General features: G+C 37.8%; 10 protein-coding genes, 2 non-coding genes and 2 pseudogenes across 15 annotated transcripts; 10 read left to right on the top strand and 4 right to left on the bottom strand.

The window, feature by feature from the left end:
- The first annotated feature begins 36387 nt into the window (after positions 1–36387).
- Positions 36388–44182, top strand: LOC137742568 (serine/threonine-protein kinase GRIK1-like). The gene is made up of 13 exons (XM_068482475.1): positions 36388–36817; positions 37271–37474; positions 37848–38233; positions 38330–38404; positions 38491–38535; positions 38818–38892; positions 39242–39329; positions 40296–40420; positions 41222–41317; positions 41807–41873; positions 42650–42765; positions 42874–42952; positions 43060–44182. The coding sequence occupies exons 3-13, from the start codon at positions 37913–37915 to the stop codon at positions 43218–43220; spliced, it is 1248 nt and encodes a 415-aa protein (XP_068338576.1). The 5' UTR covers positions 36388–36817; positions 37271–37474; positions 37848–37912; the 3' UTR covers positions 43221–44182.
- Positions 44183–55670: 11488 nt separating this feature from the next.
- On the top strand, positions 55671–58025 carry LOC137741734 (F-box/kelch-repeat protein At5g60570-like). 2 transcript variants are annotated; one of them, XM_068481448.1, is made up of 2 exons: positions 55671–55819; positions 56040–58025. In XM_068481448.1, exon 2 carries the CDS (start codon positions 56427–56429, stop codon positions 57588–57590), a length of 1164 nt encoding a protein of 387 aa, XP_068337549.1. In that variant the 5' UTR covers positions 55671–55819; positions 56040–56426; the 3' UTR covers positions 57591–58025. The 2 variants fall into 2 exon arrangements, with proteins under 2 accessions (XP_068337549.1, XP_068337550.1); XM_068481449.1 differs by having other exon boundaries at positions 55682–55819; positions 56259–58025.
- A 10710-nt stretch (positions 58026–68735) lies between these two features.
- LOC137742649 (probable E3 ubiquitin-protein ligase LUL2) lies at positions 68736–71855 on the top strand. Its single transcript, XM_068482570.1, has 4 exons — positions 68736–68914; positions 69086–69680; positions 70350–70845; positions 71318–71855. Exons 2-4 carry the CDS (start codon positions 69184–69186, stop codon positions 71420–71422), a joined length of 1098 nt encoding a protein of 365 aa, XP_068338671.1. The 5' UTR covers positions 68736–68914; positions 69086–69183; the 3' UTR covers positions 71423–71855.
- Positions 71856–73633: 1778 nt separating this feature from the next.
- Positions 73634–78865, top strand: LOC137742797 (zinc finger CCCH domain-containing protein 24-like). The gene is made up of 14 exons (XM_068482751.1): positions 73634–74200; positions 74285–74377; positions 74469–74750; positions 74877–74949; positions 75114–75246; positions 75344–75497; positions 75660–75743; positions 75888–76010; positions 76253–76426; positions 76516–76650; positions 76994–77089; positions 77348–77665; positions 78371–78414; positions 78499–78865. Exons 1-14 carry the CDS (start codon positions 73667–73669, stop codon positions 78740–78742), a joined length of 2487 nt encoding a protein of 828 aa, XP_068338852.1. The 5' UTR covers positions 73634–73666; the 3' UTR covers positions 78743–78865.
- A 3559-nt stretch (positions 78866–82424) lies between these two features.
- LOC137742380 (uncharacterized) lies at positions 82425–87875 on the top strand. Its single transcript, XM_068482234.1, has 8 exons — positions 82425–82739; positions 84345–84839; positions 85749–85911; positions 86066–86363; positions 86531–86603; positions 86680–86770; positions 87050–87129; positions 87526–87875. The coding sequence occupies exons 1-8, from the start codon at positions 82659–82661 to the stop codon at positions 87667–87669; spliced, it is 1425 nt and encodes a 474-aa protein (XP_068338335.1). The 5' UTR covers positions 82425–82658; the 3' UTR covers positions 87670–87875.
- Positions 87876–95771: 7896 nt separating this feature from the next.
- Positions 95772–98147, top strand: LOC137743564 (uncharacterized). Of its 2 annotated transcripts, none has more exons than XM_068483483.1 (5): positions 95772–95980; positions 96060–96294; positions 96472–96647; positions 96791–97082; positions 97583–98147. In XM_068483483.1, exons 1-5 carry the CDS (start codon positions 95863–95865, stop codon positions 97647–97649), a joined length of 888 nt encoding a protein of 295 aa, XP_068339584.1. In that variant the 5' UTR covers positions 95772–95862; the 3' UTR covers positions 97650–98147. The 2 variants fall into 2 exon arrangements, with proteins under 2 accessions (XP_068339584.1, XP_068339585.1); XM_068483484.1 differs by having other exon boundaries at positions 95826–95964.
- A 1514-nt stretch (positions 98148–99661) lies between these two features.
- LOC137741675 (4-hydroxy-3-methylbut-2-en-1-yl diphosphate synthase (ferredoxin), chloroplastic-like) lies at positions 99662–105352 on the top strand. 2 transcript variants are annotated; one of them, XM_068481375.1, is made up of 20 exons: positions 99662–99855; positions 100244–100469; positions 100799–100956; positions 101075–101181; positions 101273–101373; positions 101463–101539; positions 101810–101929; positions 102022–102252; positions 102535–102651; positions 102754–102828; positions 102912–102989; positions 103109–103168; positions 103258–103320; positions 103483–103627; positions 103760–103898; positions 104117–104194; positions 104273–104432; positions 104529–104627; positions 104738–104842; positions 105040–105352. In XM_068481375.1, the coding sequence occupies exons 2-20, from the start codon at positions 100262–100264 to the stop codon at positions 105139–105141; spliced, it is 2223 nt and encodes a 740-aa protein (XP_068337476.1). In that variant the 5' UTR covers positions 99662–99855; positions 100244–100261; the 3' UTR covers positions 105142–105352. The 2 variants fall into 2 exon arrangements, with proteins under 2 accessions (XP_068337476.1, XP_068337475.1); XM_068481374.1 differs by having other exon boundaries at positions 99663–99855; positions 100239–100469.
- A 2652-nt stretch (positions 105353–108004) lies between these two features.
- Positions 108005–108986, bottom strand: LOC137743884 (classical arabinogalactan protein 10-like). The gene has a single exon (XM_068483815.1). It carries the CDS (start codon positions 108704–108706, stop codon positions 108203–108205), a length of 504 nt encoding a protein of 167 aa, XP_068339916.1. The 5' UTR covers positions 108707–108986; the 3' UTR covers positions 108005–108202.
- A 905-nt stretch (positions 108987–109891) lies between these two features.
- Positions 109892–116387, top strand: LOC137741337 (putative disease resistance RPP13-like protein 1; annotated as a pseudogene).
- Positions 116388–121038: 4651 nt separating this feature from the next.
- LOC137741541 (putative pentatricopeptide repeat-containing protein At1g12700, mitochondrial) lies at positions 121039–122849 on the top strand (annotated as a pseudogene).
- Positions 122850–123989: 1140 nt separating this feature from the next.
- Positions 123990–124062, bottom strand: TRNAK-CUU (transfer RNA lysine (anticodon CUU)). The gene has a single exon. It is a non-coding gene; the product is annotated as a tRNA-Lys (tRNA).
- Positions 124063–124702: 640 nt separating this feature from the next.
- LOC137743947 (U6 spliceosomal RNA) lies at positions 124703–124805 on the top strand. The gene has a single exon (XR_011069553.1). It is a non-coding gene; the product is annotated as a U6 spliceosomal RNA (small nuclear RNA).
- A 5259-nt stretch (positions 124806–130064) lies between these two features.
- Positions 130065–133989, bottom strand: LOC137741498 (protein disulfide isomerase-like 1-4). Its single transcript, XM_068481202.1, has 12 exons — positions 133632–133989; positions 133391–133520; positions 132853–133018; positions 132648–132766; positions 132451–132531; positions 131743–131829; positions 131541–131615; positions 131375–131443; positions 131199–131279; positions 130982–131116; positions 130715–130771; positions 130065–130599 (listed from the first exon to the last, which is right to left on the bottom strand). The coding sequence occupies exons 1-12, from the start codon at positions 133850–133852 to the stop codon at positions 130426–130428; spliced, it is 1395 nt and encodes a 464-aa protein (XP_068337303.1). The 5' UTR covers positions 133853–133989; the 3' UTR covers positions 130065–130425.
- A 1254-nt stretch (positions 133990–135243) lies between these two features.
- LOC137741497 (protein disulfide isomerase-like 1-4) lies at positions 135244–139384 on the bottom strand. The gene is made up of 12 exons (XM_068481201.1): positions 138667–139384; positions 138426–138555; positions 137916–138081; positions 137711–137829; positions 137514–137594; positions 136806–136892; positions 136604–136678; positions 136432–136500; positions 136256–136336; positions 136039–136173; positions 135772–135828; positions 135244–135656 (listed from the first exon to the last, which is right to left on the bottom strand). The coding sequence occupies exons 1-12, from the start codon at positions 139212–139214 to the stop codon at positions 135483–135485; spliced, it is 1722 nt and encodes a 573-aa protein (XP_068337302.1). The 5' UTR covers positions 139215–139384; the 3' UTR covers positions 135244–135482.
- Positions 139385–141723: the final 2339 nt, after the last annotated feature.

The following is a 141723-nucleotide window of genomic DNA, read 5'->3' as shown; positions in this document are numbered from 1 at the left end:
GTAAAGAAAATCTTCGGCGATCGGCCCAGATCAGCATCCTCGACTCACCCTAAGGAGTCGGCCCAAGGTAGTATTTCCGTTTCTTTCCTCCTTTTGTTTTATCTTTCGTCCCTGTTATTAATTACTTTGCTCCAGGGGGTCGTGGGTCGAAGGCGGTCGAAGTAGTCGCTGCGGTGCCAAAGGCGAAGAAGCTAGTGCCCAAGAAGGCAATCCTTGTCACCAAGCGATCGGTGCCTTCCAAGCGCCCCCACCGAGAGGCCGAGCCTGCGGAGGAGACCCCTCGCCCTTCTAAACGTGTCAAGAAATTGGCAAAGAAGGGCGACCGGGAAATTCATGTCGTTCCCAGTGATACTACTGGGACGCCTGCTCCCGCCGGCTCTCCATCTGTGCCGGCAGCCGCGGCCTCCCCAACCTCGAATCCTCCAACCGTTTCCCCGGCAGATCCAGACGCCGCACCCGCTCTAGCTTCGGAGTCGGTCGCGGCACCTGAGGCACCCTTGTCTCCACCGGTCGTTTTGGAGGTATAATTCTGTTTTCACTTGCTTCCTTAGGTTTCTGATCGTAATGCTAACTGTTCTCTTTTTGTTCAGGATGTCGAGAGCGAGAGTGACGAAGTCCCGCTGCAACGCCGCCGTCGACCAGTCAACTCTCCTGTCCATCCTCCTCCTGTAGTCGAGGTGACCGCTCGACCACGTCCTACTGCGGCGGAACTTGGCAAGAGACCCATGGTCGATCCTGAGGCCACGGCTGAGTCACCGATCCACCCGCAGGACGAAGACCTTCCCATTCCTCCACAGGAAGTCTCTTCGGCCTTTGTAAGTATTGTTTCTTTTGTGTTTTGAGTTTTTGTGACATTGTTTTTGAAACGATATTAAATGTCAGGTGCCTGAACATTCATTTCACCGGCAATTTTACGCGCCGAGGGGCGTTGTCTATATTTCCTGGCCGCCGTCGTGGCCATCAAATGTAGATAAACTCCATCGGCCGCGTGAATTGCGTAGCGGTCTAAGGCACTGGGCTCGGCCATTAAGCTCCCTGGGTTCGAGCAATGACCCAGAGGGCATGGCCGAAGTCTCCTCTCAGCAGGTCTAAAACAATCCCCTTTTTCTTTATGCACCATATCACGCCTTACTTTCCCTCACATTTTCCTTTTATGCGCACAGCCATCGTGGGAAGTGGAACTTGACGCTCTGCTTCAAAGCACGACCGGGGAGGTCGGCTCCTCTGCAGCTCCGGCCGAATCGGCAGAAGACACGCCCGCCGAAGTCTTCGTGAAGCTGCACGAAGTCCTATCTCTGACTGCTTCCCAAGCTCTCCGGAGCAAGGGCCTTGACTCTGTTGGGGAGTGTCTTAATGACCTTGCCAGCGGTGGTCACCTTAGCCCGGAGGGCATCTCTTTCCTGACCGACCTCCTGGAGCGGACTCGGCAACACTTTCTTATCTTTGAGCGTGCCCTACAGGCCGAGGACGATTTGAAGGTGGCCAAGGTTGCGCATGAGGCTGGCCGAGTAGAGATGCAGGCTTTCAAAGCAAAGAAAGCAAAGCTGACCGAGTTTGATCTCCAGATCTCTGACCTCCAGCGTCAGATTTCTGACCTTCAACGTCAAAGGTCGGCTGCTGCTTCCGAGCTTGAGAAGGATTTTGAGGCTAACAAGGCTCGGCTGACGGCCTTCGCTGCCGGCGCACGACGTATCCAGCAACTGCAGTGCAACAAGAAAACGCGGCAGGCTGAGATAATTTTGAGCGAGGCGAAGTGGCTGGAGCTGAAAGCTGCCCTTGAGACTTACCTCCCCTCGACCCCTTAGGAGTTCATCATTGTATTTGTACTTGTAATGATTTTCTGTTATCAATACAATGGTCGTTTTGCTATACAATGGTCGTCTTGCTCTCAATACAATGGTCTTACTCTTGCATTTCCCATGTAATTGGATAGTACTTCTTTAAAAACTTTCCATTAATCGGTAATTTGTGAACTGAACCCTTCCGATCTCTTAGATGATATGCCCCCTTGCCGAGGACTTTGTGAACGATGAATGGCCCTTCCCAATTTGGCGACCATTTGCCAAATCTGGGGTCTTTTATTCCAACAGGCAACACAGTTTGCCAAACCAGCTCTCCCTCGCCGAACGTTTTTTGTCTTACACGCTGATTATATGCTCGCTCGGCAATTTTCTTTTGTGCTATCAACAAGTTACCCGCGTCGATTCGACTTTCTTCCAAGTCTTCTAACTCTTGTCGCATCGCTTGACTATATTCAATACTGCACAAATCATTCTGCTCAATTACTCGCAACGAGCTTATACTCAATTCGACTGGTAACATAGCGTCGTGTCCATAAGTCAACGCGTAGGGAGTGGTTCCAGCAGCCGACCGGGGTGAAGTTCGGTATGCCCATAATGCTTCATTTAACTTCAAATGCCACAACCCTGGTTTCTCTTTTACCATTTTTTCAAGGATGCCGATCAACACTTTATTGCTTGCCTCGGCCTGCCCGTTTGCCTGTGGGTAATACGGCGTAGATTGCTCCAGTCGGATATTCAAACTTGCCGCGTATTCCCTAAACCTATCGGCCGTAAATATAGTGCCATTATCAGTTATGATCGTTTCTGGCACGCCGAATCTGGTCACAATATTCTCTTCTACGAAGTTGCATACTTCTTTAGCAGTTAATTCGGCGTATGACCTTGCCTCGACCCACTTGGTGAAATAGTCAGTTGCTACCATTATCCACGCGTGTTTCGCTGCCCCTGATGATGGCGTGATTTTGCCAATTACGTCCATTGCCCAACCCCTGAACGGCCAAGGTTTAGTGACCGAGTGTAGTAATTCGGCCGGGGCTCTCTGTACAGGTCCATGAATTTGGCATGGGACGCATCTCCGTGCATATTCGATACAATCTTTTAATATATTGGGCCAGAAATAACCGTGTCGTCGGAGCAACCAACGCATCTTTCGTCCGGACTGATGTGCCCCACAAATTCCTTCATGTACCTCGGCCATTACTTGGGTGGCCTCTTGTGGGCCGAGGCACAATAGTAGTAACCCGTCCTCGCCCTTGCGGTATAACTCATTTTGGTACGACACGTAATTCGTGGCGTGGACCTTCGTTCTTCGGTCATGTTTCCCATTGGGGTTATCGAGGTATCGTAACATCGTCCTTCTCCAATCATCTGGTTCTACTTCGACAGCACATATTTCCACGGGATCTCCTCGTTCTAGTAAGGATGGGAGAGACATTACCCTTGTGCGTATTACGTGTGCGCGCTGGAGAGTTTGCCGATTAATCAAGGCTGGGTATGAGCGCAGACTTGTGACTGCAATTCGGCCTAGCTTGCCCCCCTTGAGTTGTGCTCCGGAGGCGATCTGGGCGAGTTCGTCGGCGTCTGTGTTGTGGATGCGTGAAATGTGTTCAAATGTGATCCGTTCGAACGACTCGGCCAGGTAGGTGGCGACCATGTGATAGGGCGCTAAAGTACAACTCATGCAACGAAACAGGCCGTTTATCTGGTTAATCACCAGTTCGGAATCACCGAGGACGAGAACGCGGGAGGCCCGTAGATCGTGTAAAACGTGGAGGCCGATAATGAGGGCTTCATATTCGGCCTGATTATTGGTGCAGCTGAAATCCAACTTGAGGGAAAAATACCATCGGCAGTGGTCAGGCGATTGAATTGCAATTCCCACACCCGCCGAGGTCGAAGTGCTGGAACCATCAAAATGCATAGTCCAATGACTATCACGCGTGGTGATGAAACCGATATCGACGTTGTCTCCCTCAGAACCATAAGGAGAAGGGTGTTGGGCCAAGAAATCGGCGAGAGCTTGCCCCTTGACGGCCTTTTGGGGTACATACTGAAGACTGAACTCGGATAACGCGAGCGTCCATTTCCCGATGCGGCCTTTGACAATAGGCCGAGTGAGCATGTACCGAATTACGTCTGTTTGGGCGATGACCTGCGTTACTGATGGGAGCATGTAATGCCGAAGCTTGGACGCAGCAAAAAACAAAGCTAAGCACAGTTTTTCGACAGGGGAGTAATTGAGCTCTGGTGAATTCAGATTTCGGCTAAGATAAAAGATCGCTTGTTCACGCCCTCCATTGTTGTCTTGAGCGAGGAGACAACCAATGGATTCAGTAGCTGCCGAAATGTATAATTTCAAGGGTTTGTTGCGACATGGTGGAACGAGCACGGGTGGGGTTGAAAGAGCCACCTTGATTTGTGTAAATGCCATTTGATGTTCTTCGCGCCATTCAAATTTGTCGGTATCCTTAAGTTTCAAGAGCGTAGAGAATGCCTTCATCTTACCCGCCGAATTGGCGATGAAGCGACGGAGGAAATTTATCTGCCCGAGTAACGACTGGAGCTGCTTCTTTGTCGTTGGTGGTGGGGCGCTAATGATGGCGCGAGCTTTATTTTCGTCGACTTCGATACCGCGGTGGTGCACTAAAAATCCTAGGAAATTACCGGCCGAAACACCGAAAGCACACTTGGCCGGGTTCATCTTGAGCTTGTTCTTGCGCATGCGAAGGAACGCTTGCCTCAGGTCGTCCAGATGTGTTTGACGACGTTTGGATTTCACGACCACATCATCGATATAAACTTCGACGATTGTACCGATTAAGTCGTGGAAGATCATATTCATGGCTCGTTGGTATGTGGCGCCGGCATTCTTGAGGCCGAAAGGCATGACGACCCATTCATAAGTACCAAGTGCCCCCGGGCATCGGAAAGCCGTCTTGTGGACGTCAGCTTCGGCGATGAAAATCTGGTTATAACCCGCATGACCGTCCATAAAAGAGAGCAGTTCATGATTAGCTGCGGCATCAATTAATAAATCTGAAATCGGCATTGTATACTCGTCCTTGGGAGTAGCCAGATTTAGATTACGGAAATCGATGCAAATGCGAAGGGCACCGCTTTTCTTTAACACGGGGACGATATTGGCCAACCATTCGACATACCGTGCGGTCCTAATAAATCCGGCTTTCAAAAGCCGAACTAATTCTTCCTTAATGCCGAGCTGTACTTCGTTCGAAAATCGTCGAGGAGGCTGTCGAAAAGGTTTACACCCCTCCTTGATGCGTAGCTCATGCTCTACAAGGTTTCGGTCGAGGCCGGGCATTTCATGATAGCTCCACGCAAAGCAATCTTTAAATTCGTGGAGTAACTTCCGTAGTTCGACCTTCATGGACGGTGGGAGTAACGCGCTAATAAACAATGTTCGAGGATCCTCGGCCGTGCCTACGTTAACTTCCTCCAACGGGTCCTTGACTTGAGGCCGATGGTCTTCGAGTTCGGCCGGCGCAGCCTGAACTTTATCGAAAGAAAGAACGGGGCCGTTATCTGCTTCGGCCAGAAATTCGATTAAATTGACGCCCGAATGCGGTTGCTTGGTAATGGCGTACCAATGGGCCAGCAGACGTTCCATTGTAGATGAAACCGCGGCCTGACGCCTTTCTTGCGTGGTGTGCTCAATCATCGGCGTTGGTGACTAGATCTGCCAAGCCAAGTCTCGCCGAATCCTGTTGGACAGTCTCGGCGCCGACCTCAATTACTTTCTGTACCGAAATTCTCGTCGGCCGCCCATCCTCGTTAAGGCCTTGGAGGGTGATGTAGCCGACGTGATCATCGTAATAGCGAGCCTGAATCATGTTGGTTTCAAATGGCTGGTTATCGGCTGGGTGGACCACGACCGATTTGCCATCCCAAAAGATGAGGACCTGGTAGAGTGATGACGGAATGCAACTGGTTTGGTGGATCCAGTCGCGACCAAGTAATGCGTTATAATCGGTCTTGGAATCAATGACAAAGAAAGCTGTCATATGTTGACGACCGGCAATGCTAACTTCCAACGGGAGTACGCCTTTGGTCTGAGACTTGTCACCGACGAAGCTGCTCATAGTAATCCCTGACGGAATGAGTTCACTATCAGAACGGCGTAAAGCCTTCATGACGGAGATTGGCATAATGTTGACTGTGGCACCGCAGTCGACGAACACCTTAGAAATGGGGAATCCTTCGATATGAGCCGTGACATACAACGGCTTCAGGTGTTGGAGATTAACCGAAGGGGAGCGGGGAAATAGCTCGGCCAAAGCTGCCGTAAGGTTGTCCCCGCTTCGGTTTTCTCTATCGTCGTCGTTTGCGACGAAGTCTACTTGCGTTGCTTCCTCGGTAACTACGTCCCCGTCCAAGAAATTCGACTGGTGGGTACCTGGCTGGAATTCGGCTGGTAGGACGTGGACCATACTGATCTCCATATGTTCGAGGACCGAGGGACCCATTGGCTCGTGGTCATCGTCGTCTGCAGAACTAGCCTCAGTAGTAGTTGGCGGAACATCCTGAATTAAACTTTTGAGTTCCTCGGTAAGAGCCGGTATCTGAGAAGTAGGAACCAAATCGAATGTGGGTGGGCGATTTCCTTCGACAATGTTGACTGCCGAAGATTCATGTTGATCCTTGGTTACACGGGCTCGTTCTTCATAGGCAATACGGGCGTTCCTCGTGTCTAGATACGTATCCAACCGTGCTATCCGTTGTTCCTCGTCGGCCGTGAGGCCGAAAAGCGATACAGCCGAGAAAACTTCGAAATGATAACGTAAATGCTGGAGGTCTTCAAGCGAGAAGGGTAATTCGGCGGTGTCGATATCTGTATAAGGATCGACCTCAAAACCCAGGACCCGAGCCTCCCGTATATGTTGAAACCGAGCTTTAATGGCTGGATCAGAAGTTTTCTGGATAATTTGCTCGGCATCAGGACAAGTCAGCGCTAAGTCGAGGGCTTCCTGACATGCCTTGGGGAGTCCGTACAAATCATTTGCGGAGTATTTCTTATGAAATTCTCGCATGTATTCCATGGATGCACCGAGGAATGGAGGGTGTAAGTTGCGCCGTATTTTGATAAACGGCTCGCGCGGTGGTAACGGAGAAAGTTTCCTTTCGGCCTCTTGTGTAAAGTACTCTAGACGAGCTCTCGTTTCCCCTGGCCGGAGAAGGATCTTAATACGTTTCTCAGCCTCCTCAATGGTGGTTTCGAAATCAGCATCCGCTACTTTCTTGCCTTCGGCTAACTCGGTCATGATAGTCGGGGTTGGCCGTTCGCTACTATCTTCCACGACCTTTTTTGGTTGCCATTTGTTGGCCGGGCTGGCCTGCGCTTCTCGTCGCCGAGCCATGCAATCTATCCGTTGACGACGACGTTTTTGGGATTTGGACAGCGCCGTATACAAACCTGTCGGAGAATTGTAACTGTACCAGCGTTGATCCGATGTCCTTGGTGGTTTGAAAGTTTTGCGATCAACTGGCGAGCCCGAACGGTTGGCATTGCGCGAATAATAATCCTCATTATAGAAGGGTGCGGCGAAGTCAAGACGCCGCCTGACCGAGGTCTGTTCTTTCGGCTTTACTTGTGGGCCGAGTCGGTCGAACACTTGACGTCGTGGACCTAATCCCTTTGATGACGCCGTAGGGGCCGTTGGTGGGGTTGAAGATTTCTTCCCAGGTTCAACTGTTGTTTTACAATGGTCACATAAAACCTTCGATCCACAAGTTTCGTCGGAATTTGACCTCGTCATCGGCTCATCGGCGGGTCGCACCGATTGTTCCGTTGGTGGTGCATTCGAAAATATATCAAGCTTTAGTCTTGTTTGACCATTCCCTTTACGGATATGCTGCACCGGGACATATTCGGCCTTCCCTTTGTTTCTGGGAAGGTGAGCATCCACCATACCAATCGTTGTGGAAGGGAAAGGATTAACATCGACCGCCATCTTTTCCGGAAATTTCAACTTTCCTTTTTCGATCCAACTTTGAATTGTGTCCCGGAACACAACACAATTATTGGTTGCATGCTTATTAGAATTATGATATTTGCAGTATATCTTTCCTTTTAATTCATCGGCCTTAGGGATAGTATGTCCCGGCCGAAGCTTGATGATTTTTGCTGCCAATAATTGATCGAAAATTGCATCAGCCTTGGTGATATCAAAAGTGTATACTTTTGATGACTTACTCGTTTCCTCGGTGGCCAAACGGGTTTTGGCGTCTTTGGTATTTACTTGCGCCAAGGCCTTGCAAACATAGGGTTTGTCTATTATTATCTCGGCCGCATCCACACTAACATACTGAGGGTCTTCACTTTCGGCCGATGCATAGCTCACCGTGGGGTTCTTATACAACGTCCCCCGGGATGGTGACTTGGATATCTTTTCTTCTCGGAGCAGATACTCATATTGTTCGACGTGTTGAGCAAGTTCGTACATATCTCGAATATTTGCCCCCAGAAACTTCTTTTTGTACTCCACGTCTAATCCGTTAAGGGCGATCCTGACGAACTCCACCTCCGGGAGTGGTACTCGGCACCAATTCCTGGCCGACTTAAACCTTGTTAGGTATTCCATTGGAGATTCGTCAGATGCTTGAGCCATCCTGGCCAACGACGATACGGACATCTCCATCCCTGGCCGATAAAATTGTTCATGGAACTTTTCGACCAACTCTTCCCAACTTTGCACGGAGTTGGGTGGAAGATTAATGTACCAGGCGAAAGCTGAGCCTGTCAGTGAAAAGTTAAACAACCGTAGTTTGTAGAAATCGCTATTGACGTCCCCACACTGCGCTGTGAACCGAGCCACATGTTCTAGTGAGGATAAAGATGATTCTCCGGCGAAGAGGCTGAAATCGGGGATCTTAAATCCTCGTGGGTATTCAAACCTTTCTACATAAGCTGGGTATGGATGGATAAACTTTGGAAACTTCGGCCCTTTCTTCAGGGCCGAGTCAATCATTCTCTGGACTTCGGTGATGTTTACGGAAGCGGCTTCTTCTCCCTGGCTTGGTCCCTCGGCTCTATTTCCTGGTCCTCTTCTTTCCAAGAGGACTGGTTGTGGCCGAGCGGACCCTCTCTCGGCTGGGATGGGCAAATTCGTCGGGAGCTGCCGAGGCTGGCCGACCTGGCCATCTTCGAAGGCTTTACTAACCAGTAGTTCAAGCATTCTGGTCTGTGTATCGCTGTTACTACGTATTGCGTCTAGCAAATCATTCATCTTCTGACCAATCGACTGCTCGACCTGACGATATTGTTCATCTAGTCGTCTCCGAAGGAATGTCCTAGTTGGTGGATCGGAACCTTCCCCACCATCGTCATCACAATCTTCCACAATCCCTTCCATGAACATCCCAGCTGTTTGATTCGGGACTGCGGGGTTGTAAGGTTGCCCGCCGAGACAGACCTCATTCTCTCGGCGTGTTACACTTGTGGCCTCGGGCGGCGCAATTATGATCGGATTTTTTGTAGAGTGCAAATCCTGCCCAAGGCCTTGCACTGGCAAGTCAGTCGTTGACTTTCCCATGGTTGTTTTCTGCTTCGTAGACCGTGTCTCAATGGTCATGAACTCCGAAGGTTTAGCACAAATGGTCCCACCGGGCGTGCCAAAATGTTGACCCTAATAATTACAAGACCTACGTGGCGCGCAGGCCGAGCAACTAGTAAGCTAACTACGTCCTTCGGTTGAATGCGGGGCGTGCCAACTCGTCGGCCGAGCTCGGCCGAGGAGTACAATTTGTTGATATCGCTTGGAGCGCGTCGTTGACTTCTGTATCTTGCGATTGCGACCGAGGAAGGAACGCTCTCGGTCTCTGAGTTCTACAGCCTGAAGACAAGGCTGCCAATTCTGCGGAGTTCAATAATCGTCGGAGCCCGATTCGGTCACTGTGATTATATTCGTGAGAGTATAAGCACGTCGAATCGAGACCAAGGTGTATGGGCACAGGTACTCGAACGTGATATATGTCTTGATGGTAAACGTAGTTCGGCCGTCGGAATGCCGAACCCTGAAACTCACCTGTGAGTATCCAATCATAAAACCACTCGGCAACCCGTACGCCGAGCAATGTAATTCGTAACACCTAACTATGCCGAGAAAGCTTAGTAAGGTGACCTCTGCCAACAAAGGTTCGAAAACCTTCCTCGACCGAGACTTGGATAGATAATCGGTCGGCCTCGACGCAGTGCTGTTTATCCAAACTGAAGATGCCTCTTGGTCGGCTGATCCTGCGGCAGCAGTGCTGTTTATCCAAACTGAAGGTGCTCGCCGGTTGCTTCCACAGTGCTGTTTATCCAAACTGAAGGTGTGTCGGCAGGAAAAAGAAAAGGAAAAATCTCAAGGTGATTGAGAGGTTTTGCGCAGGGCAATTGTATGCTGAGTTGAAGGTCATTTTCTGTTGCATGATTTCTTGTATTTATAGTCCCCCATTCCTTGAATCTGACTCCGATTTGGATCGGGAGTCCTTTTCCCAATTCGCCTCTTCCTCGAACAATCCTACTCCTACTGGGATTCTGAATTTTCCTTCTTTTCGGGACTTCATTCCTTGCTGGTCGAGAATCCTAATTGCATCAGGTTTCCTCGACCTTTCTATTTATCCGGATTACCTCTGATGGGATCTGGCCGACCCTGCCAGCTGGCCCGGGCCTTATTATTCGGCCCATAGTATTTATCATCTCCTTGGGCCGAGCACATCCTGCTGCTCGGCCCAGCAATAATATTTCGGGCCCAAACACCATGACACTGAAGGTGCGCACATTTGGAATAAATATGTTTACTCACCATTTCATTCAACAATCTTGTAGCTTCTTTCCAATCCTGTAATTTGCAAACTCCATGAATCAAACAGGTATAGGTCATGACATCTGGAGCAATACCCTTACTCATCATTTCTGAGAAGAGGTTCAATGCATCCACAACTAGAGTATCTTTGCAAAGACTGTCAATAATCGTGTTATAAATAACTATGTTAGGCTTGCACGCCCCTTCTCCCATCTTCTTAAGCAATTGGATTGCTGAAGTGTTGTTACCGTTGGCGCAAAGGGTACCGAAAGTAACCACATTCGGTTTACAATAACCAACCTTCAAAGAAGAAGAAGCAATTGTTGCCCGCATCATCTTCAGCGATTCAGCCTCCAAACCTGAGCTCCACTATACAAAACACTTCAGCACACGAGAAAAACTTCGCTAGTGTTTGGTGGAGTGAAAAAGAGACGAAGTCGGGAGAAGATTAAAAATTGTTATGTGGTTATTAATATTTAGGTGTTTGGGTGGAAGAAACTTCATTTTTGTTGAAGCTTGCATGATTTTTCAATGCCAAGTGGTTATTAACATTTAGGGTAAATTACATCAAATTATCTCAACTGTGAATTCAACTACAATCTCATACCCCATATTTTAAATATTGTAATATCATACCTCATCTCATTTATGTTGAAGCTTGCGTATTTTTCAATACCATTTGGTTATTAATATTTACATTGCATTACAATTCCTTAGTTTCATGCAACAAGAAAAATGTTGAGTCTAAGTTGTGTTCAGCGTCTAATTGTTAATTTATCCAGATGATGGAGAAGGTCTTGAACATAGAGTAAAAAAAATTGTAGATTTTCAAGCACGGGTGCAAAAATTTCTATATATTAATTGTTGATGCACATAATCAGTTAGACTTTGGAAAAACGTAAAGTGTCAAGTTTGTGACCTTCACAAGATTGCTCCGATCACCTAATGAGGATAACATGTAAAGAGATAGAGATAGGAAAACAAACACAACATGTACGTGGTTTACCATAAGTTGGGCTACGTCCACGGGGTAGAGAAGTTGTAATTAATAGCAAAGTGTTTACACAATAAATAGGTTCAAGTATAGTCATCATTAGTGACTTCTAATGATGAATTTACCTACAATACTAGTATTAGGGATTAATTGTGGAAGAATTGTCTCCTTTTATAGTTGAGGAGAGTCTTTGGCTTCCGTTTGTAGTCGATGTGGGACTCTAGGAACTTTATTATGACGTTGACACGTGTCGCGTGATGATTGACCTCCTAGTTGAAGAGAAACTCTTGTACTTCGCCAGTGGTGCCTCAACACAAATCCTTCAGTGTGTCCCTAAATATATTGAGTTGATCAATGCTGTGTAGTTTCAGTATTGATGAAGTATGATACAAACATTAATTATTATCGTTTAAATGCCTACTTCATCCGCGAACTAGTTGTAAATTTGTACTCCTTATACCATGATATTTGATAATATGCATAAGCTCCAATGAACTCAAGCATTTTTTTTATAGGGAGTTTTCATGAAAGGGCTTGGAATAAGTTTATTTTAATAAAAACCATACTATAATTTTATTTGATGAAAAGAATTAAATATTAATGAAAAACTCTTAAATTTATATATATATATATATATATATATATATATATATAAAGACAAAAGAACTTAAATTTTAATGAAAATGACACAATTTAATATAAAAAGAAAATATAAAAAACTTGACGCGCAGGACCCATGTGTCCATGACAGACACTATTTATGAAACTGAACAATATTTATGAAACCGAACACTATTTATGAGATGTACGTGGTTCACCCTAAGTTGGGCTATGTCCATGGGATAAAGAAGTTCTCATTAATAAAGAAGAGTTTACACAACATATGGGTTCAAGTATAATCATTACTAGTGAGTTCGAATGATGAGTTTAAGTACAATAATGGTATTAGGGATCAATTGTAGGAGAATAGTCTCCTTTTGTAGTTGAGGAGAGTTTTCAGCATCCGTCTATGGTCGATGTGGGACTCTAGGAGTTTTATTCTGATGTTGACACGCATAGCGTTGTGATTGGCCTCTTGGTTGAAGAGAAACTCTTGTGCTTTGACAGTGGTGCCTCAACATGAATCTTTCAGTGGGTCCCTGAATGTATTAAGTTAACCGGTGCTCGGTAGTTTCGAAATTGATGAAGTATGGTACAACATTAATTATTATTGTTTAGATGCCTACTTCATCCGCAAACCAGTTGTAAATTAGTATTCCTTTTACAATGATATTTGATAAATATTATGCATAAGCTCCGATGAACTCAAGCATTTATTACATATAACACAATTTGTTATAAATAAGGCATTTTTATTATTTCTCATCATATCTTGCTTATAGATTTTCGTTACTTATAATTAAGATGTGTTTACATCCTAACTCGAGAATAGCCTGTATTTACAAATCAGGGCATGATACATCTGCAAAAGAAAAGAAAAGTGATTAATAAGATGTTTGCTTTAAGTTGTTTGACATAGCACACACATCACACTGAACCAAGTAAATGTTGGATAAAAGGAAGCAAGGAAACCAACCTTGTCCTTGAGAGCGTGATGGAAAGTGCTCTCTTGAAATTGTGAAATCAAAATCCAATGTTCTTGCTTCAGAAAGAGTCTACTCTTCCGTGTTAGGAGTATAATGAAGAATGTGATGTATTGGGTTGTTGACACTTGTCACAATCCTAGATTAGTTAGTTAGCTATATTGATTAGATTGATGAGATTGGGGTATTGAGATGTAAAACTGAAGTTGTAGGGCAGACTGCTCATTATTCAAAAATAGGAATAACAAAATACAGATTGTTCTCTCTACCTCTCGTTTCTTTCTCTCTTCTATCTTCTTCTTCAACTATCTTAACATGGTATCATCGCTAAATCAGCTTCGTTGCAAGCTTTTTCGATCCTTGGTTCTTTGCTTCCGCTACCTATTTCTTTCTTCTATGATCTCTCTATGATTTCTTTCTGATTTTCTGGGTTGTGATTTTCTTGGTTCTGTGCGTTCTGCATTCTGCAAGTTCTTGCACACCAGGTGTTTGTTTTTTATTCTCAAAGAAAGCTGATCAACCAGGTGTTTGTTTTTTCATCTGTTTCAACATGGGTTTCAGTCAAGTTGAATGGGCCAATTACCAACAACATGGTTCCGCTCATTTCTTCTATACTTCGATTGATTTCTTGTTCGACTTCTTGATTCTTGATCAAGATTCTTTTTCTTTTCTCTGCTCTATCTGCAATGTGATGTATTGGGTTGTTCATTTCTACAACAAAAGTTATGGTTACAGCTGCATAATTGCAACTTTTGCAATCCCCAATTGTATCGTTGATTCCATCTATTTCTTCCTCTGTTTGTATATAATTAGATGACTCCAACTACTTGCAGTGGCATTTTTTGATGAAGATGATGGTACAAGGTCATGGCATTATGGGATTCATTGATGGATCGAATCCTTGTCCTCCTCAGTACACAGCAACCTCTACACATTCTGTAATCACATATGAGTCATTTGCCAGACCAGAATTAGATGAATTTAAAGTGTGGAAAATGCATGATCATGCTTTGATGTTGTTACTTACCGCAACACTTTCTTCATCTGCGATTTCTTGTGTGATTGGAAGCAAGAGTTCTCAAGAGATGTGGGTTCGTCTTCAAAACAAAATTTTCTTACCAATCACAAGAACTAGTATCATCACGTTAAAGACTGATTTGTACAACATTAAGAAAGGATCTGATTCAATTTCCCAGTATCTTCGAAGAATTATAGAAGCAAAGGATGCACTTTCTATTCTTGGTGTTACATTTCCTAATGAAGACATTGTGATCATTGCCTTGATTGGACTCCCTATAGACTACAACACATTTAAATGTGTAATAAGAGGGTGTGAGAATGTCATTTCACTTGAGGATTTTCATGCACAATTGCTCACTGAGGAAGCCATTGTGGATTGTGTTCCAATGCCACCTTTTTTGTCTGCTATTGTATCTAAATCTGAGATAAAAGGTTATTCATTTCCTCTCTCTAGCTCTCATTTTCATGCTAGTCAATCAAGTAATATAAATGGTAATAGTGTTGCTGGTTACAATGGTGGCTATCATGCTTAATCCAATTGTAGTTCAGCCCAATCTAGCTATGATAATGTGGCTTACAATGGTTATATTTGTGGTCAGTTGAGCAATGGTAAACATGCCGGTGGTTATAATGGTGGTTATAGGAATTTTCAGTCCAAGAATTGTGGTAAAGGTCGGTTTCGTTACAATAATGGTGAAAGATTTAATATCTACAAGTCTCTTCCTCAATTTTCACCAGGAGTTCTTGGCTCACCTCCATCTCCATATCTTAATTCTCTACCACTGAATTTCCTACACATCAAATTTGTTCACAGAATGATCATTTTGATGCTGATTGTTATCACATACATAATGCTTAATCTTCAGTTTCAACCCCTGAATCATGTCAAAGCACATTGGATCAACAACTCAAACTACTGTGTCTAGTCATCCTGCAAAATCATGAAACACCTACAGAGCAATTCTAATGTTGACATTCATACAGCTTATGATCGCAAGTTTGGTTCTCTCTCTCACTTCATTGTTTCAGAAGATGAAATGTTTTTAACTGATGCAGAAAAACAAGTTTTGGAATGTATTGACAAGGCAAGTGCAGACTCTCAGTTGATTTCAGTGGGTTTACAACCATGTATTCAAGTGACATTTCCAATTCTTAACTCTGACAACAAGGCAAAAATTGGTGTTCCTACTCAAACTGTTGTACATGAGTTCCAAGGATTTTATGTACTTCGGTTATGTAATGGTGGAAGTATATTTGATATTCAGTTAGGCTACCATATGAGAATTTTTTATAAGGGTGGGGACACCAAGTCTACGTTGATTTGGGTACTATGGTATACACGATATAATGGTGGTAAAATACAAGCTACAGATGCTAGGAGGTTTTCTAATTGCAAACTATGTGTGCAGCAGTGACCAGATACTCCACTCTCCAATTGCAAGGAATACTATCCAAAAAGAGTTTAGATTGCCAAAGCTCATGGTTCATGCTAAAAGCCTTTTTTTTTTTTTAAGTTTCTACTAGTGGCTGGAGTAACAACAACAGATCTTCATCAACGAGTTGTCTACACTCTGCATTGATGTTTTTTGGACAACCTGAATGCTTCAACCTCATGATTGGGTGCCCCAATCTTGAGTTTGAGGAGGGATGTTAGGAGTCTAATGAAGAATGTGATGTATTGGGTTGTTGACACTTGTCACAATCCTAGATTATTTAGTTAGCTATATTGATTAGATTGATGAGATTGGGGTATTGAGATATAAAACTGAAGTTGTAAAGCAGAGTGCTCATTATTTAGAAATAGGAATAACAAAATACAGATTGTTCTCTCAACCTCTCGTTTCTTTCTCTCTTCTATCTTCTTCTTCAACTATCTTAACATTCCGGAGTGTAGCTTCATCGTTCCCTCTTGCAAACAAACTGCAGAAAGGATGACAAATGTAAAATCAATATCGGAATAAGGCCTCATTGGATATATAGATGATGAATTACATGAGATGTTTATATTGTTATTGATTCATTGATTTCTTGTAATTCTTGTGTTCATTGTATTGCAGTCTTTGAATTCAACACCCTTGATTGTGTATTCATTTCAGTTTACATTTCCTTTCAGATCAGCTTGGGTAAGAAGTTGACATGTTTTTTTATGTATTGAAGAGCTATTGAAGATTATGGTTCTTTTTGGAAGAGATTAGATTTTTTTTATAACTGTTTTTACAACATTGTGTACATTATTATCCCACATCAAATCCTCTCGTGACCATTTAGATCCTTATCCTCTCACCTACCCACTTCAACCCTAGATTTGGCATCACCGCTGCCAGCTCTCCGCTCTGGCTTGAGGTCGATGGTAGCCCTCTCCACCCTTTTTATCTTGCATTCTCCTTATCTCCTACTCCCCTCCTTCAATTTCGCCCTGCACCCACACTTTTTTTTTTTCTCTCCTTCTCCTTCAATTTTGACATGCACCCACACCTTCTTTTTGCCTCTCCTTCTCCTCCCTTGATCAGTGACCCCTTTCACAATTTTTCCCTTTGCCCCCAATCTGTCTCGCGCGTCCGCTTGCCCCTCGTCAGCCATTTTTCTTTTTCACCGATCCCCGAGATGCCCAACGCCCTCTCCTTTTCCCACCATTTTTGCTAACAACCCTTCGATTTTTTTGGAGTTTCTTCCTAAATTCGAGATATGGCCTCTGATTTTGGGCATTATTTGTGATTTGGGTAAGGATTAATGGTTGTGGTGGTCAGATACATCTCACACGGCTTGTTTTCCACAATAGATGTGCACTACTCGGCCAACTGTGACTAAGTTACCTTACCTAGCATCATCTATGGTGGTTCCTCCCACTATGCCTGCTATAAATCTCTCTATAAGCGGGTTTGTCCTCATCATGAAGACTTGTCAGTTGATGGTTCTATTCTCGGATTAACTAGGTAGTTTTTCATTTTGTATTGTTTTGTCCTGCGTAGCAGGCTGCGCTGAGTTGTTTATAGCCTCATTCTTGCGATGACTTTTGTGGCTCCAGTGTTAGGTCTATTACGTACGCCATCTTTATAGAGGATCTACACTGGTTGCTTATGGTTCTTGTTGTGTGGTGGTACTCGTGTAGGGGTTTTCCATATTTACGAATTTGTGTGAATTTATCTCCAGGTCAAAGATATTTGGTCACTGGAGAATTACACTCATTTGGCACCTTGATGTAACGTTGGTTGTATGTATTTGTTCTAATCAATGAAATTCTCTATCGTTTATGTTAAAAATAAAAATTGTGTACATTAGATATTTTATACCTTTGTTCTAGATTTGAAACTTCGTAGTTTTACTTTGAGGTTTATTTATAAGAATGGTAATGAAATTGCTTATGATTTTGGAGACTTGGAAGTAGTTACATTTTGCTCTTAAAACTAACGTGAATTGTCACCTGCTAGGATTTACTTTGGGCCGAATCCGGGGTGTTGAGCAAAAATTGTACAGCAAATAATTCACTCGACACAATTTCACCATCGTTCATTTTTCCAAAGAGGGCTTTATTAATTTGAGTTCGACCCATTCTAGACAATGCGTCTATTAACTACAATCCTTCGTTAAATAGGAAAAACCTTTGATTCCAATATGAATAAATCGTAACTTGGGGATTTGGGTGTTTGTTTGATTTTGTGGCTGCACCTAGGTCGAGCCCTAGATTGCCTACATACCCTCTCGAGGGATCAAGTCACTCGTAGTTCCTTGGATTTGGGTTTGGGTTTTGTTAATGAGGGAATGACTCACTAAAAAAGGATTTTATTTGGTGAATTTGGTTGAATGAACCAAGGATTCGATTTGAATTTTGTGGTGAATGTGGTTGAGGTGAACCAGGGATTCGATTTGGAGTTTTTGTCTTTGTGCTTTTGCATCTAGATTGAATCTCTAGATTGCCTATGTATCCTTGGTGGAATCAAGCTGGCGTAGTTCAAAATGTCTTTGTTTGGATTTGATGCCTTGTGCAGTTTTGAACTTGTTCAGGCAATGAGCATTTGATGCCTTACGCAGTTTAGGCTCTTGCAAGTGAGAAGTTTGAGTCACTTGGAGCTTGAAGCGGCTTCGTGCTTTTTGGCTTCGTGCCATTTGAGACTTAATGCGGCTTCGTGCCATTTAACGTGACTTCATGTCATTTGAAGTGGGTTTGTGCCATTTAGTATTTGGAGCGGCTTTATGCCATTTGGATTTGGATTTGGATTTGACTTTGGAGAAATTTTGTATCAATTATATGCCAACTGATACAACGGACAAATTTACTTTGGAAATCATGTCCATTGACTTTACTTGGAAATTTATACCAATTAGTTGTTAATCAGTATGAACCCCTTTTGACTGGCAGCTTTGTTTTCTGAATTCAACTTGCTTCGTATTTGAAAGCTTTGCTTGAGATTTTTATTCCGCAACAACATCAGTTTAGAGTTATCTACTAATTTCATTTGTAGCTCCTTGGTGGTCTTGTATTTGTTGTTTAGGAGTACTGATAAGCCTTTGTAGAATTACCTTCGTCTTTTTGGTTTTTGAACAGATGACACCCTTTTAATTGTTGGTTCTTTCAGCCTTTGAACCATCATGTGATTGCCCTATTTCTTTCATTGTGCAGAGGATTTATTTGAACGACCAGGCTGAGGTTTTGCCGAAATTTGAAATCACCACCCAGGATATTATCATCTTTTTCATCCTGTATCCACTTCAAGTCTTTCATAGGAGTTTGCCCATTTGAATCAACCACGTGAAAGGATCAGGGGGTCTTTGACTTCCCTGCAGCACACTTGCCCTTTTTGGGTCTTTTACTGCAATCCTCCACTACTTTGGAATCAACTCTCCTTTTCTTAATAGTAAGGCTTCGGTGGAATAAGAAGGAAGAACATCTATTGAAGCTGCGAAGCCAGAACATCAAAGCTGCTACAGCATCGTTGTCTCAAGTACTGTACAAAGCTTTCCTTGACGAAAACTTATTTCTTTCTTTGCTTTTGACTTGTAGGTTCTATCATTTTGTCTCCATCTCATCTTTTATTTGTGTTTGCGTCAAATCTTCTAGCAACTTAGAAGACAACTTCCTTTATTTTTTTTTTATTCCCTGTTGTAGCTTTCTTTTGCAGACTTTACAATCTTCATTTTTCCTTCTCTTTCGAATTCCTAGCACAAAAATCTTTTGGTGGAACTCTTACATAGAAAGGTAGCCTCCATGTCTTGTACCCATGATGAGCAGCAAAGAAAACACCAAAGACTAGAATGTACAAAGAGAACAGTTTCTTTCTTCTCGAGTTTCTTCTTTTTTGTCCTCCTCTTTATTTTTGTGCTTTCTTTGGTCTTTTTCTCTGTATAATTCGAAATTGTGAATTCTGTGTATCTTGGTATATAGTGCTTCCTTCCTGCCTTTCTCATAGGGACTAAGCTTGGAACTTTGAAGCTGCACTTGACGGACCGGTGTGTGATATTTGTTGTCTACAGAAGTTGCTTTGTGGTTTCTCCTCCGTTGCATCTAAGGCTTTGGTGAAGAGAATATGACGTTTGTGGTCTGGAACTCCTCTTCTTTCTTTGTCTCGAATACACCTGGTGTAGAGATATCAACTTTCCGGCACCTCCGTGTCTCCGCCTAGAAAATTTCTTGACCAGCAGATTTTGACCATCCCGGTAAAGATCATTTTCCGACACCTCCGTGTCTCTGTAGAGACATGCTGTGCCAAAAAAATGCTTAACGAGTAGATCTGACCGTCCATACAGATCACATTCCAGCACCTCCGTGTCTACATAGAGACATGCTTAGTCGAGAAAATGCTTGACGAGTAGGTCCTGGAATTTTTGGAAGCATCTTTCTGTATCTTTTTTAATGGGAGCACAGCTTTCTTTTCGCGGCTACAACTCCTGAGGTTTTTGCAGGCATAGAGGAACGCAGGGGTTGCTAGCGTATAGGTTCTTGTTCCTGACTAAAGTTTACTCAAGACGACACTTGCCTGCAAAATAAATTTACTAGAGAGAAAATGAAGAGAAAAGAAACATAGGTTTTGTACCTTCTGATTGTTGCTTATAGTTTGCTCTCCTTCCTTGAAAGGCTTGGTTTGGAATCGCCGGCAACGGATTACTTCGTCTTCCCTTCCGGCAATACTTCGTTGCTTCTTTTCTTTCTCTCAATTTCAGCTAGTGCCTATTTATAGGCATCCAAGGAAGGCCCTAGAATTTTACATGAGGCAAAATAGAGGTCATGCATTGTACTCCACCACTTTCTCTTAACTTCTCCCACCAATTGTTTCCAGTCCTCCACGTCTTTTGTTGCAGAAAAAATGGGGGGCTCATGTTTTGCACGTCATCTTCTTTTGTGCAATGAAACACATATTTTCTCATTTATTTTTTTTACCCCCTTTTTATTGTGTAGCCGACTGCATGTTTTCTTTTGTTGATGAAGTCATGATTTGCACGGCTTCTTCCTTTTGTAGAAGCAATTTTTTTTTAATTAATATATTATCCTTTGTAAAAATATATAGTTCAACACGGGGCATGACAGCCAATGTCCAAAGAAGCAACTTGTACAAGAGGCTGTGGAGTTTGACTTCTGGCAACAAATAGCATTACTAAAATCAACATTTCAGTAATTATGAACAAGCAAAGTATACTTCTGAATCATCCCAGTTTACTAAACATCGGGAGATGACAGTTTTTGCAAGACGTCACATCTCGACTTAATTTGTATTTGAGGACGTAACATTCAAATTGCTACATTCAACAAAAAAAAACATTGAATTGAAGCTTGAAAAGGAAATAAGTCATCTCACCTTAAGGAACGATCTTGTCATCATAATTAGAGAGTAACTTCAGCCGAATATCATTCTGGAGTATCAATTCTAGAAAAACACTTGTGCTTTTGCCGAGTCTTGCCAGAGTAATCTCGAATATTGGATGAGGAGGTGCTCACCGGCGTGAATCATATATAAAGGAATTGGGTATCCTAACTGCCTCCAACTAAAGGGAAAGATGATAGTTTGCTTAACCCACACCTGATTTTGGTAGTCCTTCAAAATCCATAATTCCATTGTATTCATCTGCATCAACTGCCTGTCACCTATTAGAGCCAAACACACTTCCGTTTCAATAAATTTCCAAGCTTATCGATCACACAACAAATTCCTTAAGCATAATCTTTAGGAGTGGGATGACTTTGAATCTTTCGTTTTCAAGGTTGAAAACCGCCATAATAATTTGTGTTGAGTCATGTATCTAATGTATGGCTCCATGGATGCACACGAAGTCTGTTCATATTGTTGTCATATTGTTGTTCATATTACAGCCGAAGTCTGTTCATATTGTTGTTATACCGACTGTCACCTTTTGCAAGGAGGTAAGACTGCTTGTTTACATTAATGGTACTCCTCAGACAAAATGGCAAGACTGCAAAAGCTCATTCCTTGGTTTTTTATGGGGGTTGCCCTGGATAATGATTGTAAATTTTTTTTTTTTGCTGAATGAGGAAGTGGGCTAATTTTCTTTTACTTGAAACCTCTGCCTTCCAAGAATTATTATCTTTCGCTAGCCCGTCTTTGTCTCTGTCTCTTTCTATCTTCATATCTCTCAAATGGCATTTTGTTCATAAATCGCCCTCCCTATGTATTAGGTGAAGGGCGAAATAGATTGGTGGGATAAAAACTTCTTTGTGCCTGGCTTTTATTATAAGAGGAAGTGGCAGTGGCAGTGGCAGTTGACCTCAAGGTATAAATGGTTGATTTACTGGATGCATCTGGTAAGTAGGCTTTTGTGGCTTAAATCCTATGTGCCTGCTTTCTTCCTAATCGATACACTGTTTTTCTTCTTTAACACAAAACTTTATTGCACAAATTTCCATTAGAAATAGAATTTTTCTTATTTCCTTGATTTTATTTATCATTTTTTTAAGTTTCTAATATAAATGGGAGAAGCTTACATAATTAATCTGATAAATACTATAGAAGTTTTAGAAGGATTATGACTGGCTACTTCTACAACCAACAGTCCGAGAGCAATTTGGCTACCTGGGGATACTGATTTGCTCCTGATAGTTTAACAGCGCTTTTGTTTAAGGTTATGTTAATAATGATGATTTTCATGTGTGTTGAACAGTTCATTTGCGTCCATTTGCTTTAAGGTTATGTTAGTATTGAGAATGTGAATTGAGATTATACATGAAATTTGCCCTACTGATGATTATGTTTATTACGGTGGTCAAGTACTTGTGAGACAAATTTTGTGTGCCGTATGGGTTTGGTACTCTTGAACTCCATATAGCTCAGTAGGCCTACTAACCAATTATCCATAATATGTTACGAGCAATACCTATAATAGCTACTTTGGATTTTATACATGCATTATTGATTCAGTTTTTTGTCTTTGCTTGAAAATTCCGAATAAGTATGAACGGCATTCATGTCTATATGTGAAGGGATTTAATGGTTTCAATGATAGAAAGTTATGCTTATTTTTTGCATAGTTTAAAGAAGTTTGGCGATCACTAAGTTAAAGATTGCTTGGCTAAACAATTTCAGCCACATGTTGAAGTTATATATAATATATAGTAGTTTGCATTTGTGGTAACACTAAGACACCGAGTGCACTTATATTGCAGCACAAAGTTTTTCATTCAAGCTAATCGACTTTATATTTTTTAAAGAAAAAAACCTTATGTGCATCGGTATTTTGAGCAGCCCCAAAACCATATCATTTGTGAATTAGATTGAATTTCTGAAGGCTGCTGTTGCCGTATTACAACATACATATGCATTGAATTTTTCTTTTCTAATTGTGCAGATTTCCCAGCTTATTAGAAGTTGTAAGGCGATGATGACTGCACCCCATTTGTTTTCCCCACCTCCTACTTCAGCCACCACTGCTCCAGCAAAAATGGACCCCAGGCTGGTTAATCCGGTTGATCCGATTGGTCCCCAGGTCTCCCAGGCGCCGACGTCATTAGCCTCTTCAGTTGCGTTACCTGTTAGTGCAAGGCATGGTCACCGCTACCCCCGCATGCCCGACACGACAACGACATCCACTACTGATGCCTTGGGGTCACAACAAGGTAAAGTTAAGTTCGATCTTTAGTTTGTTAGTTAGGTAAGTAGAAGGAAAATGTGTCAAGCTGATAATTTAGTTTGCAATGCATGTCCCTTATATAAAGGATTCCCATCTGAATGATCATGGTAGGCATTAGGTTGTTAGTCCTCAAGTATTGAAGCAATTCATAATAGCATTTGAATTTGCTACTTAAATTCCCAGGTTCTACTATGTATTATTTCACTTGGTGTCTACTACTAAAGCATTCAATTGTTGTGACTGTTGTTGGATATCATATATTATTAATTACAATGTACAGGGTTTGGGAAATGTTATAACTTTAGGGGAAGTTCTGCCAAAATTTCAGTATAACTTGTAGTGTTTGTTTGACTGTTTTTTTTTTTTTTTTTTTCAGCAAAGAAAAATACCCAGAGACCTTGTCGCCAATTGAAGATGGTGAAGGTCACCTGGGTGACCAACGAACGTATCATGATCGGATACAACGACCGGCATCGGGCTACGCCAACGCTAGAGCAGCATAGCGCATTGGCCCACGACATTGGTCATGTCGTTTGAACCTATTGCCCTATGTGATGGAAGTCTTGGAAGGCGATGCCAGACGAGGTGAGAATGAAGGTACGCAATTATATTTCATTTAAATTACAACTAATACATTTATTTTGTGTATAATAGAAGAAGGCGAAAGCCAACAAGATCAATCAGGAGAAGAAGACTATTCTCCACCATTCAGGTTCGAGACCCTTCTCATATAGGATGGAGGCGCACGGCAGGTAATAATAAAGTTTTTCATATTCAATTTTTAATTTGTCAATAATATTATTATTATTTTTTTTTTTTGTACTAACATATTTCTTATCTCGTTCTATTCAGGGGGGGTTCAAAATTTCCGGAGATTGATGTCTTTGCAAACGTTTATGTTTGACTTGGGGATGAGTTAGCCGAGTCCTTTCATGTAAGTATTCTTCAATTGTAATTACCATCTTACGAATTCAAGTATCATGGTTATTATTTGAATGTTATTATTAATATTTCATGTTATATTACATAGGTGATGATGATGGAGAAGAGGCAATTGGTTTTTCAGGAGTCCGCCTCTCAGCTTCCTCCCAAGACTCCGCTCAAGTCTGTGGATACCCCCGAGGATGGGGACGTATTGTAGGGGGATAGGGAATGCTCGACGACGGGAACCAAGAGCCTATTCATCCTCGCAATCGAATGGTGAGGTCACAGCTTTGACAGCAAAGGTGGCCGACCTTAGGACTGAGCTTGCCTCGTATAAGAGCCAGATGTCACTGATTGTACAAGCCCTCAGTCAGTCCGACATTCGTCTCCCAGATATTCATCCCCAGTCTAAGCCCCACCAACCCGAGCATGCCAAGAACTCCTCCTCTTCAACCTTTGAGCCCGTCCTCAACCCCGAGCCCTTTTTGCCCCAATCTTTCCAGCCACATGCAAACGACGACCTTGTAGATTATTCCACATTTTTTTCTTAGTTGTTTAGTCCCTTACTTTTAAAACTTTTTCCTTGTACATACATTTCATTTTTATTTTAAATAAATTATTTTTCTCTTCATTACATTTTTTTATTCCAATTTAATTTTATTAGTTTATTACAAAATTAAATAGAACAAAAAAAATATAATTTAAAAAAAAAAAAAAAACAAACAAACAAACTTTTTGCATGCCAAATAGCTTCATCGTGCATATGTTTTTGTGATAACCCACTTTCATCGCACAAGAACACCATGTTGTCACGCAAAGTTTTTAGAGACGAATATTAGTCGTCCCATGTTTGTATCCTAGCATTTTGTGCGACGAATACATTCGTTCCTAAAATTTTGATGCAACGAATGAGGAACCATCACGCCTTATTTTCCGTGACCAACATTTTTGTTAGTCGTGCAAAGTCTTTCTTCACGATCTTTGCACGATGGATTCTGCGCAACGAAGTTTTTGTCATGCATATGTTTGTGCGACAATGATGAGCTTTGTGCAACCAAGTTTTGTTCGTCACGCTAAATATTAAACGTAGTAGTGAATCTTATCACCATAATTAGAGAGTAACTTCAACGAATATCATTCTGGAGTATCAATTCTAGAAAAACACTAGTGCTTTTGCCGAGTCCTGCCAGAGTAATCTCGAATATTGGAAGAGGAGGCGCTCACCGGCATGAATCATACATAAAGGAATTGGGTATCCTAACTGCCTCCAACTAAAGGGAAAGATGATAGTGTGCTTAACCCACACCTGATTTTGGTAGTCCTTCAAAATCCATAATTCCATTGTATTCATCTGCATCAACTGCCTGTCACCTATTAGAGCCAAACACACTTCCGTTTCAATATATTTCTAAGCTTATCGATTATACAATGAATTCCTTAAGCATAATCTTTTGGGAGTGGGATGACTTTGAATCTTTCGTTTTCAAGGTCGAAAACCGCCATAATAATTGGTGTTGAGTCATGTATCCAATGTATGGCTCCATGGATGCAGACACTTATCCTATCAAACTGGCACTTCAGCGGATCAAAAGCGAGATTGTTAGTGTATGGTTTGTAATTGGTTATTGACATATTAAGTTCTAAAGTATGTCAAATGCACGTTTTAAGCCATTACAATGTGAAGTATAGAAGCCTTGTGAGTGATGGAAAAACAGAATCATGTAACAGACACTACAGCGTAGCGTCTGAATCCAAAAGTAAAAAAATAGAACCAGGAAATGGACACAGCATGTGAATCCAAATGTAAAAACGAACACATAAAAGGTGTGCAAGTGATGGAGAAAACAAAACCAGGAAATAGACACTGCAATGTAGTGTCTAAATCCAAATATAAAAAACAGAACCAGAAAATGGACACAGCATTGCAATGTCTGAATTCAAATGTAAAACAGACACGTAGGAGGCGTGTGAGTGATGAAAGAAAAGAAACTAGGAAATGGACACTGCAACGCCACGTCTAAATACAAAGTAAAACACAGAACTAGGAAATGAACATCTGAAACCAAATGTAAAAAAAGGACAAGTAGGAGGTGTGCGAGTGATGGAGAAAACGAAACTAGAAAATAGACATTGAAACACAACGTCTAAATCCAAATGTAAAAAACAAAACACAAACATTGCGGTCTCGTCCGTCCTACCATCCTTCCTCCACATGTTCGGTGCATAGGTTTTCCATCGCAATGATATTTTTTTAATTTTTTTTATGAAAACCCAGACGCAATGTTTCATACTCGTATGAATTTTTCAGTTATTTTTTGTCAAATGAAGCGATATTCCTTCAAACACAAATGGATAGAGAGGATAGACAGAAAAATTGATATTCAGCAAAATAGCAAAAACTCAGAGCATCCAAACTGATTGATGATATTTGATTTGCTTCCATTTTCTCACAAGCCAATTAAGCAAGGTGTAAAAACCCGACCATTCACACTCCACAAGCATTTCAGAAGACAGCTAGAAACCCCAAATCATTCTACTAATCTAACCAGTTTAACTAAAAGACTATGAAAACTTAAGATGGCGGATTCAACATTATAACTTTGGGTGGTCCTAATTAAGGGACGTTAGGTCATCTCCAACTGCAGGATCAAGAGGGCCGAAAATAGCCCGAAAATTGTCTCCAACTAAGGGCTAGGCCAAAAGGCTGGTGGACCCCACAGGACAAAAAAGATCAAATGGCCAATCAGCTGGCCATCTTTCAGCCCGCTGGCTAGCCCACTTTTTTTATTTTTTATTTTTTTTGTTCTTTTCCATTTGTCTAGCCCACTTTAGGGTTTAGGGCTTAAGATTTTATTTTTTGTCCCAACCCACTTTTTTTTTTTTCCTAATTTTTCCTACACCATTTCTCACATATTTTTCACCATTCCATACTATATTACCTCATTTTATTTCAATTCTTCACATTTCATACTATAGTCCTTTGGCCCTCGGTTAGAGATGGTTTTTTGTCATATGGCTATGTTTGGCCTATGGCCGTCCTCTAGCCCCTCGGTTAGAAATGGTAAGAAATATGACCATGCATTGTTCATTAAAATATTAATTTCTTGGAGGGCCAAAGGGCTAAAACAAGTCATTTGGCCCTCATTCGGTTAGAGATGGCCTTAGGCGGGCTAGGGTGCCTATGCGCCTGGAGACAAAGATTTTGGTAGAATAGACGAATTTAAGTAAACTTACTATATTTTATACAAGTAAGTGCCTATTTAAATTACACTTACAAAATAATATACTAGTATTGAGAATTTGAGGTTTATTATTTTAATTAGGTTTATTATTCAACATATAACATACAAAAATATCAACATTTTTGCTTTAGCATTTTAGTGAATTTGATGGTATGAGATGAAAGTGCAAGCGACTACGAGTTTACAGGGGTGGGAAAAAAATAGGGAAAATTAGAATCCCCTGCAGTTTGTCTATACCATTTAGATTAAACATCTAAATTTGATTAAAGTGCTTTGACCAATACTCACCTCTATTTTTTAAAATTAAAATAATTTTTGAATTTATCATTTTATCTGCGTGATGCACTTTTCCTTATTTAGTGGAGATATTAGTAATTAAACTATATTTTCTCTTCCTCCAAATATGTTTTTTCGATCACAGTTTTTAATTTTGTTGTGCAAACATTTAATATTATTTCTTTTTCCAAATGGTTTTTTCTTTTTCAAATAGTTGGTGATCAACATAAAAGGTCCATGTAATTTTTTCAATTTTTTTTGTGAAATTATTATTATTATTATTATTATTATTTGCTTTTTTTTTTTTAAGTATAATTGTGAATGAATTATTATTAGGTAAAATACATTACGTATATATTATCTGCGGGTACGTTTGAAGTTACAAAAATTATTAATTGGTACGTTTATTTGCAATTTTGGTACATTTGATTTGATACCTATTGTTAATATTGGTACATTATTTTTATTTTGGTACGCTTTATTTTGTACATATTGTGTATTGGTAAGTTTGTATTATTTTCAATCCTATTTTCTCATAACGTACTAAAAGAAAAACTTATTTCGGTACATTTGATTTTGGGGAATTTAAAAATATTTTAAACTATTTTGGAAAGAAAATATCTTAAATCGTAGATAATTATTGCTAAATTGTAGCATTATTGTGAAAATAAATTGAATCTAACCAACCTTTTTTTTATTTTTTACAATTACCTCTAATGGAGGAGAGTGTAATCAAAAGGCTAGATTATAGGAAATTTATTACAATATAATGTGCATATAGCACCACATTATGACAAAAAAAAGTTTAATCAAATCACTAAAAGGCATAGATGTTTGATATGGAAAATTCAAAACTGAGGCGCCTATATCAAAAGATCCCTTTAAAAAATTTCTATGTGCCCTATAAATATTGAAAGAAGAGAAGGCTATCTCTCAGTATACAGAAACCAACTTACTTATTTTCAAGTATTCTGAAGTTTGTTTTCAGACGTATAATTGTGCAATCTCAAGTGCTAGATCATACCGCCTACCAGATGCCTTGCCACACCATCCCAATTTTTCTTTCACTCCCTAGCAAACCAGCCAAAATCGACAGAAGAAATTGAACTCGCCTCTTCTCACTGCCGCACACGATTTGTAGAAAACTTCTATTCAGACGTTACTCTCCTAATGGATTAATTTGACCTCTCAAATCAAAATTTTAAATCCCATCCATGGGCGGATCCACTCTTGGACCCAGGTGGTTCGGGGACCACCCGGACGTCTGAAAAAGCATCTGTAAGAACCTTCGAGGACCACCCAATGATCTAGACATTTGGTAGAAGAGAGAAACCATCTTGAACCTTGGTTACAACGAAGAAGAGAGACTTTTCTCTCCATTTCCCAGTAACAAACTCTCATTTTTTTAACCACGTTCTGTCACCCTAGCATTTTAATTAGCAAAGGAATGGTGTATTTTTCTTTTTTGAACAAAAGATATTATTTACACAAAAGGATGATGTATTACTCAACTAATATTTTTATACCATATGTTTGACACCGTTATTTTTTCTAAACTCCATATAAATTCATTCAACCACTGAAAAGTATTTCGTAAAGTACTATGAACTCGTAGGGCTTGTTCGGTATGGGATACAAAACCGAAAACCATGTCCTGATTCCCAAACCAAAGTTTTCAAGAATCCCAATTTCAAGACCAATCCAAAAACCAATTCCCGTACCGAAAGTTTGGGATCGGTTCAGTATTGGGTACCGAAATTTTTGGGATTTTCGGTTTGGTTTCGAGATTTTTTCGGTTTGGTTTGGAATATTCGGTATTTTTTTTTGGGCGTTTTGATATAGGCGCCTCGTTTTTTTAATTTTTTAGACTAAACATACACTCCTTTTGAAGATTTGATCAAACATTTTCCTAAAATTTTGGTTATTAATTTCAGTTTTTCACATAAGTTCAATTTTGTTTAGAATTATAGTTTTTCACGACTTATCCTGGGCATTTCATTTTCTTTTTTCTTTCTTTTCCTATTATCCCCATATTTATGCATTTATTATCCATCTCTATGCATTTTTTTATTGTTTGTTATAATTTTTACCTTTTTGTGAATATAGTAGAATATTTATTAAAAATAAATTGTCAAATTTTATTATTTAGAAGACCCAAATCATAATAAAGATTTGTTTGATTATATAGCTACGTCTAGTTACCTATAATATGGACACATTTAGTTTTATAGTGGATTTGATTTTTTGTATTTCTCGGTACATTTGGAATGTAAATGTACCAAAATGGTTATCTGATATAAACATTTGGTTTTGTGGTACATTTGAGATTTTTTTGTTCATTTGGTCTTTTGGTACAATAGGAATCTAAACGTACCAAAATGGTTACCTGACAATGAGCACATTTGGTTTTATGGTACATTTGAATTTTTGGTATATTTGGTTTCTTTGTATATTTGAAATCTAAACGTACCAAAAAGGTTGCATAACAATGGATACATTTGGTTTTATGGTACATTTGTTTTCCTGGTACATTTGAAATCTAAACATACCAAAAGTCGATACTTTTGTTCTCAAATGTACCATAAGTTTTAAGTGTATTTTTTATATATCTAGACAGGAAAAAAATACATATTGAAGACTTTTATTGTCACATCCCGGCCCGGGGCGGATCACTTCACGGGCCCGCTCCACCACCGTAGCACGATATTGTCCGCTTTGGGCTTACCATTCCCTCACGGTTTTGTTTTTGGGAACTCACGAGCAACTTCCCAATGGGTCACCCATCATGGGATTGCTCTAGCCCCCTTCTCGCTTAACTTCGGAGTTCCTACGGAACCTGAAATCAGTGAGCTCCCAAAATGCCTCGTGCTAGGTAGGGATGGGAATATACATTTAAGGATCACTCCCTTGGGCGATGTGGGATATCACATTTATTGAGACAATTTTAATAGAAAGAAATTTTATTAAATGAGGAATTAGTTAATTAATTTTTTATTTTATTTTATTAAAAAATGTCATTTAATGTAGAAGGGGATTGACGAAATTAAATTTCTATATTATAGGAAATTAGTTGTTAAGGTACCTTATGCCTCTATATAAATGCATTTATGTGACATCCCACATCGCCCAGGGGAATGATCCTTAAATGTATATTCTCATCCTTACCTAGCACGAGGCCTTTTGGGAGCTCACTGGCTTCGGGTTCCATAGGAACTCCGAAGTTAAGCGAGAAGGGGGCTAGAGCAATCCCATGATGGGTGACCCACTGGGAAGTTGCTCGTGAGTTCCCAAAAACAAAACCGTGAGGGCGTGGTCGGGGCCCAAAGCGGACAATATCGTGCTACGGTGGTGGAGCGGGCCCGGGAAGTGGTGCCGCCCGGGCCGGGATGTGACAATTTAAATTAATGACATGGAAATTAAATAAATAGAAAATTATTGAGGTGGCAATTGATTGAAGCACATTAATCAAATCTTTAAAAAGGATAAATGCTTAATCTAACAACTATAGAAAAGATGTAGGGCATTTTAATTTTCCCTTTTAATAATTCATTGGTCACTTTCCACCATGATAGTTACTTTCGATTTAAAAAAAAAAACAATTAAATAGTTATTCAAAGACTTATCAATTGACCATATATTAGCGTTAGCATATACTTCTTCAACCTTAATTTGTCAAACCTAATCTTATCCTCATCAAACTGATATTAATTTACCTATCAGATAAGTGGAATTTCCTTTTTATACTTTTGTCCAAAGCCCTCTTGAATAATGAGGTCATTCATCACGCCAATTTATTTATTTATTTTTTCTAGTAGTTCTTGGAAATCCATGGTTTAACCTAGTGCCGGTGGGATTGTTGGGAAAAAGAGGTTTGTCTTTTAGTAGTTCTCTCTATGGGATCGTCCGGCCTTTCATCCATTAAATTGACAAGTAAGAAAATAAAAGTATTTCTTTAATTTTATTATGACTATTTATTTTTTGTATTATTGAATAGTTCTAAAGAAAAATTGAACAAAAAATAAGGAAATATTTATGAAAATATGAAAAAGGAAGAAAGATAATGTGTAAGCCTTAGTGAGAATTTGAAGTAAGCATGAGAGTATTAGGATGTATTTAGAAGTGTTTTCTAAATGACTGAAAACGTTTTTAATGAAAGTGTCTGATTTTTTTAACAAACACACTAAGAGGGCGGGGTGGGCTTTAGCCTCACAATGAACTAACAATAATGTGGTTTAAATTCGTTTTTGGTGAAAATCAAACCTAAGACCTCTCACTTATAAGTAAAGAGGACTATAGTACCAAGTGGCAATGAAAGTGCCTTTAAAATCAATCATCAATAAAATTCAAGTGCATCTTGAAAAAGAATTTGAAGTGTTTTATGCAAGAAGCATAAAACTGGAGTACTTTAAGTGTTTTTGAAACCCAAAAATATTTTCATTAAAAAATATTTCAGTCATTTTAAAAATGGTTCCCAATAAACCTTAGATTTTTCAGTGAACAATGTTTAACTACTCAAGGATGAGTAGAAACTACAATTCAAAAGTCTTCATGTTCGAATCGCAGAGCTTTATGCTTATGATCAGAACCATTATATTATGAATCACTTTGTAAAGATCATCTCTGCAAAAAATGAATTAAAACTAAGGTCGTTTAGTTAATCTATTGTAGCAATTACATAGATGATTCAGAATGTTTTTACCACTTTTGTTCATCTAAATTTATACAATCCGATGACTAAACGACCTTAATTTTAATTGATTTTTTGTAGCTCGATCTTTATATCGTGATTTATTATATCAACGTTTCCGAGAATAAACACAAAGTTGTATGAATCAACAATAAACATATTTGAGTAGGAACTCCTACTCATCCTTTGGGTAACCAAGTACTATTCTTTTCAGTATAATTCTTTACCAACACTAGGAGAAATTCTTCACACCTTGCAATTAATGTTAATTACCTAGCAAGGGTCGCAAGAAGATCAATAAAATGGCATTAACGTTCCTTGTAGAAACATATTGTTCACCGCCAACGTTTAATATGGTTGGGAAGAATAAATTGGTGTCAAATTAAATTTGTTATTCATGATATTCAAATATAAAATTTCTCACTTACAAGTGAAAATTGACTCATACATATTCATTTTAAGTAACACTTTATATACAAAAAACACCCGTGCTCCCATAATACACTACCATGTAACATGGAACTATGGGTAGTAAGACTATCTCCAATGAAGAGGGTTAAAGGTCTAAAAGTCAAAAAATGACTTGATTTGCTCATAAACTCATCTCTAATCAATAGCTAAGCTACAATTCTATGGAGCCCACCAAGTCATTATTTGGCCTCTCTTAGCCATTTTTTTTACACCCAACATCTTAGTTGCAATAATTGGTTCAAATTCAACATATAGATTTAAAACCATCCAACGTAGTTAAATTATTAGCCAATAAATTTTATGTATAAACTTAAAATTAATAAATTATTAAACGGGCTATGTTTAGTCCCTTCGATTAGAAATGGTATATGAATATGGCCCAACATTGTTCATAAAATTTTTTTTTTTGAAAGCTATAATTCTGGACGGAGTTATGTTTAGGTTGAAGATGGCCTAAAGTGGATGGATGGAGCACAAATTGCTCTACGTACGGTTCATATAAATTAAAGAGTAAACAATATTTTGACATTATTTACTTGAAACCCTAACACTTTAATGTAAATTATACATAAAAATGTGTAATGTGCTCGTTTGTTATAATGTTGATGGTCGAATTTATTACTCGTGAGCACTAATAGATTTCACATTATTTACGTGAAACACGAATGCATTACACGCATTTCATATATTTTTATCGTAACTTTTCGTTTTTTCAGGATATATCTTATCAAGGTGTGAAATAAATTTGATATAGGTTAATTTTAGTAATGTTCTATAAACTTTACCTCTAGTTTAAATTTGGTCTATAAACTTTCATATTCGTTTTTTTTAGTTCTTGAACTTAACAATGTGTTGCACCATTGGTCATTTTCACTAACCTCATCGTTTTTTTTTTTTTTTTTTTCATTAAATCTAGAGGTATATTAGGAACTTCAACTTAAAACTTCAAAAAAGAATAAAAGGAAGCTAAAAAGCAAATAAAAATTTATAAATTAATATCTACAACTTAAAAGAAAATGAACTTTGAACTATAAAAGTACAAAATGAAAATGGTTGGACTTTAGCAACTTGTAAATATTAGGCAAAGTGATTTCAAAGTTGATAGGAGATCGAACTGGGGCTAGACTTAAACAACTAACAAATCACATATTGAACTATGAAAAACAAATTCCTATGTATTCAATTTTCTTAGGAAAAATATCTGATTTTTTTAAGGTTTTTTTTTCTTCTCATTTCTCAAGAACTCAAAAACTAAATGTGAGTTCAAGGATTAAAACTAAACTACGGATAAATTCAATTACCATTGTTATAATTAAACCATTTGATATTGATGAAACGGATTGTGATCGATCAATTGTTACGCACAATCTACATCAAATGAATTGCAAGATAGGATCCAATTGTGGCCTCCTCTAAACTTTTTCACTAAAAATGGTTTATGCCATCAAGGTGTGTCTCTTCTTTTCTGGCTTAAAAGAAAAAGACTTTTATGAAATGAACTCTCTCATGTGGCGTGTGTTGGTTTAATAAACCATTGTTATGTGGGATGAAGTTCCTAATATGCCCCTAAATATAATGGAAAAATGGACAATAATAGTGAAAAAGACCAATCATACAACACATTGTTAAGTTTAAGGACTAAAAACTAAACGAAAGTTCAAAAACTAAAACTAAACTAGGGATAAAATATAGCGACCATTGTTATCACTAAGCCATTTATTGATGGAAATGGATTGAGATCAATCAATTGTTCCACACAATCTATATCAAATGAATTGCAGGCTAGGATCAAATTGTGGCCTCCTCTAAACTTTTTCACTAAAAATGGTTTACTCCATCAAGGTGTGTCTCTTCTTTTTTGGCTTAAAAGAAAAAGACTTCTATGAAATGAACTCTCTCATGTGACGTGTGTTGGTTTAATAAATGCATTGTTATGTCGGATGAAATTCCTAATATGCCTCTAAATATACTGGAAAAATGGACGGCAATAGTGAAAAAGACCAATCGTACAACACATTGTTAAGTTTAAGGACTAAAAAACTAAATGAGAGTTCAAAGACTAAAATAAACTAGGGATAAATTTCAGAGACCATTGTTATAATTAAGCCATTTATTGATGGAAACAGATTGAGATCAATTGATTGTTCCAACACAATCTACATCAAATGTATTGCAGGATATGATAAAAAAACAGTGGCCTCCTCTAAACTTTTTCACTGAAAATGGTTTACTCCATCAAGGTGTGTCTCTTCTTTTTTGGCTTAAAAGAAAAAGACTTCTATGAAATGAACTCTCTCATGTGGCGTGTGTTGGTTTAATAAATGCATTGTTATGTTGGATGAAGTTCCTAATATGCCCCTAAATATACTGGAAAAATGGACGGCAATAGTGAAAAAGACCAATCATACAACACATTGTTAAGTTTAAGGACTAAAAAACTAAATGAGAGTTCAAAGACTAAAATAAACTAGGGATAAATTTCAAAGACCATTGTTATAATTAAGCCATTTATTGATGGAAACGGATTGAGATCGATTGATTGTTCCAACACAATCTACATCAAATGTATTGCAGGATATGATAAAAAAATTGTGGCCTCCTCTAAACCTTTTCACTGAAAATGGTTTACTCCATCAAGGTGTGTCTCTTCTTTTTTGGCTTAAAAGAAAAAGACTTCTATGAAACGAACTCTCTCATGTGGCGTGTGTTGGTTTAATAAATTCATTGTTATGTGGGATGAAGTTCCTAATATGCCCCTAAATATAATGGAAAAATGGACGGCCATAGTAAAAAAGACCAATCATACAACACATTGTTAAATTTAAGGATTAAAAACTAAATAAGAGTTCAAAAACTAAATTAGAAATAAAATTCAGCAACCATGGTTATAATTAAGCCATTTATTGATGGAAACAGATTGAGATCGATAGATTGTTCCACACAATCTACATCAAATGAATTGCAAGATATGATCAAATTGTGGCCTCCTCTAAACTTTTTCACTAAAAATGGTTTACTCCATCAAGGTGTGTCTCTTCTTTTTTGGCTTAAAAGAAAAAGACTTCTACGAAACAATCTCACTCTCAAGTGGCTAAATGCATTGTTATGTTGGATGAAGTTCCTAATATGCCCCTAAATATAATGGAAAAATGGACGGCAACGGTGAAAAAGACCAATATACAATACATTGTTAAGTTTATGGACTAAAAAATTAAATGAGAGTTCAAGACTAAAACTAAACTCAGGATAAATTCAGCGATCACTGTTATAATTAAGCCATTTGTTGATGGAAACGGATTGAGATCGATAGATTGTTCCACACAATCTATATCAATGAATTGCAGCATAGGATCAAATTGCGGCCTCTTCTAAACTTCTTCACTAAATAAGGTTTTCTCCATCAAAGTGTGTCTCTTCTTTTTTGGCTCAAAAGAAGATTTCTATAAAACGGACTCTCATGTGAAGTTTTAGTCTAATCATGCATTGTTAGGTGTAAATTTTTTCCTCCGCATGACTTCCACCGAAATGCTGTAATGACAATCTATCCATACTACGTGAGTCGCTTTCCGACTCAGAACTTCAAGAAAATGACATGTAACGGTCGCTCACCTGCCCCACCTACCATTCCATATTTTTCCAATTTTCTCTCTTCCCCGATGAACCATAAGCCAAGCCACCATTTTTACAGCCCCTACTGCTTCTTCGGAAGCGCGTTTCCCGCAAAAGCACTTTTATATTCCCACTCCTGCCCCTCCTATATATGCACACTCCCAAATAACCCCATCTTTCTTGCCAAATAAATTTTCCCCAATTTGCTCTCCTGCCTTCAGGTTTTTTTTCAAATTCCCTCCTCCCAACCCCTACCCCTTACCCTGGGGAGAATTCAGTTCTCGCGATTGCACCATATCTAGGGTTTCCGTTCCGGAGTCCTCTCTTTCTCAGGTAAATCTTTTCCAATCTCATCCTCCTTGATTCCAAATTTAGGGTTTTTAATCCCAAATTTTGTTTCTTCTTTCTGTTTCGTTGTGGGTTTTCTGAATTCTTTGATTTTCCAAATTGGGTTGATTTCTGATGGAGTGAAAAGTATTGAGATTTAAAAAGTTTGGATTTTCTATCAATCACACCCCTTTTTTCATTTGAAATATAAATGGTAGAATTGGGTTTTTTTATTTGTATTATTTGCTTATTGTAAAGTATATCGATGTCGTTGTTGCTTGATGTGATGATTGTAGTCTGAGAGTTCCACGCAAACCTGTCCTTTTGTAAATTTCTGCTGTCTTTGTTTAATGGGGTGTGCTATATTGTTAATTTTTTATTTTATTGTTAGATTTTTTTTTTTTTTAAATTTTGATGTTAAATTATTGAAATTCTGTGTCTTTGTGTAATTTCGGACAGGGTCAACGTATTTTTGGTTGGGGGAGGTGTGGGTTACAGCCTGCATTGGAGGATATATAAACTGGAGTCATCGCGATGCTGGGTTTGAATCGTGATGGCTTCAATATCGCGAGCTGTTTCTTTCATTTGGCTGAATGGCATCCACTTGAATAGCAGAGTTCAATCGGGCTATTGACGCCCTCTCCTCTCCCTCTGTAAACTCAGGTTTGGATTCACTGCCACAAACCCAAGTTGTTAAATTGTGATTGGTACGGTAGATTTTCACCCATTCAGAATTAGTATTTAGTTTAACATGAAGAAGAATTTGGAATGTACTTATCTGAAATGTTAAATGAATAACAAGAAATTCTAACAGAATGGCTTGGTTTGGCTGTTGCTTGATATGATTTTGCAGAAACAAATTGATGGTCAAACAAGAACCTTTCTTTCTGACTTTCTGTTTCAGTTCTAATTGAATTTTGTGAAGGCTAATATGTTAAAGTTACTACATATATGTGTGTGTGTGTGGACGCGTTACATATATATGTCAGTCATGAAATCTATGATTTGTATAATTATTTGATATGTTCTTGTGCAGGCTTCTGGAAAACATTTCGTTTGTTGGTGGGAGCTATAGTAATTACTACAAATATTGAGTTTCTAATGTTCCTTAAGAGTTCCTCTCTTGCTAGAATGATGGGCTGCTGCAGTTGCTTTGGCTTCATCAGAAAACCCAAGCGGAAACCAATGCCTAATTATGGATTTAATAATCACTGTTCCCAGGAGCTTTTGTTGGATGATGATATAGACAATGATGATGATGGTTCATATAATGGTGAGGTTACAAGAACTACTCACGCTGATGAAAGTGAGCCACAATGCTACGGTAATCGTTCTGAGGAGATTCTACACATCAGAGAACTGAATGGAATGATTTGTAGACCAAGCCCTGTGAAGGAAACCTGCAAAGTTGTTCGCACAGAGGTAAATATTTTATGTTCTTTTGGGGTACAAGGTACCATAGGTTTAGGTTCAAATTCACTTCTCATACCAGTTATACATTTTTGCATGCAATTTCAGGATGAAAATGGGAATAAGATGGTCAATGAGTATGTTCGTGAGTGTAAGATTGGTGCAGGAAGCTATGGAAAAGTGGTAATTTTTGTCACTGATAGTGGTTTTTCTCCCTACTGCTTACTGGAAATGTTTCTTCATTCCTTTTGTGTTGACATGTGCAACAGGTTCTGTATCGAAGCCTTGTAGATGGACAGCATTATGCAATTAAGGTAGTTTTTCTTTGTCTTAAATTTCTGGCTTCAGCATTTTGGATGAAAGAGATCACTCTAGTCATGAAAAGTGCTTTTCCTGCTCCTAGGAAATTTCTGTGCAGTAGATGAAAAACAGTTTTGATTGATGATAACTTTGTAAAACTAATTTGCTTAGATAAAGGCTAAGATAGTATTTAGTATTTTCTTGGTATGTTCAAGGTAGAGATTTGGTTGTGTTAATATATGATATGAGCTATTTATTTATTTCTTATAAAGGTTAAATGAGTTGAATTTTTGCAGGCCTTTCATAAATCTCATTTATTAAAGCTTCGAGTTGCACCTTCAGAGACAGCTATGACAGATGTTCTTCGTGAGGTATGCCTTTTATGTCTTCTTGTGTGAGTACATTTCTAGGTTCATAATGGGAACTCTTAAACAGTTGCCTTGTAGATTATGACTATTATATTTTCTAGATTCTTTTATTTCTTCTTGTTCAGGTGTCATATAAGTTTATTTGTGTGCATATCTTGGGTCTGTAATTTATATTTATGTTGTTCTAGTTGGCCAACAATGCTGCATATTCTACTCTACTAGAGCCTAACATTTGTTATACTTTCGGGTTTGATTGTTTTGCTTTTATATTAATGAAAGATAACTTAGGGATTCAATTTTCATTCACTCTATTGATGAATGCTCACTAATACTGTATTCCTTTACCATACAGGTTCATATTATGAAAATGTTGCACCATCCTAACATAGTTAATCTCATTGAGGTGATTGACGACCCAGAAATAGATCATTTCTACATGGGTACTAACTGCCTCTCTCTCTCTCTCTCTCTCTCTCTCTCTCTCTCTCTCTCTCTCTCTCAATAAACTTATTTGCTTGATCCTGCGATGATGTATGCTGTTCCAAACTTATCTCAAAAAGAAAAATGATTTTAGAATGTGGTCCCTTACAAGATTTTTCTGGAAACTCTGGTGGTTTTTAATTTTTATACGTCTGAGTCGCTACAGAAATTCACCATACAAGTACGAAAAAATCAACAAAAATATGACCCAGTTGCCAAAATTAAAGGACACCATTGTCATGTCTTAATTTTTCTCATCAACATTATTATTGTTATTTCGAAGATTGAAGTATCAATATTTTTACAAAGTTTGTATTTTTGGACAACATACATGGAGATGTATTGAATAAGACACATGGTAAGTAAAAAATTATCTGGAAAAAGAAAGTGAATATCTTGTGTTTGTGAGATTATCCTAATGCAATATAGTTCACTTTTTCACATTAGGATTACTTTCATGATCACATAACAGATATGTTATTCCTCATATTTTGAAAAATTACAAATTTTACGGCAAAATAAAATAAAATGAAAGGTCAAAAGGTCATAATATGTTAAATTTTGAGAAGAAAACAAGATAAAGAAACGGTGTGATATTAGTGTTAATTAGGTGAAAGGATTGGTTAGTGTTTTAATTGTTAGACAATGACAATGGTTTTCTTGGTAATTTTCCAAGTTGATACAATCAGCCCATATAAATAAGCATGTGCATCACTGAAGGTGACATTAAACCTTACAAACTCTATTAGACAACGGACATAACTAAAAAGGAAAAGAAATCATATTTCCATTGGAAAAAAATGGCGAGGGGACTTTAGACTAATTAATAATCACTATGCTTTAGTGTTAAATGTTACCAATACCATTTGTTTAGGCCCATGCTTAACTGCAAGTTGTTCTTTTTCTTTTTCATATTCTGTTATCAGTTCTTGAATATGTTGAAGGCAAATGGGTTTGTGAGGGCTCTGGTCCACCAGGTGGCATAGAAGAACATACTGCAAGGAAGTACTTGCGGGATATAGTTTCAGGGCTAATGTACCTCCACGCTCATGTATGATCTTTAAAATTCAGTTCCATATATATGCTTGGCCGAGCCCTTCTCTATTTTCTGCTTTTGATGGGGATACATATTGTAAGGGAAATAAGTTAAATCCTTGTTTATCCATTTGGCCATATTTCTGGTGGTTAACACGTGGAGGATTTTATTTAATTTTCATGTGAATAATAAAACCATCTTAATATAGCAGGCACAGAATTCAACCCTTTTTAGTGTCAACGTATGTGCGCTTACTAGCTTGCATTGGTTATAGAAACAGCTGAAGCCAAATAGAAAGAACATTACAACTCTTTTTTCACACACACGTACGCTATAATTGGGGATGTTAGTTGAGTTCTCTGAGTCACAGAACATTGCTTTTTCTACTCTTTAACATTAGGGTACTTGTGTTTTCTTTATCGTGTTTGGGGTAATCCCTCTTAGGTAGATCTTGTGCATTATCCTATTTGATTGTTAAAACTGTTAGTTGAGTTCTCTGAGTCACAGAACATTGCTTTTTGCTCTTTACATTAGGGTACTTGTTTTTGTATATTGTATTTGGGGTAGTCCCTCTTAGGTAGTTCTTGTGCATTGTCCTATTTGATTGTTAAAACTGTTGAATATTTATTTTATAACTATGATTGATGTTCCATTGTGTGCGAATGCATGACAACAATTTAGATTATCCCAGAAAAACTGGACTACGCGTACAGCACTGTAGTTTTTTTCCACCACATATGATATGTATCTCACTTTAATGCACATTGGTTTTCCATTTTTACTGTTGTGATTTTCTTGTGGTTCCTTTGACAACAGAATATAGTGCATGGCGATATCAAACCTGATAATCTGTTGGTTAGTCGCGATGGTACGGTGAAGATAGGGGATTTTAGTGTCAGTCAGGTTTTTGAGGTAATGGAACTTCTGAATGTTGTACAGTTTAGACACTCTAAGATTTTTCTTTATTTCAATTCTGCTGAAGGAGACCATAAGAGCTATTTTGCTGTATAATTGTCATTGACTTGAGTTTATTGTTGTTGTGGATGTATTGCTACCTTGTAATCCTATGTTTGCATGGGGGACTTTCAAAGTCTAGGAAATTTTAAGTCAATTGGTAAAAATGCAATATAAGAAGATTACCAATGAACTACTTCAGCACTACAAAACTATGCACTAAACAAAGGACTTTCATAATGACACCTTTGAAGGTACTTAGCCTAAGGAATTTAGCCCAAGTTCCATGGAACTTTGAAGTCCCTTATCCAAACATAGGGTTAGAGCAATAAATTACTTTTCTGATTTTATCTGTTTAGTTCTTTTTTTTTACTTTTGTTTAAGCCATGTTATTTGGAGTAATAATAGTTCACAGTTACAATTAAGTGTTGTATTGGCTTCATGCAGGATGATCATGACGAGCTGCGGCGATCTCCAGGAACTCCTGTTTTTACTGCACCTGAATGTTGTTTAGGTTAGATTTTATTGCTATAAGAGGTCAAATTTTCTTTGCAAGATATAAAAATGTGCAAGTAGGTCTTCCAGTGGCCTTTTTGGGCCTAAGGGCACATCCTCCTCCTCAAGAGAACTGGTGGAAGCTCCTGGATTCAATCTATCTAGCGTGAGCGTGCGGTTAATTAAAAAAACAAGTAAATATCCATCTGCAGTGAATAAAGAAAAATGGCATATAAAAAGTACCCATCTGCTTCGAGTGCGAGTTCTCGGTTGACCTGATTTGACGTATAGCTTGATCAGTGCCTATTAGATTTAAATGTGGACTTGAATAGGTATCTGCAAATTGCAATTGAGTTCAGATCCATAAAAACAAAACAAAAAAGTCTAAATTTGATATGATTCTCAGTTTATATTGCATACACACATCTAATTTTTATTCCTTAGGGGATATCCTAGTGGTTAATGTTCTAACTTCCTCAAGTAAGACTTGAGTCCAAACCTTGTTCAGTGTTATTTCATAAGAAAATAATATTATATAAATTTTTTATTTTGTGGTCTTAGAAGGCTAATTAATCATATAAAGTCATACGAGTATGCCTATGCTATTATTGATTTTTCAAATATACTGAAGTCATTTGGCCATGAATTTTTCCATTATCTCGAGTCTAAGTTTAAGAAGATTTCCAGGTTTTGATCTGATATCCAACTGCTAAAGTTAAAAGAATGATGATAGAAAGTCTTATAGTTTAGTAACTCAGGAAGATTAGTACCTTACAATTATTTTCTGATCAACAGGGCTAACCTATCGCGGTAGAGCTGCTGACACATGGGCAGTAGGGGTTACTTTGTACTGTATGGTATTGGGACAATACCCATTCCTTGGAGACACACTTCAGGATACATATGACAAGGTATGAAGACACCAGTATTCCTATGCAAAACCTAAGTATGTCATAAGTTTTTAGCCGGTGTTTATGGTGTTCCCTATAACTTATCTGAATGGAACTTTCTCCTTGCAGATTGTTAATAACCCTTTAGTACTTCCAGATGATATGACCCCACCGTTAAAAGATTTACTTGAAGGTCTTCTTTGCAGAGGTTGGTGACAAGCAATATTTTGATTTACGGTTGGTGCTTTTCAGTTTTTCTGCAACTCTGTCATCCTTATTCCTCCACATCTTCCCCCCCGTTTGTATCTTATGTAGACCCAAACATGAGGTTGACACTGGAGGCTGTCGCAGAGCATACTTGGGTTATTGGAGATGATGGGCCGATACCTCAGTATTCATGTTGGTGCAAGGGTAAGAGTTTGCGAGAGGAATCTAATGGGATGAAAGATGAGTGTAGCATAACCAATACTGACTAGAGTGTTTAGGTTGGATTTGTTTATTGTACAGTAGAAAACTTAGGTTTTGCTCCTTTTATTTTCTCTCCTTGTGCTTGCTCTATGATCTGCAACTGCAAGGGAGGTAAATCGTGACAAAAACAAGTCTCAAAGAAACTATCTGCAACTGCAAGGGAGGTAAATCGTGACAAAACCAAGTCTCAAAGAAACTTTTCTGGAAGCCTGGAACACGCCTTGCCTTGACCGAAAAAGGAGGCAAGATGTTTCGGCTTTCCAATTTTGGTTTTCCAGTTGCAAAAATTGTTCCGGTATGGTCATGACTTTACTCTGGATTTTCGTAATTGTCATGACTTTCGTGAGAAAATGGTGTTGTAAGTTATACTGCATCCGGCCCTTGGAAACTTATCGTTTTTGGAGTACCTAAATGAGAAACAGAACCTTTTTCTCTGTTGTATATTTTGTGTTGCTTCTGTTCCTCTGGTTCACTTGGTTTTATAGAACAACTCATCCGGTATGAATAGTGGACCATTCCTATCTCTGCATAAGCTCATCCAGAATCTCACAAGTCAAATGAATGGCCACTTTGGAATCTATTGTAGGAAGTACTTCTGCTTAAAAGTGCTTTTCTTTGTATCGGCTAGTGCCTGAAGCAGAGCTAATTTTTGTTACACAAACAATCTGGTTGCCGTAGACACTACAACCAATGTGCAGGAAGCGCTTTCTTTAGAAAAGTGCTTGGGAAGTGCTTTGTAATTTATAAGTATTTGAAGTTTGGAACTGTCTTTGGAAAAGTATTGCTACACTTGCCACATTTGTACAACCTACTTGATAGAAATACGGCCTGCAACACGTGGTATGTAGCACGCAACAAATCGTCGCACAAGGAAAACTCGAATTTTATAGCCACCATTGTCCTTCTAGACGGACAAAATTATGACTTCTTGTTGATCCACAGAAATTCGGAGGTAAGACGTCTGGTGGCAGCTGCAGTTTGTCCAACATGGCGTTGCATAAGTAGAGGGCAAAATCAAAGATTTTCTACTTGTGTGAGGGGGGAAGGTGATCGGAGCACATTTTCCATTCGTTTTTGTCATCCGCCATGTCGAAGTAAAACATTTTAGAATATAAAGACGAGACAAAGATTGCATGGTCGAATGCAATAGGACTGCCACTCTTCTGGGCCTGGATAGTACGGCTTCAAAACTGGAGGTTCCGGCGGATCTAACCAGACCAGCGTCCGATTTCTGCCGAGAATACCTCAAAAGAGGGGACGAAGTGGACACCAGCAAGGCTAATGGGACGATAAGAAAGAGCGAAAGGGCTGGAACTTCCCTTGTATTAAGGTTGGCTCCATTTGCGTGCCCAACTTACGCGTATCAATATACCTGACATTGCGTGCCCAACTTACGCGTATCAATATACCTGACATCTTTGCATGGATGATATCTCATTTGGCCTTTTACGGGGTCGTATCTGCTTCTCACACCGCCGGCGATAACAATGCGGTTGCCATAAGCACCGCAACCCATGTGGACCGGAAGATCGGTGCCATGAACAAACCATGCTACGCGTAAACTACCTTTGCAGGGCGATGAAGATAACAATTCGCTCAAATCGAAAGAACGAACGGCAAAAACAACTGTGCCATCAATTTTGTACTCGGCAAAACAAAAAAACAAGACTCTCTCCCATAACTTCTTCTCAGGATTGCAAGGGCTTCACATCCCTCTCGCCAAGGTATGATCCTACGATCCGTATCGCAGGAAAGAAATCCTAAACTAAATAGAAAGAAGAAAAAAAAAATGTAATTAATCGTAATCCCAATAATCTCAAAACTTTATGTAATTCATGAACTCTTGACTAATTTATCACAATGCAATAATGATCTCGCATCAATAGTTTAGGGTCATTAGCTATAGTTTGGATGAGATATGGTGTAATTGTGACACTTTACTATTGTGGTTTAATTAAATGTTCGGTAGAAAAATATTGTGGTTTAATTAACCACTTATATAATTCATAGCGAAACAACAAAGTGGACTCTCTGTCCACAAATGACCATAGGTCAACGTTCCCGTTAACTTATGGTGATTCCTGAAAACAGCTGTTTCCCATTCATCATCAAAACCAAAGGCACACCTACCACCTTACCCTACTTTGTTAGGGAAGTACAACCTTGTGGGTCAATGAAAATGATTGTCAATGTATCTCACACTCTCTTCTTAATTTTCGGTCATCGAATTGAATGAATTAAAGAAGATCAATAACAAAAAATTAATAAAATTGTGTGGACGTAAGAATCAATATGTAAATATCACTTTCCTTCATGTATACAAAGAAGGAATAGAATTTTCTCTCATTAAAATATTTTAAGAAGATAATATAAGGTAGTTGATTTTGATTAAACAACTTGTAACTAAATACTATGTTCAATATTTTCATCAAAACAAAAAGAATTTGTTTCTCCACTACAAACTGATTAGATTAGTGTGTAGTGTAGAAACAATTTCTTGCTTTTTCTGTACATATATATTTGCATTGTATGTTTGTTTCTTGTTTTTTGTTGTATTTTTTGTATGCATTTTGAGGAAAGGCTCATAAATGAAATTCACTCATGCTATCGGTTTTTATTATTTGTTGTATTAAGAGTGTTCTTTAACAAGTGATGTAGCCTAGAGTTATAGCCCACCGGAGAAACAAATTTTCAGGATTGGATTTGGTTTCCAACTGCTAAACTTGAAAGAAAGATGATTGAACCTTCATTGCTTGGGCAGTGAGCAATGTTAGTAGATCAAATTTTTAAACCAAATAATGTGAATGTTGATGATTGAATTGTTACTTAAGTTTTGATTAACGTGATTAATTCTTATTGCCGACACATCATTTGGTTTACAAATTTGATCTACCTAGCATTACTCTTGGGCAGTAGAGGTTACCATGTTGAGTGGCATTTGAATTTGTTCCCTTTAGATCCTCACCCTAATCAGGAATTTAACAAGTCAAATGAAGGTCGTATTGGGAATGCTCTTCTAAGATGTAGTTCTGCTTAGAAGTGCTTTTATAGGAATCGATTTTGCTAGGACGCACCACTTTTCCTTCTTACTTGAGGAAGGAGCAAAGCCAACACACAAAAATGGGCTGGCCCGTCAAAAGCTCGGGGCTAATTTCCTTCTGGGGTAAAACAACGCATAGAAAAGGGTTCGGCTATCAAAAGATCGGTTTCTTCGCAATCAAAGTAAAAACATTTCTATTTTTATATTGCAAGAAGCATTTTTACTTGTCTGAAAACACTTTTAGTTTTTCTAAAAACAACATCAAACGTGCTAAAAGACTATTATACTTTACTACCAAGGATTATTCAGATGTATGTGCAAAACTATTTCCAAATTTCAACAAAATACAACAATAAAGAACCACATGATTCATGCTCTCCACCAACTATTTCCTTTTTTTTTTCAACAAAAGACAAACAAAATGAATGCCACTAGCAGCTCTGAAGTTCTTGCTTGATGGTTTAGTTTGCTTTTTTGACTTAGCAGGCTAATTAATTATTGAAATATTAAGCCAACATATTCTCCACGTCTCTCTAACTCTACCTCCCTTTTATGTCAAATTATTCCACACGCCTCATTTTCTGAGTCTCTTTTTCTTCCTTCGGAAAACGGAAAGCATGAAAGCAAAGCACAACCGACAACACGTGGAGTTGGTTACAAATATAATTGATGATAAAATATGAATGGCTCATGCATGATGACAAAACTAATAGCCTAAATTTGATGAGAGAAGAGCAATTTGCATGATGCGGGTACAAATACATCGTTAATAATATCTTATGTTTATTAACATGAACACATAAGAAAAAAATTCTTATATTATTAAAACAGAATAGTACCGTGATTGTAACTTTGCTCCTCAGCCTAAGGGTATTAGCAGCAGTTTGCAGTTGTTGTTCCCCTCAAAGCCAATTCGCTTTCGTTTTGACAAAGTGTGTGCTACCTTATTCTTTTTGAGCTTTGAGCTTGGCTCCTCGCAAGAGAGATTGGACCAAAAAAATTCATATTTTGACTATTAACATTCTTCAATGTACTCGTGCAATACAAGTCATTCTCCATAATTAAAGAGAAAAAGACAACAAGATTTTAGAGGTTGCATGCCTGTCATTTAATTTGACTCCTTATTTGATAAGGAGTTTTGTTTGTTTTCATTTTTATTCAAACCACCAGGAATCATTCAAAGTCGCATGCTAAGGATGTAGGCTGTAGTAGTGGTGGGATTTTAAAACAAAAATCTTTGCACAACAAAAGAATTAAAAAAAAACTGATAGAAAAAGTTTGAAAACTTTGAGTTTTAACGATAAGGATAAAATAAAGGATAAAGTGAACAGTATCATGATTGACTTTTTAATGTAAAAATATGATTTTTTTGTTAAAAAGAATATTACTAGGAGTTTTTCGTTAAAGTTCTATAATAAACCCTAAAAGAAATCTGGAACATCGTCATGCTGAGTTGCATTTTTGAATTATTAATCTTTTGTTACTAATTTTGCATGGCGTGGCCCGTCAATCAGCCACAATTTCTAAAACAAGAAAGATAAAGCATGACAAAGGAGTTGAAGAAGAAGACAAGGACATATATAATATACATTATTAATTTTTTTATATGAACCATGTGCGAGAGATGTTCAAATTCGAGATCTCGAAAGTAGGCGAATTTGAACACACATGATGTTAGGCATGTATTTTATTTTATTTTTGTCGAACGTACCACAATGATGTAGAACTAGGGATGATTTTCGGTTTCAGAAAAACATGTTTCCCATTCTTTAAAAAAAAAAGGTTTTGAAAATGAAGAATATCATTTTCAATTTCGGAATTGAAATTTCAAAATTTTATAAACTCAAGACGATAATTTTAAGAATTGGACTAATTTTGGAATTTCAAAATTATGGGTGTTGCATGGCTTTGATCTATACCAAAATCAAGAGTATCCTATCTTCATGGCTCCCTCTGGTCTCTATATAATATATGTTTTATGGTGCTTATTTTTGTATGTAATATATTAAGAGATTTGTAATTGAGAAAATAGAATCATTTTAACAACGCATGAAGCATCTCCTATAATCAATAATCTATAAGTACATAATTGAGTATATGTAATAGAGTTAGGCAAGTTTTTTGTTTTACGAAGTGATTCAGAATATTCAAATAATTCCAGTTGCTATCTAATTCTTGTCTTTTTTGTTTTTTTCAAATATTTTGAAATTTCGGTTTTGGATTTAAATCAGATAGAATAGTTTGAAACTTTTTCAGCTCATGTGAAATCTCATTCCTGGATTTCACTGTTATAATCTACGTGTTTGTATTATTAAGCTTTTATATTAATTTATTTAAATTTAGATTTTAATTAAACTAGTTACTAAGTTTGAAGTTTGGAAATTAATTATCTAAAATCCTTAGACCTTTCAAGGTCACAATTTATATTTTCGAATAGAGATTAATCTCACGAACACGTAGGCGTAAACCGTTCGTGAAACGGAGTTATAACGAAAGAGTTATTAATGTATAAAGTTAGTCACATTTTTGTAATTTGGTCCTCATTTAGAAGGCTCGAGCAAAGAGACGTGACACGTGTGTGTCTGGGATGAAATGAAAAGAAGAGAAAGGAGAAAGATGGATGGTTGTGATGGAAGGGAAGAAATAAAAAGGAGAGAAGGGATAGGGAAGGGACCGATCAGAAAAGGAAGAAAAGAGGGAAAGGAAGGGGTAGAGAAGGAGGGGAACCCACACCTTCCTTGACCCGGTTCCTCCTCGCCAACCAGACTCAGTTTCTTTGCCCTTCTCCAACGGTTTTTCATCGATTTTTCCAGCAAACCATGTCAACCACCTGGGAAACACTCCATGACCTTCCCTCTACCTATTCCACCCCAAAAATTGATGAAAATGGCTTTGTGAAAACTGCACCGATGGGTGTGGGGGTCCCTTGCCATCGATCGACCAATTTTGAAATGATTCCCCTTGATCACCACCACTTATAGCATCATCTTGAGCCCAAGAACAAAGCCCAAACAACTGTAGGGGCATCAAAGCACCGGAAGTGACGGATCAAAGCAATCCATTCTTAGGGTTTCCGGCAAGTTTGAGTTAAATTGGGGCTTTTCCTGGCCAAATTGGCCTCTGTCATAGGTATGAAACTTGCTCTACTCATTAAGATCTACAATTCTACAAAAATTTGATAATTTTTGGAGTTAGTTGAATTTTCCGGCGAGTCGGAGCGGCCGACCGCAGTGTGTGGCAGCGCGTGGGCCAAGGCACTCCCTGTATTTCCTAGACTAAATTTGATACTCCAATTCCATATGTGAAGTCTGATTGACGAAATCTCATTGTTTGAGCACAGTTTTAATAGAGACTGCCACTTGGACATTATATGAATTGACGATCCAACCGTTGAATCGGCACCAAACTTAAATACGTATTAGTACATAATAATTGAGGATATTAGGAACTAACAAATCAAGAATCTGACGTACGGATCTTCTCAAATTGGATTTCTAAGTTTGTAAAATAAATTGTTGACTGCCACTTAATCTTTGTAATTGGCGGATATCCGACCATCGGATCGTGATGATATTTTAGTATGTTGTTCCATGAGTATAATGTGGACCTTAGGAAGTCACAGATTCAGAATGTGATGTATGGATCTTCCGGATTAAATTGCTAGGGTATGGACCCCCACCGTTGACTGAGAGTTGACTTTTGGTCAACAGGTCTTGAACCATTTGACTTACAAAAACTAGTATTACTAAAGACTCAGTGAGGGTTTATGGGCTTGTCTCAGTGAGTGACTTTAATATATGTGATATGGTTATTACCCTGTTTTCTTATATTAGTATCCTTTGTGGATATGACTTGGATTTATAAATGTGTTTTCTGTTAAAAATGTGATTTTTATAATTGGTCATCGATCTATTTTTATTAAATGTGATTTCATTCATGGATTGGAAATATTTGTGGAAGGGTCATTTGAAGTGCATATTGAAATGTTTGTTAAACCGAGGGCTAGTAGATGATCCTTACCCTAGTGTCACAGGGTTAGGTAACACCGAGTCTGCACTATGTAACAGTGGTACATGGATGGTCCTACTTGGTTAATCCCTGATAAGGGACCATACTATTTATGGATCATGCTTGGTTAATCTACGATAGACGATCCTTATATCTTTGGTATGGCCATACACTACACACATACTTAGGGGTAATCATGCTTGGTTAATCTGCGATAGGTGATCACTGCCTAACAGTTTTGTAGGTGTGACTCTACTTGGTTAATCCGCGATGAGGGGTCATTACCTACTTGGTTATCTTGGTCCTGCTTGGTTAATCCGTGATAGGGGACCATATTTTCTATGGATCGTGTTTGGTTAATCCGTGATAGGCAATCCTTATGGCCATATATACTTAAGGGTGATCATACTTGGTTAATCCACAATAGATGATCACTGCCTAATAGATGCGTAGGAGTGACTCTGCTTGGTTAATCCTCTATAGGGGGTCACTGCCTACTTGGTTACTACAGGGGTGGTTCTGCTTGGTTAATTCGATATAAGGGCCACTTACTGTTTGGTTACGTATGTAGGCTTCGGCTGAACTGCGTCACTCTAGCCCTAGTTTTTAGTGTTTTCGTGAACTATAGTTTTGAGAACTTTGTGTTTTGACTTAGAAAAGTTGTTGGATGTCTTGGTGACTCATTCGGAGATTTCAAAGACTTGATATTGATTTCTTACTAATGATTTATATTCGAGGTTTATAAACGGTGATTGATGGTCTTTCTTTTTATTGATTATCACATACTTTTATTATTGTCACTCACCCGAGCTTTGCAGCTTATCCGAGTTCTGATTTGCCCAGTGCACCATTCCCATGATGTAGGCACTGATTATACATGTGATAGATTTGGGTAGATTACAAGAAACCGCTAGATATTTTGGATTCCGTTAAGTAGTCTGAAATCCTTGCTTTTGATCATTTCCTTAAGGTTAGTCTAGAACCCTAGATTTGAGTGAATGAGAATTACCCACAAAAGACCTTGTGAATATTCATTTGATTCACCATGTTTAATTACTTAAAATCCAAGTGGGGAATTATGTAGAGTTTCTTGATTAAATTCGTGAAATGACATGTTTTCGCATGGATTGATTAACGTAGTTAAATGCTAAGATCATTCATCTTTGAGTCATGAATTGATTAATTGACAGGATTGTGGAATGACATTGGATATGATTGTTATTATTATGATTATTTTAGTTGATCCATGTGGCTTAAGAATATTACTGTGCTTCGTTGGTTATTTGATATACATGTTGTGGATGGAGGTATCATGTTGAAAATAAAGTGAGTTATGAGATGATTGTTTGAGTGTAGTGAAGGATGAATTACGAATGACTTGATCCCTGTTCAGGGTACGTAGGCAGTCTAACAAGGTGGTTAAATGCAACCATAAAGTATACGAAAAATTACTATGCGATTCGAATCTTTAGTTATGTTTTGTCCATATCCAGGAGGCGGGGTATGTGAGATATACGGGTATTTGGTGACGTCATGTGTCGATCGTGGATGTAGGTCGGGATCAGAACGTGACAGCTCAAATTGATCGGAATTGGATATTCCTATCTAACTTACACTCGTAGTTAAAGAATCTCCAATGGAGTAGGGAAATGGGTAGTCAAACCCATTTTGATAAGCCACATAAGCATGAAAATAAAATAATAAAATTTTCTTACTTGATTTGCTCAACTCCATTAGGTGTATTTTTAATTACCACACTCAAGCGTTGTTAATGCTTGCATCCCTACTTATCGTCATTGGTTTAGCTTAATTTTTGAGGTTTATGTTTATGTATTATACATATCTCATTACTTGAACTTATCGAATGGTGATAAATAACATAATTAGCAAAAATAATTCATATTCTATTAGAGTGACATGCTTTTTTAATGAGGCAGTTGAGTAGATAATTTGTCATGTCAACAATTATAGTACAATTTTGCCTATTTCATTTGTCTACGCGGAAATTCTTTGAGAACTCTCAAAGATGAAAAGTAAAATCTGGTGTGGAAAAGGGAAATCTAATATGGTGCAGGTACACCAGTAAGTAGTAACCACATGTAGTGGGACCATCTGCATGCGTGGCAGAAGATACGTCGGATCAACGAAAACCACTGGGATTTTCTAACATGTAGGCACAAAATGAGAAGAAGAACCGTTAAGGCATACAATACAGATATACTTTCCGATGGACCCATTCCATGCCCATCACTCGGGCCGGGATCTTCTCCGAATCATCTTTGTGGGGATTCAGAGATCAATTAGTCATGTCTATTTATCGTACATCGTGCGATTAGTTTTTATTAGGTACTATTTATATTTAATTTTAAATTAAAATTTTAAAATAATTTCTAACCGTACGATATATGATGAACGAACTCGATTGATTGATCATCTATATCCCCACAAAGAGGATCTAGAGGGGATCCTATTTCCCATCACTCCTCCACCCACAAGAATTACATACTAATTCCAAAATATTGATTATACAAAGAAAATTAAAACAAAGAGGATTTTGTGTCATTTTTTAGTATTTATATAGTTTATTTTCTCCCAAAAATAATTATTGTCACTCAAATAATAGGATAACTTCGTCAACTAGTTCTTAGTTACTCGACCAAAGTAAAGGTTAGCTCTCTGAATTATAAATTTTGTTCCATTTTGAACTTCGAATTTTCAATTTCGTCTCTTAAATCTTTTTAGTTCTTATGATAAATTGTGGAATTCATATGCCTCTAAAAGTTGGTTATGTACTTAATACTTAATGGAATTATGAAAAATTGTGACATATCGTTAGTATAAAATAAGTTTAGCTCAAAACCAAATCGAATGTTCGTTGGGTTAAGTTAAGTGGAACAAGGTCTATAGTTCATGAGTGATTGCTAAAGTTTTCCTTTGAATATTTCTTTTATTTTTTCACATTCACATAACGTTTTTGTATATTAAATTCATCGAATATCTCCAATGAGCTCTTAACTAAAATTTAAGAAGGATTTAAAAAAAAAAAAAATCTAGATTTAGAAGCTTTTAGAAATTTTGCAATTCCAGGAGCATGATAGTATGATTGGAGATGAAATTTTCCTACTTCTCCCTATATTTTAGCTAAGAGCTCATTTAGGAGCCCATTAAAATGCTCTTAATAGTTTACTTACATGCTCCGAATTCATCTTTATTTACTAATAATTAGAAGCAATATATGCTTGCTAATAAATTACTCGAGATCATGCGTTTTAACACTTTCATGCAAACAGGTAGTTAATATGTTAATAAAATTACATACACCAAGTTTAGGTTATCGGATAAAAATTAATAGAGTAGCAAGATGCATGTTACTTATATACTAGCGAGTGTCGATTATATACGATGAAATATTCTCTTCTCGCACTGTTTAAACGGAAGTTTTACAAGAGAATGCAAGAGGTAGAAAAATATCTAGCCCGACCTATTGGCAATTGGAGTGAGTATTGAAAAAAGTTTCCAAAAAAAAAGAAAAGAAATTAATAAGTGGATTTCGTTCGTGCCCGACCTATTTACCAACCGAGAAAAAATTGTTATGGTGGCTTTGGCACCCTCCAAATTGTACTTTGCATGGAAAAGGCTGCGTCTTTTGACATTTTGATGAGTTTCTTGTACTTGTATGCTTTCCATTGGTTACAGCTGCTCATTGTACTTAATTGGCTTGTCCTAGAGAGAGGAATATTTATTTAAAATATATTTTGTGGATCACATGATGTAGCCGGTTGTTATCTTGCCTAATGAGTGTTGTGGTTGTGCTGCTACAATGGCTAGATATGGCTTTGGCGTTGAGGGATGTATTATCCGGTCTCATTTACCTACGATGATTTTATGTGGTCTCACTTTCGTGACGACTTTATGTGATTTCGCTTCTGCGATGACTTTATGTGACCTCACTATTCGGCAGTGATCTTTTGTAGTCAATAATACAAATCTGTTATATCTATCGCTTTGTGACAGATTAGTATGGGTGACTGTAAAGTTTTTGTACATGTGGTAGTTGTTTAGCTGGTTGAGGAAAATGGATCATCACCGAATCCCTTATACCAAATACACCTAATCAATCAATTCAGATTCTTAAAATTTGATCAAACAGCTACAAACAATGACCCTTTTAAAAATTATAATAACTTTAGCTGTTAATTCAAATTAGGTGATTAGGTGGATTTGAAGGAATGGATCTGAAGGAAGGAATCTAGAGAGGATTCCTTTTCCTGGTTGAGTAACGAGTTTCTTTTTACCATCATTTTCAAAACCCACTCAACGCCGCCATATTGACTGCTTGCCATGGTTGCCGAGTTTACCACGCGTAATTTGACCAAAGATTGCCATTCAGATTTGACCAACTGCAAAACGTTCACTTTATCCACATTTGACGATTATCTTGAGGAATGACAGAGAAACGTGGCTTTGTAACTTTGAGAAAAGTTCATGCGGCTCCTTGCTATGGATTACAAGAATATTATGGTCTTCAAAGTCGTAAAGAATTGGATCATGCTATACAAAAATATAGTTTTGCATTGATATGATTCATATGACATTTTACTGAAGTGACTAAAAATAATAATTTTTATGTATTTTGACGTAAGTTCGATCTATATTGATCCTCCTCATTCTTAATATTTAACAATTTAACTTACTAGCGTTATCGTTTGTCCAAATAAATAATGACACGATCAGGCATTGTTTCATTATTTTTAATACGTTTCGAGACATTATGGTTATGTTATGGATACCTTCTTAATCATTTGATGATGCAACATGTCACACTCCAGTTTGGGTATGCCTAAAGTATTATTGGATTTAACGAGTTATTCATGAAAGCTTGTGAATGTACAACAAGGATCTTGAAGCTGTTTGGGTTTTGTTTTGCTTGGAGGGCTCATATCTTGTTTTGTGCTAAACTTGTAATCGAGCCTTCTATTATGTATATTTGTTGTGTTGGTAATGAAATTTACCTTCGAAAAAAATTACTGTACTTCAAAGTAAAATATGATTGTATAAAAAAATATATAGCAAAGACTCTTGACAAAGTTTGCTATTCACATGGAAAACAAAGAAAACATTTCTGCGACGTTGTCATCAATCATCTGAACTTACATGGATTTAATCAGCATATGGTGGAATTATATATTTATACTCACATGGGCAAGGCACATCTCAATTTACCGGTTCTTTAATGGATTGTTTAAGATTGGTTAATGAAGGTAAACAGGTACCAATTCGACCAACTTAAAATCATAAGGTCCAAAGTAACCGATAGGATAAAACATATGTACGATTTTGACATTTAAGTCTTTTTATATTCAGAGTAAAATCTACCCCAACCTTTGTCCTCAGCTCAGCTATATATGACCTACTTCAACCCTCTTTCACGCTCTCCTCGCTCTCCTCATCTCTTTCTCTCCCTCCCGGACTCCGGCAATATGCCGACGGAAAATTTCCGGCCAAACTCGCCGGCGACCTGACTGTTGAGATCCGAAATCGATTCTTCTCACTTTCCAGGTACGCAAACATTTCGTTTATTTTCGTCTTTATTCCTTGAAGCTGTTGTTTTTCTCAGCTCTTTTGGGCGAGATCCGAACCACTACCGATTCGGATCGGACCTTAGCTCTGTGCATAGTTTTATTGATTTTGTTTGCTTGCTGTTGATGATGTGTGTTTTTTCTTTCGTAAAATTTGTGTCTTTGGTATTGAATTTGTGCTTGATTTTGTGAATATGCAGATTTTTGTGTTTGGATTGACGGAAATCATCCGAGAAAAAGTTGTTGGAATTCTCGATCGTTTGGTGAAATAAGCAGATTTCTGAACCATTTTGTTTGCAATATTTGTTTGTACTGTGAATCCGATTGGGGATGGCTTTGAGATTGTTCGAATTTCGTTTTCGATATAGAAATTAAGAATGGAGTTTGCCTTGGAATGTTGACTTTTCTTTGATTGATAGGAAGGACTAAATCAACGGAAATCAATTGCCTGCAAAGAAAGGATTTGTTTTTTGGGTATCGGGGGTTGATTGATTCGAGATTTGTGTAGTAGGGATTTTTTTGGAACCTGTATAAAGATTGTTTTTTGTTTGGGAGTTTTGATTGGGATATACTGAAGTTTTGTTAACATGAGAAACATGCCTTCCCCGGTGGCTCAGTATGGGAAAGAAGAAAAAGATGAGAGAGCAAATGTTATTTCGAATTTGAAGGGGAGAATGAGTGATGGTCGTCGTAGGTGTGGATCAAGTGATTCGCTTGTCCCTGGTCTTGTTGACGATGTAGTTTTGAATTGCCTTGCTTGGGCTTCTAGATCGGATTATGCTTCGCTGTCATGTATTAATACAAGGTTTTATAAGTTAATTAAAAGTGGGTATTTGTATGGGTTGAGGGAGCAGTTGGGAATTGTGGAGCATTGGGTGTATCTGGTGTGTGATTTAAGAGGGTGGGAGGCATTTGATCCAGTGAGAAAGAAATGGATGACATTGCCTAAGATGCCTTGTGATGAGTGTTTCAATCATGCGGATAAGGAGTCTTTAGCTGTAGGAAGTCAGTTGTTGGTTTTTGGCCGCGAACTGTTGGATTTTGCTCTTTGGAAGTATAGTGCAATACATCGTAGCTGGATAAAATGTCAGGGAATGAACCAGCCCCGCTGTTTGTTTGGGTCTGGTAGCCTTGGTTCAATTGCTATTGTTGCGGGTGGGAGTGATAGGAATGGAAATGTTTTGAAATCAGCAGAGATATATGATTCCGTATCGGGTAGGTGGGAGATGCTACCCAACATGCACACACCACGTAGATTGTGTACTGGTTTTTTCTGGGATGGCAAATTCTACGTTATGGGTGGAATGTCAAGTCCTAATGATTCACTGACTTGTGGGGAGGAATATGATCTTGAGACGGGGAAATGGAGGAAAATTGAGGGTATGTATCCATCTGTCAATATAGCTGCACAGGCTCCTCCTCTTTGTGCAGTTGTTGATAACCAATTGTATGCAGTTGAGTATTTAACCAACATGGTGAAGAAGTATGACAAGGGGAAGAACACCTGGGATGTTTTAGGAAGACTTCCAGTGAGGGCTGACTCTTCAAATGGCTGGGGCCTGGCGTTCAAGGCTTGTGGAAAGGAACTTCTTGTCGTGGGTGGGCAACGAGGTCCCGAAGGTGAAGGTATTGTTCTGAACTCATGGTCTCCGAAGTCAGGGATCAAGAATGGCACTTTGGATTGGAAAGTTATCGGTGTGAAAGAGCATGTTGGGGTGTTTGTGTACAACTGTGCAGTTATGGGTTGTTGAAGATTCTTTTTAGATTAACACAAAAGAATGTTACTGGTTTCTGCGATCTGACGTGGCCCTTCCCAGATGGTTCCTTGTGCATGTATCTGATTGACTAGGATTAATTGTTGCTGAGATAGCATTTCCCTGGCTCAGAATTTGGTTCTCTTAACATGCCTGCATCTGGAGATGTTTCATACTTCCATGATCCTGCATAAGATTTGCTCCAAAAAGATCGAAGTAGGGACACATGGGTAGTATGCTGCTTCCTATTTATTTTTCAAGTTGTGTTTCTCGTCTACAGCTTAATTGTTTATTTTAATAAATTGAAAGCGTTATTGTCTAATGATTTGTTTTTATAAATTCGATGCTTGATAGTTGATAATGTTCTTTTTGTCACAATTTACAGTTTTCTCGACCAAGATAATGAAATGTTACCTATCAGCTTCTTGATTTTTTTTTTTTTTGGGTCGAAATCTATCAGCTTCTTGTTTAGCCTTACTGTATGTGCTTCAGAAATGTGTCAATACATATTCAGTTTTGTTTAGAGGGTAATATTCCCTTGCTAGCAGATATCTAGTAAAAAAATTATGCTCCTAAATGAGAATCTGCTTCAGCAGTATTCCAGATTGATAGTTTGGGAACATAATATGTCAAACTTCATGGCAGAAGCATATCACCGTTTGTTTGAACATGCACAGGCACAGGCACACGCACACACGTCTGTTACTTATAGTTTCTATCTAGATATTCTCTGGGCAATTTTCTGTGTAGATTTAGATCCTAGTATTTATTCTAGAAGCCTACAATGTGAGATACATGTCGCCATGAACCTAAACTAAGGATGATTTCCATACATTTAATTTAAATTCGTTAGCCATTTCTGTACTTGGGAACTTAGTTTTTTCTTCAATTTGTTAAATTTTGATGTGTGCTTGATATTTTTACTAGCTTGTAGGTTGAGGTATTCTACATTGTGGTCAAGATGTATTTTTGTCTAGGTACTGAGATGTGATTTTTGCATTTAGAGCATATATTTCTTCAGTGAGACTTTCCTGGTTTAACGTATCTTCTTTGCCTGGATCAACATCTTATTTTCCATATTCATCTGGATTTTCAATCTTCAATGTTGCAAATAATGCAACATCTATTTTCCCAGTAAATAAAAAACCATTGCTAACTTGCCTTACGCTGACTTTTACATAATTTTTGTTCAATTTTTTGTTGTTACGCTATCTCAGTTTATCTATTTTCTTCAAGTTACTTTGACATCTGTTGTTTTCTTCCGTGCTTACTTACTTCGTATTTGCATTTCACCGATATGTCTGAACCCTTTTCTTCCTCTTTGAAAAGAAATGACAATCCAAAACTTTTTTGTTACTATGGTTGGCAGAGTAGTTGTGAAATCCCGTTCCTGGATTTCACTGTTTAAAATTACGTATTCCGTATTTCGTATTCTTAGTTGCGATGCTTTTATATTTATAGCATATTTGATCCCTACGTATCGTTCCACTTATCTTTATATATTTGGATAGTACTCGTCGATACGAATGCGTGGGTGCAAACGGATTGTAATTCGGAATTATAACGAAGATTTTATGAGGTTTTGAACGTCGAGGATATTTTGGTAAATTGATAATTAATTGAACGTGTGATATTTTTGTCTGATCATTGGATGAGTCCCACATGGGCCACCCCCACTTTTCTAGAACCCTCTCTCTCCTTCCTCTTCTTTCCCGTAACTCTTCACTCTTTCTAAGTCCCTAACTCTCTCTTTCGGCTCTCCCTTTTCTCCCAGTGAAACAAACCACCATCATCACCAAAAATTTTAGCTTGTTGAACACCAAAACCACCATTATCTGCATGTCTTCACCACCATAAACCTAGTTTTGAGTTTTGTTCCATTGAAAACGAATCCCAACCTCGAGTTCAAAGAACAAGGTTTTGGACCGAGACTTCTAGGCGTAATTCAGGCAATTTCCAGCCATCTTTTGAACTCAAAACAGGCATAAATCGATTCCTCACGTTGATTAGATAAATTTTCATGTTTGGATCGTGTGATTTGGTTGAAAAATGAGAAAGTTCTAACGAATTCGGCGAAACCGTGACCTTCTAGACCATTTTCCAGCCAAAACACGGTGAGTTAGCTGATGTGCAAGGTACCAATCTCTTTGTCTTGTCAAGAACTACGATTTTCATTTTTGAGTCACTTGATTTCGTTGAGCATTAACAAAGTTACGGACGTTTAAAGTTTGCCCAGAAATTCCGGCGAGTTACCAGTTTTTCCCGCGGACAGCCCTCTTTCAGGCCATTTTCCGGCCACCTCCGGCCACCATTTGGACTTCAACCTGATATAATCTTGTTCTACACTTCCCTAGCTTCGTTTTGGTACATTATGGGTCGAATTTGGATGAGATATGGAGTTCTAAAGATTACCCAGAAAATCTGCAAAATCTGTAGAATCCGGCAAAATTTCTTTAAAGTCCGCCACTTGAACATTATAGCAATTGACGATCCGACCGTTGGATAGTCACCAAACTTCGATACATTATAGTACGTATTATTTATGGACCTTAGGAACTTGCGAATCGAAAATATAGTGGTTGGATCTTATGGAGCAAGTGACGTAGGATCATGGACCCTACCTTTGAACGACGATTTGATTCTCATTAAATGTTGTTGTGGGAGGCATATGAGAGTTTTTGAGTATGTGAATTATTGAAGGAAATCTAAATGTGGACTTGTAATTTGTTTTAGGCGACGATAGTGCGTGATGTCTCAATTCTTGTGCTAGGGTGCGTTAGCGCGGACTCCAGGTGAGTGACTTTAATGTATGTGATATTGGTGATTACCCTGTTTTCATAATTGTTATCCTATGTGGATATGACTTGGTTTTCTAAATGTGTTTTCTATTGAATTGTTATTTTTAATACTTAGCCATCGATTTATGTTTATGAAATAAGATTTGATGTGTATATTTGAAATATGGTTTAAATTGTATGATTGGCATGTGTGATGAAATGTGAGGGCTAGTAGTGGACCGTTAACCCACTGCCATGGGGTTTGTTGCTTCAAAGCTTGTTTCATAACCCATTTCATTATTTCATTTCTCGCTTCGTTGATTCGTTCTAAATTTAGTATTTGTACCTTGTTTCACTTTGTTGAGCTTTTGTAAATTGAGTAACTTGTGCCTTGTCTCGTTTCTTTGAGCCGTTGTACATTATGGTTGTTGGCCTTCCGCTCGGTTCCGTTGAGTGATTCAGAACTAAGTTTCCGCTAGTGTTCCATTGAGTGGTCCGGTTCCCTGCTCCGTCTGGATTCCGTTGAGAGGTCCGGAATCGTATCCACTCGGATTCCGTTAAGAGGTCCAGAACCCTTTCTACTTCGTGATTCCGTTGAGTGGTTCGGAATCCCATTTGGTATTATCATTCTGTTGAGAGGTTCGGAACCAGATTAATTGCTTTGTTGATTCTTTGAATTGAGTTTGGATTAAGATAGCTTCAGAGATGTAGGCTTCGGCTGAACTGTGTCACTTTAGCCCTATGTTTCATTGTATTATATGAATTTATGGTTGTGAGCTTTTGTGACTTGTTTCAGACGAGCCGTTGGATGTCTGGGTGACTCCTTCAGGATTTTCAGTGACTTGATGATGATTTCATAAAATATGATTTTATATTCGACGTTTATAACCGTGATCGATTGATGGTTTTTAATATTATCACATACGTTGAATTATTGTCACTCACACGAGTTTTGCGGCTTATCCGGGTAGTTGTTTGCCTGGTGCACCATTCCCATGGTGTAGGAGCGATTGTGCAGGTTTTAGTAGATACGAGGAGCTTTGGGGTAGCAGACAGAGTTCAGAGAATTTGGAGTGTTAGGTGACCCCTGTACTTTTCCTTTAACAATGGTAACTATTGTTATTTTCAATTCAGTATTCCAGTTTGTATTTCCTGGCATCCCCCAACAGTCTACTGTAGCACGTCGATCCTGGACGTATGTCGAGATCGAGGCATGACATTAGTAGTTAAAAGTGAAAGATTGTGTTTGATATGTCTGAGACTTTGTTATATGCCATCATAGGAAAGGATGAATACTTGGTAGTTGAACAATTTATGAGACATGTAATGGTAAGTGATTCCTTAATTGTCTACCACCAAGCCATTTGGTCTAGCGGCACCTGTTTTCACTTTGTTATAGAAGGGCTAGAGTTTAAATCTCATGACGAGAGTTTGATTGAGCTTATCCAAGTTTATGCAAGAAAAATGATTGAGTGAGGGTGTCAAATGACTACATATTGTAGGAAAAGTTTGAAAATTAGTTATTTCTTGCCCCCATTGAAACCTTACCTACAATTTTCAAGAAATTTTTGAAAATTAGCCATTTCCCATTCTCAAAATTCATCCTTGACTGAACTGTCAAAATTTATCGAAGTCATCATTCACATATAAGTACTCCTCGTCACAAATTGAAGTTGTCGTCGAGACTCTTGCCAGGCGAGGAGTACAAAACGTCAGAGAAGGCATTTTCCAAATCTGCCGACATAAGAGAAGGCATTTTCCAAGTTCTGAAATTCCACTAGCATCATTAACTTAAAGTTGAATGGAACATGTAAATACATTACCAAAAATCACCTGTATTCCCGTTTGCATTAAATGTTAATAATTTTAGTGTTTCTTTGCAGAATCGTATTTATTCATTTTCTTTACTACTCTTAATAGTTTTGGATTTATCTGATTTTTTTTTTTTACAAAAATAACCTACGAATGATGAATTGAAAATAGATATTATCAGATTCTTGAAAAAAGTTACGGAGTGAGAATGTGTGTTGAAAAATAAAGTTCCCCAATCCTAACACAATGTAGAATCCCTAAACGGAAGAAAAGTGATATATGGATAAGATATAGTATTCCGTATCTTAAATTTATATGTGTTTGAATGAATAAATCTAAGATTAATAAGGATTAATGAATTTTAAAATAATGGAAATTGAAATGACTGTTGTAGGCATAATTTACTGAACAATTATATAGGTCAGAGAGAGAGGGAAGGTGCAATATAGAGAAAGAAGAGAGAGAGACGTAATTGAGGTATGTTTTATTCCACCCCATTGTACCTTTATTTATAGTAGTAGGATAGCTAAAATCCTTACCATTTTAGGATTACAACTCTTAATAGGTAATAAACTCCTAGTAGGAATATAAGACATATTCCTAGATCTACTAGAATTTACACAATCATATTCCTAATCTAATAAGACTGCAACACTCCCTTTTGAGTGTGTAAATACTCAAGTAAATGGCATATTAGGTCTTCAGTGATGAAGCAAGTACAGTTGATGAAGTCGTTGGCATAATGAGTGAATGCGAGTCTCAGATCAACGGAAGAATGCATAAAAAAAGTAAAACTCACAAAACCTCGCTATGGTAAAACCCAAGGTAGGAGAAAAACCCATAGACTAAGGAGAAAAGTGAGAAGTTGCATTAAGTCAAAACTATACGTCTTTTGGACACAAGTAGAAGAGCTTACAAGGGTATGATCAGCACGGGGTGAGTGCTTTGTTAAAACCTAGTTAGGTAGCAAAAACCCAGTGGGAAAAATGCTTCTAATTGTGGGGAAAAAGAGTACATTAAGATCAAGTGAGTATACTTCTGGATACTCCCCCCCTGAGTTTGACAAAACTTCCAAATGAGAACTACAAGCATTGCATATGATAGTTAGGCATACCAATTCCTCGGACAAGCTTCTGGAAGGTTGACTTCGACAGTGACGTTGTGTAGAGGTCTGCAAGGTTGTCTGGGATCTACTTGCATGACTTCAATCTCCTGATGATACGCTGATGTAGATGTAGACACAATATATCTTGGTGTTGACTTCATTGATGTTTCATGGCTTGGTCGGGTTGATACATGTAGCATAATCTTCATGGATCGTTGTGGGGACTCAACGATCCATGAAAACATAACAAGTACTTTGAATATGCTTAACAAGAACTCCTAACCATGTCTCACTTGTAGCGTAGTGAAGTAAGGTGAGTCTTGGAATGATTTGAAGATTTCGCAACTAAGGTCATATCGTGGACCTCAAAGATATTGCGATATCCCTAACGGTAAATACATAACCATTTAGGGATTTTGCCTTGTGCAGGTTTGATAAGTAACCAGTGTCAACATAACAAACAAGGCAAACATCATTCCAAGGATCAGGGGGGTTGGATCCGCTGAAGATGCGTTGGGATTTGATTTGCCCAAATTCGTAGTACCTTCAGGATAGGTCTTTAATACCAATTCAGTGGTTGTGTGTAGGTATGGTGCTGCATCTTTACAAATAGATCAACAGCGAAGGAGATGTCCTGTCTAAATACAATGAGCTAAGTACAATGAAGCGCAAAGTTGAACTTAGATATGGAATTTCATATTCCATAACCTCTTCAAGGATCTCATTTGCATATAACGTATGGACGATCATAGGTATACTCAAATGTGACACTTTCAGGGTGTAGTTTGACTAGTAGACCAAAATACCATTAGAACAAAGTTTCAACTTCAGGTTAAGGCATAAATGAGTTTTCCCAAGATCCTTCATCTCAAATTCCATCTTCATCTGCGAGGCAGTTTTCTCAAGCTCTTCTAGAGTCTTAGTGAGATTCGTGTCCACGACATAAACTGTAACTCTAGCAATTTGGAATAAGACTTCATAGTTTAACACGCAAGGGCATAATTCATCCCTGACTGATCAAATAATCACTTAGACGGGTATACCACATTTGTCGGATTGTAAGTGAACGCCTCAAACAAGTTAAAAAGGTGTTCCGTGGTTTGGAACTATTTGAACTAGTCCATGTAATTCTTCGGGAACTTACATGTAACTCTCCGTATCTATATCCCCATGGAGAAACACTAACCACATTTCATAATGCTGCTATTAATCACAGGATGTTTGAGAAAAACCTTGCGCCGTAAGGCGTGCTTTATATCACACTATTTCATTCATCTCATAACGCTTCCTTTCCCACTTGTAACATAACAGGGTTACATTGGGCAGTGTAGGAACGACAGGTCCAAAACACACTTTGGTAAGGAATTTGACCTGGATTATAATTTTAGTTGTCCAATCAGTTCTACGTTGTCACTTAATCAACAGAACACAGTTCGATATCGTTGCTTTTCATTTATGTCGGTAGCTACCATATAATGAAAACATCATTGATGGCAATCTCATTTCAATTCCATTTAGCTCATCCAAACTAGTATAAGGGACCAAGAACTTCAAGTCTCGGGAGTAATGCGGATTAATCTCATAAGATGAAAATGATTTGAGATAGCGATCGAGTTTAGATTCATTGTTGTGCCATGTCTTCCTCTCCTAAGGAAGTGAATCCTATGAACCGAGTGATCTGTCGTGCTCCAGGCCAAGACAGATTGACTGGCTATCCGTCGTTGTACTGGGCTGTTCAACAGGGGCGTCCAAACCATCCAACGGGGGTGGCACACCCTCCAGGGATGTTGACTCGACATTCGTTAAGTACGTCTATCCTTGCAGGCATGTTTGTAGCTGGTATATGATCTTGTCACTTTAGCTAGATCAAAAGAATGCATCTAGAGCAAAATTCTGAAAGCTAGAATTCATCACACTTGTTTATCACACTTGTGCGATACGAGGATAGAGATGAGACATAGTGGGCAACATCCATGCAAATTTGCGCCGTTCTTCAAGAACGTTGACATTCTTATCTTCCCCTAACGGCAGAAAAACTGTCTCATTAAAGTGATAACCGGCAAATGAGCGATAAAGAGATCACGTACAAAGGCTCTAAGAGAGCTAGTGTGAAGGCGAATCATAATCGACAAAGATTCACATCCTTCTTTGGGGACCCATGTTGGTACATTATGGTGGTGCAACTTGGCACATGGAATCTACACCCAAATGCGTAAATACGAAAATCGTCAGGTTCGTACCTAGTAACCAACTGTAACGTCAAATAGGTTGGGTGGTAATGGGCCTCAAGGCGGACTAACATAACTGCGTACAAGATTGCATAACCCTAGGCAGAAACTGAAAACTTGGTACGTTTACCAAAATCTGGGCATTCATTTAAATTGCGCTTTATGATTGCTAGGCGAGGCTATTTGGGGTGAACATGGGAATTCAATGTTCAATTGCAATACTTTATCGAAAACCGTCGATATAAACTCTCCGGCATTATCCAGTCTCCCAGATCTTAAAGGATAAGTATGGTGGTGAACCCCAGGAGGTTTAGCAGCCATGTGTGTGGACAAACATATGACCAGTTTGTTGATTCATCAACCAAAACCATAAGTATTTATATGGTCCACATATATTCCCTTGAATCCATTGTGAAAAAAGAGTCGTTTCATATCTTTGCGAGGAATGATATAGAAATCAAATTTCTCAACGAGTGGGCTTTGGCAAAGTGTGCTTTTAGGCACAAGATCCTTACTTCGGGTAAGGAGATGTGTCGTAGCATCATTGTTCAACCTAAGTGTCCCAAAAAAAATCATGCCAAAGCAAGTAAAATTACTCAATCACAAAGCTCTAGGCTAGCCATATGTGGCTTGTTCCCAGTTGGGAGACAACCCATTGGCCCCAAATCAAAGCTACATGCTCATGTTTGGATGTGGTGCAAAGATATTCCACTATATTTTCTTTAGTGGTTTCATTTATGATCATTGTTCTCTTGAATATCCTTAAAAACTCAACAACAAGGAGAATTTAAGGTCCCTTAAATGGTAATTCGGTACCGTTCATACAACGAGGAGCGTGCCAATGCTCTTAATCAGGTTGGATAAACTTGAAGTCGTTGTTAGAGATGTGATTTAGGTGTAAAGTTAGTGTGCGTAGTATCGCATTCATCCAGACAACTAACTTTCCCACATTCATACCCAATCACATGTTTAATTGAATCGGTCACATATATTAAGAAACATTATTCAATTAACTCATATTCGAGGACAATATCAATAAGATTATCCATAAGTAAAACATACACCAAACTTGAATCCAAGAACATAGAAAAATGTTCCCAAAGTAAATGGTTTACTAAGGGATTCGGCCAACAAAGCCATCCATGTCAAAATTCTACTCTTCCAATGATGTTTGATGGAGCACAATTAGTCTCACATATTGACTACAAGAACGGTACTCCTCAACGACATTGGTAGAACATAACCAATGATCTATTTCATCAAGATAGAAGTAAATTCTACAGGGTTGAGGTTTGGGAATATTATCCCTTATTCTTTGAAGTTTTAGGTCTTAGGTACCAAGGATCATGCTTTGGGCATGATCCCCGATTCTACCATATGTTGTAAAAAACAGACTCAAAATTGGATTGTGAGAGAGACAGACCCCGAATTGGATTCGGTATTCTCTAGCCGAACTAGGTCTATACCTTTCTCTCATGTTTGTGGTAGTAATCAGATTTGAGAATTAAGTAAAATCCTGCTTTCTACACTACTATTTCAGGGACAAGTTAGAAACAAGGAATGACGAGAAAATTATTCTCTAGTCAAAATTCGATCGAATTTATAAACTTCAAAATTGTACTCATTCATGGACGTAATCATGGTGTGCTTCAGGCAATGTCTTTCATGATTAGACGGTCCATATGAGCGAGCCAAAGAGTCATGAAATCCTCGTTCAGGAGCTACCTTCGTTGGTAATGCTTCGGGCATAAGGCTTTAAATGAAGATCATGGCGGAAGCTTATACATCTATTCCATGCCATTGTTGGCTACAATGGTTTCTCAGCTTTTTGATAGTTAAGTGGAGATTCACATCTTGTACCCCACATAAAATGGTTTCTAATAGAAAACGTCTAAATCAAGAAAATCAAACTTGTGACGGTTCGACAATCCATTGAATTGGAGGGAACAAGATTATGATTGGTGCTATGGGAAGGAATCATCCATAAACATCAAAGTTGGAACATTCGAATTCTAAGACATGGTTTTCATGAAAAAAAGTCGGGTTTTCATATGTGTATTGTTTTGTGAAAACTTTGGGTTTCAAAGGCACTAAATTTGAAACTACAGGTTCAATTTAGTTCATGAACGTTTAGTTCATAAAAGAGAGGTTCCTGCAAGAATACAGAATGCAATATGTTGATTTAAGTGTAGTGGATTTGAATTTCTTCAGGAACTCAAGTGTGAGAGTTTCATTACTATGAAAGTATGTCAACAGTTCAAAGTATAAAAATAAATTATTGAATCGTTAATGTCCAAAGTGATCTTTAGGTCAATAATTTTGGATTCATTATTAGATTAATGGACTGCATGTCACTTTTAATTAATTTAATAGATTGAGACCAAACAGGTTAATCGTAGAAGCAAAAATAATAATAACATTCAGGTTAAAATTATTTAAAATTATTTACACAATCATATTCCTAATCTAATAGGACTGCAACAATGATTAAATTTTATTTTAAAAACTTTGTGAACTTTCTTGTTTGCTTAATCTTCTAAAAGAAATTTCAAAGTGCGTAGAGAGTTATTAATATATAAAATGAGAGATAATAGTTAGGAAATGTGCTAGTAGTGGTGGTGAAGATGGTGGGGATGATGGTGGGTGTTGGCATCGGCAACAGTGTGGTAGACAGCGGTGTGTAGTGGTGGTGGTAGTCGTGATGGTGATGATGATGGTGGGTGGCGGTGGCAGCCACTCATGGTTGAGTTATTTTGTATTTTTTTTTTATGCTTTCACTTACGGAAATATGGAGGTGACAATTATTTACATAAAATTTAAACTTGGAAATTAGAGAAATGAAATTCCAAGTGTTATTGTATGTCGATTTCTAAATTTTGACTTTTGTCTAAATTCAAATTTATTTCTCGCATCCAAACTTTGTAATTTGCAAAGAACAAAAGCAGAAAGTTTTTCATTCCCAACCAAAAAAAGCAAACAAGTAAGTGACATTTTACAACAGTAGTGAATATGTGTTAAGCCATTGCATGACGGCGTAAGTTCAAATCCCGCTGGTAGCTAATCGAACATCTAATCTAACAAAAATAAACAAAAACAAACCAAAACAAAATAGTGCAATTTAATTTAGGATTGATCCAGATACACGGTGAGATGGCACTTGAAGCAAGAATAGAAGAAGAAGAAAGTTTACGCGTATCTTTTCTTTCCCAAGGTTGTCGCGGTGGACGTAGGACGTTGTCGCTAGTTGGGTCGGTGGACAGACAGACACCCCAAATATCCCATTTCCAGATTCATTCATTCAAAAATCTCAACCTCCTCTCTCCCCTCTCTCCCCTCTCTCCCTCTCTCTCTCTCTCTCTCTCTAGAATGCAAACAACACATCCACAAGAATTTCTCAAGGTGCGTTTTTCCTTTTCATTTCAATCTCATTTATCATTTTTCTTGTTGGATTTCGTCATAATTTAATTTTCTTAATTTGTTTTGTGAATTTGATCGTATGTGATTGATGGAAATGATTTTCTGATCTAAAAATTAATAAATTCCAACATTTTCAGTGCATCTTTTCTTCAGGTTTCTCATCTGCCAAACGAAAGATTCAAAATTTGAAGGTTTTTTTTTATTGTTCAATACAAAAAAAAGTGAAAACTGAAATTCCAAATATAGAGAAAATGGGAAATTTTGGAAGCACCACCTCCGGGGGTCGCCGGAGGCACCGCCCGCAACCCCAAATGTCTGGGGGCACTCATGTTTTTGCTGCTTCACCACCACCTCATGCATCTCAATATCCCAACGGACCAGACTCCAATCCACCCCAGTACCGTCAATACCCGTCTCTATATCCAAATGGATCAAACCTAAATCCGCCCCAGTTCTTCCAATACCCCGGATTCCACCCGCCGCCGCCTGTGCCGGGTCCGTATCCGCAGTCTTTTCACGGCACCGGGGTCTACATGGGCCCCACTCCCGCCAATTGGGTTCACGGGCAGTTCCCTTTCGGTGCACCCCCTCCTCCCCCTCAGGGTGCTCCCTTTGTGGAACATCAGAAGACGGTCACCATTAAGAATGACGTGAATATCAAGAAAGACTCTTTGAGGGTTGAGCCGGATGAGGAGAATCCTGGGAGGTTCGTTGTTGCTTTCACGTTTGATGCTGCTGCGCCCGGAAGGTAAATTTCTTGAGTTCATGGACACCTGTTTTATGAGAGTATTTTTTCGTAAGCTTTGATCATTGGAGCAGTGATGTTTGACTAAGGATTTGAAAAGATGTAGTTCGTTGATGACATTAGATTGGTTGAATTTGTTTCGAGCTGATTGTGCGGTTTATTGGTGATACTTAGTGGTTGTGTTAGGCAATATATACATGCCTCTTCATTGCGAGTTGCCATAGTCAAGTCAACTTTTTAAAAACATAGGTTTTTCCACTGGACCAAAGAAGGAAACATATTGCTTAGCTCAACCGTCAAGCTTATTACTTTGATACAATTGTCTAATGATAGAGGTTAAGGGCCTAAGGCAGATGAACTACTAAATGAAGTTATGAGGCTTGTGCCCTGGTGTAAAATGACATACAAATCTGTCGACGTTATTTGTGACAGACATGGAGACGATGAGAGTCTAATATTTCTTGATGGGAAATAATCAATTGTTTGTTTTGCGCTAAAAGAAATAAGAAATGAAACATAACCTCTGTATTTATGCGTCTAAAATTTCTTATTCAGTTGTTAAACCCCTTCATATGATGCTGTTAACCATTCCGTTGTTAAATACATTCATTTGATGGTTCTTCTATATGTGATCCTTTTACTTATTTATTTATTCCCCTTTTTGTGCCACAGCATGACAGTTATGTTTTTTGCTAAAGAAGATGTAGACTGTAAACTGATAGCAACAAAGGAAGGCTTGCTTAAATCTGTTACAGTGCCTTTTGAGAAGGGCCTTGGTCAAAAGTTTAGACAACCTTCCGGAACTGGGATTGACTTCTCGGTGTTTGAGGACATAGGGTTAACAAAAGAGGGTGACGTAGAAGTTTATCCTCTTGTGGTGAAGGCTGAATCCTTCCCCTTGAATGATGGTGAGCGGGAATCGGATGGAAATTCCGCTGGGAATTCTCAGATCACCCAGGCGGTGTTTGAAAAGAAGGAGAATGGGGAGTGCAAAGTGCGGGTGATGAAGCAGATACTGTGGGTGAATGGTATGAGGTACGAGCTGCAGGAGATCTTTGGTATTGGGAATTCAGTTGAAAATGATCAAAATGGAAATGATTCTGGCAAAGAATGTATAATTTGCTTGTCAGAACCTCGAGACACAACTGTCCTCCCATGCCGGCACATGGTACGTAGAGATTCTATTCTTTACCTCGTCTTCTATTTGTAGTTTGGATGAAGACACGTTTTATTGAAGTACTATTTTGTTTTTGCTTACAAGAGATATTGAATCTAAATTCTATCCTTGTAAACCTCCACACAATTCCACTCGAACTGCATAGTTTGTTGGAGACGTCCCTAACTTTCATAACTTTTGTGGCTGAAAAAATGCATCGTCCCCCTCCACCATCGCGCTTTCCTCCAGACATTCATTTAGCCCCACAAAACATTGTTTTCCCTCAGAGAAATATAAAGGAGTGTTGCGTATGGGCCAAAATCCACTTTGTATAACTCCCTTGCAGGATTTATCTTTATCCGATATTTACAGTATTTTGGTTGGTGTTTCATCTTGTGAGCTGCATACTAGCGTTGTAATCTGAGTATGAGTAAGGTTTGTCTTGATTTTTTCTTCTGGCTAATATTTTGTTTTTTGACTGCAGTGCATGTGCAGTGGTTGTGCCAAGGTTCTGAGGTTCCAGACAAACAGATGCCCCGTCTGTAGGCAACCAGTTGACCGGCTCTTGGAAATCAAGGTGAACAATTGAGCACATAGTTCAGGATAGCATGCTATCAACTACATATTGTAAACTCCATATAATCCTAAAGAAAACGATACAAGAAAAGATAAAACATGACCCGACTTTCTCACATACGATGAGTCCAACACAGATGTCAGAATCGTACGGATCTCATCACATGTGAGCGAGTTGAGAAAATAGTTGCGCTATACTTTTAAAAAGAATAAAATTGCCAATTATACTTGTATTCTATTTTCCTTTATTGAAACCCCTTGTTTTCCCTTTCATGAGGCGTGGGGCGGATGACTCCGGCGCCACGCTTCAGCTTCCTTGTATTTGAGGAAGACATGTAGAGTTGGCAAATTCCTCAGTGATCAGTGTTTAGTAGCGACACTGTCGTGTCTCAACAGAATGCATTTTATTTACTTTTAACTTTTGTTAACCATTGTTGTTTTTCCTACTGACGCCATTGTGGATGGTTCGGATCATTGTGAGCTCGACTAGAGTGCAAGTTTTTTCACCGGTGGGGTGGATATACGAAAACCCGGATTGAAGAGTACTGTTCATTTTAACGAAAAATTACATTTTTACACTAAAAAGTCAAACTTGATACTATTCACTTTTCCTTTTATTTTATCCTTATCGTTAAAACTCAAAGTTTTCAAGTCCTTTTTATTAGTTTTCCTTTTGATTATATATCTTCAAGCTAGTTGAGATTCTTCAGTTTGTACTTTGTGTGATGGCAATGTTCAAGCTAGTTGAGATTCTTCAGAAAACAAGGGTATTATATATCTTTTATGATATCAAATTGAAATTCCATCTCATCTCACTTTCTTTGATGCGTTCAAATTTCGTTGAGGACAATGGTTGTTGGACGACTTTATGTTTTCAAATCTCAATGATGATGCGAGATGGAGTCTGCTTAACCCTATCTTCTCCCTCCACTTTGTGTGTGAACAGGGAGAAAGAATGTGGGTGGGGTGAAGAAATTTTTCATTGTGCCTGGAACACAGATGGGTACATTATGTGTCATTATATAAGTGGATGAAAGTTTTATTCTTTAGGTTATTAATTTTTTAACATAAACATCTCAGCAATTGTATAGTATATCACCTCGTATTCCGAGTACACTAAAAAATCTCTTGTGGGAGTGAGGTTTTTTATTTTATTTTATTTTATGCTAGATATATCTTAACATTACCTTTAAATGAGACTTTAATAAAAACAATAAAATTTGGATTTGTGAAATTATATTATTGGTTTTTTTTTTTTGTAATAGAAGACTAAATAATATTTTTACCATCTTTTAGTTGACAAAGAGAGTTTTATTAATAGGAAGTTTAGATTTGTGTAAATAGTATTCTTTTTTTTAAATATTAAAAAAAATAAATATTCAATTTGAAGGGTAATCTCTGTAATACTTAGACACTCTCAAATTTGTAATCCACCCGTATAGCAATTACATGAAATAAAATAGCAACGAAGTACGCAGGTAAAACATTTTTTTTTTTTGAAGAGAAATAATATATTTAAAAAAAATATTGGATATAGTTGTACGTAACTTAGTTATCACATAAAAAATTATTGAAATGTCATATAAACTTATACGCCTCTTTCAATTTTATATAAACTAAAAATTTTAAGCGATTTATCATACCAACTTTCTGAATCATTAAGTTGTCATCTTATGCTGACTCCGTTGGTTTTCCATTCAAAATAAGTCATGTGCTTTACACATAACTTCCATTGAAGATTTTTTTTCAAACATTTTAATATGAATATATCATCTAACTTTAAGTGACTATATTTTGAGCATTCACTTAGAAATACAAAAGTGAGTGTATGTTATTCCCTTTTTCTTAACGTCAAACCCTTAAATCATAATATCCGAGATCAATTATTTATTTATTTTTTATTTTGAAAAAAATCTAGAATTATTTTTGTCGAAGATAACTTAATAGAAAGAAAGTGAAGTATTGAAATGATCGAAATAACACTTAACAAAATTCATATGCAACTTATTCTTAAACTTATGAGATGATAAATTAATAATTTTGAAAAATTAATATGACAAATCGCTTTGAAATTTAGTTAACTGGTCAAATTTAAAAAGATGTGCGTTTATTTAACATTTCAAAAATTTTCCCAAATTACATAAATATAGTTACAAAGTGCAAACCTAAGTACAAGGAACCACTTGACCTCCAAGTTTAGCAGACAACTCCATTACTTTCGCACTCCAAGTTAGCAGACAACTCCATTACTTTCGCAATGTCTTCAACTCCAACTCCAACTGCCGAACCGTCCGCAACTGAACTCCTAAACCCACCATCCCCACTCAACGGGCACGGTTCAACCGATCAACCCCAACCGCCACAGGACCCAGCAACCCAACCGCCCGACGACGTCGTATCCGGCGACAAACGCAAGCGAGAGGTTAACGACGACGTCCAAAACCCTTCCGCCGCGCCCCCTCTATGGAAGACCAGCCTCTGCTCCTTTTTCAGGCGCGAGGCCAAAACCTGCGGCCACGGAAGCGAGTGCCGCTACGCACACGGCGAGGCGGAGCTCCGTCCCCGACCCGACAACACGTGGGACCCGACATCCGAGCGCGCCAAGAAGCAGAAGTTGGAGGAGGAGATTGAGGAGTGCGTGGCTTTGGACAATGTGATGATGACGGAGGCCATCGATGAAGACGGAGACGGCGGCGATGCTGGGGGTTTGGATCCCGAGCTGAGCAAGTGCCTGGTGCATTTGCCGAGGAATTGGAAGTCCGAGAAACTGAAAGAATTTCTCAGTGAGAAGGCAAGTATTTTTCTTAGTGATTTTTATTTTTCGGGTTTCGAATTTCGAAGTTTGGGATTGTGATTTTTTGGTAGTGCATTGCAGGGAGTCGGATTTAAGTCGGCGAAGAAGAAGAAAGGCATGGCTTTAGGTTTTGTGAGTTTTGAGAATGCAGAGCAATTACAAAATGCTGTGAAGGTATCCCCTGACTTGCACAAACATATAATTTCAAACTTTATTGTGTTCAAATTGACATGTTCACTGTCACTTGAAAATCTCTATGTGGCAGGACCTGGAAGGAATATCGATTGGCAACAAAGTTATGAAGGTTGCGGATGTCATTCCCAGATCGTTCGAAAAGAGAACGAAATCGATAATGGCACCTCAAATCCCAGGTGTTGGATTAGATGGGGAGAATGTGGAAGACTCTATGACTGCAAATGGGGCTGAGGATGGTGATGGGCTTACTGGACGAAGTGCCCGGAAAGTCGTGACTCCCCTAGCTCATATGTCTTATGATGATCAGTTGGAGCATAAAAAGAGCTCTCTTATGCAGATTCTCAAAAGACTTGTCAGTGGTGCTTGTTTATATTATTTCTTTTAATATCGTAATTTTTGGTATTATAATTAGCATCTATATATTTGTTCACACGCACCGAAAAATGACTTATTTACTGGTGCAACTTTTATTTTGCAGACGAGGAACGCTCGTAAAGCTTGTCCTGATGGTATTCCACTTCCAGAATGGATACTCAAGTCTAGGGAGATAGGTAATCTTCATACATTACCTGTGAACTTATTGAAACTCATTTGATTGTTTTATTAATGTTTTAGAGATGATAGTGGGTCAAAGCGCTTGATTGCTCCAATTTTTCCATTGTGCTTGCAACAAAATTTGACTAGGGATTCACCCTTTGCATTTTGATGATTGTAGGTGGCCTTCCCTGCAGTTTAGAGGGTATACTAGCGTCCCCAGTTGTAAAAGGATATCGGAACAAGTGTGAATTTTCAGTTGGGTATTCTTTACAGGGAAAAATTACTGTGGGGTTTATGCTTGGAAACTTTAGGTAATTCACTGTCAATAGACTTTTCTGTTGTTTTTTTTTTTTTTTTTTTTTTTTTTTGTTCTTCGAATAGATTTTTCACTAAATTAAATATTTCCAGGGAGGGTGTTACAGCAGTTGAAGAACCCTTTGACTGCCCAAATGTTTCCAGAATTTCTTCCCAATATGCTTCAATATTTAAGGAATTTCTGCAACATTCAAGTTTACCAATTTGGAACAGATTTAAGAATATTGGATTCTGGCGCCAATTGACGGTAGGTGTTGTAAAATAGAGGCTATACTTGGAAAAAAAATTTGTATGACAAGTATCACTGTCTTTCGAAGTACCCAATGCTCATATACTGTTGATATGCACCTGATAAGTAATATTGTTCTCCCAATCACTGAATATTCTGTCTCGTGATTTTTCTTCTAAGGTTCGAGAAGGGAGGAAACCAGGCATTGCTACTGATTCTGAACATTGTGAGGCCAATATTATGGAGGTCATGCTTATTGTTCAGGTTAGTGTGTGCGAACCTGCATCAGGATTTACATGCGTCTTTTCTTTATTTTCCCCTATAAGCCTTCTTTTATAGTTCAAAAAAAAATTGAATGGTAAAACCATGTAACCGTAATTTTGATGTTTTCACCCTCTCTGTACATAGGTTTCCAGTAGCGGATTTGATGATGCACAAATAACCAGTGAATATGAGAGGTTGGCTCAAGCTTTTGCTGCAGGAGCTGCTGCTAGCTCTCCATCTTTGCCACTAATGTTTTTAGTTATTCAGGTACTAAATCCTTATTTTTTGATAACCAGGTACAAAATCCTTGTAGTCTAGGTTTGTTATAAACTTATCCCAGCTGAAAGTAGTAAGAATGTCATGGCTGAATTCGACTCGATGATGTCTTAGTCTCATGACAGACTGCTACCAAGAGAATATGTTGCTCCCCTTAATTGATGATAGAGCAATATTGTCTCTTCAGTTTTTACATGTGTTGTGCTCAGTATCATGGTTTACCCTTTTTTCAGGATCACCAAGGAATATCGAATGCAGCTCCAGCTGATGCTCCACTGCGCTCATTATCTATACCTAAAGCAGAAGGTGGTTCCGAAACGCAGTCCGCTGACAATGTTGTAGAACCAAAAATTCATGACTATATAAACAATCTTAAGTTCTGTATATCACCAACAGCCTTTTTCCAGGTTGGTCATCAGCTTGCTATATTGATCAGCTCATCTGAAAAGAGTTTTCCTCGCAATACTAATTAGTCCTGAATCCAACTCTACTGCAGGTTAATACCCCTGCTGCAGAGAAGCTTTACTCGCTTGCGGGGGATTGGGCTCAGTTGGGTCCTGATACCTTGCTATTTGATGTATGTTGTGGGACTGGAACAATTGGGCTGACTTTAGCACACCATGTTGGTATGGTAATATTCGAAATCCTGATTCTCATTTTTTTGTCATTTTCACGCTTTCGGAGCGGTTAGAGTATCTTATAAAGTTGAAAAACGTATGCCTATTATATTGGTGCTATGAACTTTTCAGTCCTCATCATTCATCATGAAACACAGAGAAGGAAACAGAAACCAGTTTTATTTCATAAATAAACTGATCAGTCCGTGCCCTTCTTTTAGAGTCGGTAAATGATAGAAAAATTATAACTCTGTCAGAATGTCAGGTTCCATATCATCTGCATATGAAAACAAAAACTTGTTATTTTTTATTTCCCCCCTATGGACTAAGACTGTTTTCCCTACGAATGTTTTCCAGGTTGTTGGCATTGAAATGAATGCTTCTGCGGTTTCAGATGCTCGTAGGAATTCTGAAATTAATGACATAAAGAACTGTAGATTTGTCTGTGCGAAGGTGAGAATTCGGGTTGTGATTTATATTAAGTTATCCATTGCGCCTTTCGATCCTGTGAAAAGTACAATACACCATTGAAAGAAAATTGGAGATAATAAATCCCTATACCATTTCTTATCTTCCAGTCAATTCATTATCCTTTTTTGTAGAATTTGTAGTTTCTTTGACTAAGGTAGCTGAAGGTAATAAAGTTTTTTTTTTTTTTTTTTTTTTTTTTTTAATGTTTATTTTGTATTATTGTCGTCTGTGAAACGACAGGCAGAGGATGTGATGCGGTCTTTGTTGGAAGAGTACACAATTGCACCTCAGAAACAAGACGATCATGTCACTGAAGGTAGTGATAAAGTTATAGTTACCGAGGGCGAGAAAGCAATCTCAGTGGACAATAAACCCAACCCTGAGGAGAGTTCAAGCCATGAGCTTGACACTGCATCTGAGGGTTTAGAAATTGACAAGCAGGAAGTGAGAAGCCAACCTCAAAGCAGTTGCACTTCTGAAAAGGGGAAAACTCCAGTCAAATGTTTCAGTAATGTTGTTGCTATTGTTGATCCTCCACGAAACGGACTTCACCCCACTGTGAGTAACACTCTGGTGCATTCCATATGATTCTCTGAGAATTGTGCACTCTTTTTGACACACGTTTTGCTCGACCAGCATGTGAATTTGATTGGAAAATTTTCAGTTTGGCCCATGCGAACCTTGAAAACTTTAACCTTTTTTAAAGTGTCAGCTTTGTTTGGGCTAGCTTGCTCACTTGAAATCTTTGATCAGAATATCAAAGACTGAAAGTATATGGAGGTAGCAAATTATTCCCTTCAAATGTTTTCCAGGTTTTTGGAGACCCTTCCACTGGTAGCCTACAAGCTGTTCCTTGTTCTTATCAAATACGCTTATCTTTTTATGAGTGCATCAAAAACTCTTATCCATTAACTGGTGTTAAATACTGCAGTTGTGGTCTTTTTTTTTTTTTCCCTCGACTCACAAAATAGGCTCACTTCTGGAAATGTTCGGAGTAATTGTCTTTCCATGGTTCTAAATAGTCTTTTTTAACTTCTTTTAAAATCTAGTAAACTGTTTATGCAAAAATTATGTTCTTTTTTGTTTATGTTTTCCGCTGAACAACATTTCCTAATTGGTTTTCTCTGATTGCGGACTGTGATATGATATTGGCTATTGACGTGAGCATCAACGATGTCTATATGTTTAGTAGCTTTTGTTGTATGTTTGTGACAAGATATTTCCCAAGACTGTTGAACCTGATGATTGGTCTGAAATATGTAGGTGATCAAAGCACTGAGGACTCATGCTGATCTACGGAAGCTTGTGTAAGTTCACATACTTTGCTGTGTTTTTTTTGCCTTCATTTATTTCAGTACCGGAAGCTGACTTTCTTTTCCTATTTGGTATAGCTACATTTCCTGCAATCCTGAAACGTTGGTGGCAAATGCAATCGAGCTTTGCACACCTTCTCCTGAGAAAATCGACAAGAACAAGAACAATAGAGCATGGAGAAACATGGGCAGTGCTGGCCTAGCACGGCACAGAACCAAGTCTATGCCTGCTTCAGAGCCTTTCCGTCCTGTAAAAGCAATGGCTGTTGACATTTTCCCACATACCGTACACTGTGAATTAGTAATGCTCCTTGAGAGGTAGGCATGCAGCTGATCACACCAATCTGAATGGTTCAACAAATAATTTATTTCGTTTACTAACAAAATTTTGACAGAATTTTACAGTTAGTTTTCAATTAGCATCTACCAGTTTTGTAGCGTTGAAGTATTTGAATGCTCGACAGACTTTCGTTTTTCACGAGTGCATATTTTCATTTGTTGAATTAGTGTTACCTATGCACATTGATCCAACGACCAACTGCTCTTTTACGGTGAGAGGAGCTGGGAGGTGGTGTCCCAAAAGTGTTTTACATGTCCAAACTTCAATGGCCTAGCCTTATGAGATGTGCCATCCTTTAAAAACGATGTTCCAGTGGAGTCCTATTAGGAAAGAAATCCAAGAGGAAAGAAATCTCACACTTTTGATAACAAACGATGTGACTGGATGGTTAATTCAACAACATAATATTTGGCTTGGGCTGTTTAAACTACAACCTTTATTTTTCTCATTTAATGAAGGAGTGAAATCATTTAAATATACAAACGTCATATTCAAAATTATTCATCATCTTTATCAGCGTTTAAAGGGCATGCATAGGAAAATTTATTCATTTTGTAGATTGTTTAACAATTCATGTATTGAAGAAAACGATGGGTTATGATAACAAATAACATCTTCGTGATGAACAGTTAATTTGTTTGATTTATATGGATGACTAAATATTCTTCAAATCGAATGAATGTTTTTAAGGATGGTCTTTAGATGATCATAGAGTTCCGATTATGATATTTGAATACTGCTTTTCCTCATGCTTCTTTTTCTCTCTTTTGCTTTCTCTTCTTTTAAATTCATTGGCCGCTGACAGCTAAGGATACCTCCCGCATAATTTGTACTGGAAAGGAGGAAAAAGCATAACAAATTTTTACTTTGGAGTTTGTATTAAATAACTATTAGTCATATTCAAACAGTATTTTAAATGAATCATACGTTGCTAGTCTTTTTAACTTTTCAATATAACATTTTAAATGAATCACACGTTGCTATTCATTTTAACTTTTCAATATAACTATGTGTGATTGACTTATTCTAATAATATTAACTCATCACAATAACATCTTGTTACATGAAAATCCTTCATATGATGGAGTCTTTCAATAATTTCAATTAGGTTTGGAACATTATTGTTTAATTGGAAGCTCCATTGGGTTTCACTTTTTCAATTTAAATCATTGTTTTATCTTGTTTAGCAGCCATTTCGGACTTTAAGCAGGCACGTGGCACTTGGTAGGCTTGTTTCTTCCCACATATGATGATCTCTAATTTATGATTTGTGATAATATTTGTGGTGACAACAACAACTAGCACCACCACCGTGAGAAAGGCGAAAATATGATTGATTTGGATTATACTACGCACTAGGTTACCCATAACTTTATCAAAGCCTCTCTCTCTCTTTTTCCTCAATCAAGTTTACCGTCTAACACAAAAGAAAGATTCGGTTGTAACCGAGATTATTTCATTTTGTTCTTAAAATACTCATCACTTAACTGAGCACTAGGTTACCCATAACTTTATCAAAGCCTCTCTCTCTCTTTTTCCTCAATCAAGTTTACCGTCTAACACAAGAGAAAGATTCGATTGTAACCGAGATTATTTCATTTTGTTCTTAAAATACTCATCATTTAACTGACTACATGAATTGTATTAGATTATAATTATCATAAAACACTGCCTCAAGCTCGTCTCTAATAAATAATAATCAATAAGAATGCAAACATTTGAACTCTATTATGTCTATATAGCGTAATAGTAATATTTAGATTAAATGTCTTAATCATGTTAGGGAAGCAACAGAGACTGTTGACTCAAGTCTAAGTGCTTTTTTAACCAGCAAGGAAGATGGAACTTTGAAAAGCAGGGTCTCCCGCCCAAGAAACTGGAGCTTGAGAGGCCCTTTATAAAAGCACTGCAGGGAAAAGCGAAGTGCTGGGGTTTCTAATTAAGATTTTTGTAGACTTTGATTACGAATGCATTAACTACCTAAGAAAGTTATAAACAATTAATATGAGATAATGTTAAAAAGATTGGGAATAAAAACAAAACTGTGGCTTTTGTAAATTAGTAGGCTTAGTGCCCTCATCACTCACCGTGCTGATGTGATACTTTTATGATTCTGTAAGTCATCTTATTTACCATCACTGCCGCCAGGTGCACTATTATTACTCGGTGCAGCCATTTCTCCTCCCTTATGATTTCTTCCCACCAAGCAAATTACTATTCATTTGGTAAAAATAAGTTAAGTTTAACTTACAGGTTAGGAGAAATGTTTCTTTCTAGGCAATGTCATCTCGAGAAGATTAATTTTTCGGTTCTTATATTATTATTAATGTTACTAATTCACGTGTTATAATATAAATGGATATCAGAATTAATACACTAGAAACATAAACATAGTAAATCTTGTTATTTTGTAACATAATGCAATGATGAGAAAGAGATTTGCACATCAAAGTTTGGATATTAAACATTTATTTTAGTATAAACTCCTTCACAACGATAAATAATATGTAATTAAATGAATAAAATTAGGATAAAAGGCTACCAAGATCCATGTTTAAGGGTTAATCCCAAATTCAAACCCAATATTCCTATTGGATGCCTCTTTTACACACACTCAAATTGATTGGTTGAAGGTCAAATTTAAGATTTATGTCAATAAGCGTATATTCATTCATTTGTATGAAATGAAACCATGTTCTAAAATAGTAGCAACGACCATGTTATTTAAAGTAGCAAAATTGATATTCTGATAGGTCCAACCAAAATGCACCTCCACTTCAACGAGGATGGATGAATTCTGAACCCAACAACTTTAACAGACGCACCAAGTTCTTGTGACAAACTAAAATGAAACCAACCTCCTTTTAAGAAAAAGAACAAAGTCTTAGACTGTATTGGACCATTGGCATCTCTCTTTTAAAAGTGAGCAAAAATAACTTTAAAGTTAAAATTAGTTACTATTAACTCATTTTAATTTAACAATTATTCTCTGACGTGATACTGTGAACTGTTTTTATTTCACACCGAACAAAATTGATATCACGCCGGTCGCATTTTGCTTATTTGTTGTTCATATAACGTCTGTTTATTCACGCGACACTGATTTAGCGTACATGTAACAAAACATAACCAGCCGACCGAGTGCTATATAAAAAAAAAAAGAGGGTTAATGTCATAGTAGAAATCAAGCACCTTTGTGACCCTCTCACCGAGGCCCAAGGTTCCCCACCACATTTCCTCCTTTCAAGTATTCATTGAAAATCCTTCTCACATGTTTTTTGATAATTCCACATCTTATTTTTTATGATCTATTTCTTATACTTAAATTTCTTGATATTTTAAAGTTCCTCACCCAAATAGTATCGGAGTAATTAGGGGTGATTTTCGGATAGATCGGAGTGGTCAAAGAAAAAATTGTTAAAGCAAGCAGAGTACGTATGACAAGGGGGTGGAGTTAGCGTGTCAAAAAAGCCCCCCAAAAATTGACGGGAGTCCGCGCGCACAATGAATGTGACACTCACTGCTGAGGGAAGGAAAGAGTGGAGAGAGGCAGTGTAGGCAGAGTAGGCCACCCCCCTCCAACCCCCCACTACCTTTTGCCATAAATGTGCATTCAGCAGCATCTCCAAGTGTCCTTTCCTCTCCTTTCACCAATCCTACTTGCTTTTCCCTTCCTTCCCTTCCACTCACCCTCCCTCAGACCCCAAGAAACCTACATCTCCATAACTCAAAATTCCAATTTCTCTCTTTTTTTTCCTTTTAATCTCTTTATTTTTTTTCTCTTTTTTTGGGTTTATTTTTGAGATTGGGATGCATAGGCTTGTTGTTTGAAGGGTGTTCTGAATTGGGTTTTGTTTGGTTTGTGGGATTGTATGAGAGAGAGAGAGAGAGAGAGAGAATGGGAACTGAGGAAGAAAAGCATGATCATGGTCAAAGTTCATGCCAGGGGCAAGGAGAAGTTGACGTGCCACTTGACAAGGTACAAACTTTCTGCTTCTATTTACTATTTACAGTTTACAATTTCACTCACTTTGTAATTCTGCAATAGCCATTTTCCCTGTGTTTTGAGCTAATCATGAGCTAGTTTGTAAGTATGTTTACTCGTTTATTTACCTCAGATGATTAATTGATTGTTTGTTTCATGTCTTTTGCTTGGATCATCTGTTTTCCGATGCTCTTGTTCTCTGTTTGTTCACAAGCCAAAGAAAAAATAAACAGGAAGTTATTGGGATCAATTTGATTGTTAATTCTGTTATTCTTTTGGATTTCTACTACTGGGTTTGTGAATCATTACGGTGTCAAGAAATCGTCCGTTTCCCGGCATTTTCTTTGATTGGTATGACCAATTTGAAACAATATTATTGGTAGAGATCATGCACAAAACTGCAAAACTATATTTGTACTGTGAATGTCTAATCCAGTTGTCAAATATGTAAAGTTTGTCTACAAATCAACAGTTGTAACTTTAATTTTTCAGTGATGCAATAGCAGTTTTTTCTTTTAATTTTGATAAGAAAAGTTATTAAAGTTGTATGGGTGTACAATCTACTTACTGAAATGAACCGAAGACAGACCTGATGTGTTAGTTCCCTAAACATGATCATGTGCAATTAATTTCAAATCAACATCCTGTAAATAAACTGGATTAACATTTTGTACTCTGAAGAAAAAATTGCGGGTGTCTTGCCGAAATGAGTGTGGTGGAGATTTTAATGTCTCTCAATAATCTTAGCAACATCCAGTTTATGTTGTTTTCAGTACAAATGTGAGTGTTTGACTGCCACATGTGCGTGAATCTAAATCAAATGATAAAATTGTTTTATGTGTTTTCGATAATAGAGACTACGGTGAAATACCTAGCAGTTGTGCATTTAAACATACCCCTGTTGTATTACTACTAATCTCTAAGTTCAAACATTTTAAAGTTACAATGTATCGGATTTGAATTGTGAGATTGGCTGATATTAGAAATTCATAGTAGTGAAAGTTTTCTGGTATATGTTCAGTTATTAAACGAGCCACTTCACTGAACTACACTGCAGATTAGGCCCCACAAGTGATCCCCATGGCTTGCAAACCACGGGGATCCCTCTCATGCAGCTGCCTGCACACACACACACAGAGACAGAGAGATATATATGACTTACCTTTGAAACTGGAATCTTGGTATATAAATGATATAAGGAAATAGATTTAAATCTAGTTCAGAAAAAAATGATCAAGTACATCAGATATTACTGATTGTGATGGTGACCGTTATCTTTCATGGATCAAGCTGTTTTCTTTTTCCCTCATTAATTTCTGCCTACAAAAAGAATACTACATAAAAGACTTGGAAGACATTTTCGAGTAATGGATACAAAAATGTAGGTTCTAAACAAGCGTATGAGTTAATACAACACTTCTATCTGATACAGCTGGTTACTTCTGTCTTCGGAACTGCTATCTTGTATAATCAGATTAATTTATTGAAAAACTTGAAACAAGAAAAGATTGCTAAGCTGGCAACTAAAATAAATACTGTGTTGCGTTCTGCTCATATTTTACAACCTCTTCAATTCATTCTTTATCCTCGTTTGTTCAGGTTGAAGATTCAGTAGTAGTTGCTGAAGAAGCACCCCAAGTTCATCAATGGAAGCGACAAAATCTCCACCTGGAGATACCCACGAGACCATCCGAAGATTGTGTTCAGGATTTTGTTGCAATAAAGATGCCTCCAACACCGAGTCCCACTCCTAGGAAAGTAAATTTTCTCTTGACACCTGGTTCTGTAGATGGAAGAATGAGTGGATCGCCAGGGCCCTCTTCAGCTAAAGGCAAATCATCTATAAAATCTCTTTTACCAAAACTAAGCTTCAAGTATCGAAGTACTGCTGATGCGGAGAAGGCTTCCAACCTAGCTTCAGAAGGTTCTTCTACAGGAGTTCGGGAAAAAGCTTCCATCTCAAGGTCACTGTCTCTCACAAAATTATTCACACCGAAGATGAAGAGAACATCATCCCTACCTGTAACTCCAATGGCACTTGCACTCCGAGAATCTGCACACGGCGGAAGTGTTGGTGGCTCTCTGAATTCAATTGTAAGTTCTGGACATTATTGCTCAAGAATGTCTAATCTAACCTAGTTGATCAACCCACCACCACGTGGTTGTTAGCATTATGGATGTAGCTTCATTAGATGTGTTCAAGTTCTTGTTCAATTAATCACTAGTACATACATAGCATACATGTTAACTAGGCCATCAAACATGTGAAGAATATCTTAGAACTATAACCTCATCTAGTACCCTAGCATCTATTCCTTCCAATTCTATGAGTACCCCATTATCTTGCTGCTCAAATCTACTTGCTCTTAGGCCATCTCCAACCGAAGGAGGGCCAGAGGGCTCCTTTTAGCCCTATAGACCTCCAAGAAATTATATTTTACTAAACAGTGTCATGCCATATTTCATACCATCTCCAGCTGAGGGGGCCAAAGGGCCATAGGCCAAACATAGCCCTGTGACAAAAAACCATCTCCAACCGAGGGGGCCAAAGGGCCATAGGCCAAACATAATTTATTATTTCTATTTAAATACTACAACAACTTAAATTTAAAAACTACAACTTAAATTTAAAATTTTATTATTTATTATTATTTTTTTTTTTTAAATTTTGTTCCAAAAAAAAAAAAAATTCAAATCCAACGGCTACTGGCGTCAACATGACGTCGGTAGCCATTGGCATTTGAAATTTGGGCCAGCCTGGGGCTAGCTGGCTGGCTCATTTGGGCCAGCCGGTTGGCTTGATTTGGTGTTTTTGGCCCGGTAGGGCCCTCGAGCCCTTTGGCCTAGCCCTCGGTTGGAGACGGTTTTCGTGTCATTTCGGGCTATTTTTAACCCTATGGCCCTCTGGCCGGATTGGTTAGAGATGACCTAACGTCTTAGTCATGTCCATCTATAAACATGTGTATTACTATTACAAGGGCTTGTTTCCTTTTTATCTTACAGAGGAAAGAATCCAAAAGACAGATAGCTCGCTCACTTTCAGTCCCAGTCAACCATAAAGAAATGAACTTAAGGAGGATGGATTCATTTTTTCGTGTATTTCCTTCCACTCCTCGAGTCAAGGAAGGAGATGATGTATCAATTAGTTCCCCAACAGAAGATGCTGGTATCTTTCTTGTCTAGTTACGATTATGTTATAAACACTGACTGCTGATCAAGTTTTATATGATAACGTTTCTGACTTATAACTTTGTTGTATAAAAAATTTGCTTAGGCTATTATGTTAACTCTTACTCTATCTTATTGATCTCATGGTTCAGGGAAAGATGATGATAATGGTGAAGACATATCTGAGGAAGAGGCCGTCTGTAGAATTTGTCTTGTGGAACTGTGTGAAGGGGGTGAGACTCTCAAAATGGAATGCAGTTGCAAAGGTGAACTTGCTCTGGCTCACCAAGAATGTGCTATTAAATGGTTTAGCATCAAAGGTAACAAGACCTGTGATGTGTGTAAGCAAGAGGTTCAAAACCTGCCTGTCACTCTATTACGAATTCAAAGTGTTCGAGCTCGAAATGCTGGTGCAAGTTTATATGGGCAGGAAGATGCTAATGGGTACAGGCAAGTGTGTTTGCATTTATACAGTTTTCATTGTTCAATGCCTCACAAACAAACATGCTTGTATAATTATCTTGCATCCCATAAGCTCAATAAAAGAATCTCGCTGAAAAAAAATGATCCATAGAAAAACATTCATGCGCTAATGTTGTTCGTTCATATCTTTTCAGGGTTTGGCAGGAAGTGCCTGTGCTTGTCATTGTCAGCATGCTTGCCTACTTTTGCTTTCTTGAGCAGCTCCTGGTAAGATTGGAAATCAAAACTGCGGAGTTGTCAATTTATATTTCTGCCTCCTTCATAATATGCATGTTCACTGCAGGTGGAGAAGATGGGTACTGGAGCAATTGCCATCTCTCTTCCATTTTCATGTGTACTGGGTCTCCTCTCATCCATGACCTCATCAACCATGGGTAGGCTGACAATCGTCCTTTCTCCTTAAGTTGTGCAATCTTCGAGTGCTCATTTGTGGTGTGAAAAACACACGTTCTGAGTTTATAGGTTACAAGGAATTGTAACACGCATCGTCCTGAAGGAAACTACACGAGCAATCATTTAATATTAGAATATAAAGCCATGATATATTTTCGTGCAACCGTGGCAGTGAATTTTTATCATATTCTTTTAAGATCAAAATTCCGACTTATAGATTGTTGATTCACTACCCTAACTTTTGAATCTTCTGTGTTCAGTGCAAAGAAGATTTGTCTGGGTTTATGCATCGGTTCAGTTTGCTCTGGTGGTTCTATTTGCACATATATTTTACTCGTTGGTAAGAAGCTCTTTCTGCAGCAAGTTATCTTTTCTTTGTTTTTCTTAGGTTCATTCCGCACTTTTCTTGTAATCGAAGTGGAACCCAAACGACCTCCTATTTATAATTTGCTGCTCTCAGTGTGGCTTACAAACTTTTATGCACATTATAAATCAGATCAGAAATATCGATCAACTTTTTGCACCACTCTGAACACTAAGAAATGGCTTTGTGCTATTATTTGGACCTTCAATCCCTTCTGAACAACTAGTATCCCATATCCTGTGATGTACATTTATTTGAAGTCAATATGCTACACTTATTATCTATGATTTTCTTGTTGAAATAAATGTAGCATTCCAAGTCCTGTCATCTTATGCCAATGTTAAATACTTTTGCATTATGTTGTGGCTTCAGGTCCGCGTGCAAGCAGTTCTTTGTATTCTCCTCGCAACATTTGCTGGGTTGGGAGTTGCAATGAGTGGGAGTTCCATCATCGTCGAGTCCTTGAGATGGAGAAGAAGATGGCAAACTGCATCCGAGCAACGTCAGATGCCCTAATTGTCGACATGAGTCACATGACTAGAGCAGTTCCCAGGAACCATAAATTCACACAGAAGTCCAATCTTTATTGTAAGGTCATCAATGGCTGACATCACGTGTTTAAGCTTATAGCGGAGATATGAGTTTCGATAATTTTTGTAAATATCCTGGAATTTTGTATGCTTCCTATGTTTAATACAAGATTTGAGATTGTATAGCCTCAAGATAGCAGTGCTGGTACCAAGTAGTGAGTAATTAGACGTATTGTTGTTAGAGCAAATGAAGTATTAGTTTCTCGTCTGACCTCCTAGTTCAACTACGCGTTATCTAAACAATTTATAAAAGTTAGGGTTTTGTACTTCCCACATAGTTAATTTCTGCATGCAAATTCCATCAATACAATTATAATATACAGTTATTAAAAACATGTCAATGTTCTGTGCTGAGATCTCTATAATTTCAATTTGAAATTATTTAGTGTTACGTTTTCCTTTTAATTTGCACAAAAGGAAAAACTAAATGCTACCTTGCTAAGAACACAAAATCAATTTAATGGTGGCTCTTAAAAGTTTAAGCATTTTAATTCCCAGACTAAATACTTTAGCATCTACAATATTATGAAAACCCAAGACAATGATCTTGTGTTGTTTGAAGAATAAAAATTATTAATGGAATAACTATTTAAGTCATAATTTGTTGGTTTTGGGTTGAGCTAAGAAAAATATTGCTCAAAGACATGAATCAAGTGCATTAATTAATCTTTGAGTTGGCACCATGACCTAAAATGAGTTGAATGAACTGAATACTTGGTAACACCGCAGATCGAGTGTTTCTTATTTATTCAGTGGTGAATAAAAGTTACAGTTACACAGAGTTTAACTTTTATGATATCGAAGCTACACATATAAAGCATGCATGGTTCTTTAAACGAATTGTCTTCGACACTTGCCTTGGTTTGCATTCCCCCAAATCGTACCTAAATGATTGGGGCCACAAATAACATATCATCACGTAGAAATTTTATAATTGGACACGTTCAACTTTTTAATCTTTATTTGAAGACCATTTCTATACAAAATTATTTTCTCAAAGATCGTTTAGTCATTCATATGTATCACATAAATGGACAATTCATCATTAATATGTTACTTTGGTACCTACACCATTGATTTACTCGATACGTAAGACTAAGCGATCTCCCATTAGAATATTTTTTTTGTAAGGATGATCTTCAAATGAAAACTAGGAAATTACATTGTTCTGATTATGAAGTTTCTAGGGGGTGAAGATATGTTATTTGCAAGTAGGGAAATGAGCTCATCTTTATAATGGGGAAACGCAAGTATTATTCTTAATAAAATAAATGTTATAGTTATTATTATTATTATTTTTTTTGAACAAACAAATGTTACGTACGGTTATTTAGAGTTTAACTTTTTTTTTTTTTAATCGAAGTTACACTTATAATGCATGCATGGTTCTTCAAATTGACATTATTCATCACTTACCATGAAAGATAATGAAAAAAATGTTACAATTACACAGAGTTCAACTTGTCTGATGTTGAAGCAACACATACAAGGCATCCATTGTTCTTAAAACGGAGGTTCTTCGTCACTTACAATGAAAGTTAATGAAAAAAAGTCACAGTTACACTGATTCAACTCGTCTGATGTGGAAGCAACACGTACAAGGCATGCATGGTTCTTAAAACGGACTTTCTTCGCCATTTACCATGAAATTAACAAAATAAACATTATGGTTACATAGAGTCTAACTTTTCTGATGTCGAAGCTACACGTATAAGACATGCATCATTCTTCAAAGTTAAACGGACTTTCTTCGACACTTACCTTGATAATTCATGTGACCTTATCTCTCTTGTGCTTATCCATTCCAAGGTCTTGCTCTATATAAATCATCTTTCCCAACAGGATGCGAATCCACACTTCGTACTGCACTGTAAGCATAAGCAACATAGATGAGTTGGTGCTTAAAGCCTTTGTTAGAACTTGCGGTACTTATCCAAGCTCATAACAATTCTTGGAAATGGGTGGCATGGGAGGAAGAGGGAAAGTAGAGACGGATCCTAGAGCCTTCCGGCAGGTTTGCTGTCGGTGGCGTGGGAGGGTTGGTTTCCAATCTTCTCACCGCTAGTAATCCGCCTGAGCCTTGATTCTTTTGGACTCTGACCTCGACAGCTAACTGAAGACGAGGCGCGGTCCTTGGAGTCAGGACTCCAACCTTCACTCGTAAGAAGAGCCACATGGTAATGTGTCCGAGTTTATGCCGGAAGCAATTACCATGTGTACTAGTTTTTGCCAAAGATAAGTTTGTTGTTTTTGTTTTTACTTAATGACATGAAAGAGATTTAAACTCGGGACTTCTTTCGACAAAATGAAGACTCAAGTGGAACTGCAAGAAACGATCACGGGCTTAGTTCGGCAAAAAATTTCTTCAGCGTAATATGTTTGCTGAAATATGATATCATTGAAGGGAGTTTTCCTAGAAAATGTGACATGAGAAAAGGTGCTGTCCACCACCATGCATCCAGTAGTTTTCCTAGTGAAATAGATCTTTTCATTTGCAAATGTGTTGTAGGTCAAATGATTAAGAGAATTCATCTTTGCACGTAAGGGCTCCTGTTTGAACGATTGAATCCCCTTTTGTTTGTATGGCGTTAGAAGTTACAAATTCTTAGTGGGTTTGAATCTTGATAGCTTCAAGTCTCTAACTATAGCAGCCTGGCTTGCGGTTACGTCCCAGGTTGAGCAAATTGGCTCAGGCATAAAATCACGTAATTTTCTTTGATTTGAAATTATTTGGTTGGTCATATGTTATGAGAAATTCAATTCAGCTAATGATGCGTTCAGTGACTTGTGCGTGCGGATAAATTGTGAGACAATGTCTCCAAACTGATGTCAGATTCATATCTGATAGTGGGCTCTCTCCAAATTCGGCTGTTTCTGTGGGTCTATAAAGTCATGCATAAGATTCCTAAGCAGATAGAGGAACCCCATTTTGAATAAATTCTCAAGGGGTTGCAGAGCAAAAAGTGCTGATAACGTATTGTAGAAGGAAGTACTTTGAGAGTGAATGACAAAATTCTATTAGAGAATTGTTGTAATGTGTTACAATGTGAGGCATAATCACCTTTATATAGTGGTGTGGCTATCTGTTAAATTACTCAATAGGTAGAATTAGTTGGACTAATTAATTGAAAAATGAATAGCCTATTCATTTGAAGAATCAATGGCGTGACCGTTACAACAATTAATTGAGAAATGAATGACCTATGTTAACGCTCAAAACTTGTGGATCAAACTCAGATGGATGTGGGTTGACGCTCACATATCGTTTTGAGTTTCAAGCTAAAAACTCAGGAACCACTTTTATCGATTTTCAATATCAAAACTAAAGTAATAAGCAGATACCATTTTAGCTAAAAAGCTTATCGAATTTAAGGAAAATTATGAATAAAAAGGGTTTCAGTGTCTCACAACTTTATTTTATTAAACAAAACCATCTAATAAAAATAAGAATTAAAAAAAAAAGCGGTAGCATTTTCATTAATAAGTTGATATTTGGTGGCATCAATAATTAGAAAAATTCACCAATCATAAAGATCAAGGAAAACGTTTGGTTGGCTGGGGCTATAGGCTTTTATAAATATTGAACTCAATTCAACCTTTTAAATTTCGAAACACTTTTCGAGTTTTTGTGTATTTATTTTTGTTTAGTTGGACTATTTTTAAAAATTAAACTCAAGATCAATTTAAAAATATAGATAATTTGTTAAAAACCAAAAGTGAGATTTTGTTGAATTTTTTTAACTCAACAAAAATCTATCTCCAATTTCTTCCGATGTCTGAATTATCTCTCTCCTCGCCCTCTGTCTCTCCTATCCAATTTATGCCGCTCTTCTCTCTCTCCAATTGCTGCCCCTCTTCTCTCTCTCTCCCCTCCGACTTCGTGCTAGTAATTTAACCAAACAAGTTTTAAAATTTTGAGATTTCAATATATATATATATATATATATATATATATATATATATATTCTTAAGAGATATTCTTAAAAAATAGTTTTTTGATAGAATATCAAACGAACCCTAAATTTTTTATTTGAAAATGAATTAATTATCTTGATTAATTTCAAAACCAAATAGCCACAGGCTATGCATGTCTTGTATGTAAAATCGCCATCCATTTTAACAGTTGAATTAGTAACTACGACTTGATTTCACTTTAGGCAAAACTATAACCCTGTAAATGCTTCATATTAATTACCTGAGAAAGCACTTTTGTTTTTTTTTTTTCCTCTAAAAATTGTTATATATCTCCAGATGAATAACTTGTATTTTACATAAAAAAAGAATTGCTATTGTCATTCTAAAAATCTTATTTTACACTTCAAACTTTTTATAATTAGGAAAAAAAAAAACACTTATAAAGAGTGTAAAATGAGATTTTTTAAGTATTAATAACAAGTCCCATAAAAAAATGTATTATGTTTCTTCCAAAAGTGTAACAAAAAGAGCAAGAATAAAAATTGTATTCCATTACTTAATTGTCCAGGACTCTAATATGACTTTTACAATTCTATTACTATGTTTGGAACAAAAGAGTAAAACATCAAATCTTTACTTCTAATTTGTTTACCATGATAAACTACAAGGACAACGAGAAAATTTGTTGTATCAAGCACGCGCTCATTTTGTCTAGTTGCATTCAAGCTTTTATGTTCCTGAAGAACGTCTTGAGTTTAAATCTCATACACGACAGGTAGCAAAAATCTCAAAAAAATTCTTCTGTAGGTGCTCATCGCCATCACGAAAACAACACATACCCTATGCTCGGTCGTGGACGATGGCTGAAGTCATGATCCTTGAGGATCGCACAGATAGCTGCTCTTCATCACTTCAGAGGCCAAGCTATGTGCTGGTGAAGAATAGCAGCATCGACATCGCAGCCGTCCGAAAATTCTAGGATCCAGAGGTTGTGCGTCAGCATCTACTTTTACTTCTTCCTCCCATGCCACCCATTTCCAGAAATTGTTACGAACTTGGATAAACAGCACAAGTTCTAACAAAGGACTTAAGCACCACCAATCCATGGGTATAGGTTACATGAGAGCATTTTTGTTCACCGTAATAACTATGGTGTATGCTCACCATATACCTAATCAATTGACATGTGTCATTTCATTTAACTCTAGTTAATTTTCATATTAAATATTAATTTTTCAATTTTGAAAAGAAATTAACCAAGATTAATTGAAAGGACACGTGTCAATTAATAGATGTATTGTGAGCATACACCTTAGGTTACAGTGCAATAAGAAATGTGATTTCTCATATTGCTGGGAAAGATGATTTATAGAGTAGGGCCTTGGAATGGATAACCACAAGAGAGATATGGTCACACTAATTGTCAGGGTAAGTTTCAAGGAAAGTCCGTTTCAAGAACCTCATGTGTTTTACGTGTCACTTCGACATTAGAAAAATTAGATTCTGTATAACTGTAACGTTTATTTCACCAATAAATAAAAGATTCGATCTACCATGTTACTCAGAAATAGTATTCAACTCGTTGAGTTAACTCGACTCATTTAAGGAACAATCGGTGTAACTTGAGTATGGTTACGTAAGTTACTATTTTGCTCAGATTATAACACATGAATTTATTTCTTAATTAATATTTATTAGAAGTAAGACATATCAACCATATTGCCAATCATTATTATAACATGTTAATAATAAATTTATATCATAGGGTCAACTCAAATAGATTAATTATAAATTTAGATCTATATGCAAAGTTCTAAAAGAGGTTAGGCATTAGTCGGGTGGTAGGGTGGGGCCTAGTATCTAGGCAGCTAGGCGGGGCCTAGGCTGACTAAACGGATTTAAGTAAATTTATTGTATATTGTACAAATAAGTGTCTATTTATTCCTAAAAAAACACAATTATATTGGGATACATAAATTGCAAAATAAAATGACATATAGATTATAAAGTATTAGAACATATTAAAAACATGGGGAGCAAGCGTACAAAAGTGTTCATCAAAGTATTCACATTTTATTGACAAAAAGATGCAAAATGAAAACACAATTGTATTGGGATACATAAATTGCAAAATAAAATGACATATAGATTATAAAGTATTAGAACATATTAAAAACATGGGGAACAAGCGTACAAAAGTGTTCATCAAAGTATTCACATTTTATTGACAAAAAGATGCAAAATGAAAACACAATTGTATTGGGATACATAAATTGCAAAATAAAATGACATATAGATTATAAAGTATTAGAACATATTGAAAACATGGGGAGTAAGCATAGAGTAAGTGATCATCCAAGTATTCACACTTTATTGAAAGAAAAAAAAGTGAAATGAAAACACAATTGTATTGGGATACATAAATTGCAAAATAAAATAACATATAAATTATAAAGTATTAGAATATATTGAAAACATGGGGAACAAACATATAATAAGTGTTCATCCAAGTATTCACATTTTATTGACAAAAAAAATGCCAAATGAAATTCATTGATTTTCCGTCTAAGTGATAATCGCGACCTACATGGGTGCCTAAGGGGGTTAGGCGGATGTCAAAACGGGTTTAAGTACACTTTTTTAATTTTCAAACATCTAGGAACTAATTGGAGTGGTGACCAACCACCTAGCGTTCAGATCTTTTAGAACAGCGTCTATATGTCAAGCAAGACTTAAGTAATATTATTTTTAACGCAACTCAATATTCTTTTAATAGCGTGACAACTATCTAACAAGAGTTTTTTTTTTTTCTTCACATTTCGGCTTAGTTAAGTGGCTAGAACAATATGTTTCCCCTTTACACTTGAGCTCGAAACATTTTTTTTTTAGGTAATAAATATTTCATTAATCAAATAGAATGAGAAACATCGTCGATAAAAAATATAATTCCATAATTACAAACGCAACAAAAAGACAATACAAAACCTATTCCACATAACCACATCGAACCAAACAGAAAGATACACTCATGAGGACAAAACTTTGCATCAGTTTCTAATGAACTTGCAAAAGACGACGCTCCTTCGGCAAAGAAGCCTACTATGAGACATTAAGACGATGTCCTCATAGTTCTTTGCCGGGCAAACAGACAACAAAACAAAATAAACAAAAAAATGACAATACTAAATAAACTCTTCATAGGTTCGTTTCCTAAATAAGCTCACAAGGTCTAAAGTCTACGAGCGAGACCCAACTCCGTCAATACACACAAGGTAATTTACCATCACCTAAAGACTATGCAAGAGAACATGACTATGAATCCCTCAAACCACTGAAACGCCCCACAAGGGAAATACCACACCACCCATTGATGATCTTGCAATCGTCGCAAAAAACCTTACTATGAGTCACCTATAACAAATGTCAAGCTTCCCCCACAATCCTTGACAAGCACACAAACTACAAAATCACCACCTTAATTTTGAACAACAATTATTACTCTAAGATCTGAAGTTGAGCAGTAAGTTATAACCGCTGCAAAAGCTCTCCTCTTCGAAAGGAGAAGTGACCACAACCACAAACATAAACACTCTCCTAAAAAAAATGAGAGAACGACGCTACTAATAACCGGAAAAGAAATAGAAGGGATAAAAATGGAATGATGCCGACCCTAAGGCAAAACAAAGGGGCTGGCGACGATCGGTTTTTTCTTAAGGTTTCTTCTCCCCAACGGCTAAGGTTTTTCTCTAGGGAATATTAGAGCTAGAACCATCTTCTGTTTAGATTTGTTTGCTACAAACTATCGCTTACATCGAAAAAATTATCATAATATAAAGGCTTGTTTTTTGCAGTGTCACTTAACTCGATTTTAATTTTAAAACTCAAATTTCATCATTTAACGTTCTAAAATTTAATTTTTGTTTACCACTTTGAGAAAAAGACAAAAGAAATCGAACTTCTAAATTACCCTTATGTAAATGGTCATCGCATGTGGTGCAATATCGTAATAAATAAAATGTTGAATTTATCTATACGTCTTGAATTTAAAACACTCCATTTTTTAAATTATTGTAATAGTTTCGAATTCTCGTATTTATGATAATCATAATAAAATTTTTGAAAAAGAAAATGGGCATCCGGTGGACCGGTGCTCATCGTTGACGGAAGACACAGGACAAACGAGTGAGCAGAGTAGCGCAGAGGGATGAACATTCCAACAAGAATCGCAGCCAGACTTCCCCTACTCGCCTCTCCTTCGCTTCCCTCCTCCTCTTCCTCCGCTCTCCCCCTCCACAGCTTCTCCTCTGTATTCTCTCACCACCGTCAGTCAGTCAGTCTCTCTCTCACAGAGTAAGAAAACAAACGTATCAAACTTAGCTATTTCTTCTTCTTTTTCTCCAGGCTTGCGCAAATTGGGTAATTTAGAGCCAACAGTGAACACCAGTAGATTGAAACGCTGCGTTGCGAAGAAGATGGCTTGGAGTTTGGAGAAGAGCAACGCGGGCGTTGATACCCACTTGGGGGTGGTCCGGCCGGCCACTGAAGCTCACGCTGAAGAGGCCGTAGGAGCTCTCAGAGCCGGAAAAGTCATTGGCGTCCCCACCGATACGCTCTACGGCTTCGCATGTGATGCTTGGTATGGCAATCAACCCAATGCACTCCACCTGTTTGTTTAAATGCCTCAGTGTCTAAAGCCCTGTTTTTCTGTTTCCCGATATCGGTATAGTGAATTTATTTTTGTTATGATGATTTATAAGAAAGCTTATCTTTTTAATTTTGTGTTTTTTTTCTGAAATGGTGGAGAATTATTCAGCTCTTTGGAAGCGGTGAATCGGATATATGAGATTAAAGGACGTAAGCATACAAGTCCTCTTGCAATTTGTGTTGGGGATGTTTCGGACATTGATCGGTTTGCTGTCACAGACCATTTGCCCCATGGCTTGCTTGAGGTTCTCCTTCCAGGACCCGTTACTCTTGTACTAAGCCGAGGTAAGAACACAAAGTATAAGAGTTCTCTCTGATAGACACTACCATTTGATTGATGCTGGATATCAGTAGGGTTGCTTTCGTTTCGGCTTTTTCACTTACACATTCAGTGTTGAGTAAGAAAAGCTAGTTTGGGTATTTTGCAGGGGAGTCGAGCATTCTTGAGAAGTCTTTAAACCCAGGATTGCATAGTATAGGAGTTCGAGTACCTGACTGTAACTTCATCAGGGACATTGCACGCGGATTGGGGAGTGCATTGGCCCTTACAAGTGCAAACCTGAGTGGGCAGCCAAGTAGTGTTTCCATCAAAGATTTTGAGAACCTCTGGGAACACTGTGCGTACGTTTACAATGGTGGTGTGCTTCCTTCAGGCCGTGCAGGCTCAACAGTTGTGGACCTCACCAGAATCGACAAGTACAAGATTCTTCGACCCGGAAGGTAAGAATCTCAGTTGACTACACTACCTTTTCTATGATGTAAATGGCTGCAAAATATATGACATTATTGTTGTGGTTTTGTTATTTAAATCTAGAAGAAGTCCTTAAGGAAATAATAGTTAGTGACTCAGTAGAGATGAGGTACAGCTGAAGGATTACATATGGTGTATTTTCATCTCATCAATGCATTCTAATTTTGGGAAATCTTATGAAGTTTGTCTAGTACTCAGTACATACGAAAAGATGACGTAGTAAATTAATAATTGGTCTAATGATGCCTTTTCTGTTGTTCAATTGCTATCGGTAATAATCATTTATAGTTTTTCTCCAAATTTGGAATGCAAATATGTTTAGGATTGTTTTGATGGATCAAAATCCCGTTTGTTGCTCATTAGATACGTCTTCTTTATATCCTCGTTTCTTTTGCTTTGGGCATGCTAATTCGTGCTTTAGTACAACTAGGTTCTAGTGGTATAAATATTCCCTGCTTTGCCATTGCAGTGCGAGAGACGAAACTGTTGCAATTCTCGAAAGGTTTTCTCTTGAGGAAGAAGGAACAGCTACTTAAACCCGCATGCATGGCAACTTCCATGCTTTACATGCCTTGGTGGCTGTGACCTGGGCTGCTGTTAGGTATGAATCGACGATATATACACTTATAACCTGGAATTGAAGCGAATTTGTGATTGTAGAATTCTACTTATTTTTTAAAATTTATATGGTCTGAAGATATCGATGAAGTTTGGAGAAAAATTGCACTTGGTAATGTATTATTGGATACAGGGGATGCTACATGGCGCTGAATCTGTTTCTTGCAAGTCCTTCTTAGGTCTCGAAGATACTAGTGACGACATCATTTTGCTTCTAGGCCTCGTGGACAAACCATGTTCGATGGAATATTGGATGCTTCACCTTCAGGGCTATTTTTTTTAGTACAAAGTTATTTCCTTACAATATGCTGTCAAATTTGTAAATGGAGGGTGTCATATTCACAAACACAATAGTTTAAAGGACGGATTCATCAAGGATGACAACTTAACAATATGATAACACGATTCGAGCTCAATATGATTCACTTCTTCACAAACCAACATGACGTATCAAATACGCACAACTCAACCGTTAGAGGTTAGGCCAGTCGGTGAGAGATAATGGAAGAAAGAGTTACGGTTATAATAAGTTCACAATTTAATTATTTCAAACGTAACTCTATTTCAACGTAACAAAGTACAAATAAATAATCCGAATGTGTTTTCCACTTCTTTTGGAGATTTTGTTATTAGTACAAGAAGTGAGCTTAATATTTGTGTTAATGTAATGTTAGGGAGACTAAATTTGTAGACAAAGTTTTGAAAACTAAAGAACGTGTAAGTTGATGATTGGTTTATTACTTACACGTTGATAAACATGCTTATTTTTATTGTTGACACATCATTTAATTTACAAATTTGATATCTCTAGCATTACCTATTTGTTTAAACTTTCGTAGCTGCCAATTCTGGTTCAAAGGCTTAGCTGAGTGGACTAGCGCGTGTACTGAAGCGCGTGGGCAGCAATTTGAAGTGGAAGGCCAGCAGTTTAGTTTGTTAAAGTTCTGTGTCTTCTCGCGACAGAAATATAAGGCAAAACGGTGTATGCTAGATTCCTAATTGTTGTGCTTCTTCTATGGCATCAAAAAGTGGGGAACTCGTGCTCATTCCTTCTCTCGAAATTAGGCATACTTTTGTTTAGTGACGGATTTAGAAATTTTTATTCCAACGGTCGGTGTAAAAGTTGTCAAATATTCTAAAACAAAAATTGTCCTTAAACATTAGACAGTTCTATTATTTTAAAATTTTGAATAATATTAGGGGGGTCAAATTTTAAAATCTAATGATGTGTTACTAATAAGAAATAAACATGTTAATCGACATTTAATTAATAATCCAATCATCTACAATCACATAATTTGGTTTGCAAATTTAGTTTAAAAAATGAAACTTTAAAAGCTCTCTGTACTGTTCACTTTAACGAAAAACCATATTTTTATACTAAAAAGTCAATACTGGTACTATTCACATTTTATTTTGTCATTATCGTTAAACTCAAAATTTTCAAGCTATTTTCATTAGTTTTACTTTCAAAAAATTTAGTCTCCTTAACATTACCCTCAATCTTATGCAATAAACAAAGGGGTGTGATATTCACACACCCTTTTTTACTTCTCACACACCTTTTTAATTTTCGGCCGTCGGATCGAATGAATTGAAGAAGATCAACAGACAAAAATTAACAAAAGGTGTGTGAGAAGTAAAAAGAAGTGTGTAGATAGTACATCTCTAAACAAATGACTCAGGTTTATGTTGAGGTCTTGTGGAAGAGGAAGGCTGAAGATCACAAAGAAAGAATAGCACACGCAATTATTAATGGCTTCCTGCTTTGTATGGTTAGGTTAATGATTAGATCCCAAGATTAAACATTTACCAGAAAAATAGATACCAAAAGAACTGGTTTTGTTGTTTATCAAAAAAAAAAAAAAAAAAAAAAAAAAAAGAAAAAGAAATGTTTTGTCCATATTCTCCATCCCAGACAATCCACAAATGGTACAAATTCAACCATTGAAAAACAAACTTCCAAAAATCCGTTTGTTGGGGAGGCCTTCCTTTGACGACAACTCTCTTCTCTCACTCCCCATCTCACCTCCAAATTTTCCAACTTCGGGAGTTCCATAGCTTCTTCTTCTTCCCCTTTCACTCTGAGCGGTTCTGACTGATCATCTCCACACTTCTCCCAAGGTAAACAGAAAAAACCCATTAGCACAATCACCAGCACACCACGTGTCCAACAATTGAGCTCACTCTGTTGTGATTTTATGCAAAATTTGCTCAGGAAAGTAGAGAATTCAGTTGGTTTGGATGTGAATAGGTGTTGGATTAATTTAGTGTTTTGGGTTCTGGGAAAGCTGAGAAATTTATGAAGAAGATCATTTTTATTAAGTTTCTTTAGCTGCTCAGCTTAAAGAAAGAGTGAATTTGAAACCCCACAAATTCTTTTTCTTGTTTATATTTTGGTTCATGATTAATCGAAGTTCTTGTCTTGACATGATAATTTTGAATTTTGATGTATAAAATGATGAGTTAACAGAATTTCTTGCAAATTGTGCTTTTGAATTGTGAAGGGTAGAGCTTTGCAGTTGTGGAAATGGCGACCGGAGCTGTACCGGCTTCCTTTACAGGTCTAAAAGGCAGGGACTCGAGTTTCGGGTTTGCTAAAAGTATGGATTTTGTGAGGATTTCTGATTTGAAGAGGTTCAAGTCTGGCAGAACAAGAATCTCAGTGATACGAAACTCAAATCCAGGGTCGGATATTGCCGAGCTCAAGCCTGCATCTGAAGGCAGCCCTTTGTTAGGTTGTTGAACTCCCTAATTGGTTTAGTCAGCCTTTGTTTTAATGCATTTGTTGTGTTTTCCTTGAAATTGCTTTTGGCAGCCGTGAAAACGGGTGAAAGTAAAAGCAGATTACTGTGTTTTCTTTTGCCTTGTTTCCTGGTTTCTCAGAAATGCTGAACAAGAAATAATCGGTAGTTATTATTAGCTGGCTGTAATTTTCCTGCATTGTTTTTTCTTTTTAAGTTTTCTTCAGTTTTCCGAGAAACGAAATGGAATGTAAGGTATGTGTGTCTTTCTACCTTTATAAAGTTTCTTTCATATTGTCTAATAAATTGCTTTTTCAATGTAGTTCCTCGGCAGAAGTATTGTGAATCTGTACATAAAACTGTCAGGAGGAAAACACGCACAGTTATGGTTGGAAATGTGGGTATTGGTAGTGAGCATCCCATAAGGATTCAAACAATGACCACAACTGACACAAAGGATGTCGCTGCTACAGTTGAACAGGTTCGTTACTTCCCTCTTTTCTTCATTTATATATAAGTGGATTGACCGAACTCTGTATATCTATGATATCTCTGGGCCTGATTCAGAATGTTGGCATATCAAATTTCTCCTTTGGTAGGTAATGAGAATAGCAGATAAGGGAGCAGATATTGTTCGGATAACAGTTCAGGGGAGGAAAGAAGCAGATGCTTGTTTTGAAATTAAAAATTCCCTCGTGCAGAAAAAGTAGGTTTCATTGTTGTAATTCCAGTGGGTATTTAAATATTTACCTCTTATGTTGTATGAGGCTTGACCATGTTTCGATCTATATGTGCAGTTATGATATACCTTTGGTGGCAGATATTCATTTTGCTCCTACTGTTGCACTGCGAGTCGCTGACTGCTTTGACAAAATTCGTGTCAACCCTGGAAATTTTGGTATACAGTTCACAGTTCATTGTTCAATGGTTCTGTTTTATTTTATTTGAATAGAATGATTGTGGACTCATTTAGGTGTCTTATTACAGCTGATAGACGGGCCCAGTTTGAGAAGCTAGAGTACACGGAAGACGACTATCAGAAAGAACTTGAGCACATTGAGCAGGTAAGCATATATCTATGAGTATATGGCCTCTGCTCGTGTTCACTGTTAAAAACACACATTTATGTTTGAGAATATCATGTGGCGTAGCTTTTCCTTAAGTTTGATACTTATGTGTGATATGTAACTTCCTTAAAAAAAAGTGAATTGATATGAAGAAAATAAAATAAGGAGAGTACAGAGGCAAATATTTTGTAAAGTATAAAACCTTTACTGTTGTGTATCAATCATATTGATACAGTCATGCCCTAACTTTTGTTCTCAACAACTCAGGTTTTTACTCCATTGGTTGAAAAGTGTAAGAAGTATGGAAGGGCAATGCGTATTGGCACAAACCACGGGAGCCTTTCAGATCGTATAATGAGCTATTATGGGGATTCGCCTAGAGGAATGGTGAGCAAATTATCTTTGCTGAAAATAGTTCAAGCTTGTTTGATGTGCCTACAAATACATCAGGTGTCATTGACACGTCATTCCTTGAACAGGTTGAATCTGCATTTGAGTTTGCAAGGATTTGCCGGAAGTTGGACTACCATAATTTTGTTTTTTCAATGAAAGCAAGCAATCCAGTTATCATGGTCCAGGCATATCGTCTGCTTGTAGCTGAAATGTATGTTCAAGGCTGGGATTATCCATTGCACTTGGGAGTTACTGAAGCTGGAGAAGGTGAGGATGGGCGAATGAAATCTGCGATTGGTATTGGAACCCTTCTTCAGGTACGGTTCAAATCATTTTGTTGAGGTGTTGTGATCGACTAGTAAACATCGTAGGGATTATTCTGATTTATGTGCCACTAATGTGCTATTTGTTAAGCTGGCTTTAAGAATACTTGTTTTCATACTGCAACTGTGCTTATGACAGATGGTAGGTTCGCCTGTTTGTGTGTGTCATGTGATCCTGCACTTCATTCAATAGATTGAAGTTAATATTAATGCCACGAAGCATTACATTTATAAATCATGTCTAGCCATAATGGAACTCTGGAATTTTGTATGAAGGATGGCTTGGGTGATACAATTAGGGTTTCACTTACTGAAGCACCGGAGGAGGAGATAGATCCCTGCCGAAGATTGGCCAACCTTGGTATGAGAGCAGCTGAACTTCAGCAAGGAGTGGTAGGATTTTACAATATCCTGTTAGTTGATTAATATTCTTGATCACTCTGTTTTAGGAATTGAAAGTCTAATCACCTTTCTTGATGGCATTATTTGTATCAGGCTCCATTTGAAGAGAAGCACCGACATTATTTTGATTTTCAGCGTCGATCTGGTCAACTGCCAATGCAAAAGGAGGTCAGTCCAGATCTTGATATTGAATCACTTTGTGCTTCATATTTTTTTTCTTTAGCAGAGATAATGATGTCGTCAAAACACAGGGTGAAGAGGTGGATTATAGAGGTGTCCTGCACCGTGATGGATCTGTTCTCATGTCAGTATCCCTTGATCACTTGAAGGTACCGTTGAAACCATACATTCTTTATTCCATTTTCTTGCGTTCTTTTTTTTCCCCTTGAGAGAGAGGGGGGTTTTGTTGGGTGGAGAAAGTACACTGACCTTTTTGCATTTTTTATAGACACCGGACCTCCTGTACAAGTCACTAGCAGCAAAACTCATTCTGGGAATGCCATTTAAGGTCTACTATTAATCCATGTTAAACTATATATTGTACATTATGTAGGTTTACTGGGATTTTCGTTGATATGGTTAGTTCTGTCGATATAGGATCTTGCAACAGTTGACTCGATCTTATTGAGACAACTTCCAACTGTCGATGATGCTGATTCTGTAAGAACCGTGCTGCACTTTTCTTCAGTACTTTTGAAAATAATCCCTCTTGCTCCCCCCATCATCCCCCAACAATTCACTTATTTCGTAATATGCTGCTTGAGCATTAAGTTCTTTGCAAGAACAAGAATAATTTGACAGTTTTCTTTGTATTATGATCAGCGGCTAGCTCTCAAAAGGTTGATAGATGTAAGTATGGGTGTTATAACACCATTGTCAGAACAGCTAACAAAGCCATTGCCCAATGCCATGGTTCTGGTAAATTCAAAGGAGTTATCAACTGGTGCATACATGCTTTTGCCAGAAGGTGAAGCTTTGTAACGGATTTGAGTTCTGATGTTAAATTGAACATATCCCTTCTTTTATGTGTGCATGTTGGATGCTACCCCTGATTTATCATTTATAGTCTATTTCTTTTTGTGAGTTAATTACCTTGCAGGTACACGCTTGGTGGTCTCACTACGTGGTGATGAACCCTATGAAGTGCTGGATATTCTCAAAGGCATTGATGCTACAATGATTCTCCATGATCTGCCCTTCGGTGAAGATAAAATAAGCCGAGTGCATGCTGCAAGGAGGTAATGACTTCATAACTCATATAAATCACTATCAAAATAAAATCAACATTATAGGAATTCCAATGTAGAAGGGTGCTTTCCTAGGCCCTACACACAAGTATGAAATTTGTTTCTCCTTTCTTGTAGGGCCGTTAATTGCTAATTGAGAGTCCATGGTTTAACTTCCTGTATTGTTGCACACATCTTTCCTTCTGATAATATGAAGTCTGTTGCTGTAGGCTATTCGAGTATCTGGGAGACAATGCTCTAAACTTTCCTGTAATACACCATATTCAATTTCCAAGTGGAATCCATAGGTACTTACATGATCGACTCTTCTCTCTGCCGGAGATCCATGGTATTAGTACTATCTGGCTTAATTCCACTTTGTGCAGGGATGACTTGGTTATTGGTGCTGGTACCAATGCGGGGGCCCTTTTAGTAGATGGACTTGGAGATGGTCTCCTATTGGAAGCCCCAGACAAGGACTTTGATTTCCTTAGAAACACATCATTCAATTTACTACAAGGATGTAGAATGCGGAATACAAAGACGGTAGGGAGTTTTGTTACAGAATATACCTGAATTTGACATATCACGAAGAGATGATGGTCTAAAACAATCTTTGTACATGCCTATATCTCATTTCAGGAGTACGTTTCGTGCCCATCCTGTGGCCGAACTTTGTTTGATCTTCAAGAAATAAGTGCACAAATACGAGAGAAGACATCACACTTGCCTGGTGTTTCGGTAACTACCTTATTATTTCCCTTTTAACTAAATGATCGTGAATGGTGATTGCCTTCCATATTTAGTAATCCAATGGTTTGGTGTAATTCATTCTCTATCTCCTTTGCTAGATTGCAATCATGGGTTGCATTGTGAATGGACCCGGGGAGATGGCTGATGCAGACTTTGGCTATGTTGGCGGTGCTCCTGGAAAGATTGACCTCTATGTTGGGAAGGTATGTCCAGCGCGAAATTTAGTATCGGTTTAATTGGAAGAACATAAAATCAAGTAGTAGAAAAGCAGCTCTTGAAGTTCATTTGAATTGATTGTGATATTATATGTTCCAAAATACCTTGTTTACGAGTCATTGTAACGATTTGTTTCCAATCTTCAACACGGGTGAACCTGATATGAGGTTGATTTGTGTTTCAGACCGTGGTGAAGCGTGGAATTGAGATGGAGCATGCAACCGATGCCTTGATCCAGCTAATAAAAGATCACGGCCGCTGGGTTGACCCTCCTGCGGAAGAGTAAAAGCCAGTAATCTCTAATCGCCGGAGATTGAAACTAGAGGGTATTCGAGAGAGAGAGAGAGAGAGAGAGAGAGAGAGAGAGAGAGAGAGAGAGAGTTGTCCCCCATTATGTTGTACGCGCAAGTACCTGCAGTTGAAAACAGTAAATGATGACTTGATCAGAAAGAAAATGTATTGCCGTACATGTATGCAAGAATTTGTACCGATTTGCAGCGCACCGTGTAAAACGTTCATCATGAAATATACAAAACAACAATGTAGCCATTTTACCAAATTAAAACCTTAGGTTTAGCCGCTTCTGTAGTTACGAAATTTCCCTTGCTCAACACACAGCGTCATGGCATTGAACAACTCCAACAAGTAATATTTTGCGTACACTATGTCCCTTCGTTTTGACGAAACAACACTTGGTTGGAACTTTGTTGGGCTATGTTGCTGTATGTTCCATTCCATTCGAGTTAAAGCGAGCCATGTTTAAATTGCATTTGACTTGACTCCCAACAGCAACCAATTACCCCACAAAAACACGCACAAAAAGGTGGATGTAATGTCATCATTTTTCATGCCTCAACGCTTCACTGTGTTCCAATTTAATTGGTGGGTTGCTCACATCTTAATTCCCACGAATGAGGATCCTTGCTGGCTCTGTTTTGTGAGAATTCTAGGAATCTTCAAAACACATCCGTTCATAGTACAATTTACGGTTAGAAATCATTGTAAATTTTTTAATTTAAAATTGAATATAAATAATGCCTAACAAAAATTGACTGTGTGATATACGATGAACGAATATAATTGAAGGATCTTCGAGATTTTCACAAAGATAATCCAGCGAGTATCCTCTCTCGACAAGAAAATATTGGAAAACTGGATCCAGTAGCACTTCTGTGCAAATCATATTGTGGAAATAGCACTAAATAGTCTAACACATATTGGCATGAGTTGGCGACATTGACAGAGCCAAAAAGTCAGAAAATGCTCCGCACTTAAGTACCAAATTTATCACCGACATTGACACAAAATTGATTGAAGTCAAATACATTACAATTTGTACCAAGTCGGTGGCATTCCATTCCCACTTATAACTTGCAAGGACTAGCATGCGTGAGTAGAGAAATGCTAAAGAGATATTCTTTTATTTTTTTATGGATTTTCTGTCATTTTACGTTTAACGTTAATTTTATATTAACATTATGAAATATTGTGCTAAAAACATGAGATGATATGATAACTTGAAATCTTATTTAACATTATAACAATCAAATTACAATTGATAGCTGACATGACAACTTGAAATCTTATTTAAGATTTTATACTTCTCAAGCCGAATTTTTAAATTTTATGTTCTTATTAATATAGAGCTTTAAAGGGTTGTATTTATTAAAAAAAAATTGTTGAAACAAATGGTTGAAATGTTAATGGAATAAGAGGTCTAGCACTAAAATTAATCAAAAAATATTAACTTCAAATTTAACACCTAATCACAAAGTATTCAAATCTTATCAGCAAATAACATTTCGATTGGAATAATTTTTTATATCAAATATACATAGCAGCATTTCCATATAAAATTTGAAATCTCAATTAAAGATAATTTTAACATTTCTTACGCGAGGAATTTGGTCGATGCATTATCAATTCTGTATCTGTACCATTATCACCGCCCATGATAAAAAGCAAGTGCATTTTTGCTTGGCCACATAAATTGTTAAATTTCCTTAAAGTTTAATAAAATATTGATTTATTATTAAATTGATCTAAAAACAAATATTGACAATAGTTCAAACATATATTAACGATCGAAAGGGATTCTTTATCTAGATTTCTTCTATCAAGATCACAAGATCAAATGATCAGTACTTTTCAAATTTTATTCAACGGTCCACCTGTTGTGACCCCTTAAAGGCTGTAATAATTTTTTGTCATTAGATAAGATCTCTTCCATCAAGACCACCAGATTAAATGATCCGAACCTTTCAAATTTCATCTAACGGCCACATTTGTTATGACTCCTTAAAAGTTGTAATAATTTTTTATCATTAGATGAAATTTAAATAGTCTAAATTACTTGATTCGGTGATCTTGAAGAAAAAAATCCATTAACAACAAACCGATCAAATATAAAAAATGATCATTTTAATCGATTTCCCTATTTATTTCGACCGGAGGGCTCTTTTGCGCACAGAAGAGGTTGTACTTTAAAGATGCAGAAGCAAAAGTAAAAGCCGCCAAAGCATAAAAAGGAGAGAAGGAAAAAAAAGGAGGGAAAAGTTATAGTTGGGCAAGTTTTCACTTTTCAAACAATTTCTTCTTTTTTTTTTGGCACAAAGTCGACATTGTTCTTTCCAGCAAACAGAACATTCCCCAAATGTTACCCGCAATCCTATTTTTTGTCAACTTTCTATGTTAATTTAAAAGGAATATTTAAATAACAAGTACCAAATTTCAAATTCTAAATACCTTATAATTTCAAGTTATTAATCAAATCCAAATCACTCGTTTCAAAATATTTCCATCTTAACCAATTTTCCCAAAACTTGAGTTGACTTGTATTTTATCAATTATTTATAAACTGTATTCAATTAATTTACGATGTTTAACGAGATAAACTGAATCAAATTATCACATTATATATCTAAATCGCAATTAAAATGGCACCTACTTATCAGATCTTTTTTTCTTCATTTTTCTCAGTAATTAAAAACTTGATATTATAAAAAAAAATAATAAAAAAAATAAAAAAAAAGCAAAAGGATTAACTCTAAATCTGTAAATTCAATTATTATATCAAGTATTTTACGCCCAAAATTAAAAAGAAAATAATAAAAAAAAATCTACCTATCACCACTCCACCAGCACCAGCACCACCACCACCGACGCACCAAAGAATCAAGAATCGAATCACCATTTTTTCACCGTCGCAAAACCCCAATTCAATCATATACCAAACCCAGAATTTAACAAAACAAACTACGAGAAATTAATACCAGAAAATTGACGACTTCACAGTAACCTCTAGAAGTAGAAGAGCTTTGCGTATGAGAAGACGACTGAGTGTTTCTTCAGAGAAACTCTCTCCTGGCGTCGTAACCGTACTGAGATCGACGTATGTTATCTTGACGCTTCCTGTACACAAATCCTCCGAGCCCTACCAAACCGACTCCGACGATAACTCCAGACGCGATCCCCGCCTTCTTTCCCCCGCTCATTCCTCCCCCGGAGGAGTTCTCAGCTCCGTTGTCGTCGGCGTTCATGTCATTGTTGTTGTCGCTAGGATCCGACGGCGCCGGAGCGGGAACAGAAGGCTCGCTGTCAGGCGACGGCGATGGAGTCGACTGCGGCGGCGCGGGAGGAGAAGAAGGAATTGGTGAGTGCGTCGGTGTGTTGGACGGAGATGGAGTGAGGGAAATCGGCGATGGAGATACGTGAGACGGCGAATCGGCAGCGGGTTGCGGCGACGGAGTCGGGGAGGGCACTGGCGGAGAGGAAGAGGATGCGGCGGTGCTGAATTGGGTTAGGAGAAATGCGAGAAGCAGAGCAGAGAGGTGTTCGATGAACCTCGCCATTGTTGAAGGAGGAGAAAGAGGAGGCGGCGGCGGCGGCGCTTCGAGGTGTTTGTTTCCCGAGAAAATGAGGATCTGATTGGAAAGTGAGTAGCGAGGAAGTTGAGAGTTTGGGAAGCGGTTTTGAAATGGAGTGGAGGAGATCTGAATTTTAAAAGAGGAGACCTCGGGAAAGGGAAAAGGAGACGGCCGAGATTCAAGGGGAAGGGAAGAGGCGGATTCAGATCTGGACACGTAGGTGGAGTAAAAAAGCAAGGGGAGGAGCGATACACTGGATCTAGAAAAATGCGGAGGAAATGGAAGTTGGGTTTTGTTGGAAGCGTGGAAAGCGTGAAGAAAATAAAGGAAAAGGAAATTGGAATTTCAAGTTTTGGGTTTGGGGTTTATGTAATATTTTTATTTTGTTTTGGCATTATTTATATAGAGGGTAAAAGATGGTGATTCCATTTTTAACCCAGGAAATTTTAAATTTTAGTCCCAAAATAATTTTTTTTTTTTTTTTAAACGATAGATTTTGTTATATTAGTCATTAGATTAGTTAACGATGGAATTTGAACCCACGATGGTAAAGGATCACTTGCCAAAAACAGTTTTTCTGCTCTAACCTAAATATTTAGTCCGAGATAATAAAAGAATGAATTTAGAATAATTTTTTTTTCTTAAAGTAACTTTAAAAAAAAAAAAATGTAGTCTATCCTAATTTAATTTTATTAACATTTAACTTAAAAATATTTAGATTCCGATAAGTATTGAAAAATCATTAAATCGACACTATGAAACTCGTGGAACACTATGAAAGAATATGAAACACATGAAAACAATTTTTTGAAAATTAGTTTGGTTGGCGGATTTACATTTGGATTGTTAGATCTTTTTTTTACCATTGGATTTGATCATATTAGATCTTAATTATTGGATTCAATGAATTTATAATATAAAACTAAAAAAAATACTCATATATGATGGGCCAGCTTACAAACTCAAGGAAAAATTTTGGCTTAAATTTGGCCAAAAAACGAGTTTTGGGTTAAAACTCATATTTGGCATAAGGATTAGAACAAGTTGAGGTAGGTTTACCTAGAATTTGAGTTTTCCCCAGTTAACCTTTGAAAGTTTCAAAAGTTATTGTTGTTCATGACTATTCAAAGGTTGATTACAAGAGATCGACCAATCAGAAGTGCTTTTTTTTTTCGGTCAACTGATCATCAATCACAAGTTCATTACAAATTTGGATGCATATATTTTACAATCTAAAAAGCCTTTCATTCTTCATTGAGCTATTAGCAAACTTGGCAACCAAGAGAAAAATGGATGCCGCTTTGATTGGACATGCTTTTATCTCCGCTTCCATCCAGGTGCTGTGTGAGCGCATTGCTTCAACCGGCTTTGGTGACTTGTTCCGGCAGAAGAAGCTGGATGAACCACTCCTCATGAAACTGAAGATGACGCTGCTCACCCTTTGTGCAGTCCTCAATGATGCGGAAGAGAAGCAAATTTCAAACCCTGCTGTGAGAGAATGGCTTGATGAGCTCAAGCACGCTGTCTTTGACGCGGAAGACTTACTGGATGAGATTGACATTGAAGCTTTGCGATGCAAGGTGGAAGGTGAAGGTCAAACCGAGAAATTAACCAAAAAGGTGTGGAACTTCTTCTTTACTTCTCGTAGTCATTTTTATCAAAGCATGAATGTTGAGATACAAGGGTTAATACAAAGGCTGGATGACTTTGTGCAATAGAAAGTTGCCCTTGGTCTGATAGAAGTTGTTGGGAGGAAGGTTTCACAAAGAACTCCAACAACTTCCTTGATTCATGAACCTTTTGTATATGGAAAAGACAAGGATAAAGAAAATTTATCAAAAGTCTTGTTCTCTGATGATGATGCAAGCGAGGATAATGTATCTATCATCACCATTGTTGGTATGGGCGGGGTTGGCAAGACGACCCTTGCTCGAGTCATTTACAATGATGACAAGGTGAAAGAGCACTTTACCCTTAAATCTTGGGCATGTGTTTCAGAAGATTATGATGCTATTAGGGTGACTAAAACTCTTCTCGAGTCAGTCACTTCAACACCTTGTAATATGACAGATTTGAATTTGCTTCAAGTTGAACTTAGAGAACAACTGAGGGGAAAGAAATTCTTATTTGTGTTGGATGACCTTTGGAATGAGAAATATTTTCATTGGAAGTGCCTGCAAACTCCTTTTACTTCCGGGCAAGAGGAAGTAAAGTCATCGTGACAACACGAAGCGAAAATGTCGCATCTGTCATGAAAAATGTTCCCATTCAATACTTGGAACCTTTGTCGCATGAAGATTGTTGGATGTTACTTGCAAAACATGCATTTGGAAATGAAAACCACAATACACATCCAACTTTGGAAGAACTTGGCAAGAAAATTGCACGCAAGTGCAATGGTTTGCCTTTAGCAGCAGAAACACTTGGGGGTTTATTACGTTACCAGAGAGACTTCGAGGAATGGAATATATTATTAAATAGTAGTCTTTGGGAGCTACCTTATGATAAAAGTGATATCCTTCCAGCCCTGCGGTTGAGCTATCATTATCTCCCTTCTCAGTTGAAACAATGCTTTGTTTATTGTTCATTTTTTCCAAAAGGTTATCAGTTGAAGAAGGAAGATATGGTTCTACTTTGGATGGCGGAAGGTTTCATTCCACAAGGTTTGAATGGGAAAAGAATGGAAGAGATGGCTAGAAAGTACTTCGATGAACTAGTATCACGATCACTACTTCAAAAATCAGGAGAGCGTGGTTTCACAATGCATGATCTTCTTAACGACTTGGGTCAGTTCATGTCTAGGGGAATTTTTCTCAAGCTGGAAGAGATGGAATCACAAGAAGTTAAAAGACTTCGTCATTTGTCATATGCTAGGGGAGAAATTGATGCAGCTAAAAAATTTGAGTCATTAAATGGGGCTAAGTGTCTGCGAACCTTCCTACCGACCTCTTTTGAAACAGATCGCTGGTCTAAAAAGTTCTACATAAGTAAAAAGTTTATGCATGATTTGTTGCCAGCACTGAAATGGTTATGGGTTTTATCATTGTCGCGTTATAGAAATGTCAATGAATTACCTGATTCTATTGGTAATCTCATTCACCTGCGCTTTCTGATTCTATTGAAAGCTTACCTAGTGTAGTTTGCACTCTCTACAATTTGCAGACACTACCATTGTCAAATTGTTACGCTCTCATTGAACTGCCGGCAGACATGAGAAAATTGATAAATTTACAGACATTAACGTTGGCAGATTGTTGCTCCCTTGCTAAATTACCTGTAGACATGAGGGAACTTACTAGTTTGCATTACCTCGATGTCAATGGAACAAAGATAGAAGAGATGCCAGTGGAAATTGGAAGACTAAAAAGTTTGAGAACATTAACTGCTTTCGTTGTGGGGAAATCTACCGGGTCAAGTATTGCAGAACTAAAGGAGTTGCCGTATCTCCGGGGAAAACTTTCAATTTTGAATCTGCAAAATGTAGTTGATGTGATGCATGCCTGATGCGAGAATTATACGCGCACAAATTAAACCCTCTTTTCGTCAATTGTAGTATATGTGTAAGTAGGGATCGTTCTGGACCGGGGATTAGGAGGGATTGTTAATCACTTGGATTTGACTCAAAAACGTAAAAACACAATATAAAACACTATACTAGACTCAAAGAATGCAAAACTAAACTTTAAAACACTAAAACAAATCAAAAGACTCAAACATTACCCAAAACACTCAAAACTGCCTTAAAATCACTTTCTGGGCAGTTTTGAGCACTTTGAGTACTTTGGACGAATTTATGTAACAAATTGAATCACAACACTTATAAACACAAACTAAATTGATTTCTAACTAATTTGACAAGAAAGTAAAGGGGGATTTAGGTTTTGACGAATTTAAACTAAAAGAACAGATTGTAAGTAAAAGCAAAATGTAAATGTGAATGTGTGATAGAATTGAATGGAATGAATGGAAAGTTAGCTACGGGGTTCATCTCCACATATGTTATACTTGCATAATAAAATGATTTCCAATTGCGTTTCAATAAATCATTATTTCTCAACTCCCCAAGTTAACCGTGATGCACTCATTAACCTTCAAATCTTCCTAACGTTATTGAATTGGATGATTGCATACGACAATCCAAAACATTCCCCACAAGTCCCCTACATGATTGCATAATAGAGATACAAGCAAGAATCATTACGTTCTATGAAAATTATAAGTGTTGACGAGGCATTTGTAACTATGAATGCATGATACTCTTGCCAAGAATTCATTTAACGCGATTGTTTATAAGCAACCTCTACTACTTGTGAATATAAGTTCGTAACTATTAGGTGAAATTCACTTATATTCTAGCGTCATATTCATGCATGAAAATTAAGTGTGCACTCTTAATAAACATACATAAATAAGTTATCAATCAAATAGTTAAACAAATTGAATCCACAATTTATGAAACGCAATTAGAAGTAATCAAATCAAAACGCAAGCATAAACATATATTTCGAATCCCCCCCTAGCCAAGGGGGGTTTAGTTCCTCATACGTACAAAACAAAGAGAATTGAAATTAAACATTGAAATCAAAGAAACGCCTAAACATTCCAACAACTCAAACTTGAATTGTATGAACGTTTAGGCCCTCTTCTCTTCCTCTTTATTGCGGCACAAGGTCTAAGGGATGTTGTTGGTGTGTTGAATGGATTGGGGAATTATGGAAATGGAAGCAATGGAGGAGAAGTGGAAGGGGGACTCACGGTTTTGGATTCTAAGGGGAAGTGTTTGTGTTAGTTGTGATGTGAGAAATGGAGAGATGGAATGGGGAGTGAATGAATGTATGCAATGGATGCTTATTTATAGGTGAAATGGGGGGAACATGACAGCTAGGTTATGATGATGAATGCATGTGCAAAGTTGGTTGAATGATTATGAGTGCATGTGGCTGAAATAGCATGTGGAATGGCTGGAAATGCAAGGAGAATGCATGTGCACGGTTTTGGGAGAGAATGGGAGTGCATGTGGCTGAAATGTTAGAGGAACAAGTGCATGTGGCTGCATTGTGGTGCAATGATGGAGGAACAATCTGAAAATGCAAGGTGAAATGAAGTGGAATGACAATGGCATGTGGAATGGCTGGAAAGTGTATGAAACTCACGGCAATGATGGTGATTTTCTGGTGGTGAATGGTAATGCAATGTGTTTGCATGTGAATTAAAGCTATGTGAATGATTAGGGTGAATGTGCATGTGCTTTGACAGCTAGGATGAATTAATTAAAGGGAGTGTATGTTTGAATGATTAAAGGGACATGTGGGGGTGGAAATGATGAATGAAATGCATGTGAATGACAGCTAGATATGTTGATGAATGCATGTGACTTGTTTGTGGTGAGTGATGGCAGATTGTGTGGGTGAGTGATTAGGTTGGAAATGCATGTGGAGTGCATGGTTGTGTTGAATTAAAGAATGGGAATGCAATCTGAAATGCATGTGAATTATGTTGGAAAGAAGGGGAAGTCACGGCACAAAGGTGAATGGGTGATGTGTGAATGTGGTTGAATGATTAAAGTGTAAATGTGGGTTAATTAATTAAGTGTATGATATGATAAGTGAATGATAAGTGTATGATATGATAAGTGGTGAATGATAAGTGATATGATATGTGGTGATGATAAGTGATAAGTGGTGATGATAAGTAATGAGTGGTGATGATAAGTAATGGGTGCATGTGGGTTAACTAATGAAGGAAATGCATGTGCAATGACAATGTGTTAGAATGGATGTGTGTTATGCATGGCATGATTGGGATTAGGAAAGGTTTAAATGTCCTAAAACTAAAGAGAAAAAGGTTCCAACACTTTGGTCTTCAATTAGGTCTTCAATTTCATCCAACACTTTGGCTCCAAGCATAAGCTATCCATCCTTAGCCCAAAAGTGCTCCAAAAGTCTCCAAAATGCATCTTTTTGCTCCTTTAGCCCTTTGGACCTACAAACACACGAAAATAGCTTAAAGTACTAAAATAACTAAAGAAACATAACGTAAATGCACGAGAACAAGCCATTTAAGTCGCATGAATATGCTCCTATCAATGCCTTGGATAAGAAAGAACTCAAGGACTTAGAGTTGGCATGGGGTGATGAGGACGCCGATGATTCCCAAAAGGAGAGAGATGTGCTTGACAAGCTCCAACCTTGCATAAATTTGGAGAAACTGACTATCAGATTCTATGGAGGAACCAGCTTCCCAAACTGGTTAGGAAGCTCTAATTCGTTCTCTAACATACAGTTCATGTGTATCAGTGATTGTAGGTATTGTTTGTCCTTGCCAAGTTTTGGGCAGCTACCCACTCTTAAAGAGCTATGTATCGTAAGGATGGAATTTGTTAGGACGATTGGTTATGAATTATACGGTGATCTTAATGGAGCTTCTGTAATTCAGCCCTTTCAGTCTCTGAAGACGCTAAAGTTTGAGGAGATGCCAGACTGGGAGGATTGGCTGCCGAGTCCAAGTGGAGGTCAATGTTTAGACTTTCCGTGTCTCCAGGAGATGAGAATAAGGAATTGTCCGAAGCTGAGAGGATACTTGCCTAATCGTCTTCCTTGCTTGAAAACACTTAGGGTGTCTGGGTGTGAATTTCTATATCTGCATGATGAATGGGCCACTACTAGCAGCAGAAACAGTAGTCTTAACATGGACTACTTACAGAATTCGTTAGAAATACATATTAATGGATGCCCCGGTCTGTTACCGTTAATAGAAAGAGTAGAGAAGAAGTTCTTGTCCACACTTGGCATTTTTAATTTTGCTGCAATACAGTGCTTGCCCAAAATGCAGTATCTTGAACGCTTGACTCTCAGCAATTGCCCAACCGTGTCGTCATTAGAATTCCTATCACATGAGATGATGGCCGAATTGACATCACTTGAGTATTTGGATATAGAAAAGAGTTTTTGTTCGGTGAGGTCGTTCCCGTTGGGCGTTTTCCCCAAACTTTCAACTCTTGCAATCAATGGTTGTGAGAATCTGGAATCCTTTTCTGTTGAAGGAGTTGATTAGAACCTAAGCCATCTCAATCACCTGCGAATCTACGACTGTTTAAATCTGGCGTCTTTTCCCAACAGAGGACTGCCCACTCCCAACTTGAGACACTTGCAAGTCAATGGATGCAAGAATTTGAAGTCATTCCCCGAACGAATTCGCACCCTCACCGCCCTTGGAACGTTGGGCCTATACAATCTTCCAAATCTTGTGTCATTTGCCTCCCAACCTGCAGTATTTGTATGTTAGAAATTGCGACAGAGTGAGGCCTTCAGTGGAGTGGGGATTGCAAGGACTTGTCTCGCTTAGACAAGTTAGCATTGGTGGCGAGATATGGGCAATGTTGCTCAAGTAACAGCTGCTCCCTACTACTCTTAACTCTGTCCGCATCACTGGACTATCAAGTCTGAAATCGTTGGACGGAAAAGGACTTGAACACCTCACTTCTCTTCAACAGGTATCCATTTCGCAGTGTCCAAATCTTCAGCTCCTGCCAGAAGACGGTTTGCCACCATCTCTTTCTTTCCTGGAGATCTACTCTTGTTCCACCCTGGAGAAGAGGTATCAGAACAGGACCGGACAACATTGGGCCAAGATATCTCACATTCCTTGCATACAGATAAATGACTAAGTCATCATATGAGCTCTCTCGTACAAACTCGTGCTTTTCGGCATTTAACTCTCAGGTATTTTTGCATCTAATTAACTTCAATAGTTTTAAAAATAAAAGACATGATAGATATAAGAATCATAGCGTATTGATCAAATGTTTCGTTGCAGCATGGAAGACACATTATCCCTACATCTTCAACATTTTCGGATGGTATGGAGAGGATCAATCCAGCATGGTAAGCATCATAAGTGCAACATTTATAGGTACTCTTTCATAACCGAATAATGTATTAACGTTTCAGAAATAACAAATTTTGCAATTTTTTTCTCATCTCTCCCATTTTCTTTGTTAAATCTTGTTTGCTCTGAATTATTCTCTAGCCTCATCCCTGGCATTACTTATAGAACATGTATTGCTTTGGCAACTGACATTTTTTTGACCAAGCACTTTTGGAATATGTTTTATTCCTGGACTTAAAAACCATCCGTACTGCTTATTTTGCTCTGCAGAAACCTGCTTTCGACATAGGAGGCACAAACTTGCATCTACAGTTTCCTCTTCCATTGGCATGCTGTCTCATTTTCGTTATTCAGATTCCAGCTTGACGCTTGCGTAGATACGTTAAGCTCTCGTGGTTCCGATCGCAAGATCGTAGCTGACAAATGGAAAGATGTGTGCAATTAAATCTTTTGAGGTGTTTTCCGATGTTTCTTTTCGTTTCATTCTTTTTATTTGTCTCCAACATAAACTTTTTAATGAGAGAGGGAGAGTGAGTGGGGAAGGGCAGATAAAATAAAGAACAAAATTTTAAAGTTTTGAGAATCAAAGTTGCATATTAGTTTCTCAATAGTTCATGTACTTCATGATGTCATTTTAAATGTATTAGTTGTACAAAAAAGAAAAATCAGTTCTTTGTGTATTATTGATGCATTATTCAACTGGTCTGTATCCTCCGTTTTTACCATTTCTCGGTTGCGTGAATCACTGGAAATAAGCTTTCTGTTTAATCAATTCTAAGTAGCTGTTAGTACAACGTGCCAGGACAGACTCATTTGTGGCCTTTATGGATGCAGTGGCGAGCTGTGGTGTGGAACTGTAAAGTAGAATTACGTAAGGCATCAATTACTGGGCTTTTCTGGCATGAGTAAAAAGCCATGGCATGCTTTTCTCGTATTCTTCCGATGTCATGCTGATCTTCACGTTGGCGCAAGAGATGTATCATGTAGGTAACCCTTCGAGGATGGGGTTTTTATTTTTTTATTTTTATTTTTTTTTATTATATCATTCTGATTTCGTTTGAATATGGCGGCTTTTATGTTGGTGCGGAGGAGTTTCTTTACAAACACGAATGTGTAATTCACATATATATGTGCTGCACTGACTTATATGGTTTGAATATGGTGGCTTCATTGGTGTCCTTATTGTGGAACTTAAGAGGCGAATGTCTGAGGCAATAGATGTTAGCTCACATCAATTTCCTAAGCATATTTGGCATGATCATGCTCCTCTAAAGGAAGATGATGGAACCCCGGGATGATATAGTTCTTTGTCATACGGGCGTGGTTTGAATACGGTGGCCTGCTATCTCATCTCCTTTCAATGCCATTATCATCTTCAAGTTGGTCTATCTATGTTTTTCTTTACGAGTGCGAACTGGTAATAGATCTTTAGTGGACTACTGCATATTACATTCTCTCTTATCATCATTCTTCGCACAAGAATTGAGAATATATACCTTAGATAATCGATGATTCTAATTTCAATAGAACTTCGGAAATATATATACATAATACGGTTTCTTCTTTTGGTTGGTGATGAATTTTGATAAGTTTTCCGTATTTTGGGTAGGTTTATAAAACCAATTTAGCTCCGCCATGTCGCTTCCAATTGAAGAAATGATAAGTCCTCTTTTTCCGATGCTCAGGTATTTCCCCTCTCACATTTAAAGCAACTCCCTTTTGCTTCTTTTTGCGTTTGGGTTTCGCGGTTTCTGACCTGGAATAAGCTGAAGGATTTTGAACTTTTGGTTTGAATTTGTTTGAGAAATGGGTTGGAAAGTTTTTGTGGGTTTTGAGTTGTTATGGGTTTAGATGCATTGAGATGGAGACCTGGGTTAAGCCAGTTGGTTACGGCATTGTGTCTCCCCTTTGCAGCCTAGTTCGTATCCTCCACCGCGTAAATTAGAGTAGTTTAGAATAGTGTCTTGTTAATAGAAAATTCAAATAAAAAATTGCAAGGAGAAGCATTTTGTCCATGTGTAGATGATTTTACATTTATCTGTTCTTGACCTTTTGGAATCACACATTACTAGGTCTAAAGACTTTAACGGTAAGTGGTTCTGTAGTAGCAAGTACGTGGTTGACATATTTGGGCAGAATCATCCTTCTGTAGCCAGCGAAGTGTTTGAGTGCATGATTTGTGGTCGGCCTATCGCGGCTGGGAGGTTTGCTTCTCATCTGGAGAAGTGTATGGGAAGGTTAATTATTTGTCATCTTTTCAAATAGTAGACATTTCACTGTTTTTATTTGTCAAAGTCCTTAAACAAGAGACTAATAGATATTATGATTTGTTGCTCCACCATAGGGTAGAAAGGCTTGCCTCAAGGTGATAAGAAGTAGCACGGCTACACAGACTCGGAATTCGCGGGGAAACCCTGCTTCCACATACTCCACATATTCATGTTCCAACAGCACAAGCCAGTTATCAAATGGAGCATCGGGTGTTGCTGGTAAGGAGTACTCGAACGATGCATTGGAAGAGCCATGAAACAGTTGAAGCACTGGTGAGCTCCCCAAGTTACTTGGATGCAATGGATCTTGCATACTTGCTTAGTTAGTGATGTTTGTGGAAAGTGATGCCCGATTTTGAATAACAGTCTGGACATCTATGTAGGGCGGGCACTAGACACAAGTGTGTGTGGCTGTGGGGGTTTTGTGTGGTATATTAATTGCCAAGTGGTCCGAGTATGTACCTTACAATTTCTCCCTCGTTGGAGCCTTTTTCTGAGAGAACAATGGACCATATTGTTCCGAACCCTGACAAATCTACGGAGAGGGAAATTCAAACTTGGATGCAAGGGACGAAGCACACTAGCCAACTTGACCAAATCCAGTTTTGTACTACCGTTTTCTTCAGTTGTGAGAGTTTGCTTTCATTTCATGTTCATGGCGATCAAATTATGCCCGTAAGAATTGTCTATCATCCTCGTTAATACTTGTAATACTAATACATCAAATGTTGAACAAACAAAAAACTGAAACCACCATAGAAACAGTAGGATGTCGATCCCTGAAAGAGTTCTCACAGGGTATGGATCATAAATTCACAACTCAAAATTTTTAGAATATGACTGGAGGAATTATGTGATGACATTCTTTGTTCCAGTGCCAAGAATAGCACATTGTATACAACATTCTTGACCACATCTTGAATGATAATTCTAACCACATCTTGAATGATAATTCTAAGGGGGGTGTATTCAATTGGGATTTTGAGGGATTTTAATTCTTTTAATGAATCTAGGGGTATTCAATTAGAATTATAAATAATTCTCTGAAATTCAAAGTGTATTCAATTAGAATTTTAAGATAGTTTATTAAAAATCCTTAAAAATCCGGATGTATTCAATTAGGTACCGACAACTTAGTCATTCTTCATTCTGTGAATAATAACATCGTGTTGTTTAGCTCAAAGCCTCGAGAACTGCCATTAATATTTGTCTCTTTTTAGTTTGTTTTTTACTAGATTTCCAATAACACGTTATTTTTTAGGTAACATGCAATAACACATTATTGAGTAACTATGAAATTGGCACTGAGTTGTGATACTTTTCTTTCTTTGTTTGGGATTTAATCGCATATATTCTCGTTGAGCAAGGTTTTAACGAAATTACTCTTTTGCTTTTACCATAGCTTGTATTTTTGGGTCATTAGAATTCCAATTAGATGCATTTCTATGCCATTAAAAAACTAATGACTAGGTTAGAAGCTCAAAAATTGAGGAGTCTACTTGACTGTGATCAAGGGAAGACTGAAATGCCTCTGTGAATATTTCCGGTTACTAAAAATGATGGATAACTGTGACTTACCACCGGTTGCTTTTTTTTTTAATTTTTAATAAAGAATAAAAGCTAATGACTAGAAAAATAAAGAGTTCTTAGATTTGAGGACCTAAATAACATTGCTTTTGGATTATAACATGCATGGTTTTATCCAATTTAAGTCCATATTTTTTGGGTCATTAGAATTCCAATTAGATGCATTTCTATGCCATTAAAAAACTAATCACAGCTCCAAATTAATGAGTCTATTTGATTGTAATCAGGAAAAGGCTGAAATGACTTTGTGAATCTTTCCGGTCTCTAAAAAGGATGGATAAATATGACTTACCACCAATTGCCTTTTTTTTATAAAGAATATAAACTAATGACTAAAAAAATAAAGAGTTCTTAGATTTGAGGGCCTAAATAACATTGCTTTTGGATTATAACATGCATGGTTTTATCCAATTTAAGTCCATATTTTTTGGTTGATTTGTTTATTTATTTTTAATTTGCGTAAATCTAGAACTAGAACAAAACATGAAATACATGCTCCTGAATCCTCACAAACAGTCCTGCAACAACTCTTTGATTTGTGAGCAACAATTGCTCTCAACTTTCTGACTTAAAATGCTGAAGACGATGATGGGAACGATTGCTGTTTCTTCTTCTTCTTTTTTGAAGGTTGGTTATGGCGGCAGCAGCAGCAGGAGGCTTGGTATGCTGTCTTGTCTTTTTCAATCTTCTTCTGTTGTTTTCTTCAACAGTTACTTGGCTTTGTTTCACTCTCGAGCTTCTCGACCGAATCTAGAAGCACCCAACAACACCAGCTTGTGAAATTCACTAATCTCGAGGATGCTCTCGACGTGTTCGACGAAATGCTTCAAAGGCGTCCTCTGCCTTCCGTTGTCCTTTTCACTCAAGTGTTCGGTCAACTTGCTAAGTTGAAGCATTACACGACAGTCATCTCGTTGAATAACAGAATGTTTGCGTCCGGAATTCGTCCTAATGTTTATACACTAAACATTATCATTAATTGCTTTTGTCGTTTGGGGAAAATGGGGTTTGGCTTGTCTATCATGGGAAACTTCTTCAAATTGAGTTTTGAATCAAATGTCGTGACCTTCAACACTCTAATCAACGGCTTTATTCTCCAGAATAGAGTGGCTGAGGCAGCAACACTTTTCAAGAAAATGTTGGATCGTGGTAATTGTAAACCGAATGTGGTCACTTTCGGTACCCTAGTAAAGGGCCATTGCTTGAAAGGTAACAACACTGCAGCAATCCAGTTGCTTAAGAAGATGGAAGAAGGGGCTTGCAAGCCAAACGTAGTTGCCTATAGCACGGTCATTGACAGTCTTTGCAAGGATACTCTAGTTGTTGATGCACTGAATCTCTTCTCAGAAATGAAGAGTAAGGGTATTGCCCCAGATGTCACGACCTATAACTCTTTGATTCATGGAGTTTGCAAATTACAGGATTGGAGAGAAGGTACAAGATTGTTGAATGAAATGGTGAGCAAACATATCTTTCCAAATGTGTGCACCTTTAGTGTCTTGGTTGATACATATAGTGAAGAGGGCATGGTCCAGGAAGCAAGTAGCGTGGTTGCAATGATGATTCAAAGAGATATCAAACCAGATACAATTACGTACAGTTCTCTTATGGATAGTTATTGTTTGCAAGGAGAAATGGATGAGGCGAAAAAGGTTTTTGAAGTAATGCTTAGCAGAGGCTGCATGGTTGGTGCTCATACTTATAACATATTGATAAACGGCTATGGTAAGCGTAAAATGATGGATGATGCCTGGATGCTTTTTCTAGAAATGTTTCATAGGGGAGTGGTTCCAGATACTATTACTTATAACACTCTTATGGATGGGTTTTGCAAGATGGGAAGAATACAAGATGCAAAAAACTTGTTCTCTCAAATGCAAGCTCGTGGCCAACTTCCAGATGTTCAAACTTATAATATTTTGTTGGATGGCCTTTGTAAAAGCCACCAACTTTCTATGGTGGTTGAATTGTTGGAAGAGATGGAAGGGAAGAAGTTGGATTTTGATGTTGTAACTTCCAATATTCTTATTGAAGGATTGTGCAAAGCAGAAAAAGTAGAATACGCATGGGATCTCTTTCGTAGTTTATCATCAAAAGGAACCCAACCTAATGTCAGGACATATACTATAATGATCAGTGGATTTTGTAACGGGGGGCTAACATGTGAAGCAGAAAACTTGCTAAGGAAAACGAAAGGGAAAGGCTGTTCTCCAGATGGTTGCACGTACAACACAATTATCCGAGGGTTCATCAATAACAATGAGACATCGAGGGCGATGAGACTTATTCAAGAAATGGTGGAGAGTGGTTTTTCTGCAGATGCATCAACTATGGAGTTGATCATTAATTCACCTGCTTTGTTGGCATTAATAGAAAAATCGTGATGAAAGTGATTTGCATCTTTGTTTTGAAAAGTTTCAGTGCATCCCTTCCTTGAATGCTGCATTGGAGGGAGTTGTTCCACTACCGAGTCCAGTTCAGGTAACCATTCATTCATGCATCGCCTAGTGATGTATCAAGTGATAGAGCAACTTTTATGTCACTCTTCTTTTAAGATTATGAAATCTGTTGGAGAAGTCAGAGTATCTGGACAGATATTATCATATTTATGGCTTGGTTTAACTTGTACGGACATTATCTATAAATAATTTTATAAGGAGATGAGTCTGATGGAAAAGCGATGGAAGAAATAAAGCTACAGTATACAGACAACGACTAATTGGGTCTCTTAGACATCAGAAATCTTCAGCATTGTTGCAAACATTAGTATTCTGAAGCTTCATTTCAACTGCAAATCCATAATTGTGCAATCTGATACTATAGATTATATCATCTGTCACATGCCTTGCCACACCATTATAATTTGTCTTTTGCTCGCTACTTGACTAGCGAAATTCAACAGAAGAAATTGAATTCGACTCATCTAAGTGCTGCACGGGATTTGCAGGAAACTTCATTTCAGACGTTTCTCCCCGCAGAAGCTTGTTCTTGGATCCTGGCCTTGTTTCCTCAATCAGTCGGCATATCTCGCACCATCAGAATAGCAGTCATAATCTCTTTCAACCATGGATGCCCATCTTGAACAACATTCAGAACAAACTATGGCCTGCAAGTTTGGAGGCATTCCTCTCATCCAGCAAGCTTCTTCCTCCCTTCAACCTCAGCCTCACCATTGAGTCTGGTTTTTGGTTTCCTCACCATGTTCTCATATGGATGGAAACTCTCTCGGTCAAAAGGTTTTTCAGGGTTTAGATCTTTTGGTTATTCTTTATGGTAAAGTGCTATCGATGATCATTCGAACTTGGGTCCAAAAAAGTGTGAATACGTTACGTTATTCTTGTCAATTGACTTAAAACCCATAAAAAATGAGCACATTAATTTTGGTCCATTGATTTGATTCATATAGAAAGAGAGTATATAGTTGAATTGTTCCGACCAATTGACCTCACTAACGTAGATGGTCTACAATTTAATTTGAACAAGTAATCCAAAAAAATTAATGAAAGGAGAAAAAAGAAAATAATCGCCCACCGTGGGGCTCGAACCCACGACCACAAGGTTAAGAGCCTTGCGCTCTACCAACTGAGCTAGACGGGCTGCTTGTGAGTTCTGGGACCCACAAGTAACAAGACTTCTGCATTTGAGGTTAAGATCATTGCGCTCTAACAACCGAGTTTTTTATTTTATTTTATTTATCACAAAGTCAACTTTCGTTAAGATAAAAACTAGTACAAGGCTCAAAAAGGATCGAAAAAACAACTACAGGAAAAGTAAACGACCTAAACAATATGAGAACAACAACCCAATATACAACGGGAGACCCACACAAGTTTAGGCCCAAAGGCATCAGAAAATAGACAATAAAAATCCCTAAACTCCAGTAGCCAAGACCACATCGTCGCTATTATCACATCCTCGGAGGAAGCCAAACTTCGAACCGAGAAAGTAGACACCAGATCTAAGTCTCATTCACGAACCTCTGCAAACATATAAAAACAAAATATCTTACGGGTAGAGAGTGAGGCTAAGAGGTATGTAAAATACCCAACGCTTGGCCTTGATGTAGAGCTAGACGGGCTGCTTGTGAGTTTTGGGACCCACAAGTAATAAGAAGCATTTATGGTGATAAACCACGCTTTAAAGGGTGCGTTTTAAATCGTGTTTATGCAGCAGTCCCACATCGACCGACTCTTCTGTCTATAAGTGCTTTATATACTGTCCGTCTGCAAGGAAGCTTATCCCTTCGGGGACATTCAATAAAATTGAAATAATACATAGAAGATTAGCATGGCTCCTGCGCAAGAATGACATGCATAAATCGAGAAATTGTCCGCATTTCTTTTTTAATTCCTTTCCGTTTGCAGATCAATTTTTCTTTTGAATCCTTCATCTCCTCTGCTTTCGATGAAGTAAGACTAAGCTCACAAATTTATTATCCTTAGTCGGAACATTTTCCTACTTATAATGAAATAAATTGCCGTTAGTTGGAATCTAATTACAAGTTTTTAAATTTGTAGAGATGTAGAACAACATATAAAAATATCATGGATGCATATCCACCATTCGAGTTTCCACTAATTGCAAATGTATCACCTTTTTTGCTTTTTCTTTTTATTTTATTTTATTTTATTTTATTTAATGCAACAATAGGTGATTTTCATTAAACAAAGGTCATTACAGATGGTAAACTAAGATGGAGACTCCTCAAGGAGGATATCTAAAATTATGGTCAGTGGATAGTCCAACCAAATACATTCATGGGGAACTGTAAGACCAAATCTACCTAGAAGATGGGCAACCGCGTTGGCTTGGTTGAGTGAATGGGAAGAGGAAGCTTCAATGATCGTCAACTGTAAAGCCTTGATATCCTCAATAATTTGCCCAACCAGGGAGAGATTAGTCGAAGTGACCCACAATGCTTCAATGGTCTGAAGCGAATCAGATTCAAAAATCATATTGTGAAAGCTACTAGAACACGCCCAAACCAAAACCGAACGGAATGCCAATGCTTCCGCCTAAAGGGGGTGAAAGTATCCATGAAATTTCCAGCTTTTGCAGCCACAAAAGTGCCAGTAGAGTCTCTTAACAATCAGACCAAAACCCTCGAGCTTTGCAAATGCATTTAGGAGAGGGGTAGACTGAATGAGATTGGTTTCCTCCGTAGAGAATAGGAAGATAAGGGCCTCGTTCCTCCAGCACTTCAGAACCAGATCAATCAAATCACAGACTATATGAGAGCTACAGTTAGGGGGTTTTGAGGCAAAGGGACGAAAAGTAAAAGGCAATGGCAACCATGGGTCTGCCCAAATCCTGATTGAGCTTCCCACCCCAACTTGCCAGCAGTAGCCCCTCGAGAGAATGGTCCGACTAGCACAAATGCTTTTCCAACAAAATGATGCATCATTATTAACCCGAGCATCCAGGAAAGATGTGTTCAGAAAATATTTAGCTTTCAACACTTAGGCTACTATAGATGTTGGATTGGACAGTATCCTCCACCCCTGTTTGGCAAGCATTCCCAGGTTAAAAGCGAAAAGGTTATGAAACCCAACTCCACCTTCATTCTTCGATTAACATAGATTGTTCCAGGAACACCAATGAATCTTTCAATCCCCCTCGTCACCATTCCACCACAATGAAGTAACTAGTTTATCTAAGTCCGCACAAAAATATTTTGGTAGGAGATAGCAGCTCATGGTAAACACGGGGATTGCTTGGGCCACCGTTTTAACCAAAACTTCCTTACTCGTTGCATTGAGGAGTTTCCCTTTCCAATTTTGTAGCCGCTTCCATAGTCGTTCTTTAATGTACCCGAAGCAGCTACTACGGTTTCGGCCCACAGGGTGGGCATGCCCAAGTATTTCTCATGCCTGGAGACACATTGAACACCGAAGATAGTATTTAGCCGATCCTTTATGGGGGGTTTGACATTCTTACTGAAGTATACTTCACTCTTATCCAAGTTGACTTTCTGTCCAGAAGCCAATTCGTAAGCACAGAGAACATTTGTGACTTAAGAACACTCAGATTCGTTTGCACATCAAAAAAACAAGCTATCATTTGCAAACAAGATGTGGCTTAAAGGTGGAGCACCTGAGCAAATAAACACACATATGATCAACTTGTCAGACTCAATTTTAGCAATTTGGGCATAAAGGCCTTCTGTACATAGGAGAAATAGATAAGGGGATAGAGGGTCGCCTTGGCGAATGCCCCTAGATGGATGGAGGTAACCCCTTGGGCATCCATTAATGATAAAGGAATAAGTCACAGAAGTAAAGCAAACCATCATCAATTCCACCCATTTGTGAGAAAAGCCAAATTTCGTGAGAATTCCTTGGAGGTAACCCCAATTAATCATGTCATACGCCTTACTAATGTCCAGCTTTAGAGACATAAGACCGTTGTTTCTGTGGTGACGTTTAAAAATATGGTTGGAGACCTCGGCAGCCAAAATAATATTGTCAGATATATTCCAACCGGGAACAAAGGCACTCTGGTAATGAGAGATGATGTGGGGTAGAACGGTTTTGAGCCTATTTGCCAAAACCTTTTAGGCAATTTTGAACAGAACATTGTACAGGCTAATTGGCCTCAAGTGAGTCATATCTTCAAGATGCTTTTGCTTAGGTATAAAGGATACCCGAGTAAAGAGAGAAAACCCAAAACAACCTTAAAGATATCCTTGCCCACCACATGCCAATAATGTTGGTAGAAATATGGGGTCATCTCGTCCGGGACTGGTACCGTGGATGGGTCCATTTGGAAAAGTGTCATCTTCACCTCGTCCTCACAAAATGGTTGATCGAGAGATTGATTCATTTGGGTCGTCACCCACCACTGCATGGGACCATGCCTCCCGAATTACATCACACATCCGTCATGAGATGCCCAAAATTCCTCAAAACGGAATGTGTTCCTAGTCCGTCAATTCGATGTGCATCCCTATTAACCGAAATAAGAAGAGGCACATGATCAGATTTACTAGGATTTAAGTGTTGGACGGTAACACAGTTGAAAATATCCATCCAATGAAACTTGGCCATGACCCTGTCTAAGCGTTCCATGATACCACCAGATTTCATGGTGATCCAAGTAAATGGGAAACCCGAAAAGCCCAAATCAAGGAGATTGCAGTCATTTACAACCGCCCTAAAAGCAAGAATTTGGTTGATCGGACAAGTCGGCGCCCTTTCATTCTTGTTGGGATGAAGTAACTCATTGAAGTTGCCGCCGATAACCCATGGTAGTGAGCTTGAACGCGCAAGAGCCCGAAGAGTATCCCAGGACAAATGACAATCATTCGTGGTAGGATGGCCGTAGAATCCAGTAAGTTGCTAGTGGTGAGTATCCCCAATTCCCACAATCTCCGAATCAATGAAGCGATCGGAGAAATTAAAAACTTGCAGATTGATATCATTGACCCAAAACAAACAGAGTCCCCTAGATTGGCCTTGTGAATGAACTTCCAAACATCTATCAAATCCCAACTTATGCTTCAAAGAAATAATAGTCCCCGTATCAAGTTTAGTTTCACATAAAAAACCAACGTGAGATCTTGTTGCCAGATCAGGTCCTGCAACGCTTGAACTTTTTGGAGGTTCCCAAGCCCCCAGCAATTCCAAATCAGTGTTTTCATAACTGGTGGCAGGGCTGAAACCCGTCAGCCTCCGCCTGTCCCATGTGGGAAAGACTTTGTTTTCTTCCCAATAGTCATTTTTCCTCTGATTCCACCAAATCTTTCAATGGATTGATGACCACCTCGCAAAGGCCTCCACCTCTATAAGCTGATCCAGAGCTGGTAGAAGAGACGCACTGACCCGCCTTGAGACCACGGTTGTTGTTCTGATATCCACCTGTGAATTTTGCACCCCTAGACTTCGGATCTGAAAGTTAGAGGGGTTAAGAGCTTTGTTTGTTTGGCATGAGGTGATGGACTTTGTCTCACAGAAAGTCCATCGCCATTGGATTCACGAACCATCTGACTTGCTAAATTATAAGCAATTTCATCCAAATCCTGGATTTTTGTTTTAAGGGGAAAAACAGTCCAATACCTTGAAATTAGTTGGGCTGGCCCGGACCTTCTCAGAGGCCTAAAGTAGGCCCACATAATTTTGCAAGGCCCATAGGGGTAGGCGAAAGCCCATGAGGGTGCCATTGGTAAATTGGGTTCCGTAACTATCCAGATGCCATATGTGGCCGAGATCAGGGGGTGGGGATTTAATCGTGTGGTGGAAGGTTACCCAGCATTGGAAGTGTCAAGATTGGTCCTTGGTAGGGATGAGTGGGGAACCAACATGTCAGAAATGGTAAAGGATTCAGACAGTCCCCCAAGGGTTTGTTGTTGACACCTGCCACATCATTGTGACTGGAAAATTCCTTGTTCTTTTATGACGCCAGAAAACGGTTCGCCGGAGCATCGACATCATCGTCAGGTACGCCGTAAAAATCGTCGTCCCCGCAGTCCCATTTTCGTCGCCAGTGCAAGTCCTTTGTGCCAGAGCCAGAAGTAACGCGTCTGGGGGGAAGGAGGAGAGGGTTCGCCCTGGACAGAGGTTGAGCACAAAGAGAGTCCGTGTACCTGTTCTCGCCGGAAGGCAGAGGTAGAGCGGGGCAGGGGCATCCCCTGGAATGATCCAGACGGCCACACTAGTGGCAAAAAATGCGGAGTCCCTCATGTTTGAGACGGATAGTGTAGGATTCGCGGGTGGGCCACGGGGCAGAGAAGCAAGTGAGTACTAAGGAATTTCAAAAAATCTAAGATTACTAAGGAATTCCAAAACAACAAAAATTGAAATGATAGAATTTTATTTTCAAGAATTTGTGAATTCTTTTGTTTGGTTACCTAAAAGACAATGGAATTTGAATACGGAATTTATTATTTTTAAACTCTCATTCATATAAATTGGTAAATGATACATATTTACATGCAATTTAAACTTGGGAATTTGAGGTTTCAAATTCAAAGTTTTTTTTCTACACAAAAATTCTAAATTTTTATGTCTATGAATCCAAACAGAAAATTGGTGCATGTTAATTTATAAATTCCTACCTTTGTTTAAATTCCAAGTTTATTTCCCTTATTCAAACATAGTGGGAATATTAGAATTCCAATTAGATGCATTTTAATGTCATTGAAATCTTCCGTTGTGTTCAAATCTTCTGCACTCATTTTGTGGATGAACTCTCTATCGTCTCTATCATTTTTAACAAATGTTAAAAAACTTAATCCCCTTTAACTTTGTTGTTATAAACTTAATACGGTCAATCAATAATGTCACAAAGAAACCACACACAAAATAAGTGCAGAAGATTTGATGGTCGTCCATTTCTGGACTAATCTATCTTAATTTCCAAGGGTGACAATTTTGCAGACCCAAAAAAGGCCTACAATTTTGTTGTCTTATCATGTTGACAGTGTCGCAGCTCTAAGATCTTGTGGAGTCAAATGCGACGAAAGATATTAGAAACTTTGTGCCTGTGTCTTACAGATGATATGATCAAAACACGCTTATCCAAGTTTTTCTCCGTTATAAATCGAACACGTGATCTCAAATGCAAGGATAAATGACAGTGTTATAAATCGAACACGTGATTTCAAATGCATGGATAAATGACGGTGTTAAGTTCAAATCGTATTACAAACTATACTAAAGAGAACTCAATGTCCTGTTTAGATTAATTTGACGCTTTTATAACAAAACGAAAACGCACATCCTTCACAGAAACGAGAGAGAAAAATGAGAAAGGTGCTATTATTAATTTCTTCAGCTCAAGTTTCTTAAATATCACATTCAAAGCCTGCTTGCTGCAACTCCTAAATTTTTCTCCCGATATCTTTTCGAGGGGTTTAAGATTCAAATTTGAGATTAACTTACGATTTTTAATCTCCCTGTTTCTCTTCTATGTGACAACTCTCTCTTTTCTACCACACTCACATAGCATACACTATTGTATTCCTCATAGTTCATCCTTCAAATCGTCTGCGCTGCTGCCGCTCCCTTGGCTTTCTGTTGCAGCAGACCCCTCTGATTTTGGCGTTGATGCTGGCTTCTGGAGCTTGAAAGGGATTGATGCGTTTTTCTTGAGAAACTTGTAGAATGCCACCACTGTACGGTCACAGTCTACGGGAATCTGGTTTATCAAGGAACCAGATATTCTACGTCAGACGCAAACAAGGATGAACAAGAAAATATATGCAGAAGCACATAAGAGAAGAATGCATTTAACAATTCTACATGCCACTTACTGGATCAAAGCTCTTATTTCCCGCTGGGAAGAATAGAAGTGTGGGGAACCCATCAGCCTGCAAAAATTAAAAGAACAGCAATTAACCGCAAAGCTCTTGTTTCTAACAGACATTCAGCCTTTACCCCGAGACGTGGACATTGACTTTAGATATTAAAACCATAAACCTAATGCCTTTTTCTTCCAACGAAAATTTTGGCCCCAGAATTCTTGAATAGGCAATTAATATACGCACCCTATCATTTAACCCACAGCAACTTGACATTACCTTTCCCCTGGGATGCTCATTTGTGGTTCCGTCCATCTTGGCTATAACAATAGAGTCAATGCCTCGTAAATGTTTGGCAAGCTTGTTGTAGGTTGGCTCCAGAGATTGGCAATGCCCACACCAGGGTGCATAAATCTGAGAAGATAATCCTTCAAAACATGAGAACCTTGACAAATTTTAATCAAATATTTGTTTGTTTCTTATTTTGCAGTTTTACCTCAAGAAGAACATCCTTTGACTCGTCCAAGACAATGTCATCAAAGTTATTCCCAACCACTATCTTCACATCCCCGTCGTTCTGTGCCAATCAAATAAAACATATAAATTTGAATAGTGGACCAACACAACAGAATTAGGTGGATGAACAAAACATGAACAAAACTTAACACTTACAGTTTCGGGAATTGGATCTGACTTATAGAAAGGTTTAAGTTTGTCCTCAATAAAGTCCTCCCCAAAAGTCTAAAAACATAAATTCACCAGATACAGTTAGAATGTATAAAATGGAGCGGGCGCCCACACAAGCAGATTGAGAGAGAGAGAGAGAGAGAGACGCAACCTTTAATTTAGCCAAGGTCACCTCTCCGTCAAGAACAAATTTCCTACCATCATCATTTCCGGTATACCCAAGAACCTGTTAGGAATAAAATTATCAACTTCATAGCACAAATAAATACTCGAATATGTAGAAATACAACTGTACAACTATGTTTCCAAAGGAAAAATAATTTATTTAAATACAAAGGTTTGGAAAAGCTCACCGTTGGAGCTTCACTAGTAACACCAAAATAATCTGAAACTGGCTTTCCGATATCTTCGTTATCCGTTTCCACATGTACAAAGATAAGCTGCAAGCAACCACACACACATTATACAAACATAGGTTGCAAGCCTTGTCCTTTTTTAACAAAATAAGACTGCAATGGGTAGCTTAGCGGCCAAAAAGGATCAGATGCTCAGATTATGCGGGTCATATATAGTGGCCACAGAGAACAAATGAAGCAACACATTAGAAGTTAATACAAAATGACCAACCTACTTAAAGGACAAGGTATTTGTTTACTCTGTATATTTCTATTGAAACAATATTCTGTTAATACGAAGAGATGAGCACAAACCGAAACCACACATTTTAGCAGAGCGCAAACTGAAAATCCTAATAATGCCGAGAAAAAGAGTTCCTGGAAAATTTTCAGTAACCAAAGCCTACAAGGATTACCAAATTGAAACTTTACACGACAAAACATCCTCCCCCTGTCCCTGTCCCCTAATGCACTAAAAAAATAAAAGGAACACGATGCTGGAACTACAACCACTGTCAGCTTCTCCTTTACACGTGACGCACTAAGAACAAGGTATTTCGAGCCTAGACTGTTTAAAAACCTTTGTGTAATTGTTATTTTAGATGCTCTAGAACAATTTCTATGACAGCAACCCAACTCATAGAACATAGCTAATAGTAATCATACCTTTCCTTTGAAAAGTTGTGCAGCCTTTTGAAATTCAGGGAGAGACTTCTCTGAATCTTTTGAAGTGGCAAACAGCAACAGCTGAGTATAGAAAGATTATATGTCAATCAGCATGAAATGTTTAATACTCTGTTGTAAAGCGTTTCTGATTGAGGTCACATCTACAAAAGAAAAAATAAAAAAATGTAACAAATTACCTGTTTCTTGATTGTACTTTCAAAAATTTGTGGGGCATTATCCCTAGTAAAAGTGATAACCAAAGGAAGCTTGTTGGCAAAGACAAACTCGGCAATTGCAGACTTATCAAATTTACCATCTGCAGAAATGAGAAACTGAGTATAAAGAAATTCAACCCAAAAACTCTATCTGAGACATCAATGTGATAACAATATAGAAACTAACCAAAATAACTTAGTTTCTCAGCCTCCTTCTTTAGCAGGACCAAAGCAGGGCGCTTAACTTCAGCATCAAGATGGAAAAGTTTTGCCACCTTGGGATCTACAGTTTGGTAAAAGGTGACCTCATCTTCAAGTCTTGAAGCAGCAGCAAGCTCGTCGCTCTCAGGACCCTTTGAACATAAGAACAACACAAAATTAGAACAAGTATCAATATCATGGGATATGGAAGACAAATTACAATAGCTAACAAGATTAAATAAGGAGATCTTCTAGCCACCTTTCTTTTCCTTTTCTGTTTCGATAATTCATTTTACATATATCAATTTTATTCCATTAAACAAAAAATAGTGTTTTGCATGCCTCATCAATCACCTATTTCTGAATTCCTATTCTATATTCTGTGTAATTACGGCCAACCAGTGTATTTATGCACATTAATCATAATCTAATACATTATTATAACAATCAAAAGATTAAGAATTTTAGATTTCATAAAAATTTGACAAAAACGGGGCAAAATTATGAAAAAGCAAAAACCATACCACCAGAGAGTTGAGGTAGCCCAAAACGACTTTACTTTCAGCAGTCAAAATACGTTCAGCATCTTCCAATGTGGTCACGTTTTGAATTCCAGGTCCAATCTTTTTCTTAATCCAGGTTACAATTCCCTCCCTGAATTCACATTTCCAAAAATTAAAAACAATCCATAAAATTTTAAAAATTAAAAATTGGGCTTTGTAATTTTCATAATTCTATTAAATTAATCAAAACAAAGAAACTCACTTGGTTCTTTGACCTGTGTAAGGCTTGTGAACGCCATCAATGAAGAAGAAGATAGTCGGGAAACCCTCGACGCCGTACTCCTGCGACAGCTCGTTCTCCTCCGTGGCGTCAACCTTGGCCAAAACTACATCTTCGCCCTTGAGCTCGGTGGCTGCCGCCGCGTACTCCGGGTTCAAGGCCTGGCAGTGTCCGCACCACGGCGCGTAGAACTCGACCATCATGAATCTATTCTTCTCCACTGCATCGCTGAAGTTCGCCGCCTTCAAAACGACGACGTCCTTCTCGTCTACCTCTGGCTGCTTGTACGAGTCCTCATGATCGCCGCCCTCGTCGAAATCGGAGTAGTTCTCGAGATCGTCGAAATTGTGACAAAGAGCCACCTACCAAACCAAAAATATAAAATAAAAAGTTATATATTAAGTCATGAACAGCTGAGCAGAGAGTGGTGTTTTTGTCATTGACAAGTATGGCGGTCCACCCAACATTACATATAACACAAGATAATTAAGAATTATCTTTCAATTAATAAGAAATTAATCATATCTAAGCAAAAAGTTACAGTGGATTCCGAAAAATTACTCTATTTGGATGCAAAAATCTAAGATTACTAAGGAATTTCAAAACAACAAAAATTGAAATGACAGAATTTTATTTTCTAGAATTTGTGAATTCTTTTGTTTGGTTACCTAAAAGAACAATGGAATTTAAATACGAAATTTGTTATTTTTAAACTCTCATTCATATAAATTGGAAAATGAAACCTAGTTACATGCAATTTAAACTTGGGAATTGGAGGTCTCAAATTCAGAAGTTTTTTTTCCACACAGAAATTCTAAATTTTTATGTCCATGAGTCCAAACAAAAAATTGGTGTATGTCAATTTATAAATTCTGACTTTTGTTCAAATTCCAAGTTTATTTCCCTCATCCAAACATAGTGGGAATATTAGAATTCCAATTAGATGCATTTTTATGTTATTGAAATCTTTCGTTGTGTTCAAATCTTTTGCACTCATTTTGTGGATGAACTCTCTATGGTTTCATCATTTTTAACATATGTTAAAAAACTTAATCCTTCTTAACTTTGTTGTCATAAACTTAATATATGTCAATGAATAATATCATAAAAAAATCACACATAAAATAAGTACAGAAGATTTGATGGACGTCCATTTCTGGACTAACCTATCTTAATTTCCAAGGGTGACAATTTTGCAGACCCAAAAAAGGCCTACAATTTTGTCGTCGTCTTATCATGTTGACAATGTCGCAGCTCTAAGATCTTGTGGAGTAAAATGCGACGAAAAATACTAGAAACTTTGTGCTTGTGTTGTGTATATGATCAAACATGCTTATCCAAGTTTTTCTCCGTTATAAATCGAACACGTGATCTCAAATGCAAGGATAAATGACGGTGTTATAAATCGAACGGATGATATGATCAAACACGCTTATCCAAGTTTTTCTCCGTTATAAATCGAACACATGATCTTAAATGCATAGATTAAGTTCATATCGTATTACAAACTATACTAAAGAGAACTCAATGTCCTGTTTAGATTAATTTGACGCTTTTATAACAAAACGAAAACGCTTCACAGAAACGAGAGACAAAAATGAGAAAGGTGCTATTATTAATTTCTTCAGCTCAAGTTTCTTAAATATCACATTCAAAACCTGCTTGCTGCAACTCCTAAATTTTTCTCCCGATATCTTTTCGAGGGGTTTAAGATTCAAATTTGAGATTAACTTACGATTTTTAATCTCCCTGTTTCTCTTCTATGTGACAACTCTCTCTTTTCTACCACACTCACATAGTAGGCAGACAAATTAGCATACATTATTGTATTCCTCATAGTTCATCCTTCAAATCGTCTGCGCTGCTGCCGCTCCCTTGGCTTTCTGTTGCAGCAGACCCCTCTGATTTTGGCGTTGATGCTGGCTTCTGGAGCTTGAAAGGGATTGATGCGTTTTTCTTGAGAAACTTGTAGAATGCCACCACTGTACGGTCACAGTCTACGGGAATCTGGTTTATCAAGGAACCAGATATTCTACGTCAGACGCAAACAAGGATGAACAAGAAAATATATGCAGAAGCACATAAGAGAAGAATGCATTTAACAATTCTACATGCCACTTACTGGATCAAAGCTCTTATTTCCCGCTGGGAAGAATAGAAGTGTGGGGAACCCATCAGCCTGCAAAAATTAAAAGAACAGCAATTAACCGCAAAGCTCTTGTTTCTAACAGACATTCAGCCTTTACCCCGAGACGTGGACATTGACTTTAGATATTAAAACCATAAACCTAATGCCTTTTTCTTGCAACGAAAATTTTGGCCCCAGTATTCTTGAATAGGCAATTAATATACGCACCCTATCATTTAACCCACAGCAACTTGACATTACCTTTCCCCTGGGATGCTCATTTGTGGTTCCGTCCATCTTGGCTATAACAATAGAGTCAATGCCTCGTAAATGTTTGGCAAGCTTGTTGTAGGTTGGCTCCAGAGATTGGCAATGCCCACACCAGGGTGCATAAATCTGAGAAGATAATCCTTCAAAACATGAGAACCTTGACAAATTTTAATCAAATATTTGTTTGTTTCTTATTTTGCAGTTTTACCTCAAGAAGAACATCCTTTGACTCGTCCAAGACAATGTCATCAAAATTATTCCCAACCACTATCTTCACATCCCCGTCGTTCTGTGCCAATCAAATAAAACATATAAATTTGAATAGTGGACCAACACAACAGAATTAGGTGGATGAACAAAACATGAACAAAACTTAACACTTACAGTTTCGGGAATTGGATCTGACTTATAGAAAGGTTTAAGTTTGTCCTCAATAAAGTCCTCCCCAAAAGTCTAAAAACATAAATTCACAAGATACAGTTAGAATGTATAAAATGGAGCGGGCGCCCACACAAGCAGATTGAGAGAGAGAGAGAGAGAGAGAGAGAGACGCAACCTTTAAATTAGCCAAGGTCACCTCTCCGTCAAGAACAAATTTCCTACCATCATCATTTCCGGTATACCCAAGAACCTGTTAGGAATAAAATTATCAACTTCATAGCACAAATAAATACCGGAATATGTAGAAATACAACTGTACAACTATGTTTCCGAAGGAAAAATAATTTATTTAAATACAAAGGTTTGGAAAAGCTCACCGTTGGAGCTTCACTAGTAACACCAAAATAATCTGAAACTGGCTTTCCGATATCTTCGTTATCCGTTTCCACATGTACAAAGATAAGCTGCAAGCAACCACACACACATTATACAAACATAGGTTGCAAGCCTTGTCCTTTTTTAACAAAATAAGACTGCAATGGGTAGCTTAGCGGCCAAAAAGGATCAGATGCTCAGATTATGCGGGTCATATATAGTGGCCACAGAGAACAAATGAAGCAACACATTAGAAGTTAATACAAAATGACCAACCTACTTAAAGGACAAGGTATTTGTTTACTCTGTATATTTCTATTGAAACAATATTTTGTTAATACGAAGAGATGAGCACAAACCGAAACCACACATTTTAGCAGAGCGCAAACTGAAAATCCTAATAATGCCGAGAAAAAGAGTTCCTGGAAAATTTTCAGTAACCAAAGCCTACAAGGATTACCAAATTGAAACTTTACACGACAAAACATCCTCCCCCTGTCCCTGTCCCCTAATGCACTAAAAAAATAAAAGGAACACGATGCTGGAACTACAACCACTGTCAGCTTCTCCTTTACACGTGACGCACTAAGAACAAGGTATTTCAAGCCTAGACTGTTTAAAAACCTTTGTGTAATTGTTATTTTAGATGCTCTAGAACAATTTCTATGACAGCAACCCAACTCATAGAACATAGCTAATAGTAATCATACCTTTCCTTTGAAAAGTTGTGCAGCCTTTTGAAATTCAGGGAGAGACTTCTCTGAATCTTTTGAAGTGGCAAACAGCAACAGCTGAGTATAGAAAGATTATATGTCAATCAGCATGAAATGTTTAATACTCTGTTGTAAAGCGTTTCTGATTGAGGTCACATCCACAAAGGAAAAAATCAAAACATTTAACAAATTACCTGTTTCTTGATTGTACTTTCAAAAATTTGTGGGGCATTATCCCTAGTAAAAGTGATAACCAAAGGAAGCTTGTTGGCAAAGACAAACTCGGCAATTGCAGACTTATCAAATTTACCATCTGCAGAAATGAGAAACTGAGTATAAAGAAATTCAACCCAAAAACTCTATCTGAGACATCAATGTGATAACAATATAGAAACTAACCAAAATAACTTAGTTTCTCAGCCTCCTTCTTTAGCAGGACCAAAGCAGGGCGCTTAACTTCAGCATCAAGATGGAAAAGTTTTGCCACCTTGGGATCTACAGTTTGGTAAAAGGTGACCTCATCTTCAAGTCTTGAAGCAGCAGCAAGCTCGTCACTCTCAGGACCCTTTGAACATAAGAACAACACAAAATTAGAACTAGTATCAATATCATGGGATATGGAAGACAAATTACAATAGCTAACAAGATTAAATTAGGAGATCTTCTAGCCACCTTTGTTTTCCTTTTCTGTTTCAATAATTCGTTTTACATTTATCAATTTTATTCCTCATCAATCACCTATTTCTGAATTCCTATTCTATATTCTGTGTAATTACGGCCAACCAGTGTATTTATGCACATTAATCATAATCTAATACATTATTATAACAATCAAAAGATTTAAGAATTTTAGATTTCATAAAAATTTGACAAAAACGGGGCAAAATTTTGAAAAAGCAAAAACCATACCACCAGAGAGTTGAGGTAGCCCAAAACGACTTTACTTTCAGCAGTCAAAATACGTTCAACATCTTCCAATGTGGTCACGTTTTGAATTCCAGGTCCAATCTTTTTCTTAATCCAGGTTACAATTCCCTCCCTGAATTCACATTTCCAAAAATTAAAAACAATCCATAAAATTTTAAAAATTAAAAATTGGGCTTTGTAATTTTCATAATTCTATCAAATTAATCAAAACAAAGAAACTCACTTGGTTCTTTGGCCTGTGTAAGGCTTGTGAACGCCATCAATGAAGAAGAAGATAGTCGGGAAACCCTCGACGCCGTACTCCTGCGACAGCTCGTTCTCCTCCGTGGCGTCAACCTTGGCCAAAACTACATCTTCGCCCTTGAGCTCGGTGGCTGCCGCCGCGTACTCCGGGTTCAAGGCCTGGCAGTGTCCGCACCACGGCGCGTAGAACTCGACCATCATGAATCTATTCTTCTCCACTGCATCGCTGAAGTTCGCCGCCTTCAAAACGACGACGTCCTTCTCGTCTACCTCTGGCTGCTTGTACGAGTCCTCATGATCGCCGCCCTCGTCGAAATCGGAGTAGTTCTCGAGATCGTCGAAATTGTCCTCGTCGTAGTGGTCCGAATCTGGATAGTGCGGCGCGGCGTCGCCGTGGTCAGTGGGCTCCTCGAGGAAGCTGAGATCCTCGTCGTCGTCGTCGGTAAGGTGCGAGTCCTTGCAGAGAACCGAGTGGGAGAAAAAGAGGAGGGCACTGAGTGCGAATGCGAGAACGAGTCGACTCGCCATTCTTTGAGTGAGAGTGAGATCTGGTTTTAGCAGGGGTTTATAGAGGAGGGGGACGAGGAAGGGAAGACAGGAGAAGTCAACACCTGGTGCGACGTCGTTTGGGAGGCGTTAAAGAACCGCTTTACCGTTGCAGCAGTTGCTGCTGGATTTGGTTTTTTCAAAGCGTTAAGCATCTTTCACGTTGATCAGAATCAAGAGAGTTTTAATGAAATATTTTTAGTATTATTTAATTTGAATCTTGAGGGCATTTTTACCTAAAAAATCATTTATATTATTATTTACTTACAATACATTTTTGTTATGTTGGTTAAAATTCAAAATTTTCAAGCATTTTTTATTGATTTTTCTTTAAATCAAAGCATTTTGTAGATTGGAAGGTGACTTAAGAAATTACCAAAGAAAAAAAAATGTAACCTGGGTAGTAATTTTTCTTGATAATTTTCCTATTTTAGTGTAAAAATTGAACATAGAACTCATCTAGGTATGGTTTGATCAGGATGAACAGTTTAGGCAGTGTTTCGTCCCGAGTAATGTTAGGTAAATTATTTTTTTAGACCAAATTTGCAAACTATTATTGTGTTATCAACTTATCGATAGTAAATAAGCACGTAAATCAATACTTAAATAATAACTCAATCGTCAACAACCAAATTATATGTTTCATAAAATCATTGAGTAAGGAAAGAAAATGTCATTTTTGTAAATGGCCAATTCAAGTGGTTAATTTTTGTAGAAAACAAGTTCTCTCAATATTCCTTTCGTCCAAAAGCTTTGTAAATGAGCAATTCAAGTGGTTAATTTTTAGGTTCAAATCTAACCTCTTCATTGACTAAAAAAAATTGGTAAATTTGCAACAAGATTTAAAAATCATAAATTGAAGTAGTGCACAAAAATATATGCATGATATAAATAAATGAAATTATTAATTCTATAACCACGAGCTGGTGGCCTAAGTGGTAAATGGCGGATTGTGAGGCTGGTGTGGAAGCCAAACTTGTGACCAAGAAGAGGTTGAAATGCTTTTATGAGTTTTCTCGGTCTTCGAAAAAGATGTATAACCGTGATTTGCCACCAATTATCTCTATTTTAAAAAAAAACAAAAAAAAAATATTAATTCTATGTTGGAGATGTGGTTTACACGATCTGCAGCTTCAGTTGCTTGGCATGGAAGCAGCACAATGTTAGCAAAAGCTAAGGATTTTGCAATGGATCTCAAAAAAGGGTCTCTTTACTTCTAACGCAACTTTGGCTATCGAATAAATCCCAATAGAAAATCCTTCCAAATGGCTACATCAAATGGAATAACTAACTAGCTTTTGATCTATTGATATTTTATATTCTTATGCATGCAATGTGCTACTTGGTATGTGAAAATTTGCACAAAAAGTGTGTTGGGTAATTTGGACTACAAACGAATCGTTTCAAATGGTTTGAATTTGTTATAATCGTTCTTGTTGGACCCCGTTTTGGATGGTTTTGGTTTTCACCAAAAAATTGCTTCATTTAAATGTTAGAATTAATTATATTTTATGCCCTCATGTTTGGGTGCGATTTCAATCTTGTACCTCAAAATTAGTGTTCTAAAAATCGGCCTAGGTGCCGGGCAGAGGTGTGTCGATGCGATTAGGTCCGAATCGTTAAGAAAAATCAGGGAGCTGTTAGGCACCCGCCTAGGCTCTCTTAGGCGGCTATCTAGACGGAGTGAAATGGTTTCCTGGGAAGAAATTCCAAACAGAAACCCAAAATCGCAAACTCGAATTTAAACTTGAAATTAACATGCAAAGCATGGGTTAAGCTACCTGAGTTTCGAACGGGACTAATTCGAGCTCAAGGGACCCCAAGTTCGACGGGTCCCTCGCCGAAGCTCCACGCCATAAGCTCAATTTTCAAAGGTTGTAGCTCGATTCCATTAGAGCAACTCTCACCGAGAACCCCTGCTTGGATTCTCCTACTTTCCATCACAGAATTTAACATGCAAAGGTACCATAGGGATCCCCAGGTTACGCAGGTCTTGTATTTGGTGGTTTGGGGTCTCAATTTAATTGGAATTTGTTGTGATGGTGCCTGGAGCTCTCTTTGACTATGGTGGTTTAGAAAGAAGGTAGAGAGTTTGAAAGGAGAGAGAGAGAGAGAGAGAGAGAGAGAAAGAGAGCAAGCTGTAATCTTAGAGGAAAAGATGGTTTCAACTTTCAAGAGAAGGTAGAGAGTTCGAAAAGAGAGAAAAAGAGAGAAAGAGGAGAGAACCGGTTTTCAAAAACAAAAATGGTGGTGATGTGTAAATGATGATAAGAATTGGTGGTTCAGTGTGTAGGTTTAGAGAGAGAGGGAGAGAGTGACGTGAGAGTGGGGTGTGTCTGTGTCAGAGTAAAGAGAAAAGATGTGAGAAAGGTGAGAGAGAGAGATGGGACCAGTTGATATTAAATGGGGAAGGATGCATGCTCTGACTGGTTTTGGTGCTCCAAAGTTGAAAGTGTCACCAACCCAGATAAAATTAAAATCATAAATAAAA

Source organism: Pyrus communis, chromosome 8, assembly GCF_963583255.1.
Source record: "Pyrus communis chromosome 8, drPyrComm1.1, whole genome shotgun sequence".
In the NCBI taxonomy this organism is placed as follows: Eukaryota; Viridiplantae; Streptophyta; class Magnoliopsida; order Rosales; family Rosaceae; genus Pyrus; species Pyrus communis.
This window is presented reverse-complemented; position numbering and strand designations above follow the sequence as displayed.

What these genes read in the sequence shown, in the direction of transcription:
- LOC137742568 (XM_068482475.1), top strand. Translation starts at nt 37,913, where the DNA reads ATGTTCCTTAAGAGTTCCTCTCTTGCTAGAATGATGGGCTGCTGCAGT. An exon ending in GCAAAGTTGTTCGCACAGAG is followed by an intron (nt 38,234 to 38,329) that starts GTAAATATTTTA and finishes ATGCAATTTCAG; the next exon opens with GATGAAAATGGGAATAAGAT. An exon ending in TGCACCTGAATGTTGTTTAG is followed by an intron (nt 41,874 to 42,649) that starts GTTAGATTTTAT and finishes TCTGATCAACAG; the next exon opens with GGCTAACCTATCGCGGTAGA.
- LOC137741734 (XM_068481448.1), top strand. Translation starts at nt 56,427, where the DNA reads ATGAGAAACATGCCTTCCCCGGTGGCTCAGTATGGGAAAGAAGAAAAA.
- LOC137742649 (XM_068482570.1), top strand. Translation starts at nt 69,184, where the DNA reads ATGGGAAATTTTGGAAGCACCACCTCCGGGGGTCGCCGGAGGCACCGC. An exon ending in GATGCTGCTGCGCCCGGAAG is followed by an intron (nt 69,681 to 70,349) that starts GTAAATTTCTTG and finishes TTTGTGCCACAG; the next exon opens with CATGACAGTTATGTTTTTTG. An exon ending in TCCTCCCATGCCGGCACATG is followed by an intron (nt 70,846 to 71,317) that starts GTACGTAGAGAT and finishes TTTTGACTGCAG; the next exon opens with TGCATGTGCAGTGGTTGTGC.
- LOC137742797 (XM_068482751.1), top strand. Translation starts at nt 73,667, where the DNA reads ATGTCTTCAACTCCAACTCCAACTGCCGAACCGTCCGCAACTGAACTC. An exon ending in GATTCTGGCGCCAATTGACG is followed by an intron (nt 75,498 to 75,659) that starts GTAGGTGTTGTA and finishes TTTTCTTCTAAG; the next exon opens with GTTCGAGAAGGGAGGAAACC. An exon ending in GCTGATCTACGGAAGCTTGT is followed by an intron (nt 78,415 to 78,498) that starts GTAAGTTCACAT and finishes TATTTGGTATAG; the next exon opens with CTACATTTCCTGCAATCCTG.
- LOC137742380 (XM_068482234.1), top strand. Translation starts at nt 82,659, where the DNA reads ATGGGAACTGAGGAAGAAAAGCATGATCATGGTCAAAGTTCATGCCAG. An exon ending in TTCCCCAACAGAAGATGCTG is followed by an intron (nt 85,912 to 86,065) that starts GTATCTTTCTTG and finishes CTCATGGTTCAG; the next exon opens with GGAAAGATGATGATAATGGT. An exon ending in CACATATATTTTACTCGTTG is followed by an intron (nt 87,130 to 87,525) that starts GTAAGAAGCTCT and finishes TTGTGGCTTCAG; the next exon opens with GTCCGCGTGCAAGCAGTTCT.
- LOC137743564 (XM_068483483.1), top strand. Translation starts at nt 95,863, where the DNA reads ATGAACATTCCAACAAGAATCGCAGCCAGACTTCCCCTACTCGCCTCT. An exon ending in GGCTTCGCATGTGATGCTTG is followed by an intron (nt 96,295 to 96,471) that starts GTATGGCAATCA and finishes AGAATTATTCAG; the next exon opens with CTCTTTGGAAGCGGTGAATC. An exon ending in AAGATTCTTCGACCCGGAAG is followed by an intron (nt 97,083 to 97,582) that starts GTAAGAATCTCA and finishes TTGCCATTGCAG; the next exon opens with TGCGAGAGACGAAACTGTTG.
- LOC137741675 (XM_068481375.1), top strand. Translation starts at nt 100,262, where the DNA reads ATGGCGACCGGAGCTGTACCGGCTTCCTTTACAGGTCTAAAAGGCAGG. An exon ending in AACTTGAGCACATTGAGCAG is followed by an intron (nt 101,540 to 101,809) that starts GTAAGCATATAT and finishes TCAACAACTCAG; the next exon opens with GTTTTTACTCCATTGGTTGA. An exon ending in GTATTGGAACCCTTCTTCAG is followed by an intron (nt 102,253 to 102,534) that starts GTACGGTTCAAA and finishes TTTTGTATGAAG; the next exon opens with GATGGCTTGGGTGATACAAT.
- LOC137743884 (XM_068483815.1), bottom strand. Translation starts at nt 108,706, where the DNA reads ATGGCGAGGTTCATCGAACACCTCTCTGCTCTGCTTCTCGCATTTCTC.
- LOC137741498 (XM_068481202.1), bottom strand. Translation starts at nt 133,852, where the DNA reads ATGATGGTCGAGTTCTACGCGCCGTGGTGCGGACACTGCCAGGCCTTG. An exon ending in TACACAGGTCAAAGAACCAA is followed by an intron (nt 133,521 to 133,631) that starts GTGAGTTTCTTT and finishes ATGTGAATTCAG; the next exon opens with GGAGGGAATTGTAACCTGGA. An exon ending in TGACCTTGGCTAAATTAAAG is followed by an intron (nt 131,444 to 131,540) that starts GTTGCGTCTCTC and finishes TTATGTTTTTAG; the next exon opens with ACTTTTGGGGAGGACTTTAT.
- LOC137741497 (XM_068481201.1), bottom strand. Translation starts at nt 139,214, where the DNA reads ATGGCGAGTCGACTCGTTCTCGCATTCGCACTCAGTGCCCTCCTCTTT. An exon ending in TACACAGGCCAAAGAACCAA is followed by an intron (nt 138,556 to 138,666) that starts GTGAGTTTCTTT and finishes ATGTGAATTCAG; the next exon opens with GGAGGGAATTGTAACCTGGA. An exon ending in ATGAGCATCCCAGGGGAAAG is followed by an intron (nt 135,829 to 136,038) that starts GTAATGTCAAGT and finishes TAATTTTTGCAG; the next exon opens with GCTGATGGGTTCCCCACACT.